At 39.2% G+C, this 143,120-nt stretch overlaps 7 protein-coding genes across 14 annotated transcripts; 4 read left to right on the top strand and 3 right to left on the bottom strand.

The window, feature by feature from the left end:
• Positions 1 to 37,780: 37,780 nt before the first annotated feature.
• On the top strand, positions 37,781 to 43,338 carry si:dkey-175g6.2 (trichohyalin). 2 transcript variants are annotated; one of them, XM_047378369.1, is made up of 2 exons: positions 37,781 to 38,028; positions 39,871 to 43,338. In XM_047378369.1, the coding sequence occupies exon 2, from the start codon at positions 39,900 to 39,902 to the stop codon at positions 41,898 to 41,900; it is 2,001 nt and encodes a 666-aa protein (XP_047234325.1). In that variant the 5' UTR covers positions 37,781 to 38,028; positions 39,871 to 39,899; the 3' UTR covers positions 41,901 to 43,338. The 2 variants fall into 2 exon arrangements, with proteins under 2 accessions (XP_047234325.1, XP_047234326.1); XM_047378370.1 differs by lacking the exon at positions 37,781 to 38,028 and adding an exon at positions 38,797 to 39,192.
• A 13,658-nt stretch (positions 43,339 to 56,996) lies between these two features.
• LOC124876650 lies at positions 56,997 to 61,068 on the top strand. 2 transcript variants are annotated; one of them, XM_047379592.1, is made up of 6 exons: positions 56,997 to 57,135; positions 57,306 to 57,426; positions 57,534 to 57,696; positions 58,587 to 58,663; positions 60,122 to 60,352; positions 60,425 to 61,068. In XM_047379592.1, the coding sequence occupies exons 1-6, from the start codon at positions 57,122 to 57,124 to the stop codon at positions 60,473 to 60,475; spliced, it is 657 nt and encodes a 218-aa protein (XP_047235548.1). In that variant the 5' UTR covers positions 56,997 to 57,121; the 3' UTR covers positions 60,476 to 61,068. The 2 variants fall into 2 exon arrangements, with proteins under 2 accessions (XP_047235548.1, XP_047235547.1); XM_047379591.1 differs by having other exon boundaries at positions 57,000 to 57,135; positions 57,303 to 57,426; positions 60,425 to 61,059.
• Positions 61,069 to 61,161: 93 nt separating this feature from the next.
• Positions 61,162 to 69,747, top strand: LOC124876648 (F-box only protein 39-like). 2 transcript variants are annotated; one of them, XM_047379588.1, is made up of 6 exons: positions 61,162 to 64,054; positions 64,152 to 64,323; positions 65,765 to 66,067; positions 66,225 to 66,320; positions 66,957 to 67,133; positions 67,216 to 69,747. In XM_047379588.1, the coding sequence occupies exons 1-6, from the start codon at positions 63,702 to 63,704 to the stop codon at positions 67,336 to 67,338; spliced, it is 1,224 nt and encodes a 407-aa protein (XP_047235544.1). In that variant the 5' UTR covers positions 61,162 to 63,701; the 3' UTR covers positions 67,339 to 69,747. The 2 variants fall into 2 exon arrangements, with proteins under 2 accessions (XP_047235544.1, XP_047235543.1); XM_047379587.1 differs by having other exon boundaries at positions 61,262 to 64,054; positions 66,225 to 66,449.
• A 117-nt stretch (positions 69,748 to 69,864) lies between these two features.
• On the top strand, positions 69,865 to 74,535 carry slc25a1a (solute carrier family 25 member 1a). The gene is made up of 9 exons (XM_047379590.1): positions 69,865 to 70,274; positions 70,613 to 70,720; positions 70,825 to 70,924; positions 71,281 to 71,419; positions 71,511 to 71,595; positions 71,691 to 71,795; positions 71,902 to 72,017; positions 73,411 to 73,484; positions 73,564 to 74,535. The coding sequence occupies exons 1-9, from the start codon at positions 69,899 to 69,901 to the stop codon at positions 73,676 to 73,678; spliced, it is 1,218 nt and encodes a 405-aa protein (XP_047235546.1). The 5' UTR covers positions 69,865 to 69,898; the 3' UTR covers positions 73,679 to 74,535.
• A 6,792-nt stretch (positions 74,536 to 81,327) lies between these two features.
• nle1 (notchless homolog 1 (Drosophila)) lies at positions 81,328 to 88,461 on the bottom strand. 3 transcript variants are annotated; one of them, XM_047378444.1, is made up of 13 exons: positions 88,306 to 88,461; positions 87,297 to 87,475; positions 84,335 to 84,555; positions 84,100 to 84,179; positions 83,922 to 83,998; positions 83,745 to 83,842; positions 83,427 to 83,619; positions 83,216 to 83,351; positions 83,083 to 83,129; positions 82,795 to 82,997; positions 82,282 to 82,441; positions 82,129 to 82,199; positions 81,328 to 82,047 (listed from the first exon to the last, which is right to left on the bottom strand). In XM_047378444.1, the coding sequence occupies exons 2-13, from the start codon at positions 87,432 to 87,434 to the stop codon at positions 82,035 to 82,037; spliced, it is 1,437 nt and encodes a 478-aa protein (XP_047234400.1). In that variant the 5' UTR covers positions 87,435 to 87,475; positions 88,306 to 88,461; the 3' UTR covers positions 81,328 to 82,034. The 3 variants fall into 3 exon arrangements, with proteins under 3 accessions (XP_047234400.1, XP_047234401.1, XP_047234402.1); XM_047378445.1 differs by lacking the exon at positions 88,306 to 88,461 and adding an exon at positions 88,082 to 88,205; XM_047378446.1 differs by lacking the exons at positions 81,328 to 82,047; positions 82,129 to 82,199 and having other exon boundaries at positions 82,376 to 82,502.
• Positions 88,462 to 93,622: 5,161 nt separating this feature from the next.
• inpp5kb (inositol polyphosphate-5-phosphatase Kb) lies at positions 93,623 to 113,071 on the bottom strand. Of its 3 annotated transcripts, XM_047378301.1 has the most exons (14): positions 112,921 to 113,071; positions 110,167 to 110,218; positions 107,067 to 107,171; positions 106,862 to 106,970; positions 100,994 to 101,110; positions 100,519 to 100,694; positions 100,308 to 100,419; positions 100,127 to 100,236; positions 100,020 to 100,046; positions 95,621 to 95,861; positions 95,412 to 95,549; positions 95,241 to 95,324; positions 95,058 to 95,162; positions 93,623 to 93,861 (listed from the first exon to the last, which is right to left on the bottom strand). In XM_047378301.1, exons 2-14 carry the CDS (start codon positions 110,208 to 110,210, stop codon positions 93,793 to 93,795), a joined length of 1,437 nt encoding a protein of 478 aa, XP_047234257.1. In that variant the 5' UTR covers positions 110,211 to 110,218; positions 112,921 to 113,071; the 3' UTR covers positions 93,623 to 93,792. The 3 variants fall into 3 exon arrangements, with proteins under 3 accessions (XP_047234257.1, XP_047234255.1, XP_047234256.1); XM_047378299.1 differs by lacking the exons at positions 110,167 to 110,218; positions 112,921 to 113,071 and adding an exon at positions 107,463 to 108,214; XM_047378300.1 differs by lacking the exons at positions 100,020 to 100,046; positions 110,167 to 110,218; positions 112,921 to 113,071 and adding an exon at positions 107,463 to 108,211.
• A 590-nt stretch (positions 113,072 to 113,661) lies between these two features.
• Positions 113,662 to 140,891, bottom strand: pitpnab (phosphatidylinositol transfer protein, alpha b). The gene is made up of 12 exons (XM_047380036.1): positions 140,557 to 140,891; positions 130,591 to 130,621; positions 125,827 to 125,972; positions 124,423 to 124,514; positions 123,674 to 123,681; positions 123,298 to 123,372; positions 121,629 to 121,712; positions 121,445 to 121,522; positions 120,077 to 120,187; positions 119,647 to 119,769; positions 117,458 to 117,539; positions 113,662 to 117,318 (listed from the first exon to the last, which is right to left on the bottom strand). The coding sequence occupies exons 1-11, from the start codon at positions 140,571 to 140,573 to the stop codon at positions 117,492 to 117,494; spliced, it is 813 nt and encodes a 270-aa protein (XP_047235992.1). The 5' UTR covers positions 140,574 to 140,891; the 3' UTR covers positions 113,662 to 117,318; positions 117,458 to 117,491.
• Between the last annotated feature and the right edge of the window lie 2,229 nt (positions 140,892 to 143,120).

Here is a 143,120-nt window from a genome sequence, read left to right as displayed (position 1 = left end):
TACTGAATATCTATATAACGAAGATTTTACATTTGAGTATGACACCATGTGTTAAACAACAATTTCAGCATTTCAGCAAGTTAAACTATAACAGATAACCCTCATAAATAGTTGTTATCTGCTGTTAAAATTTGGGCTGTTCTTTTTCTGCTTTTCTTCTTGTTCAATGTATTATGTGTTAATGTTTTTATTGTGTTCTTTTATATATGAAGATACTACAAATCTATTTTTACTATCACGGAGATAATTTGGTACTTTACCACATTGATGAAATTAAGTTCAACTTTAGCATTATGTTGCATCATGATTTGGGTAACAAACAAATAAAACCCAACAAGCTAAATGTGTTTCCACACAGTTTTTTAGAATGTTAGAAAATGGTTAAAATCTGAGGCTGGAAAAGTATACAAATTTGCAGTGGAAAACAGCAGGAATTTTACATTCTGCTGAGCTGAATGTGTGTACAGCTGAAATGTTTAGTCTTATAACCGAAAACAAAATCTGAATTTCTATATAAAAAGATAAAAAGATACTACAAATACATACATGCAACACTGGTATCTATAGTTCTTCAAAATTATTTATCCTTTTTCATATTTGGGCTCTGCTACCTTTTTATTTTGATTTCAAGTTGCTTTCATTCCTCTGTCTACTATTGTTTTTATCTGTATAAACACATTGCTTTCTAAAATGTTTGACTGAAAGCAGATGCTTAAGGAGCATTTCAAAGTACATGAAACAGATGTTAATTGCAAATTGCATTTAAAAGGTATTTTAAAAGCAGGATGTTAACAATTTCTTAAACCAAAAGCACAAACTTCACTCAGATGTTGCATGCCTTTGTAGAAGCCTTACAAGTGTGAATAATCAGACAACACTAATGACAGGCAATGCAGAGATCCTGCTCCTACCAGGATGACCTTTAACCAGCAGGGCGACTTGTACATCATGTGGCGTAGGGTGGATTGTGAAAACTCTCTCAGTATAATCTGTGGAAAAGAGTTTGCCACACTGCGTCATCAAAACGGGTCCTCCACGTCTTCCTTGTACGTCTCTGACTATTTCGTATTCCAGTCACAAGCAGTATGGTGCAGCTGCTCATAGGGTGCAATTTGGTATTTTGGATTTCTTTGGATGGGTTGATAGGTTTTTGCCTCAAGGTCTGTCTGGGAAAGGGAGTAGCTGAACCTTAATCATTGGCTTGAAACCAAAGGAATGTAGGAGGAAAAAATTGAATATTATTTGGGTTGCAGGTATTCCGAACATGCGGCAAAGATCTGTGAACACTCCTCCACCTATATGTGCCGATTAGCAAACTTGCAAGACAGTCTGTTGTGATATTATTCTATGCAAGTGGGTGTATGTAGGTGTGTGTGTACAGTGTGTCTAAATTGGAAGGCTGTAATTAAATGCGTAGACCTCTCCACTATCTCCTCCTCCAGCCAGCGCCAGTGACGCACAAACCGCAGCACAGCCATGAGTCATCAGGCCCCCAGGATCACCACCCCTCCTTCTATCTCTCTATCCCTGCCTCCATCCACCTCTACACAGCTCTCTATAACCCTCTCTGCCTCTTGCTACACATTCCCATGTCCCACTCTTTCAAAATTACCCACCACCCTCCCTCAGGCACGCACACGATACAAGGAGTATGTTTTTTCTACCCCCCTCCCAGTACACTCCTAGAGATTCGTGCTCAATTTTAACCTCAATTCGACACACTCCTGTTTATCTCCACACATCTGGCCATCGATCTCCCTCTTCACTCGATCTGTCTTTACCATCTTTATCTGCCCCGCCAACCTCTCCACGCCCACCCATGAAGTGATGGGTTAGTAGGTTCTGGGTGTACTCAGGGCCAGTGCGGGGAACAGGATGCGACATGGGCGAGGAGAGAGGTGTGAGGAGGAGTTTTATTTTTTATTTGAGGGAGACAAATTGCGAGGGGAGAGGAAACAACGAGTGGGAACGGCGAGAAGAGGCGGCAAGCAGAGAAGCATTGACAGTGGAAAGAGTACAGAAGAGGCTGTGAACAAGTGAGAGGAAATGAGAGGGAGAGCATGATTTCAGGCATTTGCCACCTGGTGTCCTGAATCACTATCTGACTCATGTTAATCCCTTGTCTTCCCAACCAAACACATACAGAAAGACATGTTAACATAAAAAAAAACTGCAAGAAGAGTCAGACCGGTACTTTTAAGTGTCAGTCGTCAGAGAAAAATGAAGAAGGGGAGTCAGGTGCTCAAAATAGCGAGAGCTGAGGATCTCTTGAGTGTCCAGCCAAGTCTGCGATGTGGTTAAAGAGGAAGAAAAAAGGGGTTTCAACTCCATCCCTCTGAATGCTTATGATATGGGTAGGAAGGGAGAGCATATTAAATGTATGACTCATTATTGTGTACCCCATCAACGCCCTGCAGAGAGGGCTGGCATCCACTGCAACTGCAAGAGGGATACAAAAAGTGAATTTTGTGCTTTAGTTGGTATGGTTATCCAATTAGTTACACAAAACATGTGGCTAAGCGGATGTATGCCAATATGCTTCTGTTTCTGTAAGATGTTTTATTCCCAGTGGAGCCTTTTTTTAAAAATATATTTACAAATGTGTAGCAATGCTGTCTGATGAAACACTACATTCAGAGTGCAATAGTTTTTTTTACTGGGCATTAGTGACAGAAGAGATCAGGCGCCATTGTCCTCTGAGCTGACTACGATAGAGCGAGGAATTGTGCACACAAAGGGCATGAGCTGTTTGTTCATTAACAAAGCCACAAGGTTTCATTGCACATGAGTTTCCTAAATTTGGAGTATTATTTTCTTGTTAACTCCTTTCAACATGCGCTCAGTAATGGTACATCCTGAACATTTCTGGTAATGCTTTTCTCTTTTAGTCTCAGTTGAAGATTATACATGTAAATCTTTGTTTAGAACATATGCTACATGATAAATACAATGCAGAACAGATTAATATGGGTTAAAATGGGTGGCAGCTCTTAAATCTGCAGCTTTACCTTGTGGAAGTGTTGTGAAGCATTTGTGTTTTTGAGGAATCAGAGTTTACTAACAGTGCTTTGCACTTTTTGAATTTGAAATGAAATAATACATTTCTTAATTTCTTACAATTAAGAAGCTGATACGCGTGTTGTGTATTTGTATTCAGTCGGTTTTAACTCTGCAACCCAAAATAAATTACAGTGCACAGTCTCCAGTGAACTGCAGACATCCAAAGCTCAGATAGGAGAATCTATCGACACATCAACTATTAGTCATGCACTCCACAAACTTGGCTTTTATAAAAAATGGGCAAAAAAGTACCACTGTTAAAAGAAAATACTGTTTGCAGTGTGCCACAAGGCACTTAGGAGACACAACAAACATACAGAAAAGTCTGCTATGATCCACATTTTGGCCAATATGTGAAATCTACATGTGGCAGAAACCTTGCACTGCACATCACCCACAACACCCACCTTACCTACATGAAATATGATGGTGGCAGCATCATGCTAGTGGGATGCTTTTCTTCTGGGGCAAGAAGCGATCAGAGTTTACGGGGAGATGGAGTAATATTGTAAGAAAACGTGGTAGAGCCTGCAAAATGATCTGGGGTGGGTATTCCACTTCCAGCAGGATAACAATCCTAAATACACAACCAAAGCTACAGTGGAACAGTCAAACCAAATTTGTTTGAATGGCCCAATCCAATCCAGACCTACATCCAAACCAATACAATTCTTCTTCCATTTCACAGTTATGTGCAACTGTTTCTTGGTGTCCCACATTTTCCAAAATACGCTGAAGTTAGTGATTGGAATTTCAGAACATTAGGAAAAGTTTAAGGGGTTTGACTCCTTTAGCATGGCAATGTTTATATGTAGATGCCATGAGTCAAAATCCCAGCTTGTCATTATGGGCTTGTTTTTGTTTTAAATTATTAGCTATTTTTTTTATATTTATTTATAGACTTACATAATACAAACTGACACCATTTTAAATATAATTCTGAAAAACCAACTGGATGAGTGAAGAATGCATTAGATTCTTTTAAAAAGTAATGGAGGAAAAACAAGGCCAACTGAACTATTCAGGTTTTGTGAGGACGAAAGGCCTAAACTTTCAAACATCTCACTTACAGTCTGCAGATCAACCCCTCTTACTGAGTTACCCTCAGTTCATTTCTAACATAATTACGCAGATTTTTTACCTGATCGTCCCCTTCTGACAAACTTAAGGACGCCCCGATTATCGTGATGGCTCTAAAGATAATCTTATGAGATATTTCTGTTGTGTGTGGTGTGTTAAGAGTGATCTAGTCTGTTGGAAAGGACGCTGAGACCACTCCGACCTCAAATCAAGGATATTCAACATGTTGGATTGTCTTGGCCTGATGCCCTTGCCTGTGGGGCGGAAACACAGTGTTATGATTTGGGTTTGTTTGGTTTCGGGTTTTTTCTTTATGTTTTTCACAGTTAAGGCTTTGAATTGTTCTTCTGTTTATTATTATTATTATTATTATTATTCTTGTTAGATTTTTGAATCATGTTTCTGTTTGTTTTTCTGGTCATGCTTTAGTTTTGTCGTCTTGTTCATGTTTTGTCAAGTTTGGTTTTCGGATCTGGTTATGCTTTTGTTTCATGTTTTTCTAGTTTCTGTTAGTTTGTGTTCAAGAGTCTCTGTTTTGCTCCAGCCATGTTTTGTTCTTCTGTCAATTAAGTTTATTCGGATCACCTGCACCTATTAATCTGTCTTCTTGTTTCACCTGATCACGCTCCATAAATACACACCTGTTCAGTTATTCATCGTGGAATCATTTTCAAATCATGCTAATGTCTAGTTTTCAGATCTTGCTCATATCTTGCTTTTTGGGTCATGCCATGTCTGTCTTGCCAGCCCATTTATTGTTTTGTTCCTGCCTCTTCTGAGAGTGAGTTTTTGTTTTTTATTAAATCGTTTTTCACCTATCGTCATGCTGCCTGCTAGTCTGCATTCTGGGTTTGTCCGTTGTTCAAGTCCTGACACACGGAAGGGAATCCAAAATACAGAACACAAAACAACTGCCATGGTACACCAGAAATCTCTCAGACAAACTGGCCTTTCATTAAACATACTTTAAAGCATAAGATCAGAACCACTAATAATATCTGAGGTTTGTAACCTCAGTATTTTCTACTGGTACAGTTGGTAGCAGTACAGTACCAACTGGAGAGGTTGGTGGCAGGTTGTTCATAAAAACAAAACACGTGTTTCATATAAGAGTAACAGTAAAATTTCATTTATCTGTTACAGGCTGTCATATTTTTTCCATGGAGCCATAGAAGTGGGCCCGTGCCTATCTTGCCAGATGTGACGATACGTTCCATTGATTGTGGCATGCTGTTTCACTGCTCTCCTTCTACTCCACATACAGGTCCTTCTCAAAATATTAGCATATTGTGATAAAGTTCATTATTTTCCATAATGTCATGATGAAAATTTAACATTCATATATTTTAGATTCATTGCACACTAACTGAAATATTTCAGGTCTTTTATTGTCTTAATACGGATGATTTTGGCATACAGCTCATGAAAACCCAAAATTCCTATCTCACAAAATTAGCATATCATTAAAAGGGTCTCTAAATGAGCTATGAACCTAATCATCTGAATCAACGAGTTAACTCTAAACACCTGCAAAAGATTCCTGAGGCCTTTAAAACTCCCAGCCTGGTTCATCACTCAAAACCCCAATCATGGGTAAGACTGCCGACCTGACTGCTGTCCAGAAGGCCACTATTGACACCCTCAAGCAAGAGGGTAAGACATAGAAAGAAATTTCTGAACGAATAGGCTGTTCCCAGAGTGCTGTATCAAGGCACCTCAGTGGGAAGTCTGTGGGAAGGAAAAAGTGTGTCAGAAAACACTGCACAACGAGAAGAGGTGACCGGACCCTGAGGAAGATTGTGGAGAAGGGCCGATTCCAGACCTTGGGGGACCTGCGGAAGCAGTGGACTGATTCTGGAGTAGAAACATCCAGAGCCACCGTGCACAGGCGTGTGCAGGAAATGGGTTACAGGTGCCGCATTCCCCAGGTCAAGCCACTTTTGAACCAGAAACAGCGGCAGAAGCGCCTGACCTGGGCTACAGAGAAGCAGCACTGGACTGTTGCTCAGTGGTCCAAAGTACTTTTTTCGGATGAAAGCAAGTTCTGCATGTCATTCGGAAATCAAGGTGCCAGAGTCTGGAGGAAGACTGGGGAGAAGGAAATGCCAAAATTCCAGAGGTCCAGTGTCAAGTACCCACAGTCAGTGATGGTCTGGGGTGCCGTGTCAGCTGCTGGTGTTGGTCCACTGTGTTTTATCAAGGGCAGGGTCAATGCAGCTAGCTATCAGGAGATTTTGGAGCACTTCATGTTTCCATCTGCTGAAAAGCTTTATGGAGATGAAGATTTAATTTTTCAGCACAACCTGGCACCTGCTCACAGTGCCAAAACCACTGGTAAATGGTTTACTGACCATGGTATCACTGTGCTCAATTGGCCTGCCAACTTTCCTGACCTGAACCCCATAGAGAATCTGTGGGATATTGTGAAGAGAACGTTGAGAGACTCAAGACCCAACACTCTGGATGAGCTAAAGGCCGCTATTGAAGCATCCTGGACCTTCATAAGACCTCAGCAGTGTCACAGGCTGATTGCCTCCATGCCACGCCGCACTGAAGCAGTCATTTCTGCAAAAGGATTCCCGACCAAGTATTGAGTGCATAACTGTACATGATTATTTGAAGGTTGACGTTTTTTGTATTAAAAACACTTTTCTTTTATTGGTCGGATGAAATATGCTAATTTTGTGAGATAGGAATTTTGGGTTTTCATGAGCTGTATGCCAAAATCATCCGTATTAAGACAATAAAAGACCTGAAATATTTCAGTTAGTGTGGAATGAATCTAAAATATATGAATGTTAAATTTTCATCATGACATTATGGAAAATAATGAACTTTATCACAATATGCTAATATTTTGAGAAGGACCTGTATATGTATAACTATTTGGTGAGGGTGGTTGTTGGGGAGCTTAGAAGGAATGGCTCATGTAGGGTACCATTCATGAAAGAACCAACACACACTGAGGAAGAATTGTGTCCCTCGTTGTAGAATTGATCTAATTCGGCAACATAGGAAGGTTTTCGAGCATGTATGTTAAAACGTGCAACTCCAGCTCCGCTAATGCTTTGGTGATATCAAAATGTATTTTCTAACTGAAATTTTCCTAAAAAAAAATAAACTTGGGTTGTACTGAGCACAGAGTAAGAATTAATTGTCATTTGCTATCCATTGTTAGTCATGGGCTGCACGGTGGCACAGTTGGTAGCACTGTTGCCTTGCAGCAAGAAGGTCCTGGGTTCAATTCCCGACCGGGGGTCTTTCTGCATGGAGTTTGCATGTTCTCCCCGTGCATGCGTGGGTTCTCACCGGGTACTCCGGCTTCCTCCCACAGTCCAAAGACATGCCTGTTAGGTTAATTGGTCACTCTGAATTGCCCTTAGGTGTATGAATGAGTGTGTGCATGGTTGTATGTGTGTTGCCCTGTGATGGACTGGCGACTTGTCCAGGGTGTACCCTGCCTCTCGCCCATAGACTGCTGGAGATAGGCACCAGCTCCCCCGCGACCCACTATGGAATAAGCGGTAGAAAATGACTGACTGACTGACTGTTAGTCACAAAACATCAACATAACCAAATGAACATATCTGGGATCTTGAGGTGGCTGTGCAGCCTACATTGTCAATCATCTTTAGATGCAGTTTCTGTCCCAAAAAGCACTAAAGAATCATTCATTAAGTGATTTACTGAGAGCAGCCCATCTTGTAGATACAACCTCTGGTTTCTGATGCAAAGCTTTACAAAGGTCACATGAGGTTTCATGAGGGTTCTATCTTTTAATGCCAAATGTCAAAAGGCTGTTGGGTGCACCAGCCTATGAAGACTTATCTAAACATTTGTTTAATGCCTGCATAGCCAAAGTTACAACAAATAATTGAATTTTATTCTCCATTGTTAGGCTTTGTATAAAATTCTACAAAGATTCAGTATATTCACTGTCTTTTTTTACTCTGAAAGACACTGTCCATCAGATAAAAGCCAAAAATAAGAATTGTAGTAAATCAGCTTACTATCTTTCCAGATCAGGACAGGCACAAGATAAAATGTTTCAATTACTAGACCTCCCTTCTCAGAGCAGAAGACTCAATGCATCAATGTAGCAAAACAGTGTGACCAAGACAGCTGACTTCAAATGTTTTGTTGCCAGGTCCATCCAAAAAGCTGTACAATCTTCCACAGGAGCTACTGGTCATCTTTTACATTGCCATTATTCAGTCTCTCTGCATTTGTCCGTCATTGTGTAGTTTGGCTCATCAACTAAACAGGACAGGTCTAGACTGCCATGAACAATGATGTCTGCAGAGGATTATTAGGGCTGACCTTCCGTCCATCCAGGACTTATTGTCATTGTTTTTAAGGCCGACTTGACCCACATGCAGAGAACACTCAGACAGAGAAGCGTAAACTAAAAGTTTTATTACTCAGTTCAAGGAGGTGGAAGAGCGAAGCGGGCTGGTCGTCAGATGTTCAGGGGTGATCGATCCACCGGGGGGAAGGAGACAGGTGCGAGTCTGAGGCGTGAGCCTGCGCTGATTCTACTGGAGCGCTCCGTTGGTCCAGGTAAGTGAAGGTGGGTGGACAGGTTGTGCTCAAAGAGTCTGGAGGGTTCGCAAGGGCGGCAACCAGGCCAAAAACAAAGTCCAGTTTCCACAGAGGGTGTGTTCCAGAGAGAGAATCCCAACTTGGCGGCTCCGCTTGACCGGCCTAAGGCAAAGGGGAAAAAACAGACTATTAGTCAAAGCTTACAAGAGATCTTCCAAAATTCAGGAAAGGCTGGCCAGGTGATCACTACCGCAGCAGGCAAAACACTCAGGTGTAGAAGTGCTGGTGAGCCACCCTCATATAGTCCTCCAGCTGATGAGGCAACGATGTGCACCTGTCAAAACTTCCGATCTGCAGCTCCAGCGCCTCTTAGAGGTGAGAGAAGGTTAGTAGCAGGCAGGCTGTAGACAGACTGTGACACTTGTACAGGTCTAGGTTCAGGAAAAGGACAGTTAACATCTCTGCTGACTCCACACATCCTGGACACAAACTATTTAGACTTTTACCTTCAGGTCGGCTCAACTGTTTGCAAAAACAGCCGCCACAGAGACAGCTTCTTCCACCAGCTTGTCTCTCTGATGAAAACAATGAGTACACAAAGTAGTCAGTATTTGCGCTATATCACAACATGCTGTTCATTTTTGTTTATATACAAATAAAGAAGAAAACAAAACAAAACAAAATCGGCATACACATACATGTACATAATGCCCTTTTATCATTTATTTTAATTCCTCCAAAGTTAATATGTTTATAGTTAATGTTGCTACGCTGTGAGCACTGAAACCGAAATTAAATTCCTTGTTTGTGCACAGAAATTTGGCCAATAAAGCTGAAAATATTTGCAACACTTAAAAATCCTCCATACCAAGTCCAGCAATTTTTTTTTATTTTCTTCAAGAACAAAATAAAGGAAAAAAAACAACAACTATGCAACATTTCTGCTAAATTTTGTAAATATCTACAATGTATGGTTTCTCTGGCCCCTTGCCTGATCTGACCAGTGATGAAATGTTTAGCCGCATGCTGTCATTCAACCTCTGGCTGTCTAGGTGGTGTCCAAAAAACAATGTGGGCTACATTGATAATTGGCGAACATTTTGGGGAAAACCTAGTCTGATCCGGAGAGACAGCATCCATCCCACTGGAGCAGCTCTTCTTTCTAGGAATCTGGCCGAAATTATTAGTTCTCCAAACCTATGGCAACCCAGGGTTCAGACCAGGAAGCAGAGTCGTAGTTTAACACTCCTCTCTGCAGCTTCTGTACTGCTACCCACCCATTATCCTATTAAGACAGTGTCTCGCCCACGGCCAAAATTGAATAGATTAAAAAATAATTAAAAAGGAGGAAATCAGGAAAATTTCATAAAAATAAATACAACTCACACTAAAAAGAAAAATAAAACAATTAAATGTGTCTTACTGAACATAAGATCTCTCTCTTCAAAGACTTTGCTAGTTAGTGACCTGATTTGTGACAATCAGATTGATTTATTTTGCCTCACAGAAATCTGGCTGCAGCAAGAGGATTATGTTACTATAAATGAGTCAACTCCTACTAATTATTTAAATTTTCACATTCCTCGAAATACTGGGCAAGGAGGAGGAGTAGCAACCATCTTTCAGTCTGATTTATTGACTAGTCCCACACCAATCAATAGCTACAACTCTTTTGAATATTTAATCCTTAGTTTTCCTCATCCAAATTGCAAAGCACTAAAGCCTCTTCTGTTTGTTGTTTTGTACCGTCCACCAGGTCCTTACTCTCAATTTTTAGATCAGTTTTCAGACCTTTTATCTGATTTAGTGTTAAATACAGAAAAAGTTATTATAGTGGGGGATTTTAACATTCATGTTGACACTGAAAGTGATAGCCTAAATATAGCGTTTAATGCTATCTTAGACTCAATTGGCTTTGCACAAAACATGAACAAACCTACCCACCTTTGTCTTCATTCTCTGGACCTTGGGCTGACATATGGCATTGAGTGTAAAGACATAACAATATTTTCTCATAACCCTGTCCTGTCTGACCATTTTTTAATAACCTTTGAGTTTAATTTAACCGAGTACTCCACACCTGAAAGAAAATTTCATTATAGTAGATCATTATCAGGCGATGCTGTAACAACCTTTAAAGAATCTGCTCCACTTTTAATTTCCTCATTATCAAAGAAAAGCACAGTGGAGGCAATAATTTTGTTTCTGCCCCTTCACAAATTGATTCTCTTGTTGATAGTGTGACTTCATCATTGCGTGGTGCCTTAGACAATGCAGCCCCCTTGAAAAACAAGGTAATCCTTCGTAGGAGGCAGGTTCCTTGGTTTAATTTTGATCTGCGTACTTTAAAGCACAATGTTAGAAAATTGAGAGAAAATGGCGCTTTACACACCTAGAGGATTCCTACTTAATCTGGAAAAATAGCCTACTGTTGTATAAAAAGACACTTCACCAAGCCAGAACAGCTTATTTCTCATCATTAATAGAAAAGAACAAGAATAATCCTATGTTTCTCTTTAGTACAGTTGCTAAACTTACACAGAGTCATAGCTCTGTTGAGCCATCCATTCCCTTAGCTCTCAGCAGTCATGACTATGGGATTCTTCTTAAATAAAATTGATTCTATTAAAAATAAAATCTTTGACATACTCCCGAAGGTGATTACTTCATGCTCGGTAAGTGAGACAACATTGGAAGTAACTGCAGAACCTGATTTGTGTTTGGACATACGCTTGATCGAGATGACTTGAAAAATTACAGACCTATGTCCAATCTTCCATTCTTATCTAAAATTCTTGAGAAAATAGTGGCTAATAAAATGTTTGAGCATTTACACAGCAATGACCTGTTTGAAGAGTTTCAGTCAGGCTTCAGAGCTCATCATAGCACTGAAACCGCTCTGCTGAAAGTCACTAATGATATTCTTATGGCCTCAGATAATGGACTTGTGTCTGTACTCGTCCTGTTAGATCTCAGTGCTGCATTTGATACAGTCGACCATAATATTCTCTTAGAAAGGCTGGAATATGCTGTAGGGATCAGGGGAACAGCGCTAGGCTGGTTTAAATCTTGTTTGTCTGACAGATTCCAGTTTGTTTATGTAAATTATAAATCATCTTTAAACTCCAGGGTTAATTGTGGAGTACCACAGGGTTCAGTACTTGGGCCAATTCTCTTTACTATATATATGCTTCCAATAGGTCAAATTATCAGGCAGCATGGGATAAATTTTCACTGTTACGCTGATTATACTCAGCTTTACTTAACCATAAATCCTCATGAACCCAACCAGTTAGATAGACTACAAGAATGTCCTGAAGACATAAAAACCTGGATGACTTTAAATTTTCTGCTTCTAAATTCAGACAAGACAGAAGTCTTTTGACCGGAGTCTTTAAAAAAGAAACTGCTTAGTCAATCACTTAACCTGGATGGCATTAAATTTACCTCCAGTAATAAAGTAAAAAATCATGGTGTTATTTCTGACCAGGACATGTCATTTAAATCCCATATTAAACAGGTTTCTAGGATTTCCTTCTTTCACCTCTGGAACATTGCCAAAATTAGAAATATCCTATCCAGGAGTGACACTGAAAAACTAGTCCGTGCATTTGTTACTTCAAGGCTGGACTTTTGTAATTCTTTACTATCAGGATGTCCACAAAATGCAGTTAAAAGCCTTCAGCTGATTCAAAATGCTGCAGCAAGAGTTCTGATAAAAATTTAAAAAATAGATCATATTTCTCCTAATTTAGCTTCCCTTCATTGGCTACCTGTTAAATCCAGAATAGAATTTAAAATTCTCCTCCTCACATATAAAGCCCTTAATGATCTAGCTCCATCATACATCAGAGATCTGATTGTTCCACAAGTTCCTAACAGAGCACTTTGTTCTCAGACTGGAGGTTTACTGGTGGTTCCTAGAGTCTCTAGAAGTAGAATAGAAGGCAGATCCTTTACTTATCAAGCTCCTCTCCTGTGGAACCAGCTCACGGTTTTGGTCCGTGAGGCAGACACCCTGTCTACTTTTAAGGCTAGGCTTAAAACTTTCCTTTTTGATAAAGCTTATCGTTATAGTGGCTTAGGCTATCTTCCTTATTTTTTACCTCAGCCTTTCTCCTGTTGGATGGAGTAAGGGGGAGTCAAGTTTAGCCTAAACCGGCTCAGTTATGGTTGAGGTGCAAACACACCCTCCATTTCTGCCACCTGTTTTTTTCCAATGGATATAATGGTAAATGGACTGAACTTATATAGCGCTTTTCCAGTCATACAGACCACTCAAAGCACTTTACACTAGTGCCACATTCACCCAATTGCACTCACTAACACTCACACACCAATACACAGATCAGTAGGCAAATTTAGGTTAAGTGCCTTGCCCAGGGGCACATCAACATATGGCAGGAGGAAGCTGGAATCGAACCCACAACCTTCTGATTGCAAGACAACTACTCTTCCTACTGAGCCACAGTCGCCTATAATCAGTGTGTGTGTGAGAGAGATATCCCAATCCTTGTGGTTTTTAGTATAACAATGACTTTATCAGTTTATTATTTTAGTTAGTGCCCCTACACGTGGCCCTTTCTGGGGTGGCCGGGCTCTGGCGCTTGGTGGTTTGGTCTGGCCTGCACGGCTGCCCGCGCTGTTCCGGACCCTTTGTGGGGTGCCTTGAGACAACATTGTTGTAAATAAGCGCTACATAAATAAACAAACTGAAACTGAAACTATCTCTGTAGTTATGCTGCTATAGGCTTAGGCTGCTGGAGGACATAATGACCGCTTTCACCCTCTTCGCTACATTCTCACACTACTCTCCAATTTTGCAGTATTTGCTGTTATTTTAGTTTTTAACTTGCTGGCCTGACTCTGTGTCTACCTGTGACACCTTTCCGGAGAGGGGAATCGTCCGAGCTTCTGCTGGCAACAACTTAATGCTCACCCTCTACCGATGACCCACATCGCCCTGTCTTTTAGTGTTGAACCCTTTCTCTCTCCTAGACATGGCGATTGACTGAGCTTTTACTGTAACTAATTATATGTGCTCTCTTTCAGACTCTATCCTTGAAAACTGGCTCAAAGTTTATCTGTTCTTTCTTTCTAGATGAAACGACTAAAGGAGCTACATCCACTAACATTTACTTTTCCTTTCCATAGAAAGTACTCCTGGATCAGTGCTTCTGTGTTCTTTGTGTGTTTCTGCTCTGTTCTCTCAAACCCCCAGTCGGTCATGGCAGATGGCCTCTCACACTGAGCCTGGTTCTGCTGGAGGTTTCTTCCTGTTAAAAGGGAGTTTTTCCTCTCCACTGTCGCTACATGCATGCTCAGGGATTGCTGCAAAGTCAACGCCAGTGACTGTCCACTGTCTCTACATGCTCATACAGGAGGAGTAACTGCTACAAGTCTCTGACTTGATGCAATCTGCTGGGTTTCCTTAGATAGAAAAACATTTTATCCAATTTCAATAAATAACTGTATCTGACTACACTGTTCAATGATTAGGATTAATTTGAATGTATGTACCTGACTTTTGTGAAGTGCCTTGAGACAACATGTGTTGTGAATTGGCGCTATATAAATAAACTGAATTGAAACTGAATTGAATTGGAACTAGACACTTCTGACATGATGCATTGTCCGACTGGACCATTCATCTATAAATACAAACTACCTTCTGACAGGACGTGATTGCCTACAACATTAGTGTTGACAGATGTCACAGCAAGATTTACAAATTCAATGGACAAGAAGAAATTTACAGTTGGGATTTTTTTTGTAAATCACCATTTGACACAATCGGTCATAAAATACTGAATAAACTAAATATAGATATGGATAAAAGGGGAAGAAGTTACTTAACTGACAATTAAACAATTTGTTAAAATAGATGTTTTTATGAGTTATAGTGACGTTCCACGGGGATCTGTGTAGGGACAACATTTTTTATTACTTATATCAATGATATACGCAAAATATCTGTTTTCAAAATTGTAGTTATTCGTCATGACTATGGATGTCAAGGTACACCAATACTTACCGGAAATGTAGTAGGAAACTAAGTGCACAAAGCTATATATATATGTATATATATATATATGGACTAGGCTACACAGTGGAGACATGGTTAGCACTGCTGCCTTTTGACCAGTTGAATGGACTTTAATGTTCTTTACTGCCACACCAGGAGTATTTATTTGAGTCTGAGATGCTAGAACTCTTGGAGAGTGGCTTTTGCAAGTTCTCACCGTGCATGAGTGGGTTCTCTCCAGGTACTTAGGCTTCCTGACACAGTCCAAAAACATGACTGTTAGGTAAAGTGGTTCCTCCAAACGGCCCTTAGGTATAAATGTGTGCATGGTTGTTTGTCCTGGGTGTCTCTATTTTCCCTGTGATGGACTGGTGACCCGTCCAGGGTAAACCCCAACTCTTGTCCGTTGACTGCTGGAGATAGCCTCCCTTCCAAAGATAAGTGGGTTTAGACAATGAATGGATGATTGTAAACTTAATACCTGGGGTTAAAGGGGTGTCAGTTTTTACTGACTACTTTCTACTCCTTTTCGAGCATCTAAATTGTGTACAACATTGTAAATTAATGTTATCTTGTTCAAAATGTTGAGTCAAACTGTGAATTTTATGTATTTTTTCATTCATATCTGCCCTTACACCCTAATGAATAAAGCCCATCTGTAGTATATTATCCCTGGGACTTTCTGTACAGTTTCTTCTAGTGTTTGCTCCTTCTGAAAATCATAATACCACAAATGAAAAACATATTTATGCTTATATGCTGAGAAGCGATAGGCAGGGAAAGAATTGCAAAAACTGGGAGGAAACAGAAAGCACACCACCATAACAGAGGAGGCAATGAACTGAAATGATAGAGGAGGAAGGGGTTTATGACATTCAGTTACATCCAAAAAACACAGCTTTGTTTCTGGGAGGTCACTGTCTGGATTAGTAGAAGTGACAGATAAAGAAATGGAAAATTTCATTCTCCACCTGTGCTATCTAGAAAATGGATTTTGTGAATTCTCAGCTGTCTGGATGTAAGCTTTATTTAGCCTTTTATTGCTGGAATCCATTTACATTTTCAAGCTGTGGGTTTATACTCTGATTACATGAGGATTTGTTTTCCTTTCTGTCTGAAAGAATAAAAATCCAGACCATACTGATTAAAACCCAAGTCCTCTCATTGGCTTTATGGTAAAATATTTGCATGTTACATCACGCTTTCATCTTTGAGAGGTTTTCTTGTTTTTACATTCAGCCAAATATGGCATATGATTGAATTTCGGTGTCTAATGGTGCAATTAAAGTATTCTAAAATATCTACTTAATTTAGAACAAAGCTTGGTAGAACTTTGAAGAAAAACTCCTGGGCGTCAAAAGAAACCATTTGCCATCTGCACAGTTATAACTGTAAGGGCCAGTAAGAATAATATACACAAGTCAAGTCAAGTCTTAATTTTTTGGTACCAGAACCCTCTGTCAAGGTTCCTGTTGCCCTGAGATAGGTAACATCAATGCACAATTGTATTGTGTGCCAAGCATTTCAGAACCCCATGTTATTTGCAACATGTCAGGCAATGATATGACGTGCGGTTGCCCTCGCATGATTCAATCTGGGCCCCTGTGCCATTTGTACACCCTACATGCAGACCAAAATCCAAACTATTTATCTCAAGTTCAGTTTAATGTGTCTAGAAGGTCTACTGATTTTCACAGAATGCTTTGATTGACTTTTGATTGCTCCTACAACTTTCTGTAACTCATGTCATCATAAATGGTCTCTCGTCATTTTAGACAGGCCAACTACTTACAAGGGTAAATTTTCCAATGGGTCCTTAACTTATCTGTGAATGAATATATTTATTTTCTGCCGTTGTTTCTGGCCTACGTAAAATTTCAGTAAAAAGGGAGTTAAAACACTACGATGTTCCTATTTAATAAAGTCCAGATTCTGTTTAACTTTTTTCTCTCATTAAATTCTGTCTGCAACCGAAAGCAAAACCAAAGTTGAATCTATGTTTTGCCTGTCTATGATTTCTTTGTTATGTCATTGAACCTGATTACTTTCCAGGAGCTCCCAGTAATATACAAAATATGTCAAGGCTTTTGTAGCTATAGATATGACTTCATATTACTGATGAGAGATTATTATACACTGATTAGGCATTATACTGGGACAGCCTGTCTAATCACCTGTAGGTCCCCCTTTTGAAACCCATAACCGGTCTTGTTTAGGATTAGGACTGACACTGACTCTACCAGATCCCAGCCAACCTGAACTAGACCTTTTCCAAGTATTATATTTTGTCTTAACTAAGGTTTACAAAAGTATATGCAAGTTATGATGTAATTTAAAAATTTGATTATCCATTATAACATTGCCAGTCATTTGTAACTGGCATTGTATTTTATTCTCTCCTTTATTATTTGGTCACATAAAAGTATTTTATGTCCAAATTTCCAAAACAGTTGTTCTCATTCACACATTTTACTGTTCCATTCGAAAGGAAAATTAACTTGAAACTTTGAATAAAAAACGGTCAGTTAGTGTTTTTTAATGGCACTTTTGTAATGGTCACTTTTAAAACATTACTATGTTCTTCTTTAATATAATACTGATTCGGTTTAAGCAGGCTAGCTGACAAGCAGGTTAGCTGATGCTCTGAGAAAAAGGTTAGAATACCACTGCTATATCTTCTGCCCAGCAACAATAAAATTGCGGTCCAAAAAAACAAATTTTAATGTATTAATTTTGATTGTGATGGCATGAGCCTTCAGGTTAAATTTGTACATCTAAAGCAAAACTAAAGACATCATAGCATAGCACAGTATAAAGTGAAGGGAGAACATTCATTGTATATACAGTTCTCACAAATACAGCAAAAACTGTGTAAACTTTGTTTCTGCTTTCTGTTGGCACTCATACAAATACATACAAATAGAGAGGAGCCATTTAGTTCACTTTTTGGGAAAATGTTGTTGCTGCTGTTTTTTTTACTCAGCAAAAGTGGAGTCAGGTAAATCTGAACTACTTCCCTTTATGTTCCATGAACAAACATAAGTGCTCTGCACTTTGTTATACTTGGAAATTGCCATCAGGTAATCATGAATCTTAAAATGACCTAAAATTCATAATTTTTATTGCTTGAAATATATCAACATTGAACTTTGTTTTGTGTCCCTATAACATTTTATGGAATTGTCATGATATAGAGGAACATTTTTGCAATCCTGAATAATTGCATGTTTCTGACATATTGATTTATTTCATGCCCTCACAGCTTGGAAAGCACTCAGCTCTGTATAATCCATTAATTTCACCCTTTAATTCTTAATTCTTGAAAATCCTAGCTTTGCATCTGAAGATTAAGGCTCCTCCTGTTAAATGTGATTATGACTTTAAGATAAAAAAGTGTTTACACCTGTAAATAAACAATTTCCACCCAACTGTATTTGACATTCCTTGCCAAATTGAGAATGTCATGTTTTTTATTTTTTATTTTTTCACACTATCAATAATTTTTAAGGCTGATATTTTTAGGCATGCTTTCTGATGCAACACATCATACAAAAATGTTTACCAGTTTGAAGATTTATGAAACATTGGCAATCTCTAAAGCTGTTCAAAATGTTATGGTTCTTGTTGCAATACCTTCTACAATTATTGGCACTCATGGTAAAGATATGTCAAAAGCCTTAAGCTAAATTCATCTTTTATTAGAACACTGTAAAACCAGCCCCCCAGCTCAGCCGTTTCGTGTTGGGATTTACCCCGGTGGATGAGAGGGTTGCATCCCTGCGCCTTCGGGTCGGGGACAGGTGTTTGACTGTCGTTTTGGCCTATTGGCTGAGCAGTAGTGCAGAGTACCTGGCCTTCTTGGTGTCCCTGTCGGGGGTGCTGCATGGTGCCCATCCCGGGGACTCTGTTATTCTGCTAGGGAATTGCAACGCCCACATGGGAAACATCAGTGACATCTGGAGAGGCGTGATTGGGAGCAATGGCCTCACCGATCCGAATCCGAGTGGTGTTTCATTATTGGACTTCTTTGCTAGTCACGGATTGTCCATAATGAACACCATGCTCAAGCATAAGGGTGTCCATCAGTGCACTTGGCACCAGGCCAGCCTAGGCAGGAGGTCGATGATCAACTTTGTTGTCATGTCGTCAGACCTTCGGCCACATGTTTTTGAAACTCGGGTGAAGAGAGAAGCTAAGCTGCCCACTGATCACCACCTGGTGGTGAGTTGGAGCCACTGGAAGAGGAGAAAGCCGGACAGTCTTGGCAGGCCCAAGTGTATAGTGAGGGTCTGCTGGGAACATCTGGCGGAGCCCTCTGCCGGGGATGTATTCAACTGTATAAGGGAGAGCTTTGACCAGATTCTGGGGGAGGTTGGAGACAGAGTCAAGGTGGACTATGTTCTCCGCGTCTATTGTCGATGCTGCTGCCTGTAACTGTGGCCATAAGGTCTCAGGTGCCTGTTGCGGCGGAAATGTAAAAAAGAAACAAAAAAAGGACTACTACAGAAGATCACTGGTTCACATTCTGACTTGACCTATCTTTGTGTAATACATTCTTTCCATGCAAATGTGGGTTTCTGTAAGGTATTTCCAGGATCCACACTTTGAAGATATGTTAATTGACAACTTGAAATAGCTTTGAGGTGTTAGTGTGCAGCTGTTTGTTGTGTGTTTTTCTATTAGGTCTGTGATAAACTTGCAATCTTTCTAGAGTGTATCTGTTACACTGCATGTCAGACTTGTTACATAAGTATTTAAAAAGCCTCCTAAACTTTTTTATTGTTTTTTTTTTTTTACTGGCAACAATATGGGTGGAAAATGAACCAGTGAAAAAGTGGAAGAAAGGATCTAAATGGGTTTTAAGCACTTGGTAGACCACAACTGGCTTACCATTAGGATGCTAATGTTAGCATCTGCTTTTAGGTTTCTATTAAGGTTAAATAAATGCACTGCAGTGATGCACTTCCCCTGCTAACATGTGGATTTTGCTCAGGCTGGATGAGTAGTGGGCCTTTGCTCTCACAATTGTGACACGCCACGGGAAAACCAGGAACAAGTCGGCAGAGCACAAACGGAGAAAATGAGGAAAAACTGTCAATTTCTGGGAAAATAGTGATTTTCGTTTTATTGCAAAATGTGCAAGTTGAAATTATGAAGTATCCACTCAATTCTTTAGAGATTTTGAAATTGTAAATTTAATGTTTAAACTTGGCTTGTTTTCAGCCTAAAACTCAGCCAGCTCGTATTTACATTTTGGGGTGAGGAAAAGCCTCAGCTCATTTCTGTAGCGGTTTTGTTTGGCTCAGCGCTGGCTTTTGTTCTGCTTGTCAACTAATAACCAGCGTGCTTCAAGAAACCTCGTGGCTACTTAACAGCTCCTATGAAAAATAATGTGTTTCTTCACGATGGACCAAGCTCAACGTGTTGCAAACGAACTGAATTGCTGCTGTTACAGCGCTTCGCTGTGGGAGTACATGTTCTGCAGTACCGTCGCCGCTGGACTTTCTTCAGATTCTGAATCAGAAGGAGATGAAGCGGAAGATGATAGCGACTGCATTACTTTGCAAAACATTCCTAGTTTGCAGCTGTCTTCAACCCAAGACGAGGATGACGAAGTGGGACCGACTTTGGTTGACTAAACACAACACTTTTCAACAAAACCAGTTGAATACCCTTAGTAGGGTGGGTCTTAAATGGGTATTACAAACTCTGTTCATATTGCACAAAATGTCTAAGAGCCTGGATTGCTGCTTGTTGAGTACCATGTTTTACCTAGAGTGGTAGTGAATCAAATCTGTATAAGCAATTAAGTAGAGGCCATTGTGTAACTTACAGACGTTACAATCTGGGGCCAATTACTTACCCCATTTCCTACCAATAGGAGCAGCATATGTAAACATTAGCTGAATTAAAAGCTAAAATGGTCAAACATGAACGGGATAATTCTACACTCAGAGGTTCTTTAGTTGCATCTTCCAGCTCAAGTGATTTGATATTCTTACTTGAATTTGAAAAGCTGTGGTTGGCAAGTAAAGTCCTTCTACAATATCAAAGTATAATGGTTTCTGGTTAATATTCAGCTAAGGTTAGAGACTGAAGTTGTTGCATGAACCCTTTCAGAAAATAAAAGGGATGGGCAGAATGGCGTAATATGAAATCTGTTACATGTACAGATTTATAAACAGTTTAGTAAAAGTTACTTTATTTTTAAGTTACCAGTACCTACAAAGGATTTGACTAAAATTGTCATGGGTGGAGGTTTAAGTGGTGCAGTTCTACTGTCTGATTTTCTACAAAGCTGTTATCAGATGATTTGAAGTCATTATCATCATTATCATTAATACTATTATTTATGAGTTGCCAACTCCAGTGCCTGATAATTTGCCGTATACAGGATCCATGATTGAAAGTCTTGTTTAAGGTCTTTTTCTCAGCACAATGTAGCTTGATATCTTCTTTTAAATCTTGAACCAAAATGAATCAGTGGAAGATAATGATTAACAAGGGAAAGACTGATTACATTCCTGCTTGCTGTAACCCCGTATTAATCATAATAATTTCCCTCAACCTGACACCTCAGTTGAGCGTACCCTGTTTGCTTTGATACCATCAGGTTGTCATCAAAATTATATTAACTTGACAGTGGCTTCCTGTCTGATATGCGGATGCAGAAGGCTTGATTTGCATTGCCACCCTCAATAAGCCTTCCTGCAGTAAGCTTGTTTCTGTTCTTTATCACGTTTAGTGCAGCCAGGATAATGTACAGCAAGAACAGACACATTTCTCAGCAGCATGGTTATAAAGGTAGCTTAAAAATTAGTGGCACGAGTGCTCAAGAGTGTGCAATCATCAAAAAAAAATTAATGTGTTAATTACGCTAATTAAAGGTCAGCAAGTGCAGCTCAGAAAATATTTACAGCAAAAAGCAGGAAGCTTGTGTGGTCCACATTAATACGACTGGAGCTACATACCCTTCTACAGCTTTGTATCTATTAACCTCAAATACCAGCTTGTTGGTTTTATCTAACACATACACACACATGGTTATGTTACCCTCCTCTGCCTTTAGAGGATCAGAGATTTTTTTGTTGTTGTTGCTGTAGGTGTCAGTGATGAGTCACACTGACAAATTACTGCATTTCAAACAGCTTTCAAATTACTTCCCTTCCAGTTGAGTGGTGCGCTGATAACCGATAACAATTTTCACTTCGACAAGGAGTTTTGGAGGACTCATCTTTCCTTCTGTTTGTTTGCCTCAAGGTATATATGTAGTGGAGCCTTAACCAGCATTTGGCCTATATCCCAGTATCCACACTAATACACAGGAGGAACGAAATTGAAGAAAATAGCCTTTGTTTCTACAAAGCGAGTTCTTTATTATACAGTCTCTATAATATTTACCTTGCAGCTGCCAGTGCCAAACCAATCCACTTAAGGAGGAAAATGGTTCAGAGAAAGTCAATTAAGTTATTGTTCATAGAAAGGCTCCATTATAAGATTCTGCATTTTTATGTTTTACAGGACATAACAGTCACCAATATAATTCATAGTTTCATGAGAGAATGAGTGGAAGAGTTTAAATGGTAATTATTCAATCTTACTCCAGGTACAGTAGGATCACAGTGTCCTTGAGAGCGCAAACATGAATGACAAAATGATCTTTATCACGTTACAGAAATGAAGCAACCAATCTGACAAAACCCTGCACAATGCTTTTATGAAACTAGCACCTTTTTAAAAAAAATTATGGATTTTAGTGTTTCCTAAATTTTTCCAATTATTTTTTTTCCAATCAAAATAAAAAAAAATGCTATTTGCAAATGTGTGCTTGAAGTTTACTGTTTAAGAAGGCTTCTGTTTATTGGGGTTTTGTCTGCTCTAAAACATTTGATTTAAAAAGCTAAAAAAAAAAACTCTAATTGAGCATACTGTTGTTGGGACATGTCGCTTGGTGTAGCGTAAAGCGTGCTACACACATACAGAGCTGTCCACGAGTTCTCCACAAAGCTGCCCATAGTTCGAATCCTGAACCTGGAGGCCTGTGCTGCATGTTTTCCCCCTCTTTCCCCCTGCATCCTGTCTGCCTACTTTAAAGGAAAAAGAAAAAACAAAGGCAACTAGTGCCACAAAAATAAAGCGTCCTGTTGTCATGATCGTGTCCTAGTTTTTCCCTAATCCGCAGCTTTGCACCAGTGGGCTTGGTTGTGCAGGCAGCAGGATTCACACCTGACTGCAATTACCTAATCAGGCAACTGGGGAATAAATGGAGCTTCTGGATGACCATTCATCATCTGATGATCGGCCAATGTGGTACAATCAAGCCTCCTCTAGTAATATACAGTATAAAACATGGGAATCAGAATCCAAGTCAATAAAAATAGGGTGTAATGTAAAGTCTTTAAAAATGTACACTCAGTTAAATTAGAGATGCACCAATGAAAGATTTCTGGCTGATTTTAGTGTTTTTTTGTAAAACTTTGCCTGCATATACTGATTTTTACTGGTTCAGATTTCTTTGTACATCTCTTAAATTAAATGAAACATGAGATTTAATCGTTTTTAATGTTTATTTGTCTGCATAATTCCTAAAAAATAAACTACCAAGAGAACTAAACTGATCTGCAATGGTTTATTTATTAAATGAACCCACGGGGCCACAGCCATTACTTTCCCACAACACTCACATTGTTCTTACAAGAAAAATAAATCAATGAGAAAATATCAAAGCCACCATTTCTATGAAACGTTTTATAAATGAAATGAAAGTCGTTTTATATTTTCACAATAATTAAAGCGGTGCACATGCTTTCAGTGTGTTAGAAACTGTAGGCTTTAATTAGCTTTGGTTTCTTGTAATGAAGGTCTGCAGAACTGTGGTTTCCCTGCCATAACAACTGTTTACTGGCTTTTTCTTCTGTGCCCTGAATACAAACGATATGGATGCAAACTAGTATCCTAATAAAGCCACTTGGTGCGTCTCACTGTATTACATGGTATCATTTGGCTGGAGGCCTTGCACTGTTCTGTGTGTGTGTGTTTTCGCCTGGGTTGACTCAGTTCACTTTCAGTAGTGTGTTTGCTGATGCATGTGCCAGGTGTCTACAGGGGACAAGGGAGGAGATTGATGGTGAGCCCTGCTGTTGCACGCCCTGTTATGAGTCGCCTCATCAACCTCAAATTCATTGCCTGCTTCTGGCCTCCGACACCATTCATCACTGACACCACCACTTTCTCAAAGGTTGCGATGCACATTTTAACAACTAATAGTCAAAGGGGATAAATAATTTCTGTGTAGCAGACAATGAGAGTGCAGCACAACAATAGCCAGGAATGTGCACACATTTTTTCATGTAGGATCCACTTTCAGAGGCGCTGTGGACATAAGTCTTTTTTAGGTCTAATAGCTGTATGGCAGTCGCTGGGTGCTCTACGCATCATTTATACTGGCCTATAGATCCAAATATTACTTTTAATACCATTTTCATTATGAGATAGATGTGTTAACCTGCCACAGATAACTTACGAAGGGGTGATGTTCATTCAAAGGGCGGTGCAGTGTGAATAGCAGGACATTATTCTTTGCAGTGCCTGTTAAAGATTTAAGAAGATGGTGGGAATGGAAGGAGTATTTTTGTCACCTTCACGCTCCTTTTTGTCTTTTTAAAGATTTATTTTCTTACAAAATAAAAAAATTTAGAATCATAATTTTTGAAGAACTATAAATTGCAATGTTTTATTGGTTGTGCTTACACTTGTTTGACTTTTGCTGTTTTTTTTTAAAAGTGTATTTTCAGTATTTCTTTTAATTAAGCACTTAGCAAAAGTATACACAGTTCTTGAATTTTTACCCCTTTTTTTCACATTACCACCCCAAATTTGAATGTATTTTATTGGATTTTAGACTAGCACAAAGTTGTGAGTAATCGTGAAGTGAAAGGAAAATTGTAGATGACTTTAATAAAATCCAGTATCACAAATTGCACTCACAAGCCAACTCATTAGTAAATAGTCTAACTGTGTGTGATGTAATTTCAGTGTAAATACAGCTGTTCCCTTTTGAGTTAGCCACATCAGGAAGGAAAACATGTTAAACAAAGCATTCTGGTCAGATGGAAACACAATTTACTGTTCTCACCTACATGGAAATGCTATTAGTAGGTGAAAGTTCAAACTGCACTAAACACACCATCCTCTCATTGAAACTTAATGGTGGCAGCATCACACTGTGGGGGTACTCTTCTTGAGCCGGGACAGCAGAGCTGATAATAATTTATGGGAAGATGGATGGAGCTAAATAAAAAGCAACTCTGGAAGAAGATGGGAAAAACTTGAGACTGTGGTGGAGATTAGCCTTCCTCCAGGGCAACGATACCAAACATAGAGCTTGAGCTAAAGGGGATTGGTTTAAAATGGCCTGTCAAAGTCCAGACCTACATAGAGTAGGTTACATTCACTTGAACTGGTTGCTTGCAGGAAAATATTACAGATAATTAATAAAATTTGAATCTAATGACCAGAATTTTATCCTCATCCTGTGAAATCCCAAAGCCAGACAAAGTTTGTAGTGCCATCAGTGAGTTATGGATCTTCTCTGGCATCTCTTTTCAGTAGCAATTATGGAACAACATCCAAAAGCACGCTGCCACTAATGGAACCAGATCTGATACTGAACCACTTCAGCTGACTTATTCCAACGTAAAGGAGTAGTAGCTCCACTCCGAGCCCTCCCTGGATGGTGGAAATCCTTCTCTTATCTTTAAGGCTGCCACTCTGTGCATTCTTAATGATGCATATCACCTGCCCAAAGCGAGAGTCTGGAACATAGACAGACCAGTAAATCAAGAGCTTTGCCTTTTGGCTTAGCTCTTTCTGTAGCACCACAGATTAGAGCAGTGCCTGCTTTACTGCAGATTTGATCCCAATCTCAGAATCAGAATCAGCTTTATTGCCAAGTTCGTACATACAAACAAGGAATTTGCCTCCGGTACACTTTGCTCTTTTGTTTTGTTTTTGCATTACAGGATATACAAATTTACAATTTACAATTTACAATGTACAATATACACATATCTAATAAAAAAGGTGCATTTGCAACATCTGTATGCTGTTGTTTTGTACTCTATTGAATGTTCATCAGAGAAACAGCCTGGGGGAAGAAACTGTCTCTGTGGCGTCTGGTTTTAGAAAACAGTGCTCTGTAGCGGCGGCCTGAAGGTAAAACTCTAAACAGTTTATGTGCAGGGTGTGTGGGGTCTGCAGAGATACATCTATGTATACATCTCCTTCTCCAACCTATCCATCAAACAAAAAACTAAGATACATCAACTCCTCCTCCGAGAAGACTCCCCCCTGACTCAGAAATAGCAATGCCCCTTTTACTGGTAAAAAAGCATCACACTCATAGGAGCTGACTGTCTTTCTCACTGCTTTCTTGTCAACTACAAACCAAACTACAACCAGGCCTTGAGATCTTGTCAATGCACAAACAGGATTGTTGAAAACAGCCCTGGCAGAGTCCAACATACATTCGAAACAAGCTTACCACAGGCACCCTGGCACCCCGTACTGCATCAGCACCCTTAAAAAATGCCTTTAGGTCCACAAAACCATTGTAGGACTATTGGAACTAACACACATGAATCCCTCAACAGCTCTATGAGGGTATGGATATAGTCCACACTGATCCTTTTTGAATGAGAGATTGGAGCATTCTCCTATTGACTGGAGCATTCTCTCCAATACCATAGAGTTGGATTTCCCAGGGAGGCTAAGAATAATTGGAACACACTCTCCGGTCCCCTATCTTGTGTGCCACTTCCCAGATGCTGTACCCGGTACTTCAAGTGACACTGAAAAGGTGGTCAACATGCCAAATAGAAGGTTGGTAACAAAAAAGATAAATGTGAAAACACAAATATTACTTACAACTCAACAGTTTTAATCAACTAGATAAAGAAAAGTATTTAAATATAACTTATCTAAAGGGCAAAAGGTTTTAAAGGATAACTGCAGCATGATTCATTCTAATGTGGTGCCAGTTTGTGTCATGTGTCAACTAAGAGACCAGACAAAGGTGAAATACTTCTGTATGATAGTGACTGAAGTCAGCTAAGAGTTCAAAGCTGTTATATTTTGGTAAGAAACATATGGCCCTTTTCCATTCTTCTCCAATCTCACCATGCGAGATCTCTAAAAACATAATAAGAAAAGTCCAGCAAAGGTCAGCAGTTTTGTGCTTTATGGCTCACTCAGAACTGCTCAAAAGTCATGCATGAAAAATAATGTTGGGCTCAAAATAACTCAGTCTTGGTATATAAGGGAAGAAAAGGAAATGAGGAAACGTCTCACCAGGTTACTGTTTCTGTGCATGCCTGCTCCATACTCCACTGAAGATGCTTCTGTCAGCGAGTCTGCTCGTTGCTCCATGTAGCGAAGTCCCTGTCCTCGTTCTTGCCATGGCTGAGACAAACTGCTTTCTTATAAAGTCTAAAATTTAACTTCTTCAGGCAACTTTTGCTTCGCTTCAGTAGTCCAAACAGGGACATCTCTCCTCTCCACATCTCCTGCCACACCCCCCTCACATCAAAAACTTTGCGCTTTCAGGTTGGGCTGTGTTCCAGATAATTATCCTAGTAGATCATTTTATACATGAAAAAACATATATAAACTGTTCTTGCATACAATAATACAAGCATTAATCACTTTTCGTTTTTGTTTTCTAATTATTTATTTATTTTTCACAGCTTATTTTAAAGTGACATTGTCACACAATAACGGTTAAAACTGGCACAGGTTCTGTGCGGAGTAGAGCTGTGGAAAGCTGGAGCCTTCATTGGAAAAGCGGCCATATTTGCTCCTTACTGTTGTCGTTCCGTTCATTACAATCATTACCATCCGGATGACAAACTAGAAAATCTTAAAACAAAATGTTTGCATAACAAAAGGAAATGAATTTCATCAAAGAAAGTATGTATATTTGTTTTTGCTAAAATCATTGCACTTCAAATTTGCTTAAACTTGTAATTGCTGTACCTTTTCAGTGACATGCACTAATTTTGATAAACAGAAATAGCGTTGCCACTTGTAACCTGTCCAAAAGTACACTTTAAACATGAGGTTTTAAATTAAATACAAGTGTTATAGGATGCTCTTTGAATAGATGCAAAAGTAAATGCAGGGTGATCAGATCCTGTTACATTTTAACAATTCAGCAAAGAAAAGATCCTGCAGGCTGAGTTTGCTTCCAGGGAGTTAAGGAGGGTTCTGATGCAGAGAACTGATGAGTCAGGTTAATTGTTTTTCATTTATATACTATGATCCAAGCTAATATGTTTGAGACTGATCTGGTTTAAAAAATATCTGTCTAATACTGAAAGCTAGTGACCAGTACATCAACTTAATAACAAATCAATAGTTTTCAAACTAACCATTGCAACTCTACTCATCAGGATCAATGCCGCTTGAGAGAAGCAGGGGAGTTTTTAAAACGTTTTCTTTCAGTGAAATCCTGCGATAGTAGTTGTACAAATCCAAGCTAAACAGGTTTAAGGGAAAGTGTTGATTACATTTCATAGCAGCTTTGTAAAATCCAGTTAACCCTGTTTTGAGCAGAGAAGATTGTGAGGAAAATCTGTATGCTGAACTACATAGACTGCATTTTAGACATGAAGGCTCATTTCTTTTGCTTGTAAGTTGTAAGCAAATTTATTAAATGGGATTCGTTCATCACTAGTTGTTCCAGATCTTTGACCTAATCTAAGAATCAGATTTGGACCGTTGAAGTTTTTTTTAATTGTAATCCTCCTGAAAACTGATATTAATAATAGTGTAGCTTCAGTGGGTTTGCAAAGTCTGATCGTTTTCTTTATCTTTATTATTACACACAAGCAGAAATTCCACTGTAAGATAATGAAAAGTGGCCAGAGCACAAGGAGGTTGAAATGTTATCTGGTGATGCTGTGATGCATCTTTTGACTCAGAGTAATGTGACATTGGGAGTGAATCAGATTTAGAAAAATGGTCCAAAAACATTTACACATTCATTTTTACATATTCTGAGCTAAATAAATATGCCAGAAATGATTTTGCGGGTTAACAATGCACTGTATACAGCAAATTCTAATTTTTGAAAAATCGTGTAGCTAACATGGAGAAAAACATCAACAACAAAAAAAAAAAGACTTGGCTGTAACTCTCTTGCAGATTATAGTGTGGGCGCCAGAGTCCTGTTCACATCATCAGGTCCCTGCTATGCATTGTGTTGCAGGAACCTTATGGTGCAATTACTTCCCTCCTCTGCCAAAGTCGCGTAGGCGGAAATAGCTTCTGTTAATCATGAGCTCTATTTTATTACTTCCAGGTAGAAACCCTCCTCGGTGCTGAGTGAGGGTGCCACATTAGCGCACTTGCTCAGAGATCCTACTGCTTGTATTACCCTAATTGTGGCCAGAATTGTGTCAGCATTCATCTTTTCCAATCTCCTGACAATAAAGCATGTCGATTTTTCAGCTTACCTCTCAACCCTGCTGCCTTGCTCGGTTCATTACCAACACTTTGAAAGAAAAACTTAATTAAATGGAACAAAAGATCATCTATATGTGGTCATTGCCTCTTGTCTTAGCAGCTTGCCAGGGGAACCATCAGTGACAGCTCTTCCTGTGATTCATTTGTTTGTAATGTACATGACTGCATGAGAGAGGATGCATGTTTGTGCTTGCTGTTTGAGAGATAAGAGAGTGCACAACAAAGGGAGAAATGGAACTATTACTGTGAGGCGTCTGTGTGTTCTCCAGTGATTTTATTCCATTAAACGCAGCCATGGTGCATCAATGTTAAACTGTGTGAGTGGCCAGGCAGGCGGTGGAGTGTGAGTCAGTGCGGGGGTGCGCACATGGAGTGAGGGTAAAGGGCCAACTAATGCTGAGTGGCAGCTGATAATGCCAGACCGTTATATCAGCATCTGCCCTCCAGCTCCATGCTTACCTCTCTGAGCCTGCTGTCGCCATCAAGCATTTCAACAAAGATGAACATACACTCACACAAACACGTCTGCCGTGCAAACACACAGAGTAACACTGCATTCTGTAGCAAACAATCACTTGTGCAGAATCTAATCAAACAAAGGTTATGCACTGCCTCAAGGCATTATTACAAATTGCTTCTCCTTTTAGGTGTATCTCTCATCCACAGACACAAGCCTCATGTTCTAATGCAGAAAACAAGTGACACTCGACTTCAGAACCAAAAAGAACCTTGGTTAAGTCTTTAGGTGGAAAATGAGGACATTTTCCTGCCTAGGTGCCTAAAACTGGACTGTACAAGTGCATCACAAAGACATGAGATGTTGATTCGGAGTCTTTTTATTCATTTATATTGGTCATATCAAAACCTTTTTTGCCACACCTGTGAAATATAAAAACAACTGACATTATATATGTGTAGTTTGCTTGAGCACTTGCCAAAGTTACAATTTTAGCCTTCCGCAAATTCTTCAAGAGATCGCTGAAATATTTAAAGCAAGGTTCTCCATTTGTGCAAAACAGTCAGTGTCCAACAGCATGAAAGCATGAACTAGGTGTGAACAAAACTGACTGATGTACAGATACAGGAAAGGAAATTGGAATAGGCGTTCCGATGAGGCTCGCTTGTCTGATTAAAAGTACCTTTTGAAAATAACAACCTTTAAGCAGGTATAAAACTTACTTTTCATTAAGCTAACATTACTGTAATAAAAAAATATTTTTATTGATCTGATGCAATATTCTAAGTTTAAATGTTGTGTTCTCATTAACTGTAAGCAGAAAATCATCATAACCAACAGTAATAAACGCTTGAAAATATCAGCCCATATAATTAATCTATATATTGTGTTTCCCTTAGTGAACTAAGTTACTGAAATAAATGGACTTTTCGATAATTCACTAGTTTATTGAATTTAACTAAAAGCAGATGTTTATTGTTATTTTTTTGTGTGATGGCGTAGTGAAGCAGCAAAGTCTGAGTGCTTAGCAAGGGAATGGTCTAAAGAAATGGAGAATCTGGTTAGTGGGGCTGTGTTGATATTTAAAAGGTTTTGTTTAAGATTCTTACTTGCAGACTGAAAGATTGAATCACTGGATGAGGACCATATATATAAGGATGGCAGAGTTAAGATTGGGACAGGTGGGTTTTGCCAAGTTGCCCTTTCCACAACACCCACTTATATGACGATTTTGAGGTTGAGGGGGGACAGGCAGGTGAGTTGGAGTGATTTGAATAAACATAGAAATCCAATGAAGAGCTTGATAGAGAATGGTGAATTTTTCACTTAAGTATTGTAGTGCCGGATCGAAAGAGGAAGTGAAAGCTACACGGCAGGTAAATTACTACAGGGACTCTCAACACACACAGCCAGAAGCAAACAGCCACGATGCAATCAGAGAAAAAACCTTTGAGGGCTGACAGCTGAATCTTGTTGCATACAAGACTGAAGCAGGAGCTCGGCAGTGATAAATGAAATGTATGGAAATTAGTTTGGCTTTAAAGTTGTGAATAAGCTTGTTTCCACACTAGGCACATAGACAGCAGTTATGACAGTGCTGTGTCTTTTTTACCTGAAGTATAACAGGAAAGCCAAATGACAGAAACAAGTGTACTTCTTTTGGCCTTGAGCCATAATGCACAAAAATGTACCATTACGGCAGACCATAGTAACGACTAGCTGCATGGGGAAACGGAATGTGTTTTTTTAATTTTTATTTTGTGATAAATGGAGCAACAATGCGGGTGAAAATCACAGGTAAAAAACATGTGTGGGTAGTAGTCTGGGGTAAAGTCCCTATGACCAGTAATTGTTTAGATTCTTGTTTTGATTCTTGCTTTGATGTTTCAGACAGGATGTGAGAGATTTTATACTTTCAGCGTTCTCATGTCAGCTGTGAACTGCTACTATGCAGTAAAAGCTGCAGTACTTATTTCAATGCCATGGTATTGATAATGATCAGAGTTACAGCCAAAGTGCAGAAAACTAGAAAAGCTTTTGAAATAAAATGGTGTAAGAGTAAAAGTACAAAATGTCCCACTTAGAAGATCTATAGATAATTCATGAGTCACATTGACATTTTAAATCATAAAATAATGTAGGATGCATTATGAATTAAGTCCCTGCAAAATATCACTGCCTTCACATTACTGCCACAGCTAAACAATTGCAAAAATTAAATGTATACACATGCTTTATTGTTCTCCACAACTTTCTCCCTGACCCTTCTGCTACACTACCCATCAATTACAGCTGATTAACGCGAAACAATGTCCACTATTCCTTTTAAACACTTCTTCCATTCTCATTCTATACTCAATGATTGGCTCCCCTATTTTCTGTTTAGTCTGGTTAATGATGGTATAATCTGCTCTCTGTCTAAACTCTCCTTCTAACATTTCCCACAACACCGCAAATCGTGGATTATCTGTTCAACTGGCACTAAGGCTTCAGGGCAGTCGCAGCTGCAGCAGCGCCCTGGGGTTGTGGCTGCCTGCCCCTCCCGCTTAGTACACAAGCATTGTTATCTTCTTCTCTAGCTTCTGCTGTGTAAACCTCCTTGCTTTTTTTTCTTTTTTTTTTAAATTTTGACTTTCTGTTTTATTCTCTGTACCAAATGGGTACAAGCAGGAACCGAAAAACCTCTTTTAAAATTCTACCATTTGGCGAGGTTTTTTACTGCATCTGGATCTTTTGAGTGCATAAACTTTGCATCTCCTTCTAAAGGGGGGCTGCTTCCGGACACAGTCTCCCATTTTAAGAGTTGTTTTTTTTTTTTCTATTAAAAGCTATTGTTAAGAACTGAGTTCTACTTCTATTAATTTATATTAGCGCTATTTATTTGATTCGTTGTGCTTTATTAAATATACTTTTATTCTATGTACTCTAGTTTATTATTTTTATTCAGACTCTGCTCTTTTTTTATATAACAGGGGTGTATTTATTATACATATCTTGTACCATCAAATCAAAACAGAAATCCTCAAACAGGCCCCCAACATCTCCCAGAAAACAGGCTTCTAGATCAAACACCTATGATCCGGTTTTCCGCATTGAGTTCTACTCTCGGAGAGTGCAGGGGTTTTAGCCTGAGATTTGATAGCACCCATAATCCAAATCAGAATTCCCCACGACACATCTCAGCTGTCAACAGCTTTATGTTAACGCCGGCAAGGTTTCGGGTTGTCTCACTGAGAGTGCCGTATGATTCTGCAGACACGCACACATGCACCAACACACAATCACTTATAGGCCTAAATCGCCTAGTCTAGGTTTTCAGTATTTTAGCACAACACTTCTTTCTAGAGTAAGGATTTTTCTATGGAGTCGGCTGCTTTTGAATCTCCTTAAGGGAAATTTCAAGGACCGTCTAAACTCAAGACCCCTATTTATTATTAGATCTCTTTAAAAACTGCAGTTATGTTAAACGCCGAGCATACCGTTTTACTCTTTATATACTTAGTTGGTTCTGTCTTACCTGTGTGTTCGTTTACACTGTCTGTCGGAACGCGTTGATCCACCTTCCCGGTGCCCGTCGGTCGATTCGACAGTTACCAACACAGAATTTACTGTGCAGGATTTATGTTCTCCAGATGTTCTGAAGGCTGCGCAGACTGAAACCCCACACGCACCGCAGGGCCCCAGGCGGCAGATTTCTAGCGCTCCGGTTCGAAGGACTAAGAAATGTTAGAGTTAGAAAGCTTATAAACACAGACAAGTGTAAGATAAGACACAAGTGAGCCAAGTAAGTTTGACTTGCAAGGGTGAGATAGTCCTCTGCCAGAACAGCAACTTCCTTCTCACAAAGGGAAAATCCTTGCACCAGCCTTTTATTTACAACTCACATTCCTACAAGCAAAAAGCGGGAATTGGTTCAGCCAATTCTTACAGAGATTTCAACCTAAAAGAGTAGTCATTCCCATGTATGGTATAAGCTTGTCATGTCCAGGGAGTGATCCACTCCAGACCGCATTCCTTAACCTTCCACAAACCATTTTTTACACAAAAAAACAATCATGATAATCATCTTAGCTAAAGTAGAACTTCAAACATAAACATGGTTTAAACTGAACAATGATAACTTATATACGTTTTTCCAACAGATAAAAACAGACTTAATTTGTCTGCATCACAGTGACTTGAATCATATACCAAATCAACCCCTTTAGAAGAATAGGACCATTCTGGATTGGCCAGATTAAAGTACAAAACTTAATGAGACATAAAACCAGTGGAGTAACCTGAACAGTACTGTGAATGAGACCTACCCTCACACATACTGCCAACTGAAGACGTTTTTTATTGTGTCTTTTTATCACATCACAAAACTCTAGCATTTTGCCAGAGCTGTGGACACTTCCGCTGGTTTGTGTTGATCAGTCATGTTTTGTCCGCGCCATGGGATGAACCATTGAACTATAAGGATTATGATTATTGATTAATTAATATTCATCAAGAATTATAATTTAAAATAATAATTTGGAAAATATTAATTTCTTAACCAAAAATCATCACTTACAAATAGAAATCAGAGATGTCCTCTGGTGTTGTGATTACAGGCTCAAAGCTCTTTAATAATTATTAATTATTAACCAAAACCACAAACTGTCACTGTTTATTCAACCGGTTCACCGAAGCTGGGGATCTTCGACCTTGTTTTGACAGATAAATCACTCTTGCGTGAAATAAACACAAACGCTTCACCTAATTATATATTTGAAGACTTATTGAAGCCAAATAATCCTGATATACCATTATTCTGGTCCAAAACATTCACCTAACTAACAAGCACCGTTCTACACAAAGGGAATAAAAATGACTACCTAACAATAATGATAAAAGAAAAATATACATGGATTTAGTGTCTATGAAGATCAAACCAGCAGTTTTATGAACTTGGGTTAAATGGAAGATAAATATTTTTTTTTATATTATAAATAAAAGAATGTTTTACTTACCCTTTTGATTTGCATTGTGACAGGTTGTTTGAACACACACCAATCGTTCCCTAATTAGTTTTAAAACAAATTTGACCTCATTTACAAATTCCTCAAAATAAACCTTGGTCCTCAAACATAAATATCCACACTGAACTGTGATAAAATTGCATCAATTTTATTGGTCGCCTTTTCCCTTTTTAATTTGTAAATTGTTTCATTAGTTTATTTATTTCTTCATTTTGCTTGGTAGTTCTAGTTGAAATGTTTGTTGCCTACTGCGATGAACTGGCAACCTGTGAATTTATTCCATATGTGTGCAGTGTTTGTTGTTTTGAGAATGCCAGTGTTTAAATTCCTCTTTCATCTATTGTTCTAATACCACCACCCTATTGGGTTGGTATTCACAGGACCATACTTCTTAAACTTAAACATATTATTGCACAACAGTTTCATAGAATCCCACAGATGGATCCACCGTTGCCAGCAATATCAACTACAACTATTCTATAAACTTCTTCCACAAGGTTTAAGTTGTTCATAGTTAGATAAGGAAACCACAATTGCAGAACTCCACTCTAATTCATCCCAAAGGCAGTCATGGAAGAGATTGCAACACCGGAATTTATTGATTTGGTGGTGTGACCCAATACTTTTGGCAATATGGTGTACATTGAGGTTTGTGGCTGCATTCAGAAAAATGGGGGAGGATGATAAAGCAGATTAGTTGATAGAAGTCAGGTGTGACTGCAGCACTCAGCCAAGACCACGCCCCCCAGACACTAGTCTAGCTTTAAAAGCTAACAAAGAACAACAATTGGTATGTGTTCAAACAACAAGTTCACATTGCAAAGCAGAAGGGTAAATAAAAATATTATTTTAATAAAATAATGTTTCAAAAATCATTTGTAGAATTAGAAATGAATATCTTTTTGGACACTTGATTCTTAGTGTTGCGTTAATGAGCCATCCTGGCGACAAATTGAATGGAGTCATAGACTACCAAGATGGCATGCGAAAAATGAATATGGACTCACAATTTGGCGGACGGGCAGTAGGTATAGGTATGATGATGTCATGGGGATTAGTGGCTCAGCTAAGAACAAATAAAATATTAGCTACTGACCTATTTAGCAATCCCTCTAAGTCCCACATGAACCTTTGAGTACCATTAATAAAAATATTATTGTGTGCATGAGTGATGGTAGCATACAATGGGCAATCACAACGTGAACAGAACAAGCTGTGTTGCAAATGCAGGAGAACAAATAGCGGCTACCATCTAAGCCTTAGCAGAGCTCTAGCTTTAGCATTATGGATAACCAAGACAGTTTAGCCCATTAATGGACAAAGGACTATATGGATATATTTTATGCAGGTTAGTGAGAAGAGATGAAGAGAAAACACAGTCTGGTAATATATGTTTGTATCAGTGCTCAAACCACTCAAGATAAAGTTTGAATCACTGATAACCTGAGCTCCAGCTTGCTCAAGACCTGCTCTGGCCCGACACAGTTTAAGCATCAAAACAACGAAAAACACAATTAAATATATTTAAATAGTTTTAGCCTAAAAAACCTTTCTCTGCCCAGACACTACCTCTAAATGTAACCTTTTCTAATTGTTAGAGTTATAAATTGTTAGAGTTATAAAGCTGATAAATACAGACAAGTGTAATTAAAGACACAAGAGAACCAAGTACTTTTGACTTGCAAGGGTGAGACAGTCCTCTGCCAGCACAGCAATTTCAAACATAAACAAGGTTTAAACTAAACAATGGTAACTTATATACATTTTCCCAACACTAATGAACAGTGGAGGACATCCAATGACCAGTCAGTTGCGTGGTACTACACTAGTTTAGTACACGGAGAGGCGGTTTTAATGTCGTCTTCTTCAGGGAGTGGGAAAAACTGCTTTGTAATTAGAAATAATCCATCCAAGGTTTCTTTTGAAAGATGGAGTCTTTTACTTGGCCAGAGGATTGAAGATGTTCACGTGTGGAGGTCCCTCGATGCAGTGCTTGCTGCGGGAAAAGAGGAAGAAATGCTACAGCAAGACAGGTTTTGTAGCTCTAAGATGTCATGGAGATTCCATCTATGAGGAACTATGATAGCTCCCAGGAACTCCTTCCTGGGAGCTATCTTTGAAATAAAAGCTTACATTTTAAAGCCCTGCCCCGCAAAATATTATTTACAACTTTCTCAATAATCAGTTGAAAACCCTTTATTGATATTACAGCAATCAAGCCCTTCTAGCTGACAAGCTTTTCTCATGTTTTATTTTTTTGTGATCAGCTCCACAATGTTAATTTTACTTCCTGTCATAAGAAACATGCTTGTAAATCTACCAGCCAGCAGTATGAAAAATGTCCATGCTATCTGTAATGATTTTTTTATAATCTTCTGCTGATGCATGCACAAAGAGATCCCGTAGATTTTCTGAAACCTTGTTGAAAATTATGGCTGCAGTTAAAAGATGCAAATGAGCAATAGGACCTAGTACTACAGAAATAAACAGTTGTTATTGTCTAGCAAGTGGACGGGCTAATAGTATTTTGAATATTACATGAAGACCATTATATAAACTTAAAAAATGAATTGCTCCCACAGTCAGGGGGGCAATGCAGCCAAAGAGAGACGTCCACTATAGACTAACAACCAGACTGCAGGAGAAAAATGAGGATGCACCACTTCAGTGTCTGAAGCTGCAGATGGCAGGTTGTCCAAGCATCTTACCAAATGACCCTAAATTCTAGCCTGTGAACCAGGCTAGTGTGTTTTTATATTTCCCGTCTCCTGGATCCTTATCAAGCCGGGGCAGAGGAAGGAAGATGCAACATGCTAATCTTCAAGTGTGTGCGAAAGAAAAACAGCCCCACAGGAGCTCCATCACTACAATTTTTTCTTTTCATTCAGGAAAGTACTATTTCATTCATGCCATTTCCGTTCATTCATCAGCTCGGGCCAGCCTAGACTCACACTGCTATCTCCCCACCAACATTCTTATCAATGGGAGTGACGTCAGCAGCGCCTGCAGCTGGGGGTGTCGGGTGATTGAGGGGGAGAAGCGTCACGTGGTCCAGCGCGGGGTATATACGATAAAGTTGCGCTGACCGTGGTGCTGAAAATATTCATCCAATTGTACACCAGCGCTAGTGCCGCTGCGAAATAAACACACCTTCAAAACGAAACAAAGAACCTCAGATTGAGATTTCTTGGTTTTTTTTATGTTGGTCACAAGCTGAACAGAGAAGGAGGGAAAACTGAAATTCTCTCAGGCGATCCTCTATTCATGATAATAATCTTGGCTTTTCCTGTGCTTTGTGAGTTTCACCGCTTCCCCACCCCCCAGTGGGACTCCAGGTAAGTGGAGCGAAGTCTCATCTTTTATCTAAGACAAGGCAATCTGACCAAACAGATCAGGATTGTTTATTTGTCTTCTTTAAAAAAATAGGTACCGTTTTATATCTGCCAAACTGAGGATCGATGTCAATTTTGTGCATTTGAATTTGTTCATAATTTCACACAAAATTGCAGCTTTTTCAGTAAAATCAATATTTTTGCTGCAACTCGAAAGAGGGACATTGTTTAACTGAGAGCTCAATATAATCTTGGAATCTTTTAAAATTATTTTATTTATGAAAATTAAACCATTGAAAACATGCCATTTTACATTTTTTTAACAAGTGGCTTTAAAATTTTGAAAGAACAGTACGTTTTAAAAAAAACAGAGTTTACTTATATTAACCTCGTTTACCTTGGGCTTTAAAAGTAATAATTATATACACAATGGAAACAAAATGTATTTATATTTTTGTTTCGAGGTGACAATTAAAGATTTAACCCTCTGTTATGTGCATGTAATTGTGTTCAGTAAATACTTCTCTGCAGCAGCCCTTCAGATCTTTCTTGCGTTTAAATTTCGTGAATATTACATATGAACAAAACAAAAAAATATAGTATTTTTTTAACACAAAGACGCACTTTAAAAATAAGGCTTTAAAAAGGTATTAATATCTAAATTAATACATTTTCACCGTTTATGTAGGACCAGTTGCTTTACCCAACTTGGACTGTTTCGTTTCCCCTCGGTTCGTTAAAGAAAGACGAAAGCAAATTTAAATGCGGGCAGCGGTGCCCCCAAATTTTTGCGCTCGTCTGCATTCCGTCGCCGCGCCTGCCGCCACTGGAGAGACATACTTGCATCATGCAAAGGACAAAAGCCTCTTTTATCCGTCACTCGAGGGAAAAAAAATCTTAACATTTTTAAATCCCGCTTTTTTACAATTTGTGCCGACCACTCAGAGCCCGGGGGGTTAAACATCATCAGCCGTTGCCCCAAGCTTTACGCATGACTTGCCAGTACGTGCCATCTTTAACCATTCTCGTGCCAAATCGATCTGACGCACGGAAAATAACCAAAATAACGACTAAAACACAGGATTTTTTTTTACATCTTATTTTAAAGAAAGTGAATCTTAAAATGGGAGGTGTCTGGATCTTGGTTGCGTTGACTTGGAATAAAAGGTGAGAGATTTTTTAGTTTCCTTACATTAAAAAACAAATAATCCAGTTCATTCACTTGCATGTGATAACCACTGTAAGAATATGTGCGGTTAAATCTCGTCCTGCATAATACGACCGAGCAAGTGTTATTCTCAATCTTCTAATATGTACCGTGAGAAGATATTAATGTGGTTGAGGCGGCGATTTGGCAGGAGAAAAAAAAAAAAAAGGCCCAACTCGTGTGAATGATTTCTCTCCGTATAAAATACGCGGTGAATCGAACAAATTAAGGGGCGGTGAAGATTCATCTTCATGTTTTCCATGGAGGCTCCTTTTAACTGCAATGCTGAAAAATGCAGCTGCGAAAGAATATTGAAACTAGAATAAATCCGTAAAAAAAACGTACCGTTTTCATGGATAATTACACTTTATTCTCGAATATCTGTATAGCCTAATAGAAAACAGCATTACGAATAATGCATTTTGTATGATAGTGTAAATATAAAATATTGGGCAACAATGTTTGTCTTCAGTGAAATTCTAATTAATAGATATGCATTTTAATTTAAAAGATTAAAGTGATACCTATTATTCAGATTATTTTTTTATCCGTTCAAATCCCTCCATCATACTCTGTGTAAAGACGTTCTCATGTGTTTTCTCTCCTTCTTTCTCTGCCTCATTTTTCTTCTTCTTCAGGTGCTTCGCCTCCCTCCTGCCAGTCCTGCATGGTCATGACCTGTCATAACGCCCCTTCCCCAGCTCGCCTCATCCTATTGGTCCTGCTCATTGTCACTCCACAGCTAGCCGGCTCCGCCCCGGCATGGGGCGAGCAAGGGGAGGGAGGAGGAGTGCAGGGGCGTACACGGACAGACCACAAAGAGGACAGTCTGGGCCCCCTCCTCTCGCTTCCCCAGCCCCAGATTTTCCCTGGCACAGACGACGCATCGCAAGATCGGGGTCGTGGTCCAGGTCAAGATAACCAATTAGATAAATTGAGTGACCCCGAGCAGCTGCTTGCTGTTCTTTTGGAGTCTCTGGACCACCCGGGGGATGGCGAAATTCTTGCCAGCAGAAGCAGAGACTGGGAGGAAGAGGATCAGAGTCGGAAGCTGCCCTCCGCTGAAAGCATGCAGGGTGGTGAGATAAGAGGAGCAGAGCAGACAGAAGGGGAGAGGGGGAAGCAAGAGGACAATGAGAAGCAAAAAGCTGATAAGGCAATTGAAAAGGTAATTTTAGGCCATTTGGCAGCTGTTCAGGGGGATGAAATTAAGGAAAAGGAGGAAGAGGAGGCCAAAACCTTAAGATCAAGGGAGGATCAAAGGGCAACTGATGAAGAAAGGAGCAATGAAGAAGAGGAGCAAGAGGAGGGAAATAATTTAGAAAAACTCATAGACAAAGCCAAATCTTCATCCACTTTAGAGGGGAATGATCCCTCGTTGGAGCGCAAAATCCGTGGCTACTTCCAAAACATAGACTTGGGTCTGCAAGACAATGAAATCCTGCCTCCTCTGAAGGGCTACAAGGCGTACAACACTCAGCTCGCACGAGCTGGGAAGAAACAGCACTGGCAGGACAACATGTCTCGCAATAGACCTGTCAAAGGGGGGAACTTTATGGATGACTTCGAAGATGGAGGCGAGGAGCTGGAGGAGGAGATTGAAGAGGAAGAGGAGAGCCTCTCCCACATGGAGGAGGAGGCGAGGGCGCGTGCGGAGAAGCAGGAGGTTCTCCGGCAGCAGGAGGAGGCGGAGAGAGCCAGGGAGGAAGAGCAGAGGTTGGCGGACATCGCCTCTGACATGCTGCTGCAGTACATGGGCAAGAAGCAGCAGCCCTTCATGAAGCCACGACAGAAGAGCAGCAACACCGCTGAGGACAAGAGGTCAGAGGAGGTTCTCCCTGACGAAGACGACCTGGACCAGCAGATGATTGATAGGCTGATTGAGATCAGCAGCAAGCTCCATTTGCCCGCCGACGATGTAATCGAGATCATAAGCGACGTGGAGGAGAAAAAGAAGAAAAGGAAAGAGTTGCAGCAGCAGCCCTTAAACAGCAATCCGGTTGTTCCACGCTTCAGGCCTCTGGTGCCCCCTCCTCTCGCCACCCCACCCATTTACCACTACACAGCCTCAAAAAATCCTAAGAAAGCTCCTTATAAGCACAATAAATCCAATAAGAAATGGCACAAGGACAAAGTCAAGTCATACAAGCAGGACTATTGGTATAAGCCTCAGAAGCAGCTTGACTACTGGTATAAACCCCAGAAACAGTTTTTAGCCTTCCCCTCCTACCCCTACTACCAAAAGCCATATCGAGCCTACTACCCAGTTTACTTCCCATATCCTAAGGCACAGTACTATGGCAAGTCCTCCCCCTCCCGAGACCAGCCCTTCGGCCCCCAAGAACTTGATCTCCAGCACTCGAGGCGCAGGCACAGGGGTCGGGGTAAGAACCGGGCCGGACAGGGCTGGAGGCAGCAGCCGCAACCACGCCTGCCTCTCACACCTTATATCTCTAACTATATCCTGCCTCACCCACGGACCTACCAGCCTTTGCCCCCTCCCAAACCGGTGATCGCGCCCAGGAGGGGCAGACGACCACCATATAACTACCCACAGGTCACTCCAGGAGATGACTATGAGGAAGATGGGCTGGTACCTCAGCTGGACAGTGAGGAGGAGCTAGAGAACTTTATCGAGAGGATCTACATGAAGCGCAGAATGTATTGAGGGACTCTTTTGGACACTGTCAGATCAGGGGGACTGAAGGAGGGCTAGATTTGAAGAAAATTAGCGAAAATTAGAGAAAAGTTAAAAAAGAAGTGAAATGAAATAAGGAACTCAGAGGAGACATGTTTTGAGACTGTGGTCATTTTAAAGAGTTGGGACATGAAAAATGTTAGATTTCTGTTGTTCTTCACTGTAATTTTATTAATTTTTTTGTCAGCGTCCGGATGAGGAGGTCCCTCTTTAAACTCCCTGTAACCATGTTCAGCCTCTTGATGGGTTTACATTTTAAACCAGAACATACTGCAGTGTATGTCTGCCTCCATTCAGGTCAATCTTTGATGCTCTCTTGTATATTTCAGAGAATTATAGAGCGCGCAAAAACACAGATTCACATTCGCACAGAGGCATGCATACACATGCACCTATGACACTTTTTACGTGCACACTTTAAAACATATGTTTACAACATCACTTTGTATATTTTGTTGTATATTAATATCATATTGCAAAGGAAAACAGACCAATGATTTCCTGGCGATACAAAAAATGAAATTGAAAGTATATTTTTGTTGTATTGGATGTGTTTAGATGCCTTTCTTATGCCAAATTGGATTAACTTTAAACAGCTGTACACATTTCAGTGCAAATTAAAGATTCAGATTATTTGCCTTACCAGTGCCATGGTTCTATAAGGGATCTATCACATTGCATATGACTTTTATCACGAGTGATCCCGATATAGAAACCCTGTGGACTCCAAAAGCACAAACTTAAACAGTAAACACTTCCAACATGGTGGACCAGGGGTTTTTAACTATTCTGGGATCCAGTTTTGTTTGTGTCCACACATAGGGTAGTTTTATGTATGCCTTACATTTCCGTTGTTTTCATCTGAAGCCCTTTTACTTCTTGTGTACATTTTTGTTTCTTCACCTTCTCTTAAATTCCTTTTCTTTTTTAAAAATACTTGAAATCACACTATGTGTTTTGCAGCCTTTTATTACAAATGTTTCCACCAAGAGGCTACAAGAATTTTGGTCATTTTCAGGAGATATTCATCGAAAAGCTTCAGTCCAGGGAGTCAGGGATTGTGCGTAAGCCGTTAAATGCACGTCTTTCTACTTGCATCTTAAAAAATGAATAAAAAAAATGAACAAAAAAAGAGGAAAAAAACAAAACAGTATGGAGAATACAAAAATGTTTGTTTTCTCTGAATAAACTGTGAACCTAAAAAAAAGAAAAATCAAAGGAAAGAGGGCCACTGTATGCACAGTGAAGCCATCTGTCTTGTAAAAGGAGAGTGTTGTTGTTGATGTCACCTTTAGCATTGTAAGATGTACAGTGTGAAATAAATATGCCCGTGCAATGTGTAAATAACAGCATGATGATTAATAGTTTTGCTATATGATAAAAAAATAAAAGCAATTATTTTATTAAAGTTCAGTTTTTTTAATGGGTTTTTGGAGAGTGCTGTATTGTATGCATCCAGCAGCAATGAGAAAATAAAACCCAAATGGGACAAAAAGATGACGGCAATCAGCCGAAGCTTAGTGACAGCACGACTCATATATGTCACAGCCGCATCAGGATGGAGACAAAGCAGAATCCTTTAGAGGGGGTTTGATATATTCGCAAATAATCAACACAAAACCAAGAAACCAGAATGAATGGGGATAAAAAGTGGAGAAAAAAATAAAGTATGGAAAAATTTTGAAGGAGGGGTGGGTGAAGGGGGAAATGGTAACTGCAGTGATTGATGAGTCACATGATTAGTGGATGAGTCATCCATCTATACACTTTACTGCGCAGGACCACACACACACACACACACACACGCACGCACGCACGCACACACGCACGCGCACACACACACACACACACACACACACACACACTCTCTCTCTCTCTCTTTCTCTCTTTGAGCTGTATAGTAATTTAGCTGCTGGCATTCAAGATAAAGATTGAGTCATGTTCGCCTCAGCTTAACGCCTGCCAGTCGACCGGTGGAAAAAGGTGTTTGGCAGATGGGTTTTGCCATATCTTGTTTTCACACCTCCCTCTCGCTCACATCACACACACAGTATGCTCTCCTGCTGTAATTTCCTTGAAGTGCTCCTGATTTGCTGCTTGTTTGGCATCATGACAAACTTTATGAATGCTGTCAGTGGAACAAACACTAACTGTGATTAGCTGTCTGTCAATACGGTGCACATCAGATGTTATCCCTCCAGCTCGCTCTGGTTGTGCAGCAATAGGTTTGGTTTGGCTATGAATAACTATTAATAAGTGCCAAGGGCAGTTATTAATAAAGTTGATCATTTTAATCAAAATTAAAAAGTCAGATGACCACTTGATTATCAGGAAACAATAGTCAAATAGCTTTCTGTCTCCTGGTTAGGTGTGGTACAATAGATGAATTTGTGCGCCACCATCCTCAAACAGCAAGCCCTACACATGTATACAGAATAAACACTACTTCTGTCTAAAATACAAGAATTTATTAACAAAATACTTGTTAACATACTTCAATCAACAAACTCTTTAACTGCACTAGTAATATTCATCTAAACTACTAAGTAAAAGGGAATAGAATAATAAGAAAACTAAGGAACTAAAGAATAATAATGATGATAGCAATGAAAAAGAATAAAACTGAAACACCAATAACTAATCAAATAATGCTGGGATATCACAACTACAGTGTGAATGTGTCCAAGGTTTGTTATGAGGAAATGAAAAAGAAGCTAAATTAGCTCTGAAAGCAAAAAAAAGGACAACAATTACTGTTTGTTCAAACAACCAGTTCAGAGTGCAAAGCAGAAGGGAAAATAAAACATAATTTTATTCAAATAATGTTTTAAAAATAATTTGCTGAATTAGAAATCAATAACGTTTTGGACAATTGATTCTCAAAGTTGTGTTAACTAGCCATCACAGTGACTGATTGAATGTAGTGATGGACTACCGAGAGGGTGGCTTAAAACAGACATACGCTAGGTTGTCCAAAGTATTTCTCTACTTTTACGTGTACATGAACTTTGATGACATCCTATTCTTAATTTATGAGGTCTATTTGGTTCATGGACCCGCAGTTGCCAGCAATAGCAACTTTAACTATTCTGTAAACATCTTCCAAAAGGTTTAGGACTGTGTTCACAGTTAGAGGAGAAAATCAGAATTGCAGCCTCCGCTCTAATTCACCCTAAAGGTGTTCAAGAAGGTTGAGCTCAGGGCACTGTGTAGGTCACTCAAGTTTCTCCACACCAAACTTTGTACACCTGCAGCCATGGAAGTGATTGTAACGCTGGAATTCACTGACTTGGTGCTGTGACCCAATACTTTTGGCAATATAGTTTATTTCCAAGTAAACAGAGAAATGGTTCTCCAGAAATAAAAAATCTACTTTCTTGCATTGCCATCTCAGTCCCCTGACCTGACTTCTGAAGAAAACCTGTAATGAGCTGAAGATGACATAGTATAAGAGAGCTGAGCTTTTGAAAGATCATCAGTTGAATAAAAGGATTGACAGCAGGGGTGACAATAGGCCCAGCACCAGTGAATTTATTGCATATATGTGTAATCAGAGCTGGCCAAAACGGTAACCATGTTAGTTCTGCTGTGTTTACAATACAGCTCCTTGTGTTCGTGCCGCGATTGGTCGTAGCACGTCGCCAACTCTCATACACACATTATTATTTGTATTAATGGTACTTAAAGGTATATGTGGGACTTAGAGAGGTTGCTAAATAGAGCATTTTTGCACACACACACACACACACACACACACACACACACAGGTATGAGATGTCATAGGTCTGTGGTGTTAGTCATACCTCTGTAAAGCTGTATGTAGAACTGCACTTTGACCAAGTCACTGTCGCAGTGCGAAAACACAAACAAAAGCTGGAGTGTTGAGCAGCAATCTATTTCCTTTCATTCTCAGCAAGAAAACATCTGCTTGTTGATACATTGTCGACATCTGTCCGCAGCAGTGGGATTTGTTAAATATGTGTTCTTCTGATTTATAGCTTTGATATTATTTGCTAGCTTTAAGTATTTCCACCAGCTGTTCCGGATGTGCAAACTTGTTGCTGCTTCCTACCATATAAAGCACATTTTGTTTTTGCCAATACAAAATTACTAATCCCATGACAGTTTGACAAACTCTGTATGCTCTTGTTGTTTCATTGATTTGATTCAGTTTCGGTTGTTGAAATTAGATACCCTAAGCACAAAGGAGTAATATTACATTTTTAAACTCAGACATTGAATGTTAAACAGATGATCTTTGTTTAACCCACAATAATATCTGAAAACTAATGGAAGTTATATTAATTACTCATTATCTTCTATATGTCCACCGGCCTCTTTGTAACTTAAGGTGCCTCTTGAATCTCAGTGAGAAATAAAAAGACCAACTTCTTTGACAATGAAAGAGGATAGTTCAAATTTAATATTAATGATTTGGGAGTCTGTTATTGGAAAACCTTTAGACACATGCCAGCCAGTCTAAAAAGTATTTGGTGTGTAACTGAGTTATTTACTTTCTAGTCATGACATTTTGTTTGCTACTAAATATAATGCAGTCAACTGTTAGTGGTGTAAAAACAAAGTGGAAGTGATTAGATATCACGGCAACTCAGCGACAAAATAGGCCAAGTAAAGTCAAAGAGCGGGGTCCGTGGATACTGAGGACCATAGAGCACAGAGGTTGCCATCTTTACATAGAATCAATCGCTACAGACCTCCAAATTTGATGTGGCCTACAAATTAGCTCAGGAGAAGTGCAGAGAGAACTTTATGGAATGGGTTTCCATGATCAAACATCCAAACCTTACGTCAAGTGCAATGGAAAATTTAGATGCAGCTGTATAAGCATCACTGGACTTGTAAGGTATCACGCCTCTCTGTTAGGTAATCAATAGGAAGAATCTAGGTTTGGGAGTTGCCAGAAAAACAACACTTGTTTGCCTGCAAGGTGTCAAATTTACCAAGATGTTTTGGACAATTTCATGCTCCTAACATTGTGTGGATTGTTTGGGAATAACCCCTCTCTGTTCCACATGACCATGCACACACCCACTCATACCTAAGGGCAATTTGGAGAGACCAATTAACCTACCAGTCATGGTTTTGGAGTGCGGGAACCCAAAGTACCTGCGGAGAAAGAGCATGCACAGGGGAGAACATGCAAACACCATGCAGAGAGACCTCCGACCAGGAGTTGAACCCAGGACCTTCTTGCTGCAAAGCAACAGGGCTACCAACTAAACTACCTTGCAGTCCTAAATGAATAAACATTTACATGAAAAATCTGCCTGCTAAATCAAAGTGCCATCAACAAGCAATGTGTTTGTATATGTGTTTAAGTAACTTAACTTGTTTAAAATGTACAGGAGTTATTAGTTGAGCTGTGGTGAGCAATGATAGCTGGAGGTCCCAAATCAAATTTTGTTTAGGGCCCTGTACAACCTTGGCTGGCTCAGCAGATGAGTGCCATGATTAGTTACCCTGGAGATCTCACAAGACTCCAGCTGCTGGTTTCCCCAGTAGGCATTGACTGGCATTCTGTACATTAATACCATCATTTATTCAGGAAACATTTATATGCATTATTATTGTGATTGAATTGGACTGTGTGTAAATGAATATGATTGTGTCTATATGTTTGGACTGTAGTAGTAAGGTTTGGAATGATTTAAATATTGCATATGACTTGGACCTGTCTGGCTTGTAAGTCAGTGGTATTTAAACAAACTGAACTGAATGGATTAGAAATAAATTGAATGAAGTGATTTGCCCTTTGTAAAGAAACGTATTTAATAGCTTATAATCTACTTTATCAATAGGACCTACCGGTATTTAATGCATGTATTATTTACACTTGTCAGCTTTATTTGCAATGGTATTTTGAATTAATTTCCAACAATTTGGATTTATTTTGAATGTCTCTCACCCTGTAGACAAATTTTCAATTGATGCATGATGGTTCTGGAAAGCAGTCTCTTTAAAACATGAGGTCCATGAAGGAAGATGTTTCTATTATTTACCCATTTTAAAGGGCACATCGTGACCTCCTACTTCCCACAATCATGTTACTGCATAATACACACTTAAAATGAAAATCTTTATCCACACATAGAATAATCTTTGTCACATGTAAGGTCATGTTACACCCTGATGCTAATCATTTACATTTTTCCTGGTGGGCATGCTATAATTAACATGCAATTTAAATATTTCAAAAGGTTCCAACTTTCACAGGCACAAAACCTGGTATACATCCAACTCCTGGCTCAGATGAACCCGACAGCAGAGCAATTTATCAGCAATGGCCCCAAAAGCTCATGCATTTACAGAAAGAGAAATGAGAGAAAAAACATGAACCATTACCTACAGGAATATTAAATTATGATCATAGATATTTTTTTTTTACCAGAGTACGATTTTGTGTTGACCTTTTATTTTAGCGTGATATCAAAAAAATTATTTTTATTTGTGAATGTGAAGTATAAAGCCCAGATTTTAGTAATACAGTACAGACGTTTACAGACTGAATGACATTACGATGCCACAGCATTAAAAGGACCAAATTACCGCTACAAAAATGCATCATATTAGGTTGCATGGCAACAAACAGTGTCCTGTTTGTGTTATTTTTGCTCAGCAAATGGTGTATTTTTATGGCCTTTTTTAATAGCTTCCCTTTCTCCGTGTTGCTACTGTTTTTCTGCACACTGATGCTGTTGGTTTCTTACTATAATTACAGTACAATGTTCTTTTGGTCATAATTTTTGTCAAATAGGTGAGATTTTTAGATGAATATGGTAACAGTTAAGTAAAAAAAAATTTCATTTTGTAACTGACCATTTCACCTTTGGTGGTTGGTTATAAATTTGCCTTTGCCTTGTCACAGCAGTGTTACTTGTGTCATTTTCTTGAACATTTTGCATCCATTTGGTCAGTTACACAAAAAGTGTGTAAATAGTTAGATATTTATTAAAGCCAGACCACTTTAATATATTTTGTTGGCTTGTTTACCTTATGCTCAAGTTTACAGCTGCCTCAAAAAGTATGTTTATTTTGGCTCAACAAGATGCAATAAGATGGAACATTTGTGGTTTTCAAGGACAACCTTCAATAATGTATGGAAAATAATAGGATGACTTGTCATGGAGGAGAGGCTTCACGGCCAACTGTTGAGGTAGGCAGCTGACAGTGGGACGTCAAATGGCGGCTAATTTTGTTGTGGCACGCATGACAGAGTTAGGATGCATGTAATGAGGTGTGCTTAAAGACAGAGGCTTAGGTCTGTCTGCCTTTTTCTTCGACGCTCCTTGCGTCGAAAAGAGGATGAAAAGGGTTATGAGTGGGGGTTCAGCTGCTGTGCACACACAGCTAGTTTTGTGGGGAGCCAATACTGATAATGTATGAGTCTCCCCTCTCTTTAAACTTTACTATAATACCTGATTCTTTACATAAAACTGAAGGCTAATGCCCTAACCATCAAAATTAAATATGTGTGGCTATATGAATGAAAGCAGCTCTGTTAGGAATTTGGTCATAATGAAATACAGTTTATATCACCAAGAGCAAAAGGAGAGACTAACATAGCTAATGGTAAATGACACCTATATTTATATTTTAGACAAAATATGATGCATGGATGAATAAGTAAGAGTTCAGGTTAAAGCTGTAAACGTCTGTAAGTTTAGGTGGGGAACTGTGAACAATTAATTTATTTTAACCCGAGTAAGCCGAATTTAGAACTTATTCTTGTGAATGTTGAACTCGCAGTTAAATACACTTTATATTAAAAAATAAATAAATTGGAGTTACAAAAACAGATTAGAACATGAAGGGAGTACAAGAGTGTAACATGTAGATCTGACAAAGACCGCAAGCAAACCAGGAGTATAAATACAGGGAGAGATTAATAGAACAATAATATGGCAAGTCTGATTAACTGAATGAGCAAAAGCTGTGGAGGAACATGAAGTGTAGAGAGAATTTATTATACTATTAAACTCAAAGGGCACAAAGGAAAAAAAGTGACTAACATAGCCGCTCTGAACCCCAGGATGGAATGGAACTGGAACTAAACACATGTAAGAACTAAAATAAGACATATTGAGCTAAATACCAAAATACAGGAATAACCTACATAAAAAGAAACAGATTACCGAACTCAGACAACCCATAACCTGTGGCACAGATGAAAGTGGTGTTAAATTGCCAGTAAATGGACAGAACTTATATATCGCTTTTTCTGTCATACCAACCACTCGAAACACTTTAAACTAAAGCCACATTCACCCAATCGCTCTCACACATTCATACACAGATACGTAGATCAGTAGGCAACTTGAGGTATAGTGCCTCGCCCAGAGGCACATTGACATGTGGCAGAAGAAAGTTGGAATTGAACCCACATCTTTCGGACCACAAGATGACTACTCTCTCTAATGAGCTTGTCACCTCCAGTAAAGCAGTTGGTAGGTGGACAGACATTGCTAACCAAGGATACAAACTGATTTGTCCAGTTGCTGTATGAAAGAAGGAACTCTATTAATATCCTTTATAGTTTCACTTAAGTATAAAATGGCAGATAATGACTCCTAACTTAATCCAGTCTGTTTTCTGTCTGTTTGGATGTTTAAAATCAACAGAAATAATAACTTTACCTAAAGGGCAGTTGATTGTCCAAACTTTGTTATTGCACATTTGATAGTTATGGTCATCAGCACAAAAATTAGTTGTTTCAGATTAAAGCCTTAAAAATAATTACAGCGCCATAGAAAAATAGTTGGCGTTCTTCCGCTTTTGCTTTTTTGTCACACTTAAATGTTTCTGATCATCAAAAAATTTTATAGCAGACAAATATAAACAGAGTAAATAAAAAACTATATTTAAATAAGTATTTCAAGTGAAACATGATATGTTGCTTTTTGAGATCTTTTTGCCTACTTCATGCCGTCAGACTAGTTCTATTTAAATGATTTCTTAATTCTACAGATCTGGCACAAATCAAGCCTGGGTGTGGCAAGCGAATGTGAACCAAACAATATGGTTAATCACAAGATAGTGTTTTCCCTTAATAAAAGACATGTTTATTTGAAAATGATTTTGTATTTGCTCAGGTGATTTTTTTTTTCAAAATGTATCTGATGGTCCCAAAACGTGTGGCAAAAAAGCAAAAACTGAAGAAATACATAAGGGGGCAAACATTTATTGATCAATTTCCAATTATGAATGTGATACAACTCCAATTGTAGATGTGGATTCTTGAAGAAAAACAGGATCTACTGACGCATCTTCACCACTTGCTGTTGAAAGACTAACAATTCAGGGCATTTCAACTCTCAGAAAGGCTTCTTTCTGGCAGAACTGTGACTATTGATGATGCATAGTTATTCTGACAACTACATTGCTAGACAATTGCAACTGTTTCCTCACTCCAGCTCACCTGTTGGGACCCCAGCCATGGGTACAAAATGAAAGGCCAGTACGAACTTTTCTGGAACTTTCAAAATAAATCCCATTAACCTATTTCCAGCACAGCCAGGAAAAGGGGTAACAGCGGACTTCCTGTGACATCACTGTCCGAATAAAAACCCCGCTTTTGCAACAAACTGACCTCTTCCACGCAGGTCCCCAGAGGAACTGGACGGAGGGACACAGCGCGCTAATGTCTCTTTGCAGGCAAACAGACATAACTCTTCAAACTGGATCCAAGAGTGTCATACGATCACGCGATCATATGCACTAAGTTAAGTAGGAATTAATTGCTGTTTATGTATACAGTATTCATTCTTGAACGGGGTAATTAAGGTACAAGCGTGGCTTGATTTTTCTCTCTGAGGTCTACAGAAGTAAACTGTGTTCCAGAGAGTTCCCAGCAGAGACCCTGTCTCTACAACACCGAGTGGAGCGGTTTTCCCGGTCTGAAGGAAGGACAATGGGACCGGCTCACAGCTGTAACGTGCAGTTTGGCCGGCTGACAGAACGAGCCGCCCCACCCTACAGCTACGGAGGTTAGCTGCAGTTAACCCTTTGTTCACTGTGGATGCTTCCTTCAACTTCATCGCCCGGACAACTTTTCCTCAGCATGGTTCACGTAAGAGGTTGTGTTTTGGGCAGAGAGAAGTAGTTTAGAGTGAAATAATCTAAACATTTTTCGTTTTATGACGTTTGGTTTTGTTTATGTTGAAAACTCAGCTATCTTAGTGGTAGCAGATTATAAAAAATATAAGAAAATAATATTTCCCTAAATATTATTTTACTAAACTTGAAAACTAAGTAACACAATTAACCTCATTTCTCAAAGATTTGGTTCTTATTCAAAATAATATTTCTTTAAATATTATTTTAATAAATAACGGCAGCCAATTAAACACCGTTGAGAATTGGTCATCCAGAAGGTTGGTTTTATTCAGTAAATCATTATTCAGCAAAATCATTATTTAAATCATTATTTATAATCATTATATATAATCATTAAATCAATATTATTTTATTAAAACAATATTTTATCAGGGTCTGCACGGTGGCACAGTTGGTAGCACTGTTGCCTTGCAACAAGAAGGTCCTAGGTTCAATTCCCAGCTGGGGCTCTTTCTGCATGGAGTTTGTATGTTCTCCCCGTGCATGTGTGGGTTCTCACCGGGTACTCTTGCTTCCTCCCACAGTCCAAAATGCCTGTTAGGTTAACTGGTCTCTCTAAATTGCCCTTAGGTGTATGAATGAGTGTGTGCATGGTTGTTTGTGTGTTGCCCTGCGATGGACTGGCAACCTGTCCAGGGTGAACCCCGCCTCTTGCCCATAGACTGCTGGAGATACCAGTGACCCACTATGGAATAAGCAGTAGAAAATGACTGACTGACTAATATTTTATCTGATCTTGCATTGTGAATGGTTGTCTAAAGGTATGCTGATTATTGCCAATTATTAATAATGAGGTGGTAAATAACAGCATATGGTAGTTATATAGATCAAATTTTAATAAAAGGGCATAATAAGAAAATGATGCTAAATGCAGACTTCTTTCAGCCAAACACCAAAACATCAGTGGAACAATTTCCACAAAATCCCTGCTAAACCTTGAGTCCTGTTTGATAGGAATTGTTTTTGATTCAGTCTCAAAATAGAGACTCCCTTATTTGTGTAAAATATATACAGCAGAGATTGTAATACTACATGCATTCACATACACAAAGGAAAAACTGCTGACATGAATTGTTGGATTACATTTTGTAAGTGGTTTATTGAAAAATAAAATACCTTACAAAAATCCATTGATTTTCTTTTACATTTTGTCACATTACAGCCACAACTTCAATGTATTGTATTGCCATTGTTTTGTAATGGACCACCAGAAAAGTAATGCATCACTATGGAGTGGAAGGAAAAAGAGACGTTACTTAAATCTTCAACAATGGGCTGAGAATTTGCATTCAATAACTCTCCTCTGAGTCAATACATTTACTGAAATTATAACATTTTGGAGTAGACCTGCAGTCTCTAGATCAGCTTTTGTAATCTAGAGACTGAAATATTTTTAAACAACATAAATATTTTTGAACAAGCTAAAACGATAATGTTTTGACCGCAACAAATCAATAGTAAGTTCTGGATCATTCTCCTGCTGGATGGAGAGCCTCCGCCCCAGTCTTAAGACTTTTGCAGGTTCCGCAAGTGTTCCTCCAGAATTCGACTGTATTTAACTCATCCATTTTCCCATCATCTCGGGCCAGCTTCCATGTTTTTGCTGAGAAAAAGTGTCACCAAAGCATGGTGCTACCAACACCATGCTTCACGTGGGAATGGCCTGCACTTCTATAGCGCTTAATCAAGTGGCCAGAGACCCCAAAGCAAAGGTTCGAACTGGCAGCCCACCGATTATAGGATGAATTCCTACTACCTGAGCCACAATTGCCCCTGACATGAACACACCATGAATGCTGTGTTCTTGGCGATCATCTATGTTAGTCCTCTCTGCCCCTACTCTCTCTCTCTCTCTCACACACACACACACACACACATACACACACACGCACATACACACAATTTGCCATGTTGACCAAAAAGGTCCATTTTGGTCTCATCTGACCAGAGCACCTACCTTCACATGTTTTTCTGTCTGCCCTACATGGCTTCCAGCAGGCAGGGCTTATAATGGCTTCCATTGATCACAGATTGTCTCCTTACTGCTCTTTCATAAAGACTAGATTCATGGAGAGTATAACTAATAGTTGTCCTATCAACAGATTCTCCTACCTGAGCAGTGGATCTTTGCTGCTCCTTCAAGTTACCATGGGCCTGTTGGAATCTCTGATTAATACTTTCCCTTTCAAGGTGGATGGCGATGGCTTGGCAGGTTTGCAATTGTGCCAGTTGTGCATTTTCTAATAGTGGACTAAACAGTGTTACATGTGGGGTCCAGAGCTTTATTGAATTGTTATTATTTATATTGTTTTATAACCTAACCCTGACAGAAATTTCTCCATGATTTTATCCCTTTAATCCTAACCCTCCGTGTTTCTTGGTCTTTGATTTTATTTGTTCACTAATTAAGCTGAAGCAGACTCTGAAACTCTCACAAAGCAGCTGTTTTTATATCGAGATTAAACACAGGTGAAGTACATATTAGGTGAGATTTAAAGGTAACTGGTTAAACTAGATTTTATTTACGGGTACCAGATTAAAGGTGGTTGAATGCATATGCATTCTACGCTTTTCAGGTTATTTATTTTATAAAAACTTTGAAACTATGCTGTCACAATCTGTTAGGTTTTGAGTTTGAGCTCCTTATCTGTTTGCTCTACTTATGTTGCTATTATTTCAGTTCATTCATGTTTATTAGATCCATCATTCATTCTTGAGTTTAGATTACATTCTGGGATTCCTGAGTTAGATGTTTTAGTTTGTATTTCCTTGTAGATTTATTCATCCCTGTTTATGTTCTTTAATTAGTTTCATTGTCATTGATTTCTGTTAGATGTTGTGTTGTTTCCCTGGATTCTCTGCTGTGTTAATTGTCTCCCTATCTTAGTTGCCCACAGTTTCTCTCTTCCACCAGCTGCTCCTGATTATCCTCTGATTAGCTCCCTTTATTCTTTGGTCCATTCTCCACCCATACTTAGCATTTATACTCTCTGGTTGTTATTGTTCTTCCCTGGTTCTCCTGTTAAACTACCTGGCTCCATGTCTGTTTACCTGCATGTGTTCTGCATCCTGGTCTCCGTGTAATATTTATTTATTCATTAAATATCCTCTTTTCTCCTTTATACTCTGCATTTGGGTCCTTCATCTACCTTAACGTGACACACATGACCTTTTCTTTAAATTATGTGCTACTTCCTGTTGGTCTATCACATAAAATCCTAGTATAATACATTATGGTCAACTTGACAAAATGTGGAAAAGGTTAAGCAGTTCTTTTCAAGGCAGTGTACTGGTTGACTTACAGTACATAAAAAGGCTTCTGAAAACTGTTAAACTTTTCCTCCTGTTCAGAAGATGTCAGCTTGCCACTTTCGGGGAGAAATAACTAATGATGCAAAAATGATTTGAATTTCTATTTTGTTTAGATGCATGTTCAGCCAACAAAGTTGTTTGCAGTCCTAACCTGAAAGCATTTTAAATTAAACACGAATCTCACCTCACTACTTTCCATGTTTTTCCCTTATAGCAACTTTGTTGAACATAATACACTCCATTAAACATGCTTTCAGCAGCCATTAGGACACAGAACTGCCAGGATCTCCTTCACTGCAACACTCTCCTTGTTTATGATCTGTGCACCCCTTATCTTCCTGCTCACCTCTTTCATCTTTTCCTTGCCTTTCTTATCCCAATCTGTACCATCTTTTTTCCTACAATTATCTATGCTCCCTCCACAACCTCCTCACTTATCCCTAATGCTACCTAACGCCCAGTCTTACCCTCCTTTCCTTCTATCCTTTCTCCATTTCTTGTTTTGTATGCAAACCCCAAGGGAAAGAAAAAAATGGGTGGAAAACACTCTGCACCACTGTCACAAAAGACTGGTGAGTCATCTCCACTTATGTTCCTCGTCTCCATCGTCTCCCTCCTCCCACAAAAAACAACGCATGAGCACACACACACACACACACAAATTACCTGCTGCGCATTTACAGAATGACACGTACAGATGCACAAATGTTGGTGAGCTACAGACAGACATTTGCACAGAAACAGATTTCACAGCTCAGATGGTTAACGGTAATGGTGGCTAAAATTTCCACTATAAAGTGCCATGCACAACTATGCAAATCTTTTTTCACAATAAGTAATTTGGATAAGCTGTGAGAATGATGATACACAAATTCAGATCAACACACCGCTAAAGTGTTAATAATACAACATGACTGTCTATTATGATTGTGCTTAGGGGGGTTTAAATAGAAAAATGAAGAAATGAGAAAGCATAAAAGACTACAACAAAACCCCCTCGGGAGATATTAATCTTTTTTTGCTCATGTTTATACATCTACATTTTAAATATCACAAAGAAAATACTCTTTCTCCATCTGCTGGTGGGATGTGTCTCTGCAATCAAAGAGGAGCTGAGAACGAGAAGAAAGCTGTGAAAAATCTCTATCTCTGGTTTTTATCCCAGTGAATGTGGAAGAATGGATGAAGGAATTCACATTTATCACTGTTTAATATACCTTTTCACAACTCTACCCTAAACATCATCTCGCAGATTTGTGCGAGAACATTCCATATTTCCAAATAAACCCATTGCTGTGCTTATATTTCTCAACGTACTATTTTTCTTTAACAATTCAAAACTCCTACAAAAACACTCTTCATCCAGTCATACAAACACTATAATCATGTAAAAACAGAGGGTCAATCATCAACTGCCGCTTTATATAAAGTATGTACATGTTAGAAGATCTGCAACACATTACATTCACAACTCTTGAGGTTCTTGCACACGTTGTGTGAGCAGTGAGAAAATGTCTGGCCTCTGCAGGCCTCACTCAAGCCAAACCAGACTCCACCTCAAAGACACCGGAGCCCTCATCTGATTAGTCTTTACAGAGACCTGCTTGTGAGCTATTCAGACGCATGAAATATTGAGAGCACTGGAGCTTCCGTTTCAGACACAGAGTGGAAGGGGAGAAGAGCCTAGAGGCCAGCAGACAGAACAAGACGCGGAAAAGAAGTGGGAGGGAGACACTTGAGCAGGGATGGAGGAAGAAAGGTAAGGCAAGGGGTGGATGAATGTTTAAGACTAATCAAACACTCGCCTTCAGAGTAACAGTAGAGGTTGAGCTGGTTTAAGCTGCAGATGATTGAACGGCTGATGACCTTCTTGTCGAGCAGTTAGGAGGGCATGTTTTTCAATTCTGCTCCTTTTCCTTGAGAAAGTAGCGAGGCAACGTCTGTCCAGGCAGAAAAACTGACTGAAAACTGCAGTGAGGAAATCGAGTCTAAAAGTATCCAGACACCAGAGGAAACCAGCAGGAATAACAGTAGAGTTTGTGATGAAGAGGTAAAACCCAGATGAGCCACAAAAACATTTGCACCGATGAGATCATTTTTTTATGTTTTGCTTTTCTGTTGTTGGTGTTGCTTGGTCTATGTGACTGATGGTCATAGATTTTAGAGGAACAATGCAGCAGTGTTGCAGAAACATTGGCGCAGGAAGCTATGATAGCTATAGCCTCACAGGGCGAGGAGGACTACCTCCCAGAGAGCCACCTGTCAACAGGGGAGGACATGAGCCCCCCATCAGTGTCATCTTATCCCTCCACCATACAAAGTAAGATACACATAAACACAAACTATATATTGACACAATAGATTCCCTGTTTGAGCACATTGACATTAAAGATCCAAACTTATCTCATTCCACCAGAAATTACTTCATAATCAGAACCACAGTTTAGCCCTGGCTTAAAAGCATTCAGACTCACGCTCAACTGATTTACAGTACCTTAAAAAATAAACCAACACCCCTTGAGTTTTTGTTCATGTTACATTAAAACTACAAACTTCAAAGTACTTTAATGGTGCTCTGATTGATGCTCTCCGTGCCAGGCCTGTGAGGTTCAGGTGGACAGTCTTGTCTTTGTAGGTTTGCAGTTGTGACTTACTCTTTCCATTTTCTGATAATGGATTAAACAGTACTGTGTGAAATGTTGAAAGCTTGAAATGTAGTTTTACAACCCATCTGTGCTTTAAACATCTTCACAACTTTCTCTGTGACATGTTTGCTGTGTACCTAGGTCTTTATGATGCTGATTGTTCACTAACAACCACTGAGACCTTCACAGAACAGCTGTGGGCTATATTAACTAAGTTAGATCAGTAGAAAGTTGGTTATATTTTATTTTAGGGATATCAGAGCACAGGGGGCTGAACATAAATACACACAACATTTTTCCGATTATTTGCTAATCCTTCCACTTTATAGCTATCCTTCACTTTGTGTTTGTCTATCAAATAAGGTTTTAACAAAATACTTTAAAGTTTTTGGTTGCAATGCGAAACATAAAAGAAATTCGAGGGGTGTGAATAATTGTGCTAAGCACTATGTGGGAACTTTAGGGAGTTTATGTTATTAGCCTTCATATGTTGCTTTTTATCTTAAAGAAACATCTGTTATACTGAATACTGGTCTGATGCATCGTGTAATTTGTGTTATTATAGGTGTCCCATGTGAGCCTTGCTGGTATTGTCTGAGGTCTCTAGACTCAGAGTCTCATCCCAGAGTTACTAAACAGGAGGTAATATTTCTGACTGAACATATTTTATCACTGAGAATGTGGTAAATACATACTCATGTGCCTCTGAGAACCCATAGGCTTATTTAAAAAATGTCTAAATTATGCATTAGTTGCACAAAAGTGCCTAAAATATGTAATCCCTTGCTTACATTGCTGCAGCTATTGTTCAGAATACATATTGATCAGTCCTGCTCTTTGGTTTAAAGGATATACACAGCTTTATATGTGAGGTTCGTAGGGGTCCCTCACAGCTATCATCCTGACTTGACCGCTTCTGAGTATCAGTATTATCTTCTGTAAACCAAAGTAAAACTATTTGTATGTTCTGGGCAGTTGTCTTCCAAATGTCTTGCCTTGCTCGACGCAATTAAGATGTAACTGTATCATGTCATTTCATGTCATTATAATACTATAAACCAACATATTGGATTTTTTTGTCTCATCTGACAAAATGCTATTCGCTTTTTGCAAAGTTTTATTGTAAATATCAAGCAGGACCTGGTGGCCTTTTAGGAGATCTATGGCCTTGTCCTTGCAGCCTTCTCCTCATTGTTCTATATCAATTATCTGACAGCAGAAGGGTGAATGATGACGCAAGCTGACAGGTGGGAGGCCTTTTAATTTTTCAAATTCTTGTGACTTTAAAGGTTGGCACCTGCTCTGCTTGTGGATCAAATATGAATTGGTGAAATTCAAACTCCTTTTACTGTTAACCTCTTCCACACTCTTCCAACTCTTCTCAGAAATCCTGACTACAAAAATAATCCTTTTTTTTGTGCGATCATGCACTTCAGTAAATCTGTTACGAAAATCAGTATGCAGATCTTGAATCATTGATAAAACTCTTCTTTTCCATCTCACTGACTGAAAATACTAAAATCTTCTTTCATCTTTAGATCAACTGTTTGCTTTTGATCTCATATTTTCTTATTCTGAGCTATGTAGCAATTCGCCCCCTTTTTCAGCTCATTTCTTTATTTTTCTGTTTTCCTTTTTGATGTACATTTAGTGTTTTAGATGAAACAAGGTACATTCCTTTGAAACTAATAAAGACAGAACTGTACAATGAAAGAAATATATGACAATTATTGTAGTTATTTGCAGAAACATTTAAGCAAGAACGTTGTTACGCTTAGCCATGGATCTGACTGTAATTACATAGATACCCAGGTTAAATTTAACCTTAACCTGTTCTGTGTCTATTAAAAACTCTTAAATTAGGTTAAATTAAAGAATTTAAGCATTTATTAAATTGCCCTAAAACAGTCTCACTTTGCTTTTTTGAATGCAAGCATGCAATTATAGGAGGAAGGCACCTCTAAAATACTGTATGGTTTCACCACAGAAATCAGTCTGTTTGCTTACGTGGAAATGTAAAATCTAAGCTACAAAACGGAAAGCATGGCTTAGTTATGAACAGTTATTTGCAGCATGCAATAAGTCTCTTCTGTCTTTCAGGAAAACTTGGATCCTAAATCACCTCTGCCGTCTAGTGGCCAGAAAATGAACTACCAGACAGATCCCCGACCTCACTTTGGTGTGGCCTGTTCCTCCCACTCCACATGTCGCCCCCTGTGGGGCAGCGAGGGGCCTTGCTGGGGACACAGAAACCAGGAGATGGTCGATCAGACAGACACCTGTCCACACTGCCACCTGGGCTTGCCCCCCGACACACTGCGCTGGCATGAGGTTGGCACACATGCTCGCAAAAAGACACAAGCATCATCTTTCATTACTAAAAACATCTTTCTCACTTCACAGGCAAAGTGTCTTCTGTTTGATGGGCCGAGGAGCTCGAAGAAAGAAAATTAACCACTGTGAAAGAAAAATGCGACTTTTATATTTCTGCATTAATCTTCTGTATTACAAAATTCTCAGGAAAATCTTTGCATCCTGGGGTGTTGTGTAGTTTCCTTCAGATAAATAAATTGTTTAGTAGGCATGAAACATTATGTCTATTCCATATGACAATTTGACTTAATGTTTAATTCATTTAATCCATCAGTCAAGTCTTTACTATCCTCCGTTAAATATAGAATAGTTACATATTTTTGTATTCATCATTTGTTAGAAGATCACCATTTTTCACTTTCCTTGTACATTACATTTAAAATGTCAAATTTTCAGATCTTTTTGCATTACCTTATATAAAGAAGTGAAAGCTCCATTTGAAGAAATAAAAGGTAATTAAAATTAATAAAAATATTCAAATAATTGTGTTATTTTTTCTATTGTCAATCACCTTTTGTTGTGGTGGAATAAGTCCCAGGAGCAGACAGGAGAACTGACGTCTCATATTTATGGTGAGATTATTTGAAAAAGAACTTACAACAGCTGGCAGAAACACAAGAGGAACTGGAGAAAGCAGGGAAAGACAATGACAGGCTGAACAACAGGTAGGGCAACAAGAGACCTGGTACAGACACAGCAGCTAATGGAAGGATCTGACAATGAGGGAAGGAAACTGAGTAAAATTGCTGGGGTGGAGATTAGCAACATGGTAACCAGGTGAAACTAATCGGCAAAATCCCGCGCACCTGAGTGAGGAGATGAAGAAAGATTATTAATAAACACAGAAATAAACACACAGGACACTAAAGGATCTTACTAAACCAAAAAGTGTTTAATTTCATAATTTAACATCATTCAACTTTAGAGTAATGTTGATTTTGTTTTGTACATTATTTGTTGAAAGTATATAAGATCTGTTTATAATGTGCATAAACTGGTCATTCTTTTTCAGACTTTCTGACAAACTTTTCACTTTATTTTTAGTCATTTACAATCAGATTTATTTGATATCACTGTATAAATAAAAATATAAGCAAAATGTTAAAGCAAAAGGTGAACAACAAATCAGTACAACTGTATAAAAAAGACATAAAAATTTCCTTTAATGCCTTTATGAATGAATATTTTGTATAATGTGACTGTAAGAACACCCGAAATGGCTGTTATTTATCAAAGAAAAGCAAAACATAAACCCATCCACAGCCTCTAACACAAACTTCATAAGAAATATTTTGCACCTTAACTGTTATGCACATCTGTCTTGTGCAAATAAATAACAAGAAATGGGCCTGTGAGTGACCGAGTCAAAAAGCAGGACGAGTCACAGAAATTATTAGAAAAATAAGGTTTTTTTTTTAACCCAAAAAGTTATAACTGCAAAAATGACAACTGAGCTCACAAAAGAGGTCAAATAAGCAAAAGTAAACGCAGGCAAAAAAATGTGAGCAAACCAACTGACCTGTTGACATGACACACGAGGATATATATATATTGGTTGATCAGACCATTTCAACACAATAGGGGTGACTAAAGAATACAAACACCAACAACAAGAAACAGCACAGTACAGTAAAGTTTGTTAAACTTGAACACTAAAGAAAGAAATGACAACCACTAAACTTTAAATACAAATCTCTAGTTAAATACAAAAGAGCTACTTTAACTAAAGAAAATACAAATTCCCCCTCTCCAGCAGGAGTTGGTGGTGCAGTCCAAATTTTCCAACAGGTATTTAGGTGCTCTGAGCCCTGGCCAAACTCCCAGGGATCATGGAAGGTGAAAACCGGTAAAACAAACAAGAATTAGCAAAAATTACAAATCAAAGATCAAACTGAGTTGATAAAAATACTTGTGAACCAAATGTGCGCGCTTACAAGTAGAACCCATGCATTTAAACACCTCAATAAAACTTGGTTGCAAACTAAAGTGTATCATTGTGTTTGGATGAATGAACAATGAGGGTGCATGAGAGTTATTCAACTTTACTGGAGTGTGGCCATGGATTTGGCAATCACAGGGCCATTTAATGATATGAAGACACTATATATTACAGTTGTAAAAATGCACATTTTAAAATTTGCTAAATTTCTTTAATGAGATACCAGAGAATGTAACCTGAAATTCTCTTTGCTATATGGAGCAAAGATTGATGCAGTGCTAACCCTCCCCTACCTCTTGCTGCATTATGTTTGTGTAAATATAGTTTCTGTAAATGACAAGTTCCAGTATAATCCTTTAACATATTTATTATACAGTATGCATTCTTTGATATAGTCTTTTGGAGATTTGCATAAACAGAGTTAAATTTGTCCATGTTCTATCTCAGTTTGGGAACAACTATGGAATCTATCTCCTGTTTTGAGTTCAAAGGTACAACTTATACAGGGATGTTTTTCATAGCCCTCAGCGAACAATGCCACCCTGGGCAGACAGCCACATCCCCCATATCAGAAACTGCTACTGGTTGTTATGACATAAATAAATTAACCAGCAGCAAATTTGTTTATTTGGGAAGCCTAAACCAAAAAATACTTATGAATGAAGAATTTCATGCATTCTTCGAACAGAACAGATTTTTTTAATTCAACACAACTTAGGGCTTGTTCAGGCTAATTTGGTTAAATAACTAGTATTTATCTGTTATTTAAGTTAATCTGTTTAGTTGTTTAAGACTCAAAATTCAAAGTTTTGGACTTGACTCGGGATTTACACGTCTTGACTTTTTATTTACGTTGGGACTTAAATGGAGAGATTTTAGACTACTTATTACTTGCAAAAAATGACTAGGCTCCACCTCTGGGAAACAGAACTTCAATGATTAGATCTGTGTGGGAGTATTAGTAACCAAATAAGCCTTGAATAAAGCATGTTTTAGAGGTTGTGCCAGTTTAACTATTTGACTATTTTCTTTTGATGTGTATATGGAACTAATCTTAGAACTAAGTCCTTGTGATGGAGCAGAACCCAATAGTTCTATAGCCAGTACTTTTCTGAGTTGCATGTTCTGCCAGATGGGACAGGTTAATATTTAACTCACATCTAATTTCTGATTGTTGTGATTTCTTTGACATTTCCTGTTCATTTTGAACTGGATTACCACAGGAACCCATATCTACGGGCTGCTACTGTGAGACAACAAGCTGTTTAAATCTTGAAATTCAGATAAATCGTGGAGAACTACAAAGACAGATTCTGGAAAGAAGTTTGTCCTTCCTCCTATGATAAGTTGGAAGACAACGTGTAGACAATGCATGTAGACAGCTGTGACACTGAGAAGATAGGTCAGTGGGAGATGCTACCTGATACCTGCTTGCTGCACACCTTCAAATATCTATCTGACGATGAGCGCAGCAAGGCAGCTCTAGTGTGTCATCACTGGCACAACATCATGCGCATGCCCTGTTTATGGCGCTGCCGCTCTTTCCACTTCAGTGGTCATCGCTCTCTCAAACCGTCTGAATACGTAGCGGCTAAGGGCTATGCTGAAAATCTGGGAGTCTTCTTGGAAAGTTTGGAGGTGACTGTGTGTCCTCCACGATCCATGGTGGTGGCCCAGCGTCTGCATTCCACCATCTGTGCACTGTTGAATGCACTGGTCAGGTAAAACAATTTGCATCTTAAACGTCGGTCTTAAATCTGAAATCAGGCTCCAAAGAGACTTTTCCTCACAAGACTGAACATTATTTTGTTCCCACAGAGTAAAAGCCCCATTAAAGTCCCTCTCAATTCTGAGGCTGGAGCTGGACCGATCCTCCTGGGATCGGGGCCTCAGAAATGTTGTGGTTGACAAACTGATTTATTTTCTCTTGAGAAGTGCCTCAAGACTGAACAACATTTGCCTAAATGGGATGCGGATCGGGACAGAGCTGGTAAATGCATTCCAAAAAAACTTGCCAATAAAAGTTTTCTTAAACAGGTGCATTGACATGTAAACAGATACCAAATGTGCAAACAACTTGACATGAAGAGTTTTGTAAATAAATGAATGAATCCTGGAATCCATTTAATACGGGCTTAAAAACAAAGCCAGTGTTATAATTTGGTTTTTAATTTTTTTCATACTGTGAAAATCCCTTTAGAATTTTGTGTTTTATGTTTTCCTCACAAATTGTAGGTTTGCTACTCATGTACTGTAAAGCTACAAATTTGTTTATATTGGATGGAAAAAAACATCCACTTTTTGACACGTTTTTATAATACCCCCTCCCACAAAAAAACAACAAATGAAGTAAGAATTCAAGCACGAAAATTGGTATTTAAGCAGTTCAAAAATAATTCATAAAATTAATTAAAACTATTAGGTATGGTGAGGATGGCAGTTAATACTGACATTATCACTTAAATCTTTTTTATATTGCAAATATGTACAGGTGAAGCAATTTATTTACAAAAAAATACATAAATAACAAAAAATGTTTATACGCACAGGCATGGATAATACCCAACCTCCCAAACAACAAAACAAAAAATCTAATTTACAAGTAAAATCTACTTTTTCATCAAAAAATGCACACTTGCTAAGCATATTGAGTACTGAATTTATTGATGGCATTCATTGTAAAAAAAAAAAAAAAAACACTAAAAAATGATCCACATGATCCATATCAATGGCAATCTTTAAAAAGCATTATTTGATGTCTGGTGGATGCAGGACCCTAGACCTTATTTTAATATAAGAGGACTCCATTGGATTCATAAGCCACAATAAATCTTTAATCTGTCCTACATGATATGCAAGGAGCTAAAAGCTTTCTTTTGAGAAGGATGTAATTCAATAATTATGGAAAAAGTATTATATATAAATATAAATGATCAGTATTGCATACGATAATTTAGGACAAAAGGTTTTGTATGTGATTGAGTTATGTCAAAACTTGTCAGTTGCTAAGCTACCTTAGTTGTAAACAATTTGAAAGCAAGTTTTGTAGAAAAAAAAATATTTTTTTGTTAATGTTTGCATTTAATTGTATTTTGGAGGGAGGGAATGTTCTAGAGTTAATAATATGCCCTCCCAGTTTATTAAAACTGTATATTTAGTGTCATCATACTTGCTACAAAGGAATTTAGGGTTTTACCCCAAATTAAGGCCTGAATCTTTGCACAGATATAAAGACAACTCTCTACATATGGTCATGAGCACATCTGTTTGCCTGAAGTAAATCACTTAAGCAATTAATAACAAAATAATACATTAGGACAAATTCTACTTCAAAAGTTAAATATAATGGCAATCTACAATTGCTCAATTTCAGCCATAATAGCAACTACAATAATTTCAGCTGAACCCACTTTATTTCTTTCAACCCGCAGGGTTTGGAGCTGATTTCTGCAATAATACAAAACCAGAGAAGCCTCTCTCCCCTCTGCGGCCTTTCATTAGATCTGAGGGGCTTCTTTTCAAACTCTGTGCCTAACCACCTGAACCTCAACATACCTCATATGCTGCAACAGCTGCAAGGCCTCACCCATCTGGGCCTTAGCTACTCCTGTTTGTCAGATGAGCTGCTGCTGGCTCTCAGTCAAAGTAACAGAGCAAGAAGGTACAAATATGGCAGAGGAAACATCCTGCAAAGGTTTTCACTGTTCTGCACTCAGAATGAGCCACATCAACAGGTAAGCAGAAATAAAAGATATGGGTCACGGATTATTGTCTGTGTTAAAGCTTAAAGTGGAACAGCTCAGTACAAAGACACACATCTACCCAGTCCATATTTCAACGGGAAGCCAAAGAAGATAATAAAACTGCAAGTGCTAAATTATCTCTTTCAAGGTGGTGCAAGGTTACTCATGGGCCACTTTGATGTCCAGCTGCCCGGATCTGAAAGTCATTCTCACAGTGGAACAAGTCATCGACTCACAGCAGCTGGTGAGGATCCTGCTGCCTGAGATTCCCCTTATGGTGTACAACATGACTGCTTTCTACTCAGCAGACGAAAACTGGAACGCTAAACCTCTGCTCCAAAACATGCTCCCCTGCTACAGACAAAGCCTGCAGGTCAGGGTGCTGAGAAAGTCGCATTACATAATGCAAAGAGGCTTGACAGTGGTAGAAAAGTTGTCAGATAATCGCAGGTTGTGTGAGTGACAAATTTTGGCTTATAAGCAAGTTTGGCTTATTGGCAATATAGAAATATTGTTAGACTTACAAGTCAAGGCTTACAAAATATATAAATGTTGCCTAGAACAGTTTCAACAAAGATAACTCCTTACGGTGATCACACTCTAGATCTTGTTGGGCTTTGTTTGGACCTCTGCATACATGCTTGCTATTTCAGCCATTCAGCTTTCAAAATATTCACTGCAATTAGGGAGATGTGGGCTATGACATCTGCTATTTATAACATTTATACTATTTATCATATGGATGATGATCTGAAACATTTGAGTGTAAAAAAAAGCAAAAACAAACACGAGGACAATTTTTTGGAAGAACAATCGCAGTGGTAAACCATTTCATTGTGTTCAAGACAATGCAAAGAGAAATGTTTTTGTCTCTCTGTAGAGTCTAACACTGGACCTGAGCAACCGCAGAAAATCACTGGACGATGAGCTGCTAGAGTTAGTTAATGTGTGTGAATGCCTCATAGATCTGAGAATCTGGGCTTTTCTGGATGTCCGCACTGTGGGAAGGCTCCTGCACATCAGGTTGACTAAAAAGATGTCACTCAACAAGATCAGAGTAAGGAAACTGGGAAATATTTCCTTTGGAGCTACTGAAATACATAGATAAGACATAGATGATAGCACATTTGCATTTGCAGGTGAGAATCTACACAATGGCTGAGAACATCGAGGAGCAGGAATACCAGCTGAAGGAAGTATTGTCTCCCTTTTGTTACCCTCCGGAGCTACAGTTCTTGGCTGTCATTTGCCCCTTTATATGACGTCGCCAAGCGTGCCTAAACACCAAATTAGGCGCAAGCTCCACGAAAATGGAAAATAAAAATGATTGAAGCATGAAATGCATCTCTTTCCTCATTTAAACAACAAAACAATGAAAAGCTTTTCTTGCTGATGTGGGTGTGTTTATGTTTTTCCCCAGGACGTTGGGTGAGCTGGGGTTGTGTATAGAAACCCTGACCTACTTTCACTGTAAAGCGGCATCAAGCAATGCAGTGTCTGTTTGCTCCAGCATGGAGAGAGAGCACTATTTAAAGTAACAGAGGTTAAGGGCCAGTAGCAACAAACTCTTGTTTAGGGGATTCACAAGAGACAAGAGAGTGAATATGCTCTGTGCTCTTAATCCTATGTGATTTTGGTACATTATGAATACAGTCTTTCAAGGCTGTGTTATTAGTTTTAAGCTCTTAAGTATGACACCTTACTATCCTTGCTATTTTTTTTATTCAGCTCACTCTATTGTATACGGATTGCTCTCCTAATCCTTACAGTGTTTATGACTGAATATCGTTTTAGTCTTTTGTTTTGAATAATTTTCCACTGTAGTAAATGATAATGCCATATTTCAACAATACTGCGGTAAAAAAGTGACCATGCTATCTCCGTTTGCTGAATATGAGGACACAAAAAACCTCTGGTACTCAAACAATTTGAGCAGCTTCTTGTAACCATGAGGACAGAGAGGCAGACAGTGGACAGACCATTGAAGAAATCCATCAGTACAACTGCAAAGATCCCTGCTTTACATTCCAGAAAAGGGAAGGGAAAACATTACCAAATAAGGTCCCAAATTAAATAAAGATCAGGCCTGGCTTACTGGCTGTCAATGGATCACCTGTCCAAAACGGATATCAAAATATGGTTTATTGTGGTGCCTTGCAGAACTATTCATAACCCTACATATTTTTCACAGTCTATAATTTTTCGACCACAGTGTTCATTAGGTTTTGTTGGAATTTTATGTGACAGGTGGACACAAAATAGCACATATGTGTGAAGTATAAATAAGTTTGATTTTGTTTTTCAAATAAAATTGAGCATTTGTATTCAGCTCACTTAGCTCTGATATCCACCAAATAAAACCAGTGCAACAGATTGCTTTCAAAAGTCAACTGATTAGAGTGCACTTGTGTGTCATTAAACCACAGAATAAATACAGCACTTATGTGGACTCCACACAGGTTTGAGATCATTAGTAAGCAAAAAGCATAATGAAGACCAGGGAACAAGCTGGCTTGTACCAGGGGGATGGTAACTGTGGAGCCTGTGGGCAAAGAGAAAAAACTGCTGCTGTGCATAAAGTTTAATATCTCTGTGACATCACTGGGATTCCAGCTGTGAAACTTCCTGCAAGCTGTGCATGAGAATGGTTAAAAACTGTGCATTCTGGAATTTAGTGTTTTTACCAGTCTTTTTTTTTCTCTTGTTTGCAGTTCAGTCATTTTTGTCCCTTCGATGGCTGGGCCCAACACCATGTAGCAGACAAAGTTAACATGAAGGGCTCTTGTCAGATGAGACCAAAAATGAACGTCTTGTCCTACATGCAAAAAATGCCATGTGTTAGAAAACTAACACTGCACAAAAGAACACACAATGCCCACCATGAAACATGGTGGTGGCAACATCATGCTTTGGGAAAGCTTTTCATTAGGAGGACAGGGAAGCTGGTCAGAGTTGATTGGGTAGAACTAAATACAGGACAATACTGGAAGGTTGCAAAGACTCGAAACTGAGGCAGAGGTTCACCTTTCAACAGGTCAACATTTCTAAACACAAAGACAGAGCAACAATGGCATAGTATTAATTAAAGCATATTTTTAGATGTGCAAAGCTGGCAGTGCTATACACCAAAATACTTGCTGCTGTAATTGCATCAAAGCCTGGTCCTAAAAGTATTGATTTACAAGTGCTGAATACAAAAGAATGTCAAACTTTTCAGATTTTCATTTGAGAAATACTTAGAAAATTCTGAAATTGAGCATTCATTTGTGGGTTTTTTTTTACTCATAATAAAATACAATGATGTATGTGGCTGTACAATGTAAAGGCATATGAGTTCCAACTGCTGCTGATTATTCTTGTGTGGCTGATTGTTTTATTATAAAGTTTTTTAAGTATTTTTATGAAATAATATTAACACTTACATCTCTGGAATTCAGTGTATGAAAAATACAAAGTTTTTTTTTTTTTTTTTGGTTCTCCAGGAAAGCTTTGATTGTAGATGTTAAAATGTATTATGAATAAATCCATCAAGATTTCATAGGAAACCCACCGAACAAGCAGAAAAGAACAATGCTACATCTACCAGACCTACTAGAAGACAATTAAACACAGAGTTGATTGTTATTTATGAATAAATGTTAGTTTGAACTCTTGATAATTTAAAGTAAAAAATCAATATTCTACTACTTGCAACAAGCCTGACTTAAGAAAAACACAGATCATTAGCACTGGATTCTATGACGTCAACCAAACAACATCCCTCACGCCATTGGCTGTGAAAGTCATGCCAACGTCACGTGACTGTAAATACAATCAGGCAGCATGGTGAGCAGATCGCCTGCGCCATCACCTGACCGCCGCCGTCACGCTCGGGCCCCGCCTTCCTGTGTTGTTATCTCCTCCACATTGTCTCCCCCTGTACCGAGAATCTGTAGTCATCCCCCGACCGTCGAAATGTCGTCGCTGCCGAAGCCCTTCTCTGTCTGCGAGGGGCCCTGTGAGAGCTGCGCTGCCCGGAGACAAGGCCTGAGCTCGGCTCTTCATCAGCGGCTCCAATCCCCGCTGCTGGGTGCCTCCGCCTCCACCGGGTTGGTCTCGCTGAGGGACCACCGGAGATTGTGCGAGGATAGGAGGAACCTGGCGGCGGCTGCGATCGGAGGGAGAAAAATTACTCACCCCGGAAAAGCTATACTTGCAGGTGGATTTTCTTGCTATAATTCAGCATGTAGCTTTTGAAAACAATAGGTGCTCTTTGTATGTTGCAGAGAGGACATTATAAGCCTAGTCTGTCGCCCTTAAAGCTATCCACGCAGAAGTGGGTCAAAAAGCTCCATGCCAACTGGGATGCTTACAACAGTTGCATCATGTTACTTCATCCCTGTTTTTATTGCATCATGCCCCTTATTAGACAAATGTGAAACATCTTTACAAAAGGGTTTGCATTACATAATAATTCCCACTACTTATATGTTTACAAGCTCCTCCATCCCACAGAACATTCAGGAACAGCTCTGCATCTCTCTCTCTCTCTCTCAGGTGGAATAGCAGGAGGAATAGAGATCTGCATCACCTTCCCCACAGAGTATGTAAAGACCCAGCTGCAGCTGGATGAGCGAGCCAACCCTCCACGATACAGGGGGATTGGTAGGTCACTGGGACATTATGGATTGAGTCAGTGGGCTGGTAAGGGTCCCTGTGCTGGCATCGTGTTAGTTCTCTCACTCCATGCCTGCTCCTGGTTTGCACAGGTGACTGTGTGAGGCTGACTGTGCAGGATCACGGGCTCAGAGGGCTGTATCGAGGACTCAGCTCCCTGCTTTATGGATCAATACCCAAATCTGCAGTTAGGTAAAGACAAACACACTGTACACAGCAGCTTTTACATCGCTGAGCCTTTTTATGGTAAAGACAAAACTCGTAAAATAATTTCGGATGTTTGGTTTTTAACACTTTAGAGATGATCATGGTGGGAAACCTCAAAAGGGGTAAAACAGAGGACCAATATTGTTGCAGTGGCAGAATTAGAGGAAGACCTGATCAGGCTGATAGGGATTTCTCACAGGCTGCAAGTGCCAAAAGATTTTGGTTTTTGGCAACATTTTAGACAATCCATGAAGTAAAGATGGAGCCTTCCTGTTCTAATTTTCTTGTGTTCCTGTTTTATTTGAACCCTTTTTAATGGTGGAATTTCTCTATTCTTCCAGGTTCGGCACATTTGAAATGCTCAGTAATCCAATGCGTGATCACACTGGTCGGCTCGACAACAAACGGAGCCTCCTGTGTGGTTTGGGAGCAGGAATAGCAGAGGCTGTTCTGATCGTGTGCCCCATGGAGACACTCAAGGTTAGTTGAAACGTTAACTTTCTGTATGAAGCTCGTTTTTTGTGTGTCGACTAGACATCTGGATAAAATGGCTGGTCCTTACATGACGTAGGTGAAGCTCATTCATGACCAATGTTCCCTCCGACCTCGCTACAGAGGCTTCTTCCATGGAGTCAGTGAGATTATCAGGGAACAGGGTGAGTGAACGGAACTGGACCGGCTGTTTAGTTTGTATACAAACACAACTGCATCTGTAGTAGCATTGTACAAACTGTATTTTTACCTCGTTAAGGTTTGAGGGGAACATATCAAGGCTTGACACCAACTGTGCTTAAACAAGGAACTAATCAGGCCATCAGATTCTATGTCATGAACACTTTGCGGAATTGGTACAAAGGTGAGAACATGCCTCTGCAACTTTCCTGAACACATGACAGAAATAATAGTAATAATCTTTTTAAGTTTGTTTTATTTTCGTCAACGTTTTGGCTTTGGCCCCTAAGGTGATGATCCTAGACGAGAAATGCACCCAATCGTCACTGCAATGTTTGGAGCCACAGCAGGAGCAGCCAGTGTTTTTGGAAATACACCTCTGGACGTTGTCAAGACCAGGATGCAGGTATAGGCCAAAAAAACAAAATACAAAACTGGTATAGATTTGATCTGCCAATCCAAGTCTATGATTTGAGTGTTGAAAATAAGCATTTACAACATCCTGTGACCTTTCCCACAGAATTTGCGACATGGATGATTTATCAGAAGACATGAAACGCAGCTCCTCACACAACCAAAGTCTCTGCAGATATCCATATATTTTTTATTTTCATATACTTCCAAGCTTGAAGTACTTACCAGTCAAAATTTTAGAAGCGCCGGATTATGTCTGGTCTCCATCTGACAGCCCTCACACCCATATTAGTTCATCATGCTGCAGAGCATTAAATTAATGCCGACTGTTGACAGCCCAATATTGTGCAGAACTGTGCAGGCCAAAATGATGTCAGAACTTTTCCTGAGCATGTACAACATGGCTTGTCCAGCTAATCCAAGCCAGTGGATTCAGTACCCACCAAGTAACGCACAGTAACTGCACAAAAATTCTGCGATCTCTCTTCTCCCTTCATTAAATGTTTTTAAGGCACTAGTGGCCTTTATTGTTTCACATTTTTTTCAAAAGTGAGGCGACAGGAAATAGGATGAAGGACATGCAGTAAACATCAACAGGCTGGGACTCGAACCAGCAACAGCCTGCGTCGAGGACTAAGGCGTCAGTACATGGGTTGCGTGCTTTACCCCTGCGCCACCGCTGTGCCCATGATTCGCCAGACAAAATTAGACCTGTCCCTGTGCATAAAATTTATTTTTTTTCAGAGCCTCCTAAGAACAAAAAGGCTCGCAGCCCCAGACTGTTTAAATCTCCTTACATGCTGGTTATGATCTTACATATTTAATGTTCTGTGCAAATCTTCAATTAAACACACACTATCTACATGAATAAACACTGTTTTCATCCCAACTGCCATTATTTTGGAAAATCCTGAATCCAGTCATAACTGTCTGTTTCAGAAGCTAAAAGTAATTTCCATTTTCAATTATCCTCTGTCCTTTCAAACTGGCAATCATTCAGCTATTTTTTTTACAGCTTAAATATCCCATAATGTTTAGTTTCTTGCCATTGCATAACTTTGAGCCACCTGTGTCACATTTTTGCAGACTCCTTCAAAGTAAATTAGGAAAAAACAAATCATTCATCAAATTTAATCCACTTAATATCTTGCAATTGTAAATATAATTTTTCACTAATATTAACTAATTATTCTCTGATACAGCTTTATCTTTTAAACTGCTGCGCTGACATAGACGTTTGAATATCATCTGAGACCCAGCTAAGGAACTGAGCATCTCCTACACTCACCTCCAAATTGATGCAACCCGAACTGAGCATGAGTTGCTACTGTAAGTTTGGCGCTTGTTAAAAAATCTTTATATGTTTTTAAATTTTTTTATTTCAGGGTTTGGAGGCCTATCGCTACAAAAACACATTAGATTGTGCCTTCCAAATCTTGAAGCACGAAGGACCACAGGCGTGAGTACCATGCAACCATAGACTTGCTTTAGATTTCCCTCCCCTTTTAGCAACCAACGCCATCTCATATGTCCTGCAGGTTCTACAAAGGCACGGTTCCCAGACTTGGCCGCGTGTGCCTGGACGTGGCCATAGTCTTCGTCATTTACGAGGAAGTGGTCAAACTACTCAACAATGTGTGGAAAACGCAGTAAACCGGCGTGAAGGTGACGAGGGAGGGAAGCACGCACCAGTGCCTCTTGCTACGCACAACACAACACCTCTGTTCCAGTTCAATTTAGCCGTCTGAATGCTCCTGAGCAGATGATGCGTCATCTGTTTATCAACATATTCGGTTACCAAGACTTACACAGCGATGAAGAGGAAAGTGTTGTTTTATAATGAAGAACAGCAAGGCATCATCAATTGAAGTAAAAAGAAGTGCTTAAATGAAGGATTAAATAACAAACGGCTAAAAAAACAATGAGATGAAAGGATAAAAAGAGTATTGTATATGACTGGTCTTAACATTCTTGACATGGAATGAACACTATACTAAAACCAAAAAAGTGTCTTGATTCACTGGGTACTTACCATATATACTGTGCTATGAATGGACTCAAGTAAGCTTTTTGAACCTTTGTAACCAATCTGTGCAGTCCTTTGCTTCGCTTGTGGTGCCCTCATGCTCGTATAATAATCTCTTGCAGTGTCCAGGTGACAAAAGTTCACTGTGCATTTTATGCCCAGTGCTGACCGCAGTGCGTCTTTGCATGAACATCGTTAGACTCCAGCGGCGACTCGCAGCTTACTGAGGCTACACAGACAAGTTTCAAAAGTGCAGACTGGGTAGTTTTTACATGCAGGATTGTTAGTGAGTGGGTTTATGTTTGAAAAAGTTAAAATGTTGCTAATACTTCACTGTTGGTTCATAAACATTGCAGAACCCTCTGGGTTTTTTAGGGGTTTTTGTCTTCTAATCAGATTGATCTGCCACATTAATGTTCTTTTAATGTTTGATCTGCCGCATAGGCATTTTGTACACCAACTGACAAATAAATAACTAACTCAGTTTGTGTGTAGGATTCTAGTTTTTTGCACTAAAAAGGAAGAGGTTTGCATAGCACTGCTTGTTAGATGGGAACAATTGGAGACTGGCCTGTTGAAGGCCCTTTGACATGATCGGTGAGATGTCTCAAAACAAGAAGTCCATTATGAGTGATCTACTTGTACTCGTACTCGTCGTCTTCCGCTTATCCGGGACCGGGTCGCGGGGGCAGCAGACTCAACAGAGACGCCCAGACGTCCCTCTCTCCAGACACCTCCTCAAGTTCCTCCAGGGGGAGCCCAAGGCGTTCCCAGGCCAGCCGAGAGACATAGTCCCTCCAGCGTGTCCTGGGCAGTCCCCTGGCCCTCCTCCCGGTGGGACGTGCCTGGAACACCTCCACCTATATTTTAGATTCATTGCACACTAACTGAAATATTTCAGGTCTTTTATTGTATTAATACGGATGATTTTGGCATACAGCTCATGAAAACCCAAAATTCCTATCTCACAAAATTAGCATATCATTAAAAGGGTCTCTAAACGAGCTATGAACCTAATCATCTGAATCAACGAGTTAACTCTAAACACCTGCAAAAGATTCCTGAGGCCTTTAAAACTCCCAGCCTGGTTCATCACTCAAAACCCCAATCATGGGTAAGACTGCCGACCTGACTGCTGTCCAGAAGGCCACTATTGACACCCTCAAGTAAGAGGGTAAGACACAGAAAGAAATTTCTGAACGAATAGGCTGTTCCCAGAGTGCTGTATCAAGGCACCTCAGTGGGAAGTCTGTGGGAAGGAAAAAGTGTGGCAGAAAACGCTGCACAACGAGAAGAGGTGACCGGACCCTGAGGAAGATTGTGGAGAAGGGCCGATTCCAGACCTTGGGGGACCTGCGGAAGCAGTGGACTGAGTCTGGAGTAGAAACATCCAGAGCCACCGTGCACAGGCGTGTGCAGGAAATGGGCTACAGGTGTTGCATTCCCCAAGTCAAGCCACTTTTGAACCAGAAACAGCGGCAGAAGCGCCTGACCTGGGCTACAGAGAAGCAGCACTGGACTGTTGCTCAGTGGTCCAAAGTACTTATTTCGGATGAAAGCAAATTCTGCATGTCATTCGGAAATCAAGGTGCCAGAGTCTGGAGGAAGACTGGGGAGAAGGAAATGCCAAAATGCCAGAAGTCCAGTGTCAAGTACCCACAGTCAGTGATGGTCTGGGGTGCCGTGTCAGCTGCTGGTGTTGGTCCACTGTGTTTTATCAAGGGCAGGGTCAATGCAGCTAGCTATCAGGAGATTTTGGAGCACTTCATGCTTCCATCTGCTGAAAAGCTTTATGGAGATGAAGATTTCATTTTTCAGCACGACCTGGCACCTGCACACAGTGCCAAAACCCCTAGTAAATGGTTTACTGACCATGGTATCACTGTGCTCAATTGGCCTGCCAACTCTCCTGACCTGAACCCCATAGAGAATCTGTGGGATATTGTGAAGAGAACGTTGAGAGACTCAAGACCCAACACTCTGGATGAGCTAAAGGCTGCTATCGAAGCATCCTGGGCCTCCATAAGACCTCAGCAGTGCCACAGGCTGATTGCCTCCATGCCACGCCGCATTGAAGCAGTCATTTCTGCCAAAGGATTCCCGACCAAGTATTGAGTGCATAACTGTACATGATTATTTGAAGGTTGACGTTTTTTGTATTAAAAACACTTTTCTTTTATTGGTCGGATGAAATATGCTAATTTTGTGAGATAGGAATTTTGGGTTTTCATGAGCTGTATGCCACAATCATCTGTATTAAGACAATAAAAGACCTGAAATATTTCAGTTAGTGTGCAATGAATCTAAAATATATGAATGTTAAATTTTCATCATTACATTATGGAAAATAATGAACTTTATCACAATATGCTAATATTTTGAGAAGGACCTGTAGATGCTCAAGCCACCTCAACTGGCTCCTCTCGATGTGGAGGAGCAGCGGCTCTACTCCGAGCCCCTCCCGGATGGCCGAGCTCCTCACCCTATCTCTAAGGGAGTGCCCGGCCACCCTACGGAGGAAGCTCATTTCAGCCGCTTGTATCCGGGATCTCGTTCTTTCGGTCATGACCCAAAGTTCATGGCCATAGGTGAGGGTAGAAACGTACACCGACCAGTAAATTGAGAGCTTTGCTTTTTGGCTCAGCTCTCTCTTCACCACAACGGACCGGCACAGCGCCCCCATTACTGTGGCAGCCGATACGTCTGTCGATCTCCCGCTCCATTCTTCCCTCACTTGTGAACAAGACCCCGAGATACTTAAACTCCTCCACTTGAGGCAGGAACTCCCCTCCAACCTGAAGAGTACAAGCCACCCTTTTCCGGTCGAGTACCATGGCCTCGGTCTTGGAGGAGCTGATCTTCATCCCAGCCGCTTCACACTCGGCTGCGAACCGCCACAGCGCATGCTGTAGGTCTTGGCTAGAGGGGGCCAGCAGGACCACGTCATCTGCAAAAAGAAGAGACGAAATCCACTGGTCCCCAAACCAGACCCCCTCCGGCCCTTGGCTGCGTCTAGAAATCCTGTCCATAAAAGTTATGAACAGGACCGGTGACAAAGGGTAGCCCTGCCGGAGTCCAACATGCACTGGGAACAGGTCCGACTTAGTGCTGGCAATGCGAACAAAACTCCTGCTCCGCTCGTACAGGGACCGGATGGCCCCTAGTAAAGGGCCCCCGATTCCATACTCCTGGAGCACCCCACAGTGCATCACGAGGGACACAGTCGAATGCCTTCTCCAGGTCCACAAAACACGTGAACCGGTTGGGCAAACTCCCATGAACCCTCGAGCACCCTGTAGAGGGTATAGAGCTGGTCCAGTGTTCCACGGCCAGGACGAAAACCACACTGCTCCTCCTGAAGCCGAGGTTCGACTATCGGTCGATCTAGTGACTCCTAAAAGCCTTTAAAAGAAGCCTTTTAGTTTCTTAATGCCAACACCACTTCACAGGGTCCCTACGCCGTTTTTGAAAAGTAACAAAAGCATGAGTATGTTAAGAAAAATTATATTTCCAGACTCAATTCTTGCTCCTATTTTGTATACAACTCACGTCTTTCTGCCTTTATTCAGTTTCCCCTCCTACTTGTATTGTTCCTGGTTTCCTCCCTTTCTTGTATGCCTTTTTATGTCCTTTGTTTCTTCCTTCCTTCGTTCATGTCCTTCCTTTTCTGTTCTTTCCTTGTTTGTGCCCTTCCTTTTTTGTTTGTCCTTTCATTACCTCAGTCCTTCCTTCGTTTATTTCCTTGCTTGCTTTCTACGTCTTCTTGTCTTCCTTTCTTGCATCCCTTTTTTCACCCAATGTCCTACTTCCCTTGTATTTTTCTAGCTTTGCAGCCTTAGTGTCTTACCTCTATTGCCATCTTTCCTACCTTGCCTCCATTTTTGTGTCCTTTCTTTCTTCCTCCTTTGATTCTCTTTTATTCCTTTCAGTTAGTGTTTTTTTCTCAAAATGACATATTTAAACCTCTCCACTGTTGGAATATTTGACATAAATGTGTGGTGAAATTTAGTACTTCAATTAATGGTGTCAATTTACAAGTCTGGAACCGTGGGGAATTTTTTTACACGGGAGATGTGTTGAAAAGTCCCCTGTTAAATACTCTGTCTCAGTAATTCAAAGGTTTCACACTTTATACAGGCACACAAGACGAGTGTTTAATCACTGGTCATTTGTTCTCACTATCTTCAGAAGACATTTACTGCACAGTTTTGTTCGTTACTCGCTGTTTTGTTTATCATAAAAAAGACCAGTTGTAACGAGCACCTTCTCTGTAGTTTCTGTTTAAGCACTTACACGACTCACAGTAGGGCAGATTTAAAGCTTTTGTGTGGGACTAAAACCAAAATACAGTATGAAGCACATGACAGAAATACTGTTGGTAAACAATGATCCAAGTTTGATGTACTTGATAATAAACTTGTGTAGACCAATCTGTGTGGCTGTGATAAATGATCCGACTAATTATATTTTAGATGTAGATTTCACTGTGCAAACTGTTCAATTTATAACAGGAAACATTGAGGGAAATCCATCAATACCTTTGAATTTTTAACATTGTGTCACTTGACAACAAACATCAATGTAATTTGTTGGGATTGTTATAGACTGAAAAATGAGTGCATGTTTGTGAAGGAAAGAGAATGGAAAAGCCTGCATGTGGCCAAAAACTAACTTTGCACATAACCCTTGATTAAAAAATAGTGGTGGCAGCATCATGCTGTGGAGAGTTTCATTCTTCAACAGGGACAGGGAATCTGGTCAGAGCTGACAGGAAGATGGAGCTAACTAAGTGAAATACTAAAAGAAAATCTGTTAAAGCCTGCAAATTACTTTAGACTGGTAGGTTTACCTACTAGTAATACAGCAACACTACACATCCAGAGAGAGCTATGATAGTTTTACACCTATTCGTGTGTTAAAAATGACCTAGTCAAAGTCCAGACATAAATCTAATTGGGGTTCTTAGATGCTCTCCATCCCATCTGACTGAGTTTGCACTATTTTATTAACAATTAGTCTCTAGAATTGCAAAGCTGCTAGACACCAAGACTTGTAGCTGTAAATGCAACAAAAAGTAGTCCTAACGTCTTAGAAGCATGCCACACTTTTCAGAGCTACATTTGTAAAGCATTTTGAGAACCTTGTAGTTTTCCTTCCACTTACAAATTATGTTACTTTGTGTTAATCTGTCATATAAATTCATAGTAAACAATACAGAAGTTGTCAGTTAACGTGACTAAATGTAAAAAAGCTCAATTATATCTTGACATCTTTGGCAGTGCATAAAAGTCATATGTGTAATGTTTTAAAGATGTATTTCATTTATTTGAAAATAAAACCTCCAAGGTAAATGGTTTCATATAGAAAGATGTAAAGGCAGGTATCAATTACAGATTTAACTTTGAATACTTAGAAGAGAACTGCTAAGATAACAAAACCAATTATATAAAATGGTATTTTAGGGGACAAAAGAGGGAACGTGTACAGGTCCTTCTCAAAACATTAGCATATTGTGATAAAGTTAATTATTTTCCATAATGTCATGATGAAAATTTAACATTGATATATTTTAGATTCATTGCACACTAACCGAAATATTTCAGGTCTTTTATTGTCTTAATACGGATGATTTTGGCATACAGCTCATGAAAACCCAAAATTCCTATCTCACAAAATTAGCATATCATTAAAAGGGTCTCTAAACGAGCTATGAACCTAATCATCTGAATCAACGAGTTAACTCTAAACACCTGCAAAAGATTCCTGAGGCCTTTAAAACTCCCAGCCTGGTTCATCACTCAAAACCCCAATCATGGGTAAGACTGCCGACCTGACTGCTGTCCAGAAGGCCACTATTGACACCCTCAAGCAAGAGGGTAAGACACAGAAAGACATTTCTGAACAAATAGGCTGTTCCTAGAGTGCTGTATCAAGGCACCTCAGTGGGAAGTCTGTGGGAAGGAAAAAGTGTGGCAGAAAACGCTGCACAATGAGAAGAGGTGACCGGACCCTGAGGAAGATTGTGGAGAAGGGCCGATTCCAGACCTTGGGGGAACTGCGGAAGCAGTGGACTGAGTCTGGAGTAGAAACATCCAGAGCCACCGTGCACAGGCGTGTGCAGGAAATGGGCTACAGGTGCCGCATTCCCCAGACCTGGGCTACAGAGAAGCAGCACTGGACTGTTGCTCAGTGGTCCAAAGTACTTTTTTCGGATGAAAGCAAATTCTGCATGTCATTCGGAAATCAAGGTGCCAGAGTCTGGAGGAAGACTGGGGAGAAGGAAATGCCAAAATGCCAGAAGTCCAGTGTCAAGTACCCACAGTCAGTGATGGTCTGGGGTGCTGTGTCAGCTGCTGGTGTTGGTCCACTGTGTTTTATCAAGGGCAGGGTCAATGCAGCTAGCTATCAGGAGATTTTGGAGCACTTCATGCTTCCATCTGCTGAAAAGCTTTATGGAGATGAAGATTTCATTTTTCAGCACGACCTGGCACCTGCTCACAGTGCCAAAACCACTGGTAAATGGTTTACTGACCATGGTATCACTGTGCTCAATTGGCCTGCCAACTCTCCTGACCTGAACCCCATAGAGAATCTGTGGGATATTGTGAAGAGAACGTTGAGAGACTCAAGACCCAACACTCTGGATGAGCTAAAGGCCGCTATCGAAGCATCCTGGGCCTCCATAAGACCTCAGCAGTGCCACAGGCTGATTGCCTCCATGCCACGCCGCATTGAAGCAGTCATTTCTGCCAAAGGATTCCCGACCAAGTATTGAGTGCATAACTGTACATGATTATTTGAAGGTTGACGTTTTTTGTATTAAAAACACTTTTCTTTTATTGGTCGGATGAAATATGCTAATTTTGTGAGATAGGAATTTTGGGTTTTCATGAGCTGTATGCCAAAATCATCCGTATTAAGACAATAAAAGACCTGAAATATTTCAGTTAGTGTGCAATGAATCTAAAATATATGAATGTTAAATTTTCATCATTACATTATGGAAAATAATGAACTTTATCACAATATGCTAATTTTTTGAGAAGGACCTGTACATCTAGAGGGACAGTAATTAGAAATAATCTTTATAATTTAAGTCTGTTTTAAGGCCTGTAGTCCTCTACTTTTGTTTAGAGGTTAAAAAGGGTATAACACTGGATTGTCTTCTCCGTACAAACCTTTTTAATAACTAGTAATTATTCTCAGAATACAAATTACTCTTGATTACTGAAAGAATCAGTAGGGCACAATGTGTGTAGAAAACACTTAAAGCAGATTACAACCCGGATATGCCTTTATTGTCATCATAATGCACAGCATAGTACAATGAGATTGGATCATACATGTTAGCGGGGTTCAAGTTAAAAACAAATATCTAGGAATAAATTCATGTTTTGGACAGGAAATCGGGTTTTCCAATGTGGAATGAAGCGACAGGAATTCCTGACGCTGCAACTTCTCCGGATGATTAGAAATGTGTAGGAGGTCGTGCTGACAGCAGAAGAGATTAAAAGCTGAAGGAGCAGGGCGAGCAACAGTGGAATTAACATCACAGAGGGAGGCATTAACGCTCCCACATGTTGCCTCATCAGACCACCTGTTCTAGAGAATATCTCCAGAACATCTCAAGAACTCAGATGAAGACGATTTTTGATGATTTACGAAAATGCTTTTCCATCTATGGTGATGGTTAAAACCCCTTTAAATAATCTGCAAACTGTTACCTGATTTGTACAGATCAGTGAAAGTTTATTGTTGGATGCTTCACATTTCCATTTGGGTGAGCTTTTTTACAGTCCTGCATTGTTAACAATTCACAAGAAGACTCAGCATTTGTACTGTAACGAGATTGAAGTTCCTCAACACAATGCCACTTGTGGCAGATGCTATAAAGATGAACGGAAGACTAGATCCGCTTTTGGCATCCTTTGCTCCAGCTGTCTGAAGCTTTACACAAACCCATGAAAGAAGGCACATATTTGGCTATCTTCTCCATCTAAAAAAAAAAAAGGCCAAAAGATTAGTATTTGGATACATCCAACAAATCTGAAAACTCCACAGGAGCAGGGTTACTCACATTCGAAGACATTTGTCTTTCCCACCACTTGCCACTCTCTGTCCATCAGGGCTCCAGTCAACAGCATAAACCTACATACAGATAGGAGAAACATCAAAAACTATCAGTAGGACGCATACCTTTATTAAATTTTTATGCCATCCTTTGTCTTGCCTCATCAGCGTGTCCAGGAAGGTCCATATTCAGCTTCCCAGTCTTCACGTCCCACACTTTCAGTGTGCTGTCACTGCTGCCGCTGACCAGCAGCCTGCTGTCCGCTGACCACGCCACCTGATACACAGATCCCACATGGCCACGCAGGGACATCAGGTACCTGAGGACCAAGAGGCAGGGATGACGCATCCATAGCTCAACAGCACCACCTTATGGATCTCCTTGGTGTCGCACATACCAATACATCCCAATAAATTAGAAGATCATTGAACACTTAATAAGGAAACATATTCAAGCACATTAATGGAAGGTTTTCACAAGCAACAATAATAATCATGGCCTTGAGAGGATTGTAAAGAACCCTGTGTATATTTCATCTATATAACATGCTGAAATAAACTCTTCAATGATATCCTAATTTGTTTAGCTGCTCCTGTACATTTAGTAAAAATCTTATCAGAAATACAGTAAAACCAAGAATAATTATTCCTGTTGATCCAGAGGTTTTCTTACTTTCCAGTCCGTCCGTCCCAGATTTTAATGGACTTATCAAATGAAGCAGAAGCGAGGAGCCTGGTGTCGGGGGAGAAGAGCACTTCGTTGACCAGAGCGCTGTGGCCCGTCATCCTGGCTAAGGGCTTTTTGTCTTCAGCAGGATTCCACAGAAATAAGGTGAAATCATCAGAGCCAGACACCAACCGCTCTGGAGCGGACCCCTACAACATAAAGAGAAGACAATTAAGTGGCAAAAACAAGGTGGTGTCGAGAAACTTTCCTGTCACATCAATGAAAAGTACTCACCCTAACTTTATTGTATCGCTGTAAGGCTTTCTCCTTTATCTCGTCCACTGGGGGGAAAAGGTACTAAAATTAGGCAAAAACACCCTTTTAAAAACACATAAAACCAGCATTTTAAAGAAATACCATGTCGTACAAGATCCAGTGAGATCCTGGGGGTTGATGGTGGCGGTAGCAGGTTCAAAAGCTCCAGTACGCAGGACGTAATCAGTGCTGAGAGCCAGGGTGTTCACCCAGTGGGCATGACCCTGCAGAGTCCTGCACAGGACGCCCTGAAAACAACAAACAATTACGTCTGGTCCCTCAGTGATACTTTCACAAAAGGTCAAGCAGCTAAACAGCCTTACATCTTTCGGCCTCCACACTTTGACAGTTCGGTCCTGGGAGGAAGTGTAGAGAAGTCCATCTCCTCCCCATTTCACACAGGTGACTGACTGAGTGTGTCCCGTCAAGATCTTATCATAGCGTCCCAAAACAGTGTCCCAGATCCGCACAGAGCCATCCTTAGAGCTGCTGGCTAAGTACCTGCACTCTGGGTTACTAAAACACAGTGGAGATGGGACAGACAGTTGCAAAATGTTTAGGTGTCTATAAGCTCAGAATCTATGAATAAACTGATACAGCAGCAAAAGGTCACCAATAAAATAGATGACTTGAAAGCTTACAGATGGAGAGGTTCCCAACAGAGCCAAGTGATCCACTTGGTGTGTCCTGTCAAAGTCTTCCCTAACTGTGTTCCTGTCACTGGATCCCAAAGACAGATCTAAAGATGCAGCATAGGGAGGAAAAAACCTTGTGGAAATCACCTTTAGAAAATAAAAATGAGTTTGTTTGAAACGAACCTGACTGTTCTTGCACCCTGAAGCCAGCTTCTTTCCATCAGGTGACCAGGCGATGCTCAGGACCCAGTGGGCGTGTCCTTCAAGAATGCAGAGTACAGCTCAGGTGTCTAATTGTCAATCCATAATTTATATTTTTAGGAGCTGAAAATGATGCTTCCTTTTAGATGTGCCTTGATACCTCTGGATGTGTGATGGGGTGTCTCAGTCGTCAGGTCCCAAAAGCGTACTGTGGTGTCTCCTGATCCACTGGCCAGATATCTCAATCAAACAAAGAAACAAACTATTAAACGTGTGAATCAAGCCTGCAAACCATAATTAGTAAAAAGTCTCTCAGTGTGTTTTTATGTTATATACATTTTGGAAAAATAGTCCAAAGATCAGGCAGCTACTTATTGTGTCTGAGAGAAACTCACTTGCCTGTAGGGCTGAAAGCCGTGGAGATGACGGCCTCTGTGTGTCCCTGCAGCGTGCTGGTGCAGCGGGTCACGGCCCGAACCCTGAACACAGCCTGAGGTTGGTACACCACTGGCAGAACCTGCTCTGTCTCCACTCCCAGAGCCTTGACACAGGATCCCAGACTGGACACCACCTCTGCTTCTCCACGCACAAAAAATGCCAGAGGCACAGGCTCCTCCTGCAGCAGGTAACGGGTCATAATATGTACATTAATGCATTTTAATTTTCAGCTTTATATACGACGCCTTCACTCTGAAACACTTAAAGAAATGCGAACAGCTGCCTTCACTTAATTAGTAAACTAAATTCACCTATGTGTAGTGTTATCTCAGTTTTCTTAATATTCTCAGAGAAAAGGAGATAACATCGTGTGAATCCTAAGCTCACATTTAACACTATAATGTTGTATTTATTTGTTTGTATGCAGAATATTAAAATAATCCAATATATTCAAGTTTTTTCCCATCTGCCACCAGCCTGGTTAACAAAGTCCGGAAACCACCCTGACACTCTCCCTTTCCCCCACACCCCCCTTTTTTTGCTGACAGGACACTTGTAACTTGTAACTCTATGTGTTACATTAACGCTCAGCTTGGACTCCTGCTTTACTTGCACAATGATCACCTGCACTGTTGTATTGCTCTTGCATCTTATACTGCTCTATATTTACTCTCACTCACTTAAAACTGTGCACATATATTTATATTATATTGTAGATATGTTTATACTGTTTAATTTGTACTGTATTGCACCGACTACGCCAAAACAAATTCCTTGTATGTCCAAAAACGTACTTGGCAATAAAGCTTTTCTGATTCTGATTCTAGTAAAATATAGACAAGCAGATTCCTATTTGTTCTGACAATTTCTCTGACAAATGTGAAACAGGTGGAGGTTTACTGAGTTGTGTGTAGAAACCCTAAATCTGATGATGTCATCACTGCAGCTATGGATTCTAAGGGGAAACCCAACAGGAGAGAGGAGGAAACACCGACACTCGTTGAGTTAGATGTATGAAAACATATTAGAAAAGGAAAGTTCAGTCCCATCTCACCTAGAGCGCACAAGGAAAAGTATGGGAGAACATCTCAGGACTTTTGACTGCATCTCATGTAACCTGCAGTCGCTCATCGTCTGACTGTGAAAAAAAATTATGCAATATTCTCTCCAAAAGCCACACAGAAATATCCGTCTTTAAGTCCAACATTATGCGCACTGGTGTGGATACCCACTTTTCCCCTCATTTCTTTTATAATGCATGTCTAAACCAGTTTTTCCTACCTTACTTTGGCTACTCTGCACATTATAACTGATAATCACACTGCAGGACAGTACTGCAGTCTTTTGAGTGGAGGGGACTCAAGATCCTGCATTAATGAAGATAGACAATGTCTCTCTAAGACAAGGCTTTCTTTTTTCATCTATTTATTTTTACGTAAACACTCTGATGATAATTAACATTTTCTAATCATTTTATCCTTCCTGGAAGGATCACTCTAAGTGCCATCACAGCCCCCTAATGGCAACTCTTCAGCAGTTGAGAAACCGCTGGAGCTGTCTAATAACTGGGAGATAAGCGTGAATCTTAGCCTTAAGAATTACGATTACTTGCATTTACACTTAGGTCTGAAAGTAGGATTACATTTCTGAAACCCAACCCTTAAAACTAAAATTCCACTTGAAAAATGTCATAAATAGGGGTGCTGGTGGCACAGTTAATAGATCAGGCGCATCATATGTAGAGGCTGTAGTCCCTGATTGCCGGTCTCAAGACATTTGTCTTCCCCTTCTCTTTCTACCCGCTTTCCTGTCTGATTACTGTAAAAAAGGCCACTAGTGCCAAAAACAATCTTACAAAAACCCGATAAATGCAGGCCCAGGAATGTAATGAAAGGATTATTGGGAAAAGTGGCCAAGAGGCCAATGGTAACTCTGGAAGAGCTGCATTGATCCACAGCTCAGGTAGGAAAAATTGTTGACAGAATAACTATTTGTTCTGAACTCCATAAATCCAGCCTTTACAGAAGACTGCCAAAAAGAAAGACTTTATGAAAGAGTCATTAGAAATCCTGTTAGGTGTTTGCCACAAGCCACGCAAAGTGCACAGCAAACAAGTGGAAGAAAGTGCTCTGGTCAGAGAAGGCCAGAAAAATACTCATCGCCCTGAACAACTCCACCCCAAGGCTACCAACACCAAACATGGTGTTGGTAGCCTCATGACATGAGGATACTTTTTGTCCAGCAGAGATAGGAAAGCTGGCAATAATTTGTGGAAAGATGGATGGAGCAAAAACCAGGCCAATCCTGAAGGGATAAAGAGGCTGCAACCGACTTGAGACTGGAGCAGAGGTTCATTTTCTAGAAGTACAACAACCCTAAACATAAAGCTAAAACTGAATGGCCTAGATGAAAGCATATGCGTTCAAATAATCTGCCACATGACATTTTTAGATCTTTTTTGGTAAAATACAAATTTTGAAATTATAGGCTACTTTGTGTTAGTCTATCACATATCATCCCAAAAACCAATTGTAGGCAGTAACATGAAAAAATGTGTAAATGTTAAATGGGTAAAATTATAGATTAACATGGCACTGTGACTTAAAGAGCTCATTCTACAGATGGAAATAGGGCTTATCTCAAGTTCATTCAATCTTTATAAATCCAGAATACTTCATTTCAAAGTTGCTTATATGGCTGTATATAAAATAATTTAAACAACACCGTAACACCAAACTTATAGATCATTTTCTCATATAAGACCTATATAACAAGCATTTGAATTAGATTTAACAGAAGATTTGTTCTGTTACACAAAAACGTGCAGCTGACCGACATCTTACAGATGTTAGTATGTATAGAACCTTGTTACTTGCTCAGCATTATAAAGCAAGTTTACGTCAAGTTAGACAAAGTTACCTTTTGTAGCAATGCATTGCAGACGAGCTGCAGTTTGTCGGGTGTGATGTCGAGAGGCACATCGAAAGGTGAACCCAGAACCTCCCCATCCTCATCCTGAAACTGGATCAGCATCCGCTCCACATCCTCACTTGTCATGTTGTGTACAGTTCGGATCCAGATCTAACAAGATGGTATTTCTACCGGCACAGAGGGGTAAGACACTGTGTTTAAAAATAATGTAAGAAAAATCTGAACAGCAGAGGTTTGTGAGACCTCTGAATGGTACAATCTCCAAAGCAGCTGAATTTACACTGTTTGACACTGAAGGTTACAATGAGCTAATCCACTGATCTAATCATTAAATGATCATTTTAAAAGATCGGGTCACGTTGTCATGGAGATGATGTTTGAGAATAACTCAATTATTGATTCCACATTGATTTGTCAGCATTAAGTCTACATTATAACCACAATGAGAATCTGTGAGTTGTTCTGGATACGATTTTACAAAGTCTAACTGCCCCCATCATATCAGCATATACACCTAATCTTGAAGTTAATGTTTTATGATAATAGTGATGACAAAATACGTATTCAAACAGCAAACACGTGCCATAATGAAAAGTAGCTGTGGTCCAAATAAATATTAAAGAGAGTTAATTTTTTCCCCAGGCAGAGAAATGTTCTGCACAGTGATCTCTTATAACTAAGCCAAGCTAGCCAGTAGCACAACACCCCCTTTATCTAAGATAACATTCTGTTTATTTTGAAAACATAGTTTAGTTATAATTAATGTAACATACTAACAAAACGATTCTGTCAGTTTCTTTTGGCTAGCCATCCGGCCCCAGCGGTTTCCATACTTTCCACGAAGCTACCTCAGCTAGCACTCATTAGCCAACGCTTTTCTCATCTTGAAACCTTTTTTGCAAGAACCACTGACAAGGAGAAAATCTAAAGTAAATTTAACCGCTGTCGTTGGTTTTATATAACAACTGGAGGCCTTATAAACTAACTAAACCCCTACCTTTAGCTTAGCGGTTGAAGTCTCCACGTGTTTACAGCCAAAGAGTCTTAAAATGAAAAGATGTGCTAGGAAACAGACGACAAGTGACGGGGCCGCAATGAATTGTGGGAGAGTAACAACTCACACAGCTTCACTTGGTACTTCTGTGAGTTACTATTCCTGAATAATAATAATAATCATTTTAATAAATCAATCAATAAATGCGATCTTTGATTGCTTCCTGTAGAAATGCTTTAACCCAAAATATCTGACAGAATCCAACTTTCAAAAACAGTGGGAAATAAACCTTAAATATCACTTGGTGTTGCATATTTTCTACGTACAGGGGTTGGACAATGAAACTGAAACACCTGGTTTTAGACCACAATAATTTATTAGTATGGTGTAGGGCCTCCTTTTGCGGCCAATATAGTGTTAATTCGTCTTGGGAATGACATATACAAGTCCTGCACAGTGGTCAGAGGGATTTTAAGCCATTCTTCTTGCAGGATAGTGGCCAGGTCACTACGTGATATTGGTGGAGGAAAACATTTCCTGACTCCCTCCTCCAAAACACCCCAAAGTGGCTCAATAATATTTAGATCTGGTGACTGTGCAGGCCATGGGAGATGTTCAACTTCACTTTCATGTTCATCAAACCAATCTTTCACCAGTCTTGCTGTGTGTATTGGTGCATTGTCATCCTGATACACGGCACCGCCTTCAGGATGCAATGTTTGAACCATTGGATGCACGTGGTCCTCAAGAATGGTTCGGTAGTCCTTGGCAGTGACGCGCACATCTAGCACAAGTATTGGACCAAGGGAATGCCATGATATGGCAGCCTAAACCATCACTGATCCACCCCCATGCTTCACTCTGGGCATGCAACAGTCTGGGTGGTACGCTTCTTTGGGGCTTCTCCACACCGTAACTCTCTCGGATGTGGGGAAAACTGTAAAGGTGGACTCATCAGAGAACAATACATGTTTCACATTGTCCACAGCCCAAGATTTGCGCTCCTTGCACCATTGAAACCGACGTTTGGCATTGGCATGAGTGACCAAAGGTTTGGCTATAGCAGCCCGGCCGTGTATATTGACCCTGTGGAGCTCCTGATGGACGGTTCTGGTGGAAACAGGAGAGTTGAGGTGCACATTTAATTCTGCCGTGATTTGGGCAGCCGTGGTTTTATGTTTTTTGGATACAATCTGGGTTAGAACCCGAACATCCCTTTCAGACAGCTTCCTCTTGCATCCACATTTAATCCTGTTGGATGTGGTTCGTCCTTCTTGGTGGTATGCTGACATTACCCTGGATACCGTGGCTCTTGATACATCACAAAGACTTGCTGTGTTGGTCACAGATGCGCCAGCAAGACGTGCACCAACAATTTATCCTCTTTTGAACTCTGGTATGTCACCCATCATGTTGTGTGCATTTCAATATTTTGAGCAAAACTGTGCTCTTACCCTGCTAACTGAACCTTCACACTCTTCTCTTACTGGTGTAATGTGCAATCAATGAAGACTGGCTACCAGGCTGGTCCAATTTAGCCATGAAACCTCTAACACTAAAATGACAGGTGTTTCAGTTTCATTGTCCAACCCCTGTATCTTTGAGGTCTACTCAGTCTATTTTGGCTTTATCGTTGTTTGATAAATAATGACATGGTGAAATCTTTGATGTGCATTTTTTACACTTGAGTTTGAATTTAATTTACTTCAGAATCAGATGAATCATAGATACTTTACTTGTTCAAACCTGGGAATTAACAGATGGTGTTTTTATTTCTTTTTAGAATCAATGTAGTAACTGTGCACAGTGTTTATTGTTTATATTGGTATTGAATATGAAGGGTTTCTCATCAGCAATCTTAAATGTTTCAAGTTTACTCCAGCAATGATACAATAATGTCACATGTATTTATCTCTGGGAAAGAGATTGATTTAGTTGCACTTCAAAATCAATGTAAACAAACCTCAATCCTGTTTTACTCATTAAAAAAAAAATCTATCATCAAAACTATGTTTTCTAACTGAGTAAAAGTTATGACACCCACTGTCTATAATGATGAGCTTGTCAGGTCCTGCTGCAGCAAAGCATCCACAAACCATGACACCTCTACCGCCATGTTTCACTGTTGTGATTTACTTTTCCTGGAATGATGTATTTGATTTAATCCAAATGAGACTTCTGCTCTGCCGTCTAAATAATTCCACTTCAGAATCATCTGTGCAGAGAACATTTTCCAGAGATCCTGGTCTTTGTCAATGTCCTTTTTTTTGGAGAGTGAAGGTTTTCTCCCCACAAACATATGATAGAACTCAAGCTTGTGCAATCTTTTTTGATGGCACAGGCGTGTATTTTTCACAACAGTAACAAAAGCCTGTTGAGGATCTTGTGGTTACATTTTAGAGTTTTCTTTTAGCATCTTGCAGTCATTCAGGGATAAACTTGCTTAAAACGGCCAGACCTGGGTATGTTGGCAGTTGTTTTGGATGTCCTCCAATCATAAACAATTTTTCTATTTCCTCCCCGTCACACTCCCTGACAGTGAGTAGGTGGTTCTCGTTGTCCGGGGCTGGGTGCTCTGTACAGTAGAATGACTGATTTGAAATTCTTTTCAGAGCTCTTACATAAAATCTTTAAGCTGAAGGTCTCAAACAGCTACAGGTCCTTCTCAAAATATTAGCATATTGTGATAAAGTTCATTATTTTCCATAATGTCATGATGAAAATTTAACATTCATATATTTTAGATTCATTGCACACTAACTGAAATATTTCAGGTCTTTTATTGTCTTAATACAGATGATTTTGGCATACAGCTCATGAAAACCCAAAATTCCTATCTCACAAAATTAGCATATTTAATCCGACCAATAAAAGAAAAGTGTTTTTAATACAAAAAACATCAACCTTCAAATAATCATGTACAGTTATGCACTCAATACTTGGTCGGGAATCCTTTTGCAGAAATGACTGCTTCAATGCGGCGTGGCATGGAGGCAATCAGCCTGTGACACTGCTGAGGTCTTATGGAGGCCCAGGATGCTTCGATAGCGGCCTTTAGCTCATCCAGAGTGTTGGGTCTTGAGTCTCTCAACGTTCTCTTCACAATATCCCGCAGATTCTCTATGGGGTTCAGGTCAGGAGAGTTGGCAGGCCAATTGAGCACAGTGATACCATGGTCAGTAAACCATTTACCAGTGGTTTTGGCACTGTGAGCAGGTGCCAGGTCGTGCTGAAAAATGAAATCTTCATCTCCATAAAGCTTTTCAGCAGATGGAAGCATGAAGTGCTCCAAAATCTCCTGATAGCTAGCTGCATTGACCCTGCCCTTGATAAAACACAGTGGACCAACACCAGCAGCTGACACGGCACCCCAGACCATCACTGACTGTGGGTACTTGACACTGGACTTCTGGCATTTTGGCATTTCCTTCTCCCCAGTCTTCCTCCAGACTCTGGCACCTTGATTTCCGAATGACATGCAGAATTTGCTTTCATCCCAAAAAAGTACTTTGGACCACTGAGCAACAGTCCAGTGCTGCTTCTCTGTAGCCCAGGTCAGGCGCTTCTGCCGCTGTTTCTGGTTCAAAAGTGGCTTGACCTGGGGAATGCGGCACCTGTAGCCCATTTCCTGCACACGCCTGTGTATGGTGGCTCTGGATGTTTCTACTCCAGACTCAGTCCACTGCTTCCGCAGGTCCCCCAAGGTCTGGAATCGGCCCTTCTCCACAATCTTCCTCAGGGTCCGGTCACCTCTTCTCATTGTGCAGCGTTTTCTGCCACACTTTTTCCTTCCCACAGACTTCCCACTGAGGTGCCTTGATACAGCACTCTGGGAACAGCCTATTTGTTCAGAAATTTCTTTCTGTGTCTTACCCTCTTGCTTGAGGGTGTCAATAGTGGCCTTCTGGACAGCAGTCAGGTCGGCAGTCTTACCCATGATTGGGGTTTTGACTGATGAACCAGGCTGGGAGTTTTAAAGGCCTCAGGAATCTTTTGCAGGTGTTTAGAGTTAACTCGTTGATTCAGATGATTAGGTTCATAGCTCGTTTAGAGACCCTTTTAATGATATGCTAATTTTGTGAGATAGGAATTTTGGGTTTTCATGAGCTGTATGCCAAAATCATCCGTATTAAGACAATAAAAGACCTGAAATATTTCAGTTAGTGTGCAATGAATCTAAAATATATGAATGTTAAATTTTCATCATGACATTGTGGAAAATAATGAACTTTATCACAATATGCTAATATTTTGAGAAGGACCTGTATTTGGATCTGACCATAGTGTTTGTTCACTCTCCCTTCAAAAGTCAGCAGCACACAAACTAAATGTCTGTTGTTCAAACATGCAAACCTCCTCCAGAATAGTGAGTAATGATGTTCTAATAGAGTTCCCCCTAACTGATGTGCCCCTGTGCACTTTTGGCCATTTTAAGTAATGATAAATGCATTTCTCAACAGAAACTACATTTTTTATTACATTGTACAAAGTCTTCAAAGGTCTTTTTCTCTATATTAAATTGTAAAATTACTTTTATTACTAATATTTTTTGACATTGTTAAAATTAACATTAAATGTAAATGTTTGTGCTGCTTTGTTTTCTCATGACTATAAGTGTAATAATTGTGTCTATATTATAAGGGAATAATATCTAATTGAAACAGTTAATTATATTTTAGTAATTTCTCAGTACCCATTAAATATTTAGCATAATATGAGGCAAATACATTCTTGTTTCACATAAAGTAAATTACCCATCACAAAACAATGGTGATTAACAACATATATGATGTGATATTTGATATATCATGTGTTATTACAAAGTTCTAACATGTTTTCACATTAGAATCATTCTTTGTTTTGAAATGGCAACTCGTGCCACAGCACTAAGACAATAAATTTAGACCAAAATAGTTTAAATATTCTAATGAACATTCATGTAAAAAGGTACTTTAAGCTTGTTTGTGTTCACTGTCATGACCGTTTCTCAGGTTGGGTTAGCACTGATAATCCTCAGGAAGCTTTTATGAAAACTTAAATATTAAATCAATTTTTCTCCATAAATAGGATACATTTATCGACTTTAAGGAAGCGCTTCCCATAAAATAATAAGATCAATGTGGGTCAAACTGCATATGTGTAAAGTGCTAAAAGACCAATGATTGAATTGAGCCAGAACATATCCACTGGTTAAAAAACAAACAGTGTTGATCTAAATGGACCTTTTACGTTCACACAGATTATTTTTGTATTTATTCATATTTACACTAAAAAGTTAAAAAGACCAGTATATGATCAGAACCGTCAATCATTAAATTGGTTTAATTTATATAATGTATTTATTCTCAACCAAAAATCCAGTTTTAGAAGAATGAAACATAGGGAAAACAGCAAATACAAGTTTGATGTTCTCAAACATCTCATCAGGTAAAGTCTGAATCACAATTACTGTGTAGAAGTGTACATTTTGGCACTGTGGGGACATTTTTTTTAATTGTTGATCCCATTGATGTCTTTAGGTACGAGACCTTCCACAGCAGCACGCTTTGACTCCAGGATCTGAAAACAAATACATACATTTAGAATAAAAATGAATATGTGTAAGCTAACCCGCTCCTATAAAATGTTCATCCTGTAAACATTTTGTTAATAAATTCTTAAATAGTAATATCAGCACATCTTTAAATAGTTACAAGAAATGTAGAAGCTGTTTAATGTAGACTATGATAATGTGTTTTTCATAAAAAAGTTAAATTATTATTATAATATTATATTTAACTTTTTATGACAAAGTATAAATGTGTGAAAAAGGTGTTGTGTGATGCTTAATTATCTACCATTACTTTGTTGAGTTTTATTTTAAGGTGCTTTCTACTTTTATCTTAGAAAAAATGCTTTATAGATAAGGTTCAAGGGGCAATTAGTTTTTCACATAGGGCCAGGTTGGTTTAGATAGCCTTTTCTGATAGAGAAATAATTTGTAAACTGCATTTGTTTTCACTCAGGTTATTTTTGTTTGATATTAACATTTGTTTGCTGATATAAGGCATCTGAGTGGGACAAAAAGTAAAACTGAAGAAATATAAAAGGGGGCCAATACATATTACAGAACTGTACTTAAAACAATTCTGAAAAATTACATCTGTTGATACAGATTATTCGTTTAATTTGCCAACTTACTTAATGTTTATAAAAATAGGCAAGGGTCTGTTTTGTTTGCTGCAGAATTTTTGTTGTAAATGTTATTAAAAACAAGTAAAAAAAATATCTCAGTCATATGTATTTGACTTTGTTTCACTAAAATAGAAATCTACAGGCTTGGTAAATTACACTTACCAAGAAATTTCTCGCTGGATGTAACCGCTTTTTAGTTCATTTTAGTAATATTTACACCTCAAAAAAGTCCCAAAGTAGTTTTTAGTATTTAAATTACTTTTTAAACTACTAAAGGTATGGGTAGGAATGGCAGAGGCATAGTTGACAGTGACAGTGTGGTTTATTAATATTCACTTTTACAACACCAGGACAAAACACAACTACACATTTAAGTAAAAGCCTCAAAGGTTTTATTTGGAGCAATTTGTTAGAGAGGATGGTATGTTCTCAGATGATTAATAGTCCTGATAAACCAGTTACATGAATGCAGCAACAGCTGAGCATATATTAAATAACCTCTTGAAAATTGTGCAGTTAAAAAGTGAAAACAAAATCAATATGTTATGTCAGCCACGAGTGAGATAACATGGTACCCTCACCTGGAAGTTGTCACTGAGGCCAACAATGCTGTTCAGGTTGGTACTGTAGTAACCTAAAACATATTCTTCGCTCAGCAGAGGGATCTCATTTTTATCCACAGATTTCTGGAGCCAAAACAGGAGTGCATGCTCATTAAGGTATTTACACGATGTTTGACAAAACATACCTCAATTCCACTTTACCTCTATGACCTCATTAACCTCTGGCAGCTCATTCTCTCTGACCCAAACAAAGGTTTCATAGTCAGATGCACTTTTGAATCCAACCTGCAGGTCAATAAGCCAAGTTCAAATCTATCTGGTTTCGGTTGTTGTGCTGATTGACTTTTTTCTGCCTTGCATATATAACAGTACCTTGTAGAGGCCAATCCAGTCCCATGTAGAAGACATGAAGTCCTCTAAGATGGTGTAGGTCAGAAGTGCATTTTGGTCTGCGCTCCATTCACCCACAGGTGTCACATGTACCAGTTGTGTGTCATAGCACTTCCTCAGCTGCAGAGATTAGGAAAGAAGTGGTGATATAAAATATAACTCCTGGTGTCATGTGTTACCTCTGTTCTTACCTCCAGAGTGAAGTTTCCAATGACCGGCTTGTGGTCACTCACTCCATAGCTCATGACACTGGTGTATGTGTTCTGGGTGACCAGGATTGGATACTCATCCTGTCCATTATCTGTGAAAGTTGATGCCTTCTCATCGTCACCTTCCTCCTCCTCCTCCTCCTCCTCCTCTCCTGATGGGAGGCTTGTAGGTTTGATCCTCCAGAGGATCCGATCTGTCCAGGCTGGCTTCCTCTTCTTGCCACTATGCAAAGTCAAAACAAGAGGGATTAACAGATTGTGTCATAAGACGCTGGGGTTTTGCAGGACCAGAACCAGAACAGCTATTCAGATGAAATGTGGAGCAGCTGTGGCAGGGAGAATGCAGAGCAACTGATGGAGGAAGGCTAATTCACACCGATGAGCAAGAACACAGAGAAGTCCAGGAAAGTATCAAACATATCTAAACATAACTATATATAGGAATGAACCATGAACCTAATCTACAATGAATGAACTAAAAGAAAAGCAACTAAAGAAATAAAAAGGGAGGTGCAGAGAAACAGACAAGAAGGAAACTCAAAATTTAAATACTTAACAGGCAAATCATGACATTGTGAACAGAACACATTTCCATTTATGCTAAATTATGTTAACATCTATGAAAGCACTGGAAACAAGTGCAGCTAAAAAGCACAAACATGCAGTACAAAGGTGACTATATTCTAGCATGTGGCTGACAATGTGATCTAATATAGTATTAGAGTTGACTATATGTCCTTCTGTGTAGAAAGCAAAGCATGCATTATTCAGGGGACGGTGGAGCGCAGACAGGAGCTCAGCTCTAATGAATTTGCAGATCTTATCTGAAATTCATCCACAATTTTGTGTCCATTAAATCCATTCGAGTTTTGAACTTTAAGCCTGTGTCTCCTTGTTTTGTGGTTGTAAGTTATAGTACAGTTCTTATCCATATTACTGTCCCTGTATATTGTAAGAAAATTTACAAAATCCCCAGAAATACATTAAAACAAACAATTTAGTTTAGAAAATAAATAAATAAACCTGCAAGTCTTACCTTCATAACCTATGTTAAGAAGAAACCCATTAGGAGAAGCCTGTAAAGAACCTGTCACAAACAACTGTAACAAAGGTGCAAAATGCACTGCAAATGTTTGCTATATCTTTCACAGAAACGTCTCTGAAAAATAACTTTAGCTTTATGAAAAGATAAATCAGTAATGCCGAGTTAAACCAAAGCACCAGTTTGTTTATAGGCAAAAGAGTTCAACACACATTGAAAACCTTGCATTTCTCTATGAGACTGGGAAGAGTATGGAATGAATGTCAGATGTAATGTTTTAAATGTGTTTACCATAAATGTTGACCTAAATCCCTTTAAAACCTCTGCACAAAGCTGATATTTTGAATAGATGGAAGAACTGGTGCACTATGGAAGACGGGTGCAAAAAGCTTCTAAAACAAAAGTTTTGAGTCGGCCAAAGAGTTTTAGGATGTGAAACGTTCTATAATTTCAGGTAAAATATCTGAACAGTTTTTTAACCCCATGCTACACATTATGAGGCCAGTTAGGAAAAATATGTCCAAAATGTTTTTTTGTATTTCAAAAGACTAAATAAACAAAATTAATTAAAAAAATTATGTATTTTTTCAAAGTTTTAGAAGTTCATTGCTTGTGGGCAACATACTCTAAGAGTGCATAAGTGGGACATGTTTTTTGTTTAATTTCAGCATAATTGTTTTTCTAAACATGTGTAAAGTAACAATAAACTAACATCAAATTTATCATCTATAAATTGTAAAGTTCAAAGCAATATTATGCTGAATGGTATGCCTTTGATCATTATGTACACCTAAAGACACGTCATGTTGCCATGGTGATACAATAATGATTTGACTGTTGGATCAGGGCATCATATACAGTTTTGTTTAATGCTACAGTGTTGCCTTGGGGCAACAATTTTCATTTTTTATTATAAATTGAATTGGATTAAACTTGATCATTTACTCATATATTTTTTCCAGACTGAAAAGAGCCAATAAATGATAGCAAAATGGCAAAACTGCTTCGTTAAACAAATCTGCCAAAAAAGGGTTTGAATTTGGCTTCCTGAAAATCATGTGACTCTTTAAGTTATAGCACCCATCAAAGCGATGAAATGTAGCATCACGCAAAAATGGTTTGTTACCTGAGGCAACATGACACTGAAGAGGCTTAGAAATACACATTTTAAATCTTTCTCTATGCCAAAGTTTGGAATGGATCCTCTCAGGGATACAGCATATGCCACACTTGAGTTTTTGGATAACTACCATGTCTGCCACAGTATTACTCTATAACCTGAATGTTGTCTGATCAACACAATGTAAAACAAAATCATAACTATAGTTTTAAAGAAAAGGTAAGTTTTGTACACTCCTGCGGCCCAAAGCACACTACTGAAAACTGGCAGGTGGACTTAGTTGTTGTGTTTAACATCAGCAAGAGCAGGTGACTGTGCCTGCTGCAGTGATAACACTGAGTGCTCGTTTAACACTTTTCATCACATTCAAACCCCAGGTGTTTTAGCAAGCTTTTTGCAATTTTTTTTTTAAAGTTCACAATCGGTTGCCAACAAGTTTACATTTTACTTTTACATTGTAAAAACTTTCTTTTGTGCAGAAACTTTGTTTAAGTTCTGTGATTACAAAATACAGTGCTTTACTAAAGTGTATATACTCGTGGAAGTGTATTACATTTTGTCATTTTAAAATCACAAACTTTACCTTTTAGTACACTGTGAAAACTGTGGTATGCATTTGTTTTCAGTCCACCTGTAGTCGTACTCGTACTCGTCGTCTTCCGCTTTATCCGGGACCGGGTCGCGGGGGCAGCAGACTCAGCAGAGACGCCCAGACGTCCCTCTCCCCAGACACCTCTTCCAGCTCCTCCGGGTGGAGCCCAAGGTGTTCCCAGGCCAGCCGAGAGACATAGTCCCTCCAGCGTGTCCTGGGTCGTCCCCTGGGCCTCCTCCCGGTGGGACGTGCCTGGAACACCTCCCAAGGAAGGCGTCCAGGAAGCATCCGGTATAGATGCCCGAGCCACCTCAACTGGCTCCTCTCGATGTGGAGGAGCAGCGGCTCTACTCCGAGCTCCTCCCGGATGGCCGAGCTCCTCACCCTATCTCTAAGGGAGTGCCCGGCCACCCTATGGAGGAAGCTCATTTCAGCCGCTTGTATCCGGGATCTCGTTCTTTCGGTCATGACCCAAAGTTCATGGCCATAGGTGAGGGTAGGAACGTAGACCGACCGGTAAATTGAGAGCTTCGCTTTTCGGCTCAGCTCTCTCTTCACCACAACGGACCGGCACAGCGTCCCCATTACTGTGGCAGCCGCACCGATCCGTCTGTCGATCTCCCGCTCCATTCTTCCCTCACTCGTGAACAAGACGCCGAGATACTTAAACTCCTCCACTTGAGGCAGGAACTATCCCCTTCAACCTGAAGAGGATAGTCCACCTGATTTCTCTAAATAACACCTTTGAGTTTACTTTCATACTACTATGAAAACCACACTGTGCCTTGGCTTCAGGTGGAGCAGTGTGGTTTGCAGAAAAAGATGTGCAAAATTTGTTTTCCTATTTGCAAAGATAGTAGCGACATACCCCAAAACGTTCCACAAAATACCACAAGGAAGGTTTAAGGTGGGCTATATACATATACAAGTCACACTTTTCAGATTTTTATTTGTGGAAACATGTATGAAATCATGTTTAATTTTCCTTCAACTTGAATCAAATGAATGGCTTGTTACCAGGTCTCTGCAGAGCTGAATGAAAAGTGTTAATTCAGGTGTGTGGAAGAAGGGATGCATCTAAAAGTGAAAGGAATAGCTCTCCAGGACTGGAGTTGGACACCCTTGCTCTGTCGCATTAAATCCCAATAAAAGATATTGAAGTTTGTGGTTGTAAAGTAATGAAGGAAATTAATACTTTTTAAAAGCACTGTACGTTTAGTAGTTTCAAACAGAACCTTTAAACTTAGTATTTATTATAAGTTTTTCTTCCATTTTTACAGCTCAATTATATGGAGACACACACCTTGGTGGGTTTAATTCTCTATACCAAGCCTCCAACATGAAACAGACCATTGCCCAGAAAAGGGAGGTGAGGATGAAGAGAAGGGTGGTACTGCAGCGCTGCAGGGGCCTGGGTCTGTACATGGTAAGTGGCAGTGTCACAGTGCTCGTTCTAAGGCAGACACATGGTGGTATCATTAATTACTCAAGGAAAAAGAAAACTGCCTTTGATGTGATATATGCTGTGCATGTTTGAAGCTGCTGTGACCTCTGCCTCAACTAAAGGTGGAGTGGTGGAAGAAAAAATGATGTGGGGCATGCAACACAGAAATGAAGAGTTTCTTACTTTAAACCCAACCATGTCTTTGAAGAGCTGCACACAATTAAAATACAAGCATGCTGTAAAATGTGTTGTCAATCTGCGTGATAGATGTGTGTTGACACATGTTGTACCTGGTATCGTAGGTGTCAGCTTTACGGTCAAACTTGTAGGTGGGTTTAAAATTCAGTGGGCCTTCCTCAAACTCCTGCAGGAAGGGTTCCTTTTTCTTCATCATGATGAGCTACAAGAACATAACATTAATCGGAATGTGTTCACCATTAAATAGCTGGGTGTCCTACTTAGAGCCCATACCTGGTCCTTGCTCCACAGCAAATTAAGCCGTCCACCATTGATGGATGAGCGGACAAAGTGCAAACCATGGTCCTCGATACGGAAGTTTAGATCACCAAACCAGAACACTACCCTGGGGAGAACCACCAAAGACTCACTTTCCAGTTTGCACAAAAACCTGCAATTCAGTGTTGGGTTAGATGGTAGTAAGATTATGTGCAGGCACACTAACTTGTGGTCTAGGACAAGAGGAGTGTCAGAGATGTCAAAGTCTTGTGTTTCCAGGATGTGCTCAAACTCATCAACTCGCTGTAGGGCGTTGTGCATGTGAGCTGCAAGGTGGCAGTTGAGGAAGCACACCATGTGGCCATAAAAGGAAAACCGTACAGAAACGGCACCTTTGTTACCCTGAGATAAATAAAGAGGAGGAAGAACCTAACTTTTTTCAAATTCTAGTAAATATGATGATGTTTTTTTCATTTAACCTTGATTATTAACTGCACAGATTCAAGTGTTTGCGAAAGGGGGGTGGACAAATGTTACTGTTCTCTCACGTTCCACGGGCAGTTGTACTTATCACCTCACAAACACAAAAGCCTTTTATTCAAACTAAACAGCATCTCCATTGTCACTAGAATAAAAACCCCTATTAGAGTTGATCTCTACAATGTTTAGGGTTAAACCAGGGCCTCTTACAAATTTCCTACCCAGTAGCCAAAGATGCCAGTGCGTGTGTAGGTGGTCTGGCTGTTTCTGATGAAGGGGAGATGCATCATTTTGGCAAAAACCAGCAGCAGCAAACCCTGCATCCTCACCGATGTGACCTGAACACAGATGGTAACAGAAATATTTAATTTGTTCATTAGTGTTTGGTGTATACCTGTAATTAAACATTTCCTCTTTGTTTGCACCTGCTGTGAGTTTGAAGTGTTAATTGCCTGTAACTTTTTTGGGTTGCGACCTCAAACTTCATTGTAATCTTGTGGACCTTTATGTGATAGACCATCAGCACACATTGTTGAGGGAAGGAAAAGGACGTATGGTTTTTAGCCATTCACCCTCTGCCTCAGACTCAATTCCTTTTCAGCTGTCCTGCATTTAACTCCATCCATCTCCAATCAGCTTACCTGCATCTGCTGAGGAAAAGCATCCCCACAGCATGATGCTGCCAATACCATGATGCATTGCGGTGTGATTGTTATTGTGTGTTCAGGGTGATGTTCAGTGTTAGCTTTCTTCAAAACTTAACATTTCAAAAATGTTAAAAACCTATTTTTATGTATAATGTATATAAACTTGGAGTACCTACTTAACTAATAATGTTTAGATAACACATTCAAAGGCCACTCTAAACAAATAAGTTTTTAATCTTGATTTAAAGCAATTTAGGGTTTCTGTGCTTTTACAGTTTTCTGGTAGTTTATTCCAGATTAGTGGAGCATAAGAACTAAAAGCTGCTTCTCCATGTTTGGTTCTGGTTCTGGGTATGCAGAGTAGATTTGAGCCAGAAGACCTGAGAGGTCTGGGTGGTTGATACACTGACAACAAGTCTGTAATGTTTTTTGGTGCTAAGCCATTCAGTGATTTATAGACTAACAGAAGTATTTTAAAGTCTATTCTCTGAGCTACAGGGAGCCAGTGTAGGGACTTTAGAACCGGGCTGATGTGCTCCACTTTCTTAGTTCTAGTGAGGACGAGGGCAGCAGCGTTCTGGATCAACTGCAGCTGTCTGATCGACTTTTTAGGCAGACCTGTGAAGACACCGTTGCAGTAATCAATTCTACTAAAGATGAACGCATGAATTAGTTTTTCCCACTGAGACATTATTGCTTGAATCCTGGAGATGTTCTTCAAGTGATAGAAGGCCGACCTTGTTACTGTCTTTATGTGCCTCTGAAGGTTCAGGTCTGAGTCCATCACTACACCCAGGTTTCGAGCCTGACTGGTGGTTTCTAGCTGTATTAACTGAAGCTGTGTGCTAACCTTTAAACGCTCTTCCTTTGGTCCAAAGATTATTACTTCAGTTTTGTTCTGATTCAGCTGAAGAACATTTTGGCCCATCCATGCATTGATTTCTTCTCAGCATTTACCCAGCGCTTCAATGGGTTTATAGTCACCTAGTGACATTGTAACGTATAGCTGTGCGTCGTCTGCATAGTTATGATAACTTACGTTGTTGTTTATCAAAATCTGAGTTAGGGGGAGTAGGTAGATATTGAATAGGAGGGGCCCTAAGATGGACCCTTGGGGAACGCCATATGTGATTTTTGTGGTCTCTGATGTAAAGTTACGTACTGACACAAAAAAGTCCCTGTCCTTCAAGTAGGATTTAAACCAGTTGAGTGCTGTACCAGAAAGGCCGACCCAGTTTTCCAGGCGCTCTAATAAAATGGAGTGATCAACAGTGTTGAATGCTGCACTAAGGTCCAATAATACCAGCACTGTGGTTCTTCCACAGTCTGCATTTATACGGATGTCGTTGAACACCTTGACGAGAGCAGTCTCTGTACTGTGGTGAGCAGGAAGCCTGACTGGAAGACATCAAAGCGGTTGGTCATTGTTGGAAAGTTGTTTAACTGTTGAAACACAGGTTTTTCAAGGGGGGGTTTGATATAGGCCTGTAGTTCTGTAGTAGCAGCTTGTCCAATTTGCTCTTTTCAATAGAGGTTTGATAATTACTGTTTTCAGGGCCTGGGGGAAAACACCTGACAAAAGGGACGTGTTTATTATTTGTGTTAAATCAGATGTTATTACGGGCAAAGCTTTCTTAAGGAAAGCTGTGGGTAAAAGATCAAGACAGCAGGAGGAAGAGCTTAGTTGGTGTACGATTTCTTCAAAGATTTTGTAGTTTATTTGGTGAAATTGGGAAATTTTTTCAAATTCAGTTCTAGTTGGAGACAACATTGGTACTGGAGGTGGTGTGGATATGCTGACTGCCCCTCTGATCTTTTGAGATTTTCCAGTGAAGAAGTTAGCAAATTCATTGCAGGCCCTGGTAGAGTGGAGTTCAGATGCTACAGTTACAGGAGGGTTTGTTAACCTGTCGACCGTGGCAAATAATGCACGAGCATTGTTAATGTTTTTGCTGATGATCTCAGAAAAGAAAGATTCCCTTGCATTTTTCAGTTGTAGGTTATATCTGTATAGTCTCTCTTTATAGATAATATAATGAACCTGGAATCCAGTCTTTCGCCACCTGCGTTCAGCTTTTCGACACTCCTTTTTTTCACTTCTGACTGGTGGAGCACTTCTCCACTGAGACATTTTATTCCCAGAAACGACTTTCACTGTAATTGGAGCAATTGAATCAATGATGTCCGAGATTTTAGAATGAAAGTTATCTACCAGCTCATCTACAGTGTTACAGGGCAAGCTGGAGGTAGAAGAGTAAATCTGGTTAAAGATTTCAGCAGCACCGTCCTTAAAGACGCGTTTTCTTATCATGTCTCTTTGGCAAACTGAGCCATTGGAGATTATGCTTCAAAAATAACAGAAAAGTGGTCAGATAGGGCAACATCAGTTACAGACACCTTGGAAATGTTTAGACCCTTAGTGATGATCAAGTCCAAAATATGTCCCTGTTTGTGCGTTTGCTGTTTAACATGTTGAGTCAAACCAAAATTTCTAAGAGTGTCACATAGATCTACTGTACTTCTGTCTTCAGGATTGTCCATGTGAATGTTGAAGTCTCCTACAATAATTAAACAGTCATAATCAATACATATCACAGATAAAAGTTCATTAAAATCACTGATAAAGTTTGTTTTGGACTTAGGAGGCCTGTAAATATTCAAGAACATGGTTCGGACCGGGCTCTTTACCCAGAGAGCCAAATATGCAAAAGACTCAAATTTGCCCAGAAATACTTTTTACACTCTAATAAATCTTTAAACAAAGTGGCCACCCCTCCACCTTTTCTTTGCTGTCTGCTCTCACAAAGAAAATTGTAATTCGGAGGCGTCGACTCTATCAGTATGGGAGCTTCATTAAATTCATGTAACCGTGTTTCTGTTAAAAACATAACATCAAGATCGTGGTCAGCAATGAAGTCATTAATTAAAAATGATTTTCCTGACAGAGATCTAATGTTCAGTAAAGCCAGTTTATATGACTTATTTGCTGATATTAACTCTGTGTCGTGTTGTACCTGACAGTTTATGGCTTTTGTTTATTGTTTATTACTGTCTCTTATCCTTTTAGCTTTGTTCTTTCTGTCAGGTATAAGCACAGAGATTTTACAACTATCTTCTATTAGGGGCCCAAGTTTTTCCTGGACATGTTCATTTCTGATGGAGTTACCACTGGGGTCCAGACTGTATCACAGAGAAGTGATTTGAAGGTCCTGATTAGGAGGAGATAGATTAGGAGGTGGTGGGGCTCTGAGGCATTTAGAAGATGTTGGTTTAGTAGCAGGGCCTCAGCCACGGCGGGTGTTGTATGGAGATTATGTCAGAGCCATTTGAGTCCCGATCTTAAGTGCTCCTTTCATGTTATCAGAATCCAGTAAAGCAAAAAGCGGGCTCAGTGGGGAGATGGGAGAGTTCTGTGCGGTCTGTGTCTGGGTCTGGATTTGGGGGGAGGGGGGTTTAACGGGGGGGGGGTCCACTTCTCCTGTGAATTTCGACGGGGAGATCTTTTGTGATGACCTCTCTTTCTCAGCCAACTGCCTGGTTGTCTCTGCTGGAGCTGTTGGAGGCAGCATTATCATTGTTGTTGATACTCCATGTTCTCTGCTGAAGGTCGAAGCTGCTGGCGGATTATTTACTGAATAGAAGAGATTAGATGTGAGACGTCTGGCTCCTGGCTTGTTCAAACAGAAACCATCTTGCTTGAAGAGTTGTCTTTTTTCCCAAAAAATATTAAAGTTGTCGATGACGTTTACAGGTGTGGTAGCACATGTTTTTTTCAACCACTTATTAATCATCAGAAGTCTCGAAAAAACCTTCATCTCCACAGAAAATCGGTGCAAAGGGTCCGCTGAGAAACACCTTGATATTGAGACCTCCAACTTTATTCAGCAGACGAGTGAAATCCTCCTTCAATCCTTCAGATTTTTTCTTAGCCACGTCATCCATGGCTCCACAGTGTATAATAAGGTTTTCTAGAGACGGGCGCTTTTCTGTGATTGCAAGAATATTCTCTGAGATATCGGACACCACGTTACTGGTACCAATTATAACTTCTGTGTTTTTCTTGTTGCAGAAGTTTTTAATCCCATCCACAGCTGTGTTGCCCACCGTTAGGGTTCTTGGTCCAGTGGGGCACTTTTTCTCTGGCAATTTAGAAGAAGACTGTTTAGAATGAAGGTTGTTCTCAAACCTTTTATTGTTCTCAGAAGATGGATCATTTTCCTGGTTTTCATTCTGTAGTGGAGCAAATCTGTTTTGGAGGGGAATTCCATTATTTCCAGCTGTCTCACTCCTATCAGTTGTTGTGAGAGCAACCTGCTGTCGAAGTCTCCTTTTCCCAAGGGAAATGGGGGCATTTCTCTGTAATTCTGGCCATTCTAATTTATTTAATTGCTGAGATCTTCCAGTGAGTCGTCCACCTTGATTTTTGGACATGCGCCTAAAACATGCCAGGGGGGTCTGCCGGTAGGTTTATTCTCATTGTTCTGATTGCCAGCTGAGTTGTTGAACTGGCTGTCACTGTTTGGGATCACAGGCAGAGTTGAATCATCGCTGTACCCCATATTCACCTCCACATTCACTTCTAGTCGATTAATTTTCATCTCCAAAACAGCCAATTTCTGTAAAAGTTTGTCGAAGTCCTCTGTGGTGAAGGGAGGCATTTTGTTCTGATTAGCTGGCGTCAACTTGTCCCGCTTTCGAGTTCAATTATAAAACCATCAAAATCCTTTAGAAAAAAATAAATAAAATAATAATAATCCTTGGGAATCACTGGTAAGAAGTAGTTTTAGTCCAATATTTCCGTAATTTTGGCTAAGAGATAAAAGGTTAGGAGTAAAAGAATTCAAGCAAGCAGTGAGCTTAGGAGAAAAGCGTCTGAACAGGCAGAGAGGCGGAAGTAACAAATAGTAGAGTAGAATACAGGGAGATTTGTAAAAAATATGGGAAACCAAATAGTATCTTTTTCCTCCTCAAAATTATGCACTATGTTGCATTGGTCTATATCATCAAATCCTTGTGTGTAATGGTAGTATATTTTGGAAGCAGGTAAGTGAAGGAAAACAGTTAATTCAAAGCAACACAAGATAAAAACAAGCCTGAGGATGAGAAATTAGCAAATGTGAACAGGGAAAAGAATTGGCCAAAGATCATGTGAAAACTTCAGGGACACCATGATGAGGGGAATGTAGGTGTGAAAATAAGAATCTAGAACTCGCTATGGGAGGACAGGAGGATGCAACACTGTAAGCAAAAAGGGACATCATTACAGATATCACTGGATAGAACACAATAAGACATTATAAACTGTCGCTGAAAATACCCCAACATGTACTCGACATTAAAAACACAGGGAGAAAAGAGACATGGAATCTCTAAATAAATGACCATATTAATTTGCAGCCATCTATTGCTATAGCTCAACCCTGCTAATTCATCTTTTCCTACCTTCACAAAGCCTTTGGGTCCCAGTGTGTCCATGAAAAGATGGCTCCAGGAATCTTCTGCCATCAGGTCTGAGATGAACTTCATAGGTGTGGAGTTAACTTCCTGCAAGCTAAGCCACACCGGTAAAATTGTAAAGAAAACAATAAAACAAAATCATTGGTCCTGCTGTTAATCTTGGGTGTCCATGTGTTACTGTATTTCTTACCCAATCACATAAAGGTCTATGGGGGGTTGGTCGTTTAGCTGCAGCAATGAGGTGACGTCCTCAGGTGGTTCTGCTGTAGCCACATTCCAGGTGACCAAGTGCAGCCTGTAACAGTGTAATTATGTTGTAGTCATTTTTTTTTATATTGAAATTACACCAGATAGAGTTTAAAATTAACTTCTGTTTTAGTTTGCACTTGCTTGTCTCTCTATCATTGTTATTATACCACCAAATTAGATGCATATTCTAACATCAACAGCTGGATGGATTTTATGGACATCCCTAAAATATTTTCTGCTGTCAGCAAAAGAATCATTGCTAGTAAGGCCAACATTATATTCAAATACATTTCTTTCTGATGTCTTCATAAACTTGTGATTATGTGCATTAGTCAACCTGAATGCATCTGTGGGTAGTAATCGTCCACAAAGCTGAAAGGCTTCGTCCAGCGTGCGGGACACTTCCTCGCCGGCTTCGTCATCAGAACTCAGGTCTTCTATGCAGGTCATCAGCTGGGACAGGCGCTGGCGGAGGAGAGTCTTCGACCTGGAGCTCTGTGATGTAGAGCTGCTGGTGCTGTCTGAGCGCAAACGTGGACTGTCTGGTAAAAGGTCCATCTTTGAAACAGAAAAAGTCCTCTATAGTGGTTGAGAGAATCCTTTTTGAGTGAGGATATTTCAGCAAAATAATTCACAAATTAAATATTTTGTCCCCCACACAGAAAAAATCCAGGGAAAGAAAGGTCTTTGGCTCTGTTTTTCCTCCTTTTGTTGACCTGGTTGCAACCATTTGATGTGAGAGGCCTTCTCTCTGCTCAAGCAGCTGGAAGTAATGCAGACTATTCGTTTTTAGTCAAATCTCCCTATTTGCACTTTAGTCAGTTTCTGTTGAAAATCCTCAAAGAGGTCCAGAAAATGAAACGTCAGTGGTGGGTGATGTCTCTCCTCTGGTCGTGTCCTATGTGGTCATGCAGGAATGCGGCCCAATTTGACGGAGCAGTGGGGCCGACTGTGGAATGTTGGCAACAACATCTCTGATTTGATGTGTTATCGCAGGCAGGAGACAGCCATGTGAATGTGCAAAGTTTGTTCTTGCGATGGCGTGCAGACAGAGGCTAGAGGAGGAGGACCAGAAGCTGATCCTTCATAACTGAGAGTATTGTTGCAGGACTTAGGCAACTCTTCAGATCCCTAAGAGCTTTACTGGCAGCACTCTCCCCATCAGCTGAGTACACAGAACAATGTCTAAAACCCCACAATTACACCCACGTATTAGTAACCAGGGCAACAGCGAATTAGCCTTGTTTGGTTTCAGTCCAGATTCGTCTCATGTAGGGGAAAGGTTATCTCTGTAAACCTGGAGAAAGGTATGGATCACATGCAGTTTTAAAAAATAAGGTTTTCCACACATTTATGAAGGTTTCAGCTTTTAGAATTAAATAAAATTCTTTGATGTAACAACGTTCCGTCACAATTAATAATGAATCAGTTACATAACAGATTTGGAGCCACATCATGACATCTGGCATAATTGTAAGGAAACCAAAGATTAACAGGTTTAAAGACTTCAAAATCACACAAAGGGTGAGATAAGAAAAAATAAATCAGACATAAGAAGCCATAAATTTAAAATCCAACTCACTAATTAAATAACCAAGTCTAAAAGTAAGGGCAATTGCCAACTTAATATTTTATTATACTTACAGCTTTGCTTCAATCATTCAAATTTAATTTGTATTACATTTGTGCAGGACAGAACATCCCAAGTAGCTTAAAAGCTTGGAACTACTTCCTCACTAACCCTAAATTAAGAAGGCCCTTCAACTGCAAGAACTGTATCCAGTTGTTTTGTTTTTTTTAACCTTTTTTTGGATTTGCAGAAGAATTGTGCAACAAAGCGAGTCAGAGTAAAAACCCGACACCCCCACTCTAAAAAAAAAAAAAAAAAAGAAAAGAAAAAGAAAACAAATAAAGAACCAATACAGTGAAAAACATGCACCATGTACCAAAAGACTTTTTAATGAGCATCATGGTTGTGGAGGAAACATTGCCAACAAAGCAGTACAATTAATAAAGAAACAAAAATGTATTGTTAAACTTTCTAAAACAAGTAAAGGAAATTAAAAAAACAATATTTAAATTAGACAAAAACTGAAAAACAAATTGAACATTTTAATAATTTAATTTAATAATTTAATAATAATTTAATAATATGCTCACATACAACTAAGCGCTTACCAAAATAAAATGGATAAAAAGATAAATTTAGGGTACTTGTGGAAAACAGGTAAAAAGGCTGAAGTAAAAGAGCTAAATGAAAAAATAGTTATCAATCTAAAATATTCTTAATCTCTTAATTAAGATAAAACTTGTATATGAAACCTGTAAAAAAATTTAAAACGTGAACCTTCAGTTTGTTTTTAAAAACTGCTTTTCTATCATCTCTCCTCAGGTCTTCAGGAAGCTCATCCCAGGGCAGAAACAACAGTGGCAAATCCTGACCCTACAGGATCTAGGAGTTCTGGTTGCCTCATTCAATATGAACATAATGATAATTAAGATGGACTAAGATCATTAGCAGCTTTGAAAAAAAACAACAGGGCCTACTACCTGGGTTATTGTTTGGGCAAGGAATTATTTTAAAAATGAACCATTTATTGTTGTTTTTATGATTAAAGAATTGATGAGGATTGACAAGTAAAAAACTCTAAAATCAGGTCAATAGTTTGAACGATTTTAATGAGTGTGGTGGCGATTTTGAAGATGGCGGAGAAATAAAGCTTCGGTAATTAAAAGCAGATTCTGCCACCTCATGTAACACGGTCACATGAAGAAACTCGCAACAGTTCGAGGAGTTAAGAGGATAACCAAGGGGCCCACTGGTTACAAACTCTGGACAGAGCCACAAAAAGACTAAAGCTCAGTCCAGTCATCACAAGCTTCATACATGGAATAGGTAATTCAGTTTTCATTAGTTTTTTTTTTATTCCTTAACCACATGTTCTTCCACAGTCAACCCCCCCATTTATCCCATTTCATTAAAATAACTATCAGAGGAAAAAAAAAAATCAAAGGTTAGAATTGTGCGCTGCTTTGCTCACCTGTACTTGTCTGTCCGACCACTTGTAAATCTCCAGGTGCTCATTTTCTATCCTGCAGGTGCAAATGGACACAGTTGTACAAACAGGAAAAAAGAAGAGGGTTTGTGCATAATACAGAAGCTCAACCTTTTTTCTTTTTCTTTTACTGCCGGTTTGCATAAAGCAGACTGACAAAGCCAGCTAAGATAGAGATGCCTCATGGTCATTTCTGAAATGGCTTTATAATCATGTTTGATCATGATGAGCTTTGGTCACATTAAATTGAGAGTGTGCCAAGGATTGCATAATCAGAGAGATTCGATTGGCATTTTGGTGATTACATTTTGCTACAGTAACTGCGCAATATGTTGGAGCCTGTCATAATAAGTGTGGTCAAACGCACGTGAGAATCATCAGATAACATCAGCAGTCAATTCAGTGAATTATTGGAAAGGTTTTCTATGAAGCATTAACGTAACACACCACGTTTGAATATCTGTCAAACACACTGCTCTGCACATACACAATATATTCAGGAATCGCACAATTAACAGTTACCGCTTTTGGTTTTAGTGCACCACCTGAAGGTTACCAGTGGCCTCCATCTAGTTCTCCATCTAGGCTCTCTTGATATAACTTTGAATCCTGATGTAAATAAATTATCTCTGTATAGTGGTGGTAATTTATTTTCATAACAGCAACTGGAAGCAATTACCTTCAGGTAATGGATGGATGACTAGCAAAACTTGCTTTAACACTTAATGTTTTTCTGTCATAAACTTTTACATTTTAAATGTTTTCTGTTTTTTATAGTAATGCATGTTTCAAAACCTTCAAGTCACTCATACAATTTTTCTTTTGGACAAATACAGGAGCTTATTTAATATTTTTCTATGAAAGCTGAACATTAAAGTTCCTAAATTATTAGTATTTTACAATTCCAGCATTTTAAGTAGTCCTTTAAATGCTCAGATTTCAGGAAGATAAAAAAAAATTTTTTTGATTTTGAGATTTTGGGCATTTGTTCCCTCGGTAGGGTTAATAAGAAATACTGACATAAAAGCATTGAAGCAGCTTTAAAAATTGGTTGTACGGTTGAGCACCTAAGGTCTGTTATTTATTTAGATCAGCAAAGATTTATAGTGGTAAGGTAGCATGTTTCAAATAATTTTTCACTTCTCATATAAAAGAAAATCTCAGTTAACTAAAATTACCAAGGGGTTTTTAAATTTTCACAGCATTTATAAGTCTCCACTTTATTCTTGCCCCATATTACCTGAAAGTATTCTGTCCGGCCACATGAGGGCAGTATTACAGTTTGCAAGTAAAAGCTCATCCTGCGAGCTGTATAACATTTTCAAATCAGCAAGAGCTTGAGTGACCCTAGACTTTATTTTGTGTCCTATTTTTGTTAATTTTCTACTCCCAAGTCATACACACTCCCCTTCAGTTCCGTTGGAGGTCAGCCTAAACTTAGGGGAATATTGTCTCATCATTAAAGAGATAGTTCAAGATTTTTGTGAGGTTTTTTTTTTAAACATGAAAGGGAGTTATTATTGCAGTAGATGCATGTTGTGGCGTTCTCGACTAGTGTAAACACAGATTAGTTAATCCTGGCTTGTCTGAGAGGTGCCAAATCCAAAGCAGACTTTTTTAAAACAACTTAAAACATCACAAATGTTTATGCTAAAGCTATTTTTTAAACCTTTATACTCATATGTTATTTTAATAGTAGGTAGTTATTTACAAAGAATCCTATCATTTTCCCCCATAGAAATCTGGGTTGGAGGCAGGGCACCAATAGTCATCTTCCTGTCTGAAACACAAGAAACAAATATGTAGAATATATCCATCCAGATTAACTAATATCTAATAAAAAATAAAGTAAGCTACTGTCAAAGTCAAGTAAATAGTGTTAACTTAAACTGCTATCATACATTAGCTTTTTATGCAGTTTTTCTTCTCAAATCAGGTAATTACTCTGGCTGGAAACACTTCACATTCTCCATTATCAGTACTTAGAACAGTATTTAAATAAGAAAGATCATTGGCGGTGCACGGCCTCTACATTGGCTTCTCTGTAAATGATCACATAATGTACACATGAAGGTGGTTTGAGGATTTATAAAAGAATGTTAGCCTAAACTGCATGATGTTTTGAGACCAGAGTTGTTTTAAGACAAGATATGCCTTCAAAGCTTTTTGTTAATACATACTTAAAAACCTAAGGAGTACGCAAATCATTTATTGGGAAATAAATGGTAATATTAATGGCCTGATGATGACATCAGTGTTGCATACTGACATGTGTATTGCATCTGTAGGTTACCAAAGGGAATATACGCATTTAGCTCAGCATTGGAAGTGAAATCTGCACCACACCTGGAGCATAAATGAATTAAAGATCAAGCAACGACCCCAGGGAAACACACAGTGTCACAACTGTTTTCATCTTTTAAATGTCACTAAAAGGACTAAACTACAGAGAGAAACACACACCTACACACACAAGCCATAAAACTTGATCTGAACAGATCTGCATACATAGATAACTTCATGTAAAATGTTTTAATTATAACCCTTATAGTAAAAATTATTTTCCCCACTGAAAATATTACTGAAACATTTTTCATGAAAGAAAATAAAAAGAACTTTAAAGGTTGTGAGTTCAAATTATAGTGCTATTTTTAATATAAATTCCTTTTTAGTGTTTTTGAGGTCAGTTACAATAAATAAGCTACTTGAAGGTAAAGAGAAAAACACTTAAAACTCTACCTTTGTTGGTTTGTTAGTCTTATGTTGTCTTGTAAAACTGTCCACAAAGGTAACAAAGATCTCCAAAGACGTGACAGGAAATGCCGTTGCTTCTCCTCTGAAAGGTTGTGATGTTATTTGACACTTTGTTGATTTTCCTTCTTATGCTGTATGCTGGATTTCAGCTGCTGGTGCAAGTCCCCCCCCACAACAAACCATCGCAGACTAACAGCGTAACATCGGATCAAGCTAAAATCCCAGGCTGGTTAATAACCCAGTGAGAAAGCATTCATGAATAGACATTTGTGTTTACATGGAGTCACCATGACGCATGTTGCTATAAAGGCCTCATTGTATATTTTACCTTTCATTTTATTATTGTAAGTAATGCTTTTGTTTGGCGCTTTATGTTTGTTATAATTCAGTTGACTGTGGAATATGTAGTAGCAATGATAATTAATGATTGGACTTATTTTACAAGTGATATCCTTTCATAGTACCATGCATGAATTCACTGAGCTGAGAGCGACGCAAATGTCTTTCACAAATGTATGTAGAAGCAGTCTGCATGTCTAGGCTCTTAATTTTATACACATGGATGTGATTGGAACTCCTGAATTCAGTGATTTGGATGGGTGACCCAAAACTTCTTGCAATATATTGTATAAAAATGCAAAGATTTTGTTATGAATCTGACCCTCAAGAAACTCCAACAATACTTCAGGTCAACAAAGCACAAAATAACCCACATCACGCCTTCAGTTTGTATAGTCGTTTTGATTCTTTAATAATTTCTTTACGTCTCTGATGTACAGTAGTGTTATTAGAGAATAAGATGACAAAAAGGCACAAATTCACAATAAAAGAAAAATATAGGAGACAAGTTAACTGGAGTGAGAGAAAAAGAGAGACAGAAAGATTTAAAACAGTTTGGGATTATGGGACCATTTGGTTTCTTCATACTCCAATTATAAATCAAGGAATCTAAAAAGAGATATATGAGATTGTCTCTGTTAAAATATGTTCTCTCATAACTTTTGTGTCTTCAAGCTCTTAAAATCACCCTTCTCTCAGTATCTGGTTGCAAACCACATTCCTCATTATGCTACTTCTGCACTTCCGTTGAAGGGCATGTAGGATTACCACCCTTCATGGCCAACAACAGGTACGTAACAATCCGACAATCTGGCACAAAGGATCCACTTCGACACCATCAGCTGGTGATGTGGCTCAATGTACTGACCCAAGCTTCTGTTATCTTTACCTTTTCAGCGAGAGAAAAGAGTGTAATCCAGAGACTGACAATAGAGGTACTACAACATTCAGAACAAAAATATATATTTAAACACTGTCCTGCCAGTGAAACGTTGTCCCCTCTGAGGGTTTGATTTGAGGACAGTGAACAGTGACATTTGTTTCACTTCAAATGTCCTCTTCTGAATATGAACAACTCCTAGCTATTGCTAAATTTTAATATGTAAAAATTATATATTTTTTTAAATAGATACATTATACATTGTACTTTGCAACTACCTACCCACACTAAATTTTAGCAACCACAACTCTACATCTTATCCTTCAATTGTTTCTGCAGGAGTCAATGAGGATGTTCCACGGTGGATCGAAAGAGGGGTTCTCAGTTTGCAGGGATGCTGCACACTTGGCAGGACAGTCTCATCCATATATATATATCTGTGTTCATCTACATTAATTTATTAACTATTTACAAAGTTAGTACACACAGTACATCCACAAATCTCCATGATTCAGTTGACAGACCCAGACAGAGCGGGGTGATTGAAGGACAGACGTGGAGCGGGGCTGGCCATCCATGGTCTCTTCAAAGGGGAGGTAAAAACAATGGGATGCAGTTATAGGCTGCCAAAAGTGCCACAATTCAATGCATCAAAAATATGTTAAATAAAACATTTGTACATTTAATTTAAATATAACTCATTCATTAAAGACAAAAAATAAATGTATCTATAATGAATGAAAAATTATAACAAATAATTAAAACACAAATGTGAAAATATTTACTTAAAATGTGCATTCATTATGTTAAAAGGATGCCTAAATATTTCAGTATTTAATCCTGTGTTGCAGGTTGTCATGAATTTATTTTATCTGCCAACCTACACCTATCAATGCAAGTGGGTGGGGCTAACACTGCCATAGACAAAGTGATTGGTCTGTAGTTGAGTTGTGAGTACACAATTAATTCAGTAATTTAGTCATTTAATAAATTTGTTTATGAAACTGTTTAATAACGATATTTTTATTTCTTTAATGTATTTTTTAACATTTTATTTAAATTCTCACAAATGTAAATATTTATTCATGAAATTATTTCTTTATTGAATTGTGGCACTTTTTTCCATTGATAGTGAGGTCAGTGACTTAGTACATCATACAGCACTGTGAGAAAGGAAAAAAGACTTCTAACATTATAAAAGAAGATTTTATAAAGTCTAAATTATAATAGCTGCTCTCTTCATTGATTTAAGTTCACATTATTTGTTCAATTGCCCAAAGGGTCAGTTCAGTTTTAGGGTTCACTGTGAAATAAACAAAGCAAAACTTAAAGGTTGAATTTGTCTGGAGAAAGTAAACTGACAAGAAATCTGTTTTCTTGTATGACTGAAATCTTACTGGAAAACATGTCGATTTTATGACTAAATTAAGTCAAAAACGACATTGTGATGACTTATCTGAACTTCTTAAAAGTTTCCTCATAAACACAATTTCTATAACAGAGAGATCGGTCAACCCCTGTAAAATGCCAAGTTAAAACAATAAAAACTGCTCCGGCTGTTTTAAAAACAACCTATAACTGTTCTTAAGGTGGTTTATTTCTAATAAATTCCAATGAAAAGCCCTAAATAGAACTTTTTCTAGATTTATTTTTTTGCAAATAAATATTTACATAGTCTCCAAATAGAGGTCCAGAATTGAGCTTTTGAATTCGTTGGACATAAAGTTCCAAAAATAAATATTTAGTATTTTATTGTGATTAAAATTGATTAAAATCTGTAGCACTATTTAATATTGTTGGGTAAAACATCATCTTCCGCATGCAAGGCATGGATTGTTTTTGTGGCAGTTTTTTGTAGCGATCCAAATATAAATAATCTAAGGACCAGTACCATTTATTGGCTCCTCTATATGATCTCTTACATGCTCTCCTGTTAAAATACATGGATTAATTAAGTAAATTAAATCCATAAACAAAGAAAAAGAAAAGTAAATTATAACAACAGACACAAAAGAGACGATATAACAGGGAAAACAATGCTGTTGAGCGAGCTGTTCCTTACTTCTTCAACCAATCATTCATCAGCTCTCTGCAAATTGTCACATCACTAATCATCACTCATTCACTCAGATGCACATACCAAAAAAAAAAAATGAAGAGCATTGAAAGGAGCAATGAGAAAACACTCTATTGAAAGACTGACACATTAAAACCAGCATTTAACTAATTTTCTGTTGAGCTCTTTAGCTCCTGACATTCAGTCCAGGCTCTGCTTCACAACAGGAACAAACAAAGGACTAAAACAGGTTTGTCACCACAAAAAAGGCGACCAACGTGTCATGATAGTTATTGCTTTTGCTGGATAATACCATTTATCCACTGGAAATGACACTGCAAGAAAAAATAAGTCACTGTCGAAAAATTAAAAAAACAGTCCTCGACTCATTTATGGCTGTTTTAATTTACTGTAAGTATCCAGTTGCACCGTGGTTATGTGCATCTTTTCGGACTATTTCTATCTAAATATTCATAGATTTAGACATAATCTTTCAATCACTGCATGTTCATCCAGACCTAGAAATGATGTGTTTGAAGAAAAACATGGCTGGAAACTTTGGTGACCTGTCAATGCTCTATAGAAACGCACACCTGCACACAACACAAGCGTGCACACACACAACCTCACAAAGCAGCAGAAAAAAACTAACAAATGCTTTGATGTAGGAAGGTAGGTACAGGTGAAAAATCCTTTCTGGCTGGTTAGAGGAACACAGCAGACTACAGTACACTATATAGATGTGCCACTGGGATATCTTAAATAGAATATGTCCTAAATTACAGAGATGAATGACAGTATTCTCACTATTCTCTGTATTTTAGAACAAATCTGAGACAAAAAGACACAGAGTGATTGACAATATCAGTAATGGTGCTACCGGGGGCCTTAAAAAAACTGAATTAGCGGATGAAAACTACAAAAAATAAGACAAATGGGACCCAAGGAAGGACAGACGAAGTAGAGGAGATCAGTTGAAAACTGGGAGTGTACTGGGTCCAGGTCCCTAAAGACCAAAATGTACTGCAGGGAGTAGGATTTGGACCATCCAGACAGATGTATCAGTTGAGACAAAAGGAGGAGTGAATCCGCTGGTTTCAGGTCTAATCTGGAAGGTAAGGGAGAGACAGGTGAGAGAAAAATCAAAGCAAAGTCTAAAACCATAAAGAAAAGAAGATAAAAACAGCCCGTATTAAGCACGCTGATGGACGTGCCTACACATCCATTTCCATTGCAGATTTACTTACCTGATGAGCGGCAGCATTTACGTCTAACACAGTTTCAGTCCTCTAGAGCCACCATTCCTTTCACAGGATCCTTCACTCTCATCTGACAAGAATCCAAAATGACATTTACGCTCGTTAGAGATACACTGAGAAATCGTTGAGTGAAGGGTGTAGGGCGATTTTATGCTAGACTAATCCTAATCTGTGTTCGGCTGTTCAAGAATCAGATCTTTTTCTGATCTGTGAATGCGTTTTATCCTAAGCGGTACCAGGTCGTGTTAACAACAACACTCGCCACTTTTAAACAGAGAGACTTCAGCAGATAACAGGAAGGCTTTGTTGCTCCCAGGGTTTCTCAGTAAGCTAATTTTAATTATTTAAAAAAAAAAAAGAAGCTTTTTAAGACTGGGCTGCATGGTGGCACAGTTGGTAGCACTGTTGCCTTGCAGCAAGAAGGTCCTGGGTTCAATTCCCAGCCAGGGGTCTTTCTGCATGGAGTTTGCATGTTCTCCCCGTGCATGCGTGGGTTCTCACCAGGTACTCCGGCTTCCTCCCACAGTCCAAAGACATGCCTGTTAGGTTAATTGGTCACTCTAAATTGCCCTTAGGTGTATGAATGAGTGTGTGCATGGATGTATGTGTGTTGCCCCGCGATGGACTGGTGACCTGTCCAGGGTGTACCCTGCCTCTCGCCCATAGATTGCTGGAGATAGGTACCAGCTCCCCCGCGACCCACTATGGAATAAGCGGTAGAAAATGACTGACTGATGACTGACTTTTTAAGACTATTGTGATATAAATTTAAGACCTATGTGAGGTCTGAAAAAAAAATCGTAATTTACTTAACTTATATATGACTTAATTGATAACCTACAAAAGTTAAATATAACTTTCTAAACTTTGATTCAGGACAATAAAGCATCTGGCATCAGACATATAACAAACACCCTCCAGCAGTATATAGTAAGCCTATAATTAATATATACTTTACCATGAGGGAGGGGCTGGTAGGAGATAATGTCACAAGAACATTTGGATTTCAATTGCCTAAAAGTACAAAAAGCTAGTTTGTAAAAAAAAAAACCTCAGGAGATGAATTTTTTTTCAACAGTGCTATTTGCTTCCCTGCATCGTGAGCTTTTAGTTTTGTAACAGCATAATTATAACTGAGTAACATAGCCATAACTAGATATCACAAAATAAATAATTACTTATAGTGCATTTCCTCAAAAAACATTACCTACAAATTTAAGACTAAATGTAATATAGGACCTTGTTAAGAACAAGTGGGCAACAGTAAGATTATTAAATTCTGGACATTTCAGGATTGTGAAATGATTTCCTGCAGAAAACCTGTATCTGCTCCATCATTTGGAGCTTTTTATCATTGTCTGTCATGTCTGAATTTGGAAATGTTGGCAGTCTTTTGAAAAAAGCTAATCAACATGATGCTAAAAACACTTTAAAATGTTACTTCTCTAATCATGTTTTTTTTTTATAATTTAAACTGATAAAGGATCCTTCACCACAGAAATGCTTGTGTATGGATATGATAAATGCATGAACAATTTCAAAATCTAACACATTTAATAGTAAATCAGGGCTTTTCCTCCTTAATGTTAAGTTAGACATAGCCGCTGTTTGTTTTGAATGGATCTTGTAGAAAATCAATAGACAGCTTGTGTTATAATACACTTCTATATTTTGATGAGTGCAAAAAAAGGTTTGTTAGCTATAGTCTGCCTTGGAAAGGAGTAAATAAAATTTGGTTTTAGTTGGGTTCTATCTCTATAAAGGCTTCTGTCCCTTAACCTGGAGGATTTTATTGGATTTGCAGATTGCCAGAGTAGCAGAGAGAGATAGCTCAAAAACCTCACGCTGAAAAAACTAATTCTATTAGTTTTTTCAGCGTGAAAACTAAAGACTTTCTGTCTTTAGTTGTGATAACAGTTCAATTAGAGTAGAAAGAATAGTTTAAATATGGTTATTTCTTGTTTCTAAAGATAAATGGGAATAGGCAAAAATTGACATCGGCAGTTCAGACCTCACAAATTCTCAGATCATTCTGCATATCTAATGTTGGTCCAGTGATCTTTATCTGTAGATCCTTCAACAGCCGTCTTTGGGTTGAAACTGTGGGTTATTAGAAATTAGTTTCATAGCAGTCTCTGTAAGAGATTTGTCAGTATGCACTTTTTGTTTTGGCTTACTTCATCTAGCTCCCTACGAGTCTCCTCCTCCATGCGCCGAATATCATCCATGTTCAGTTCAATCCACTTGTCAATCCAGCAAAACAGTTGCCGGTGGAAATTTGTGAACAAGCGCTTCTCTTGCTGTAAGACAACAAAGAACAAGATGAACTATCCTATCCTTGTGGCCCAGGGATAATAGATGTTTATTTCCCTAGAGACTATTAATGGATAGAAGAAGCAGTATAATTATTATTTACGTTTTATTATCACAACTCAAGGCAGTATTGCTGTATTGCCAACATGTACAACTATTCTCAACACATTAAAAAAAGAAAATGATCTAGGAAGATCAGTTAAAATACTTATTATGTCCTGACTTGACCACTATCCTCTACAAAAACCAAAAAGCATAATAACGCCGTGAAAAAACCCCCAACAGTAGACAAACCTTCTGAATAAAGTTCTCCACTTTATTCTGCAGACCCCACCACTTGAATTTGACAGTGACCAGTTTGTAGGCACACATGTGTGGGCAGTCTTTCTTGTTAGGAAGCTCCTTCTGCATGTAGACAGAAACAATAACATTAGTGCTTTCATGAGCAACAAAGACCATACTGATACACTTATGGACTCAGATTTGATGTTTTAAACCAATTAAATCTGTAGCAGAAATGTAATTAGGCCTAAGATGAGGACCTGAGTCAGTTAAGCTATTAGACGTCTGGCTGTTTACCAAAATCAAGGCACACCAAGGCTTCAAAGGTTTCTGTTTCCAAGACACAAAAACTTTCTGAACCTCTTTTTTAAAGTTGTTTTAAAGAGAAAGAGTCAGAGTAACTGGAGTTTCTTCTAGCTTTAGGGAGCCTTTGGTGTGTTTTGTTTGTACTTGGAAGTCATATTTTCTAAATTTTAAAGTCTGAAATACAGCAACAATGCCATTTGATGTTGCAATTTTGCCTTTAAAGTTGGAATTTTCCAAGCGGCCTCATGTTTAGGATCCAACATGGCGGTCATGGATTCAAACATAGTAAAAGTTGCATGTGGAAACTGTTGCAGGACTTTCTGTCTTTAAACATAGCTGCAGGTATGAAAACATCAGGACAAAATGTTAGCTCAGGGAACACTCACTAGACAACAGAATGTATCAGTGAGAGAGAGGAGAGAGGTGTTTTTCATTTGGCAAGTTAACAGAGAAGAGGTCATATGGGTGTTTTACAGAAGCATCAAATGTGTCATAGCCTAACAACAAAATCACAAATTGAAGAAAAGAGGAACACTGATGGACAGTAACATAGAAGGAGAAGTGGAAAACAAAATGTATGACTCAGTTAAGTAAGTATTAACCTTTAGATTGCAGAGTGGAGCAAAACATGGAAGCATTCGTATTACTTGAAAGATTAACAAGGACTCTGCAGGATTAACCATCAGCTGCTTCACATGATGTGAAAACCAAGTATTAGTCAAACCACCACAGAGAGCAAAACCAAATAAACTAAAATGAAAAGCTCTATTGTTTTGAAACCCAAAATTTTAGTCAGTCAGTCAGTGATTTTCTACTGCTTCTTCCATAGTGGGTCGTGGGGAAGCTGGTACCTATCTCCAGCAGTCTATGGGTGGGAATTTTAATGTAAAATGTAAAAATAATGTAAAAAAAAAAAAGTAATAAGAAATGTTGCATTGAATGTTTAAATGATATGTTTTTTCATCAGCATATGGTCGTGTGCCTTGCCCCCACACCATCAGCGCCACGCCCACATTGAATGTTTAAATGAAAATATAAACAAAAGCATTAGGGTTTCATTACGGTATTATTTACCTTCCAGTCTGGTCCTAGAGGCCCTCGTCCTGTCTTTGCTGACTTGAACTTGCAAGGATCCTCCTCTGGCTTGTAGTCCTAATGTGAGAAACCAGAACAAACAAGATGTATGAAGGGGCATATAACAATACAAACAGAAGCTGCATACATCATCTCAGTAGTGAAAATGTGCTGACTGATTTACCTTTGGCTCCACCTGGCTTCTTTCTGCAATATCAATATAGACTACATCCACCTTTTTCCAGGTTTCTGCATCCAAACCATGGACCTAAAACACAGCCACAGAGCAAAGCTAGAAAAACTTAATTTCTACAAAGTCAAATAACACACAAGATTTTTTATGTTACGTATTTTATATAAGCCTTAAGCTTAAACACTGTTTCCACTGTTTTAGATGAAATAAATTAATTATTATTACTATAAATATGAATAATTAACAATTAAATTAAGGTTTACCACATAAATGAGACAGAAATCCAAAAATTGACAAATTATGGATTGTATTATGATGGTAAAATAACAACCTTCAATGTGTTTTATTAGGATTTTAAGTAATAGACAAACACAAAGTAGTTAATAGATGCGATGTGGGAGGAAAACGATAAATTACTTTCAGTTTATTTTTATGAAACTCTGAAAATTGTGCATGCATTTGTATTCAGCCCCCTTTACTCAGATATCAAGTGCAACAATTTGCCTTTAAGTCACATAATAACTAAATGGAGTCCATCTGTGAGAAACAGCTGGTTTGTGAAGGCCTCTGGTACTTTGGTTTGTTAGAGGACATTAGTGAAGAAAAAGCTTTGCGAAGGCCAAAAGAACAAACCAGACAGCTCAGGGAGAATGTCCTGGAGAAGTTTAAAATATAGTTTTGTTATAAAACAAAAATCGTACAGGACGCAGAGCTGACCAACATATCTGTCTGGCGGTAAACTCACAACAATTCATAGGTGTTATTGTGCTTACAATTATTAGAGTTGGATGGTGAACAGAAGAGAAGAAGAAAGGAGAGAGCAGTGAAAGTATTCACGAAAGAGCAAAACAGGACAAGAATAAGACTTTAGTTGTAACAGCAGCCCCACTGCATGATTTTAATAAAACATTTCCTAATAATGCTAGATATTTATCATAAGTCCTCTCTGGTCAGGAGAACATAACATCAGTGGTTGGTGTACCTGATACACTCATTGATCACAAACTATTGATTTCAGCTGATCCTTCCATGACTCCTTAATAAAGATGACCGACAATCGCACAGCATAAACCTGCTGTACGTGCTTCTAAAGACTTGAGGTGCAGGCTTACCTTCCTGCAGGGCAACAACCCAAAACAGACCATGTGAGCTAGAATGGACTGGTTTAGATCAAGGCATATTTATGTTAGAATGGCCCAGTCAAAGTCAGGACCTGAGTATTAAGTAGTAGGATTTGATAGCTGATGGTTACAGATGCTACTCTTCCAAACTGACTGAGCAAGACATACCTTGCAAAGAACTGGCAAAAAAATCCATTTCTAAACATACCCTAAAAATATGCAGGCCTTATTGCAGTGAAAAGTGGTTTTACACAGTACTAACTGATGAGTGCTTAAATACAAATACAACCCCACACATATTAGATTTATATTTTATTTTATTTTATAAGATATTTTGAAAACCATATATCCTTTTTTTCCACTTCCCACTTTATGCACTTTGTGTTGCTCTATCACAAAAAACCCCTGTTAAACCACATGGACTTTTATGGTTGCAATGTGACAAAAAGTGAAAACATTCCCTCTTTCATATTTAAATTCAAGCTAGTGTTCAGACTAACATAGATACATTCCCACAACCTATTATATTATCCACTAACATTTTCCTGGTGTCCCATGTCAGGTTTGTGCCATGTCTCGATCTTGATCAGGAAGTTATCTTTCATGTACTCATTCTGCAGAGAAAACAGAGACAACCCTGAGTGTGGGGAGTAGAGTACTTTGAAAGAATCACATAAAAATCGATAAAAGGTTCAGCTGACATGGATTGGTATCTTGCACTCATTCACCAACACTCAACTACTCAAACACGCAGTAACAGTGTATTGCTATCCCTGCTGCAGTGTCACTAAAAAATATCACATTTCTTTCTCAGCTTTCAGGTGAAGCACCTTCTCCTTTGCGCCAATGTTTAGTGTGTCCTTTGTGTTGATTTCTGAATTTGAAAAAGAAAACACAAACAAAGAAAATACTCACAGTGATAACTGCAGAGCCAGGTGAAGAAAAGCACAGGCCCAAACACAGAAACACATGGTTAATAACAGCAAAGAACATCTGAGACAGTTATTAGAATTTGCAGGATTTGGCATTCTCAAAATGACATGAGAACAGTGTTTGGGCATACAGAGTCACTTTGTGCCTTTGAATGTGTTTGTGTGACAGATGGCGGCCTGGCAGCTGGCAGTGTGTACGGGTGGCGGGATCTTTGCCTGAACTGCTCAACTGATTGCACGGCTCCTCTCACAGGACATGTAAATTATTCAACTACTCCTTGAAGAACCAGAGGCTCAAGGAAAGAAGAGACAGGTCCAGAGTATAAAAGCACTTTTTACCTAAAGTAATTTATGTTTTTTGAAGATTACAATGAAGAAACCACCACTCTTTCCTTTAGTTGACAAAGATCTCGCACTAAAACCATCTGAATGTTCTCACGTGTACACTAGACCATATAAGGCGTAACTGTTATTATGAGTACTTTGGCAGAGAAGTTAACTCCCTGCTAAAGGAACCTGTTCGCAACGTATTCCCAGAAGGGATTTGGAACGTCCAAGATCTGATCCAAAAGAGCATCATAATTAAAAACCATTAGGCTCAAATGTAGCTGCTAAAAGCCAAGATAAGGTTAATGTAATTACAAGACAAAACAGGATTTTGCTGAGCTTTAAAGTATCTTAGTGTGTATGTAGTTTCGTGCGCTCCTCCACAGTGTGTATTTGTATACATACCTGTACGACAATAAGGGTATGCGTTCCAGGCTTTCTCGTGGATGTTGAGAGCTGAAGACGGAGCCAACATTCTGACAAACGATGGCACTTTACTGCAGGATAATAAAGGCAACAGAAAACAAACTAAATGATTTTAATTGTTGAAGCTAGTGATTTAAAAGATGTTGAGTTAACATGTTAGATACAGTGCCTTGCAAAAATATTCAGGCCAACTTTCCCATTTTGTTAGGGTAAAACCATCAGAAGAAGTCCAAGTAGCAAGGAAGAAGATGCTCTTGTCAGATGAGACCAAAACATGCAAAACACTGTGTGGTGGAAAACTTACATTTCACATCAACCTGAACAAACCACCTACACTCTGAAACATGGGGGCGGCAGCATCATGCTGTGGGGATGGGTTTCTTCAGCTGGGACAACTAACCTGCTCAGTGGGATGGGGACATGGACAGAGCTAAGTACAGGTCAAGCCAGCGGGAAAACCTGTCAGAAACTGTAAAGACTTGACACTAGGGCAGAGGTTCATCATTCACCAGGACAACAACCCTAAACATAAAGCCAGAGCTACAGTCAAATGATTTTGATTAAAACATGTGTGTGAAAACAAGTGTTAGAATGGCCCAGTCAAAGTCCAGACCAGAGTCCAATTGAGAAACAGTGGCGAGAATTGAATATGTATATTTACTGATCTCCATCTAATCTCTCTCCACCTCAGGCGTAAATGGTGGCTCTAACAAGTATTGAGTGAAAGGGGCTGAATAAAATAACATGACATTTTTTTCCTACTTGTATTTATAAAACATAAATGTAAAGCATGCATTCCTTCCACTTCACAACGCTCAACTTTGTTCTGGTCTATCACTTAAAATCCCAATAAAATACATTGAAGTTTGTGGTTCTAAACTGACAAAATGTGTTATAGAGACATGAATACGTTTGTAAGGCATTGCTCTAGTACAAGGCTTAGTTGGTAACTAGAAAAGAGTGCAAACTATGCTAACATGCAATTACACAAAAGTGCATTGCACCACCATTAATAAAAGTAAGTAACACAATTAGTTTAACAAGAGTTACTGCAAAAACTTAAATCATATAAAGCAGATTTACAGATCCAAGCTGCAAAAAGCACAGACAACAAGAGAAGGTCCGTAGTTCTGCTTGGCTTGGTTATTTGTCTTTATTTCTTTAAAACTAATATATTTTTGCTTTGTATCATCAGAATCTGAATATTTTCACTGATACACAGTTGCACATTTATTTTATTTTTTATTATTATTTCTGTTGAAAAAAGTGCAAAAGGTATAAATGGCTATAAAGACAGAGTGAGGTCTGAAGTAATAAAATGAGGAAGCCCTTCTTTGTGGGCTCTCTGACATGTTCTGACTTACCTCCTGTTAAAATGCTTACCTCTGCAAATGGTAAATTTTGTGTGTGTATTGCCCCTTCTCTCCATCCTTCTCATAGGGTTCATTTTTTAGCACCTCCACTCCTTCACCTCCGCCCGTCTCATTCTTACTTGCTTCGGCCACAGAGTACAGCTGGCCGACCTGGTACTGAAAAACACAGAATAATGGATTGGGCTGTTAATGAAAATGAAAGTTGAAATAAAATCTATTATCACAGGCGTGCTCAGTAATCTATGCTGATGATGCTGTGCTATTTGATTTAATGTAAATACATTGTTTTATTTCTTTTATTTTTATTCCATGCATTTAAACATTATGTAAGGTGAGCTATTTCATATACTCTTGCAACTAAGTGTATTAAGATATCACAAACTATGTTTCTCCTCAATTTACCATCTTAACAGTTTGTGTACAAGTGATTTAAAAATAGAAAACAATGGTTTCTTTCATTTCTTAATCAACTCTAATCCATCATATAACTTATGCAAATCTGAGCCTGAGCACAATTAGAGTACAGCAAGTATGGACCAAAAGCTGAATTACTCTATTGTTTCCAGAAGCAAAGGGTATAGTTATTCAATGTAGGATACTGGGAAAAAAATGAAAATGATGACAGATTTTAAACTTAGAATTAAGAGGTCTGAGTTTCAATGTGTTGACATACATTTTTAGCCATGCCTTTATTTACAGGTACACTTTAAAGGATAATCTTCTGTTTTTTCACTGAGCAATTTCATTGAATTGTGAAACTAAGATAAGGTATATCCAATAATATTTGTGAATCTGTGGCTAGACCTTTGCTTGATGTTTGACTGATAGTTGAGGACTGATCTTCTCTGTCCAATCTGACTGAGCTTGAACTTTAGCACAAAGAAGAATAGGTGAATATTTCAGTCTCTAGATGTGCAAAGCTGATAGATAATACCCCGAAAGACTTCCAGCTTTAATTTATTCAAAAATTGGTTCAGTTGATTATTTACTAAAGACTGCTGAATACAAATGCCTGCCTCAGTTTTCAGAATTTAACTGTTCAATAATTCTGAAATCCATCCAATTTTTCTTCCACTTCAATGTGATGCTCTGCTGTTATGGTTTATTACACAAAATCAAAAGAAATACTACAGCCCCTTTTCCATTGCTTGTGGAAAGCCCTGGGCGCGTTTCGATACACATTTACCCGGGTGATTTCACTTTCAAAATGGAGTTTTAATATGTTTTAAGCGAGAAAGTAGACCTCAAAACCCTGTAAAGTTTGACATTTTAAGTTATTGTTGGCATTAATTATGAATTGTTCAGTAAGAAAAAACATTTTCAAGCAGTACAGATGATCAAACTGATCTAACTGAAAATGTATTTGTACATAAAAAATACACATTTCCCTAAGATTGTGTTTTCATGTAAATCTAACTTAGTGGGGTGTGAACTCTTTATTATTTTCCCATTTTCCACAAAATAATAATAAGAATAAGTGTGTTAATCAGTGTTTAGTAGTTATTGTAAATGAATCATGCAGTTGTAAAGCAACAACTCTGTCCAGATGCAGGTTGGTATAAAATAAAATGTAAAATTTTGATTTAAATTTTTTTCCTGCTAATGGATCCAGTGAAACTTTAGGAATAATGGAAGGAATTAATCAACTGTATAACTGTAAAGCTGGTCATTGTCTACTATTATTTATCAGTTGAAACAGAAAAAATATTTATTAGTTAAGAGTCTTTTAAAGGGAGTAAAAACATAATGCCATCTGCTGGACTGAAGGTGTAGTAATGTTTTCTTCACAACTTCTGCATACATCATTAGGCTGATTTCTGAGCAATGCAAACCGAAGGCACCCAAATCCCCACGATTCCTTTTTTAAAACAAATCCTGGTGCTTTAAATCCCAGGGCTTTTGGTGAAAAAGGGCTAATTTAAGTTTGAGTCTTCACAAGCTAACAACAGAACATGTCCAGTGTCCCTGTGTCCTTTTGATATGAACTTGTGCTCTTGGAATTTGGCAAATATGTGCTGAGCTAACAGATAGCTCAATCTCATATCAGGAATGTTTTTCTAAACAGTTCTAAATGTAGTTTTTACAAATATTTTCTTGTCTTCTTGAGTGTGTCGCTGCCAACCCAGTGTACACAAACAATGAAGTTGGTTTGTTATTATTACTATTATTTATCTAATTAACTGTTTATTTTTTAAATATGTATTGTTTTTTATTGATTTTGATGGTGGGAAAATGCAATAACAATGCAATCACAGTAGATGGACAAGATTGCACGGATAAATAAGACTTCTGAATTTCTAAATTCAAGGCCTGTAGAAACAGCAACACTTTGATTATACCAGCCTGGTCAGAGATAATTTGTCATGGCTGTGTGGGATCAGTTAAAGTTCAGCAATGCCAAACTGTTTTATTCCCACACAAATATATTTGTGTGGGAATAACCACACAAAAACCACACAAGGTTTCACCATATGTCTTTCACAAGCAAAACAACCACACTGAACATTAAGACATAGAAGTACATTTAAATCAAACTGCGTTGTGGGCAAAAGCCGAGAGATTGAACTAATGATAGAATGAATAAAGAGATTGGGTAGTCAGCAACTTTCATAGCTTTTTCTTAGTGGCAAATAACAGGAGACAACTGTTTTCAAGAGTCACTGAGTAGCAAAATAAAGGCAAAGACCTTCTAGAAGTATGTGATGGAAGGACAGGGAGGAAAAGAGATGAAATATGTTCCTTAAATGTCCTCGGGATGTGTTAATCACAGATGAACAAAACTTTTCTATAGTATCTGATAATAAAAAAGATCAGAGAAACAATGTTTTGATATGATTTAAGTAAATATAGCAGATCTTTAAAATGCACAAGAATCAACACCAATTTGCAAACACAAAAAGAAAAAGATGTTTAAGTAAAGGTAAATTGTTCCAATGTGACTTAGGATAATAACAATAAAAATTTTTTAATACATGTCCTTATTTATTTACCTTTATGGAAACATTAAGCAACAATAACCTGTATTAATGTTTATAAATCAGTCTCATAATCTTTCAAAATATATCTGAATAGTAAATTATTTTGTGTTACACTGATAATTTTTTTTAAATGATGAAAATATGAGGATTTCTGCATATTACTCAGAACTTAAGATTTATTTAGTATCTACATTAACAATAATACTTCAATAAATTATTTTAAGAAGACTCAACTAGAGCTAGTAACTGGATAAAATTTGTCAGTCTCTCAGAAGCCGTAAATAAAGAAGTGAGCTTACTTCTAAATTCTAAAACCTACTTAAATCTAAGAAGGTACAGTAAAGAAAACAAAGAATCGGAACAAGCCTTGATGCGTCGGGTTCTAGCACCAGAACCACCACAATAGAACAGGAAAAAAGCACCTTATTTGGGCAGAAATTGGGATGTTTTACTACAGGTGTTCGGTTCTGATCCCCTGTCTTTCAACTTGGCTGTTGGGGGTAACTCAGCTCAAGCAGCTGCTCATTGGCCAGAAGTTCACTCAGAGACCGGCAGCCTGTTCTGGCCCAGGTCATGAGTTGGTTAATCCAATCTTTGGATTCCTGACAAAGAAAAATGCTTGTAAAGAAAAGAAAAATAAGTGACCCTGAGGACACGTTTAAATAAAAATAGTGTAATTGTGGACAACTTAACACAAAAGTAGACAAACGGAGTGTAACATAGCATAACATAAGTATAATACAAACAATGAACAAATAAAATCATAATCAGAAAGTTTGATTAGTCCTCACTGACCCAGTTAGGCAAGGCTTCTTAGTTTTCAGTTTGTATTCTTAGTTTCAGAAGTCAGTTCACCAAGAGTACGGTCTTCCAAGGAAGAGTCGTAACAAAGGGCTTGCTCAACCAATACAAGTAGACTGGTGGTAAGGTAAGCTGTACTTTTTCTAAAACACTCCCTTCAGACATCAGAGAGACTTCTCTAATTTCCAAAAATATCAACAATCTATCACTGGTTAATAAAAGAACAAATATAATAGTAAGATAATTCATCTTACTAAACCTTTTCTTCTGTCCCATTTCTGTGGAACCTAAACAGGTGCTGTCCTACATTCACACTGCTCCATTAACCTTTATATGATAATAAATGTTTTTAGAAAATGTAAGAAACTCAGCTATATGATGACAAATACAGCAATGAGTGAGCCTAAATGACAATATGAGATAGTTGTAGCCATCTCGGATTTGGAAATTCACATGTTGTGGACACTCTAGCCTGAGACTACAGTGTGTTTGAGCAAACTTTGTCAGACTAAAGTTTCATATTTTGTCTGCCTAAAATGAATGTTTTTGTACTACTATATCAAGCGCTCAACTTAAAGCAGCATACAGGGGTGGATGAACATGTGATGTCATGGAAGTAGTTTCAGATAACTCATCTGCGATGCAGGCCTCAAAAGAGAAGAGCAAACTGGTGAACATATTAAGGCCTAGACAGATGGACAGAATGAGAGAGAGATGGAGCAGGAACGATAATGTGCGGTTGGATTTAAAAAATCTTTCTGAAAGGACCAGCTTTCAGGGTTCATTAATATTTTTCATGTCACAAACCAGAGTCAAATTTCCAGAGTGATGGATGTATGGATGGATGGATGTATGGATGGATGGATGGATGGATGTATGGATGGATGGATGGATGGATGGATGAATGGATGGATGGATGGACGGACAAACCAATTAGCTAGCAAGGTCGGCTGACTCTGACACCCACAGACGGAAGTGTATTGAGCTAAACTTACCTCTTCCACAGAGATGGGAAGAATCACTCGACTGCAAGAGAAGAAAGTAAAAAGAACTTACTTTAATAGGGATTTAAAAACAGCTTTTCTCAAAAACAGACATAACATTCAAGTAAGCCATAAAACAAACGTCAGTGTGGTTCTGTTTGGATAAGGTACAGAAACATTGAACAGCTTTAGTCAGATCCACTTCCTTCTGGACTGGATAAAATATTTAGCCTCATTAGAAACAAGTTGAATCATACAAACTACTTTATTACAATTATTGACCTGAAACTTTTACTCAAAAACTGAGGAAAAAATAGTTCTATTATGGATCCAAACTGAATAAAAGCAATACATTGCAGGGTTTCCTCCAGGACTTGTTTAAATCGTGGCTGTGGGCTGCCGGGGCGGGGTACGTATCTGAAACATTTTGCATTTATGTAAAAGTTATATTAATTAACTACATTACTGTCATTCAAATGCATATGTCCGTCCAAGTTTCTTGGAGCCCAAAGAAAGCATGCGCGAGAGGTACATTGGTTGACCCGGCTGGAGCAAGACGCACCGGAATGGACCAGAAAATTGGAGTTGTTCCGTAATTTGACGTAGTAGAACGACGGAGAGTGGGTCCGTCGACGTTTGTTGTAGTCACGGAGAATGTGGGACCATTCTCATTAATTAACAGAACAACGGAGTTGCTCCGTCGGTCGGAACGGAACAGAGCAGGAACGGATGATGTGGATTTCTTTCGCCTCCTTCTACGAACAAACTAGCAGTTTCGCGGGCAGGAAGGAGACAGCGATGTTTGGGTTTTCAAATAAGACTCAATTTTAAGGTTTCATGATATTTAAATTTCAAACTCTGATTATGGTTAGTATAAGTGCGTACATAAAAAAATCAACATAACCCATATATACGTAGCGGAAACCCTGCATTGATTACATAAATCGAGCTTATCTCCGCTTTGCAGGGAACATTGAGAATATTCCTTTCTAAAGCAAAATAAAGGTCAAAATACATAAAAAATGTATTGAGTCATATGTGCATCTTAGTATGTTTTAATTTGATTTCTAACTTTGGTAATTTTCTAAATATTTATGCTAATGTTTTAGAGCTCGTCTAGCAGAACTCAATAAAACATCCTTTGTGCTGCTGTTATTTAGCTTTTTACGATATGCCGGAAATGATCTAAACCTCAGCACTGTTTATTAAAGAGCATGAGAAAGGTTGCTGGCTAACAAATGATCTCAAAAGTTGCAGGTTGCCAACAAAATGATGATGTTGCTCTTAAGCAAATGTCCTGTTGGCTAAGAATAATGCATGAAAATCTTTTATTTTTATGCACAAATAATGAAGCAGCAATATTACCAAAGAAGTGACTATGAAAGACATTGGTAAAGAATTGACACATCTGCAAACAAATCACAATGTTAGCTGCAGCATTTCCTTGAGAAGAATGATGTATTTGGGTTTGTTTAAGGATAAATTGTTGAGCTAAGCTAATAATGAACAGGTTACTTAATTCAGTTTCTGTTACAACATAAAGGTCCTTTTCAATTTCCAAGTTGGGATGCACTGATTTCAGTTTCAGATTGACAAATCTGAAATGCAAAATATCAGCTGCCACTTAAACAGGTGACATAGGTCCATTTTACTTTAAGAATGATGAATACCCCTGTCACACTGTTGTACACTTCTCAAAAAAAATAAAGGGAACACTTAAACAACACAATATAACTCCAAGTAAATCAAACTTCTGTGAAATCAAACTGTCCACTTAGGAAGCAACACTGATTGACAATTAATTTCACATGCTGTTGTGCAAATGAAATAGACAACAGGGGGAAATCTTTGGTGATTAGCAAGACACACTCAATAAAGGAGTGGTTCTGCAGGTGGGGACCACAGACCACTTCTCAGTAACTATGCTTTCTGGCTGAGGTTTTGGTCACTTTTGAATGTTGGTGGTGCTTTCACACTCGTGGTAGCATGAGACGGACTCTACAACCCACACAAGTGGCTCAGGTAGTGCAGCTCATCCAGGATGGCACATCAATGCAAGCTGTGGCAAGAAGATTTGCTGTGTCTGTCAGCGTAGTGTCCAGAGCCTGGAGGCGCTACCAGGAGACAGGCCAGTACACCAGAAGACGTGGAGGAGGCCGTAGGAGGGCAACAACCCAGCAGCAGGACCGCTACCTCCGCCTTTGTGCAAGGAGGAACAGGAGGAGCACTGCCAGAGCCCTGCAAAATGACCTCCAGCAGGCCACAAATGTGTCTGCACAAACGGTTAGAAACCGACTCCATGAGGATGGTATGAGGGCCCGACGTCCACAAATGGGGGTTGTGCTCACAGCCCAACACCATGCAAGACGCTTGGCATTTGCCAGAGAACACCAGGATTGGCAAATTCGCCACTGGTGCCCTGTGCTCTTTGCAGATGAAAGCAGGTTCACACTGAGCACATGTGACAGACGTGACAGAGTCTGGAGACACCATGGAGAGCGATCGGCTGCCTGCAACATCCTTCAGCATGACCGGTTTGGCAGTGGGTCAGTAATGGTGTGGGGTGGCATTTCTTGGGAGGGCCGCACAGCCCTCCATGTGCTCACCAGAGGTAGTCTGACTCCCATTAGGTACGGAGATGAGATTCTCAGACCCCTTGTGAGACCATATGCCGTGTGGTTGGCCCTGGGTTCCTCCTATTGCAGGACAATGCTAGACCTAATGTGGCTGGAGTGTGTCAGCAGTTCCTGCAAGATGAAGACATTGAAGCTATGGACAGGCTATGGACCGTTCCCCAGACCTGAATCCGATTGAGGACATCTGGGACATCATGTCTCGCTCCATCCACCAACGTCACGTTGCACCACAGACTGTCCAGGAGTTGGCGGATACTTTAGTCCAGGTCTGGGAGGAGATCCCTCAGGAGACCATCCACCGTCTCATCAGGAGCATGCCCAGGTGTTGTAGGGAGGTCATACAGGCACGTGGAGGCCACACAATACTGAGCCTCATTTTGACTTGTTTTAAGGACATTACATCAAAGTTGGATCAGCCTATAGTGTGTTTTTCCACTTTAATTTTGTGTGTGACTCCAAATCCAAGCCTCCATTGGTTAATAAATTTGATTTCCATTGATGATTTTTGTGTGATTTTGTTGTCAGCACATTCAACTTTCTACAGAACAAAGTATTCAATGAGAATATTTCATTAATTCAGATCTAGGATGTGTTATTTGAGTGTTTCCATTATTTTTTTGAGCAGTGTATATCTGCCTCGCATAATAGTGTGTGAATATATGGCTCTTTAAATGCAACATTTTCCAGCATTGCCTTTCTATACTGTCCAAACTGTTTTGAAATTTGTGGAAATCCTTGCATACATTGTAGCAATGGCCCAGTAATACTATGTCTTTTTCTAATGCAATGCTCCACTGACGTTTTATCAGCAGTAAAGAGTCCCTCACCTCTGCATGCTGAATGCAGGTGCAGGTGCAGACTGCACCGAATAATCAGGAATGCAGAGAGAATAATCAGGGCTGACCTTCCCTCCATCCAGGACTTATACAGGTCTAGGGTCAGGAAAAGAGCTGCTAAAATCTCTGCAGACCCCACACACCCTGCACATAAACTGTTCAGAGCTTTACCTTCAGACCGCCGCTACAGAGCACTGTTCACTAAAACCAGCCACCACAGAGACAGTTTCTTCCCCCAGGCTGTTTTTCTGTTGAACATTCAATAGAGTACAAAACAACAGCATACGGATGTTGCAAATGCACCTTTTTATTTATATATGTGTATATTGTACATTGTAAATACAGGGGTTGGACAATGAAACTGAAACACCTGTCATTTTAGTGTGGGAGGTTTCATGGCTAAATTGGACCAGCCTGGTAACCAGTCTTCATTGATTGCACATTGCACCAGTAAGAGCAGAGTGTGAAGGTTCAATTAGCAGGGTAAGAGCACAGTTTTGCTCAAAATATTGAAATGCACACAACATTATGGGTGACATACCAGAGTTCAAAAGAGGACAAATTGTTGGTGCACATCTTGCTGGCGCATCTGTGACCAAGACAGCAAGTCTTTGTGATGTATCAAGAGCCACGGTATCCAGGGTAATGTCAGCATACCACCAAGAAGGACGAACCACATCCAACAGGATTAACTGTGGACGCAAGAGGAAGCTGTCTGAAAGGGATGTTCGAGTGCTAACCCGGATTGAATCCAATAAACATAAAACCACGGCTGCCCAAATCACGGCAGAATAAAATGTGCACCTCAACTCTCCTGTTTCCACCAGAACTGTCCGTCAGGAGCTCCACAGGGTCAATATACACGGCCAGGCTGCTATACCCAAACCTTTGGTCACTCATGCCAATGCCAAACATCGGTTTCAATGGTGCAAGGAGCACAAATCTTGGGCTGTGGACAATGTGAAACATGTATTGTTCTCTGATGAGTCCACCTTTACTGTTTTCCCCACATCCGGGAGAGTTACGGTGTGGAGAAGCCCCAAAGAAGCGTACCACCCAGACTGTTGCATGCCCAGAGTGAAGCATGGGGGTGGATCAGTGATGGTTTGGGCTGCCATATCATGACATTCCCTTGGCTCAATACTTGTGCTAGATGGGCACTGCCAAGGACTACCGAACCATTCTTGAGGACCATGTGCATCCAGTGGTTCAAACATTGTAACCTGAAGGTGGTGCCATGTATCAGGATGACAATGCACCAAAACACAAAGCAAGACTGGTGAAAGATTGGTTTGATGAACATGAAAGTGAAGTTGAACTTCTCCCATGGCCTGCACAGTCACCAGATCTAAATATTATTGAGCCACTTTGGGGTGTTTTGGAGGAGCGAGTCAGGAAATGTTTTCCTCCACCAGTATCACGTAGTGACCTGACCACTATCCTGCAAGAAGAATGGCTTAAAATCCCTCTGACCACTGTGCAGGACTTGTATCTGTCATTCCCAAGACGAATTGACGCTGTATTGGCCACAAAAGGAGGCCCTACAACATACTAATAAATTATTGTGGTCTAAAACCAGGTGTTTCATTTTCATTGTCCAAACCCTGTATGTATATTCTGTAATGCAAAAACAAACCAAAGAGCAAAGTGTACTGGAGCCAAATTCCTTGTTTGTATGTACGAACTTGGCAATAAAGCTGATTCTGATTCTGAATGCCTGAAGTGGCTGACATGGCAGGGAAGTTGACCCTATCTTTTGAATAAAAGAGGCTAATAGTTATTGGAACATTTGGGGGCTTCGTAATTTGTGTAAAGCTCATTGAACTTTTATCTTCTAAGAACATGGAAGTTGAAAGATGGTGACGTTATCACAAGTAAGATAAAAGTGAGTAGAGTAACAATGTAGAAAAGGAATGCCACTTTCTCTATACTAATACATGCACACACCCTCAAAATATATATACTCCTATTGGACTGTAAATACTTTTTAAGCTGTGCTTCAAAATACAAAAAAATAAATAAATAAATTACTGGACTAAAAGCAAAAGGCCATTTATTTAAAGATTGTATTAAATCTTCACAGGCTGTTCATCAGGTAATCAAATGTTTGAGACCATTAGCATCAAAAAGTTCAAAGTTGTGCATAAATATGGCTTTCATATAATTTTTTGTCAGTCATTCTCATCGTCCTGACTCCTGATGGCAAAGGCAAAAAGGCTTTCACTCTTTGAAAGTGGCAAGATTGTTGAGATGAACAAGAAAAGTCTCTTGCAACACAAGCCTATAGACACCCTTCGTGAAGCCATCTTCACAAATTGCTGTTAAATAAGAAAACATAACTCACAGCAACACACTGTCAGGGATCAATGTCTAGCATAGTAGTCTACACTTTTACGTCTAAAGACAATGAAACATGGATACATGTGCAGATATTTAAATTCAGACACCACATCTGAGCTTTTTACTGCAATTCACAATGTTGCCACAGTTTAAACACACAGCTCTACTTCCCTCCTCTGACCTGTCTATGTCTCATACCACTTAATGCACATGTACAGTATGCAGCTTTGTTGATTGTTTCACGAGCATGTGAAGTATGCCCAAATTCCCATAATCCTGCACCCACCTGCTGCTAAATCTAATCTGGGTCCAACATAGGCGCACACTGGGAGGCCATATGCTGCTGCGGTTTACAACTGTGCACGCCAAAATATTTTGCTGTTCTTTCTTAAAAGATGCACTTATTAAAACACCTTTACAAAGTAGCAGTTTTGAAACTGAAACAACAGAATTTAATCTTAAATGTAAAACAAGAACTGGACGCTTTTTATTCCTGCCTTTGGAGGTCTACTTGGTGCAAAGATATTGAAGGATCATGTGTCTTTCTGTGGCTTCAGGAAACAAGCACCCCTCCTGCATTGCTCATCTTATATGTTGTTGCAGCTTCTTTCTCTTTTTAGTCTCCTCCCTCTTTCAGCCTCTGTATCATTTGCTTTATTACTTTATTTTGTGCAAGGAGGATCGTTTATTATTGTATGAGTAACAAAAGCACATGGGAAATAAGGAAATGTAAGGGGATTTAGGTTAGTGTCAGGTACAGTTCACAGGGTCAAAAAAGCGCCTGCAAGACATAATTCCTGACCTCCATGATGGTTTTGTATTATAGTGGGTCCACAAGTCTTTTCCTTTCGTGTTGACAGTGTGTAAAAGCTTTCAGCCTTTAATTGTAACTGATTTAATTAATTTCCAGGCTTACTGCAGAGAGCCTAACACTCTCCCTAATCATTTCAGATCTTTGGCCATGCCATCACTCTGATCTGCAACTTTTGCGGATATTTATTGATTGAATACATGCGATAGGAAAGGAACAGAATAATTGTAGGTGATTGCCCTACAACTCATGCAACAGTACTCACACCAATTCAACTTTTTCAGATTTTCCCACAAATTTTAATGGATTTCATGAGAGAGAACACAAAGTAGTGAATAGGTTATCCATAGAAAGATAGTAAAAGATCCCTGTGCATTTGTATTAAATTGCAGTGCAACCATTGGCTCTTTGCCTTCAGAAATCACCAACTTGATAGATTCAGTTCACATGTTCATAATTTAATCTCAGTATAAATCCAACTGCTCTGAGAAGGACTCGTGAACATACCAGACAAATCAGGGATATAGTTCTGAGGAAGTTTAAAGTAGGTCTAGGTTATAAAACAATATATTGAGTTTTAAGATCTCGAGGAGTACTGTTCAAATTAAAAACAGTATGACACAACTGTAAATCTGCCAAGAAATGGCTGTCCGTCTACTTACGACCAGGCAAGTAGAGCATTAATCAGAGAAGCAGCAAAGAGGACCATGGTAACTCTGAAGGAGCTGCAGAGATCCACAGCTCAGATGGTAGAATCTAATGACAGGAGAACTATTTGTAGTGCACTCCACAAAACTGGTCTTTATTGAAGAGAGGTAAGAGGAAAGACATTGATAAATCAAAGCTATAAGAAGTCCAATTTTCAGTTTTCCACAAGGACAGTAAAGCAAACATGTGGAAGAAGCTGATCTGGTCAGATGAAACCAAAATAAAACTTGCATGTCTTCGTGCAAAACACTGTGTGTGGCAGAACATTAAGACATCACCGTGAACAAGACATCCCCACTGTGAAACATGGTGATGGAATCCTCATGCTGTGGGGAAGTTGTTGTTAAGGCTGGGCGAAAACCGAAAAATTACAGACACCGAAATTTACGACAATAACCGATGTCATTTTGCCCATGTTGGTAATTTCGGTATTCAAAAAAATTAAAAGAAAATTTGTTTTTGTCGGCTATGCTCATGTCCCTTTATCTGCTACGTTATGTGTACAGTCTGTAGTCATGTGACTAGTTATGTGAGTCACTGTGTCATTGTGTCTGCGACAAGAAGTAAAAGAGTCGGTGACATTGAGAAAACGGAGGAAATTTCAAATATTGAAGCGGCAGTAGAGCTGGTCGAGGGGGGAGAGGAGCAGCTCATTCCCAAAGAAAGTGGGTTCAGCAAGGACGATGTTGAACAAAACACTGCGGCGACAAGGTTTGGCTCAGGAAGTGGAGGGAGTTTGCAGTTGTGGGTCCAGTTGGTAGTAGTTTGGTTAGTGTTACCGTTCATCTATCGTTACCGAGGTGAACTGCTCAATATATCATGATATTCATTTTAGGCCATATCGCCCAGCCCTATAATGAATGGAGCTATTTACAGGGAAGTACTAGAAGGAAAGCGGTTAAAGGCTGAAGTAGAGGTTCATGCGGGGTATTGACCCTAAACATCCAGTCAGAGCTACAATGGAATGGTTTAGACAATAGTACACTATACTGCCAAAAGTGTTTGTCTGTTGCATGAACTTTGACAACATCCTATTTTTAATCTATAAGGTCCAATTTGTTGATGGAACCACTGCTGCCAGCAATAGTGTATTTAAATAGGTTTAGGAGTGTGTTTATAGTTAGATGAGAAAAACAGAATTGCAGCCTTTGTTCTAATTGAACCCAAAGGTGTTCAAGAAGGTTGAGGTCAGGACTCTGTGCAGGCCAGTCAAGTTTCTGCAAACCAAACTTTATACACCACCAGTCATTGTAACACCAGAATTCATTGATTTTGTGGTGTGACCCAATACGTTTGGCATTGAGTGTATATTCATGTTGTTAGATTGGCCCAGTCAAAGTCCAGACTCAAATACAAATGAGAATCTGTGTAAAGACTTGACACTTCAGACTGACCTTGAACTATAATTCAAAGAAAAATGAGCAAGGATTTTCGCCTTTATTGACTATGGAGGGCTAAAAACAAAACCACATCACTCTTTTCACATTTTTATTTGTAAAAAATATTAAACCATGTGCTGTATATGTCCTTCATTTCAAAGTTATGCACTTTGTGTTGGTCAACCAAAGGCACAATACAACACTTTGTGGTTGTAAAAGGACAAAATGTGAAAAGGTTCAAGGAGCATCAATAGTCCCCACAAACGGTAAGCCAATTGGAACTGGTATTTTCTAGGGTGGTGTTCAGAAAGTAGCTTTGACATTGCCAGTGGAAAAAAAAATATTGTTTTAAATATATTATTTAGAAGAAGATATTGTATATTAAGGTAATCAGAGGATTTTTTTTTTTTACAGTTGGCATAATAGATTTATTGTACTAAAAACAATACATATTTTAAATCGGATGTCTTCAGTGATTATTGTTATCTGAGTATTTTAATTTCAATCCCAATAAGATCTCACTTTGCAAGGATTTCATCCATCTTGCCCTTCTGATTCTGTGCAAAGGCCTTACTCTGTTCTCCCATGAAGAACACAAAGTCCTTGTGGAAAAAAACATTGTGTCAAAACAATACTAAACAAAGCAATAAATGTCCTTCCTCTTTGCAGGCACACATTAATATGCCACTACCTCCCTTAGGCCCAGCATCTGACACAAACCTCGCCATTTGCCCTTTATGCCACTTCCTCTATACCTGCCCACCCCGCACTTCATCCGCTCTAAGCGTCCCTCCACCCCGGACCATCCAACACCTTCTCCATTCCTCCAGAGCTAAACGCCGGAATGCTCCATCGCTCGTTTCACCTTCACCAGAGCGCATCAATAACATGGCCACAGTGGCGCAGGCACCGCGCAGCGCGGCAGAGCACGGCACGGAGCGGCTTATGCCAGCCATTTCTGCCTCAGCACCAGCATCCGTCATTTTAGCAAAACGGGCAGAGAGAATTAGAGCTAGAACTTGTGATGAGGGATGTGAAGGACACCGGCTGCTGATGCAACTGCAGCCGCCGCTGTTTTATCTGTCAGTTGACTCTGCCTGATGGAGGGAATCTGATCATGGACATAAAGTCCTCTGGATCTCGACATCCTTCTCTCTTAATTCCTCTCCCGGGCTGCTGGCCACAATGTCAGCTCTGCGAAACCGCATCAACGCTCTGTCACGCAAACACGCACACTCACACTATTCCATGCACACGCTGTTACTTACTATTCCTTTATCAGCATTTTTATGCTATTTCAGCGGTGCAGTGGACCTTTATCCTAGACAGGCGCCGCTCCCAAACGGATCCAGAAACAGGGTATTATTCCTCCCTCCGTTTTTATAGTCGCCTTTATTTATCCGCTCAAATCTCTCCCACCTCTCTCCCCCCGTCTCTATGTCATTCTACCTCCACAGTCGCTTATTTTCTTTAGATACACTTCCTGATCGGGGCCGCGGCGCGGCGTTGCTGCTGCTCTGTTGCTGCTGCGCGCAGATAACTGAAAAAAGGGCCTGCGTGTGGAAAAGAGCGCACACTGAAAACGACGGTTCACCCGGAGAGTGGTCTGAGGTGCACCCACGCAGCCCACAGGTGATAAATTAAATGGCTGCACAAAAACATTTGAAATTTATATAAAGAAAATATTTTCTTTAGTTAGATGGAATTAATGACATTAGCAAACAAATAAACGAGCAATAAGAAAGAAAGAGGAAAAAAGAACGCGTTTTATTTGTGTTTTGATTATTTCTGAGGTGTGCCAATTTATGTGTTCGTTTTCGCTAGAGAGGTGTTGCCATATTACTCCGTTCCTTTGTGTTCTGCTCTTTATATTTGGATTTATTTCTCTCAGTTAAGTGTTACTTGTCCCACCTTGGTAAGAAGTCTCTTTTTGTCTGTGTTAATTACTCACCCTCGCTACTTTTCTTCTGCCTCAGCTGTTCCACACAATCCCCTGATTAACTCCCATGCATTCTCTATCATTCCCCAGTCTTTCCTCAGTAGTTATCATTGTCCATTGCTGGATCTTTCAGTGAACTCTTAACATCGCATATTTCTCTGATCCATGTGTGTTCGCTCCTGTACGTTTTCTATAAAAAATTTTTTTTATCTTAATTATGCTCATCTCGCGTTCTTTTCTGCACTTGGGTCTTACTCCAAACTCACACCTCATAAGAGAAAGAAAGAATGAAACTGTAAAAACACAACATAAATTAGGCTTGACAAAATGTGGTAAATAAGCCATGTCTTAGTAAAAACACTTTATTTTGAACGAGAATATATATATATATATATATATATATATAAAAAAGATCGCAAAATAACCTCTGCTCTGGCAGTGGTCACACTTTCACCTTCTTTTATAAGAGTGTGCAGGACACTCCGTCATCGTGACAGTGGTGACGTAGAAGCGTGATTCAGCGTCAGAAGATGAAACGGGGACCACCGCTGGCAGAGACCAGACGCACGACCGATCTGCTTTTTTAAGCCCTTTCAACCAAGTCCTCGCTTTTGATGCGATTATCTCGCACTGCTGTGTATCCTGACGTATGACATCATTTTGCTTTGCAGCCACATTTATTGTCTTGCAAAGGTGGTGCATAAACCTTGTCACTGGAGTAAACCAAAAATATGAATCCATGCAAGGGAAAGGCCGAACCATAATTTTTTAACCGCGCTTTATTTTCTAACACAAGGGAGACTGTATTAGTACAGTACAAGGGATTCCAGGTCCCTAATCCCGGCCCACTTCCTGAAATCACGGGATGTGAATGCAATATGAGTTTAAATTATGTAACAGCGAGCTGCAGCTGTATTTATAGCTCATCTGTATCCGTTTGGCAACAACCACATATCTTCTGGCATTAGTAGTTTATTTTAAAGATACATTCCTTAGTTTATCTTGTGCCAACATAACCTTTCTTATTAGGGATCAGATTGATGAGGTACTTGCAAACGTTTTTGTCATACAGTGCTTTACAAAAGTATTAATAAAAGTTTCTGTATTTTGTCATGTTACATCCACAAACCAGTTTATTTTATTGGAATTGTAACTGACAGACCAACACAACGTACCACATAACTTTGAAGTGGAACTAACATGACATGATTTCTAAATTGTTTTCCTACAAAAAATATGAAAAACATCCATATACATCAATTTTTAAGTTGGATTCAAGTCTGGATATTTACTTGGCCATTATAGCAAATAAACATATTTTGATCTAAACCATCCCATTGTGTCTCTTGCTGTATATATAGGATAGCTTTTCTGCTGGAAGGTGAACTACCCACAGAGTCTCAGTCACCATGCCTGCGTTGACTTGGCCATGGACTTAAAATTGTTATCCTGCTGATGACCCATTTTTGGTTTTCTAGCAAAAACCACACATTTTTATTTAAAGTATTTGGAATATTTAAAAACATTCCTCATGCCAGGCTCCCAGGGCCTTTGGAAGTAAAACAGACCCTCAGCATCACACATCCTCCACCACGTAACAGTGAGCATGAGGTACTTTACCCTAAAATTCAGTCGAAGGCTTTTTTTTCCAGCATCCCTCCCAAACAACTATGTAGAATCTACATATTAAACACTATCTACATTTTAGATAGTGTTTAATGGTTTGTTTGGGGACATGGTAAACCCAGAAAATATGATCAGTTCAGTTTGAGTTCTTTTCACCAGTTAAAAAAAACACTAGAACACATTTCATGAAACTTATGTGCAAAAAGCCAGACCTTATGTGCAAAAAACACACGAAAAACAAAACAACCTTAAACATGTGTGATGGGT

The sequence above is a fragment of the Girardinichthys multiradiatus genome, chromosome 11, assembly GCF_021462225.1.
Source record: "Girardinichthys multiradiatus isolate DD_20200921_A chromosome 11, DD_fGirMul_XY1, whole genome shotgun sequence".
Taxonomy (NCBI): Eukaryota; Metazoa; Chordata; class Actinopteri; order Cyprinodontiformes; family Goodeidae; genus Girardinichthys; species Girardinichthys multiradiatus.
Note: the sequence above shows the minus strand (reverse complement) of the source record. Positions and strands in the feature narration are given on the sequence as shown.

Coding starts and splice junctions, on each gene's coding strand:
- si:dkey-175g6.2 (XM_047378369.1), top strand. CDS start 39,900: ATGGTCATGACCTGTCATAACGCCCCTTCCCCAGCTCGCCTCATCCTA.
- LOC124876650 (XM_047379591.1), top strand. Junction 57,697..58,586: donor TTATCCCTCCACCATACAAA/GTAAGATACACA, acceptor GTGTTATTATAG/GTGTCCCATGTGAGCCTTGC. Junction 60,353..60,424: donor ACACACTGCGCTGGCATGAG/GTTGGCACACAT, acceptor CTCACTTCACAG/GCAAAGTGTCTTCTGTTTGA.
- LOC124876648 (XM_047379587.1), top strand. CDS start 63,702: ATGCATGTAGACAGCTGTGACACTGAGAAGATAGGTCAGTGGGAGATG. Junction 64,324..65,764: donor TGCGGATCGGGACAGAGCTG/GTAAATGCATTC, acceptor TTCAACCCGCAG/GGTTTGGAGCTGATTTCTGC. Junction 67,134..67,215: donor TGTCACTCAACAAGATCAGA/GTAAGGAAACTG, acceptor TTGCATTTGCAG/GTGAGAATCTACACAATGGC.
- slc25a1a (XM_047379590.1), top strand. CDS start 69,899: ATGGTGAGCAGATCGCCTGCGCCATCACCTGACCGCCGCCGTCACGCT. Junction 71,420..71,510: donor GCCCCATGGAGACACTCAAG/GTTAGTTGAAAC, acceptor TACATGACGTAG/GTGAAGCTCATTCATGACCA. Junction 71,596..71,690: donor TGAGATTATCAGGGAACAGG/GTGAGTGAACGG, acceptor TACCTCGTTAAG/GTTTGAGGGGAACATATCAA.
- nle1 (XM_047378444.1), bottom strand. CDS start 87,434: ATGACAAGTGAGGATGTGGAGCGGATGCTGATCCAGTTTCAGGATGAG. Junction 84,556..87,296: donor GCAATGCATTGCTACAAAAG/GTAACTTTGTCT, acceptor TACCTGCTGCAG/GAGGAGCCTGTGCCTCTGGC. Junction 83,843..83,921: donor CAGGGTGCAAGAACAGTCAG/GTTCGTTTCAAA, acceptor CTGCATCTTTAG/ATCTGTCTTTGGGATCCAGT.
- inpp5kb (XM_047378299.1), bottom strand. CDS start 107,683: ATGGACCTTTTACCAGACAGTCCACGTTTGCGCTCAGACAGCACCAGC. Junction 95,862..100,019: donor AAGACATGGTTGGGTTTAAA/GTAAGAAACTCT, acceptor GACTTTGCATAG/TGGCAAGAAGAGGAAGCCAG. Junction 95,163..95,240: donor AGGTTAATGAGGTCATAGAG/GTAAAGTGGAAT, acceptor TTTTGGCTCCAG/AAATCTGTGGATAAAAATGA.
- pitpnab (XM_047380036.1), bottom strand. Junction 125,973..130,590: donor TTCCCATCTCTGTGGAAGAG/GTAAGTTTAGCT, acceptor TGTGTTTTTCAG/TACCAGGTCGGCCAGCTGTA. Junction 117,540..119,646: donor CTCGTAGGGAGCTAGATGAA/GTAAGCCAAAAC, acceptor GATTCTTGTCAG/ATGAGAGTGAAGGATCCTGT.